Below are 138003 nucleotides of genomic sequence, written 5' to 3'. Positions count from 1 at the left end.
CACAACCACCGGGGAGTCAGGGATTCTTCTCCCACTTTTCAGATCAGCTAACAGGAAACGCAAACAATGTGGAATGCGCTCCAGGTTGCCCGGCCCCAGGCTTCAGAACCACGCCCTGGCCTCTTTCCCTTCCCCCACAGCGCCCCAGCCCGCCCCCTAGCCACAGAAGCGACCTACTTAACTCACTCCAGGTCCAGTTTCCAGCAGCCCTGGGCAGCTCTCCCTCCCGACGGCTGGGCACCAAGAGCAAACACAAACAAACCCCCTCGCTAGGAAGCGGCACCATGGTGACGGGGATTTCTCATTGCTTCCGGCCTGTCTCCAGGGCCTACCATGCCGACTGTCTCGTGTTTCTGCTTAGGCTATGTACAGTGAGTGAAACCTCCAGGCCGAGAAGAGACCGGATGGTTCCGAAGAGACGAAGAGACGTCAGTCAGAATGATTGTAAGATAGGCTTGGAGCAAAGGCGGGGGCGGGGCTGTTAGGTCCTGGTGCCAGCCTCCCCAGGAAGGGAGGGGACACTCGTGTGTGTCAGATGTCCCTCACTCAGGTACCTGCAGCTTTCTGCCCTCTCGCCTCCGTCTCCCCACGTCCTGCCTCCCCCCACCCCAGCCCCGGCTCAGTAAGTCTCCTTTTATTTTTTTTAAAGATCCCACATATAAATGAGATCACCCAACGTTTTTCTTTTTGTGTCTGGCTTATTTCTCTTTTTGCAGAGCGAGAGACAGAAAGAGATCTTCCATCAACTGGTTCACTCCCCAAATGGCTGCAACAGCTGGGGCTGGGCTAGGCTGAAGCCAGGAACCTGGAACTCCACCTGGGTCTCCCAGGTGGGTGGCAGAAGCCCAAATACCTGGGCCATCCTCTTCTGTCTTCCCAGGCCCATTAGGTGGTTGCTGGATCAGAAGTGGAGCAGCCGGGACTCCAGTGGGGCCTCCAATACAGTAAGCCAGCGTTGCAGGTGGTGGCTGAACTCCCTGGGCCACAGGGCCAGCCCCTGGCTTATTTCACTCAGTGTAATGTCCACCAGGCTTACTTTGGGTGAAAGTCCATTTTGTATATGGACATAGTGACTTTATCCACTCGCCTATGGAAAGCCTCTAGATCGGTTCCCCATCGTGGCTGTCATGAACAACGCTGCAATGAACATGGGAGTGCACGTCTTTACGGTGATGATTCCATTTCCTTTGGGCTGGTGCCCAGAAGAGGAATTGTTGGGTCACATGATAATTCTATTTTTAATTTATTTAGCAACTCCAGACTGTTTTCCATATGACTGTAACTATTTACATTCCTATCATCAGTGTTCAGGAATTCCCTTTTCTCCTCACCCTTGTCAACAAGGGTTGAGATAAGGTCTTATCTTTTTGATAACAGCCATTCCAACAAGGCTGAGGTGCTGTCTTTGATTTGCATTTCCCTGAGGATTATCGATGCATGCTGAGCACTTTTTCATGCACCTGTGGGCCACTTGTGTATCTCCTCAGGCCTTTTGTCCATTTTTTCAATTTGTTTTTCCACTATTGAGCTCTGTAGGTGCTTTATACAATTTTTTTTCAAGATTTATTTATTTGCTTATTTGAAAGGTAAAGTGGCAGAGAGGGAGAGAGGAACGGAAGGAGAGCTCTTCCACCTGCTGGTTCACTCCAGATAGAAACACACACACCGGTTGAGGCTGGGCCAGGACAAAGCCCAGAGCCGGGAACTCCACCCAGGTCTCCCAGGTGGGTGGCAAGGACTCAAGCACTTAAATCATCCTCTGCTGCTTCCCAGGCACTTTAGCAGGGAGCTGGATCAGAAGCCGGGGGCGGGGGGTGTTGCTGTGGCATAACAGGTAAAGCTGCCACCTGCAGTGCTGGCATCCCATATGGGTGCCAGTTCGTGTCCCGGCTGCTCCTCTTCTGATCTGATCCAGCTCTCTGCTGTGGCCTGGGAAAGTAGTAGAAGATGACCCAAGTCCTTGGGCCCCTGCACCCATGTGGGAGACCCAGAAGAAGCTCCTGGCTCCTGGCTTCAGATCAGCCAAGCTCCAGCTGTTGCGGCCATTTGGGGAGTGAACCAGCAGATGGAAGACCTCTCTCTCTCTCTGCCTTGAAGTAAAATGTAAATAAATAAAAATGTAAAAAACATACTCTTAAAAAGCATTTGCACTTGGTAGATGGTCAACACATTAGTACCTGACGTCACCCTGGTCTACACCTTCGAGGGACACCACTGCTTCAGCCACAGTTCTTGACTGTCACTGGGAGAGGGCCATGTATCCCTGCAGGAGTTTGACTAAAACAACAGATCGCCCTTCCAGATAGAACGGAGCTCTTAGGGACCGGGAGGGGAGGGGCGGAGTGTTCAGGAACGCCTGGAGGAGGCCAGCGTGCGGCTAGCAGTGGAGACGTTGGTGAGGACCCCGGCCCTCTCACACCAGAGCCCCCAAGTTCCACTCCTGACTGGCTCCCTGTTAACGTAGACCCTGGGGAACAACCGTGATGGCTCAAGCAGTTGGGTTGCCGTCACTTCTGAGGGAGATTTGAATTGGATCCCCCCTTGCAGCATTTCAGGAGTGAGCCAGCGAGTGGGCAGCAAGGAAGGGGAGAGCCAGCAAGTAAACCAATGTTTTAAAGTGAAAAGAATGCGTGGAAGAGAATGAGAACTCCCTACCCGGTCCCTAATGCCGCAGCGTCCAAAACTGGCATCCTTAGTGCCACAGCGCCCTCTGGTGGTGGAATCTCACAGCGGACACCCAGGCCAAGGGAGGAAGTGTGAGACCCAGAAAACGCTCCTGAGCCCACCCTCAGCACATCAGGTGGCCTCTGAACACCCCCTTGTCCTTCCACCACCTTCCCCCTGCTCACCTCCGAGGGCAGTGAAGTTCCCAGAGTAAAGGCCACGGTAGCTTAATTGGCCAGTGGGCTGGCAGCTCTGGCAAAACAGAAATCATTTTGTTTCCCTACTTTGCAATTTAAAATAGGACATCGATTATGGCTGTCCCAGAAATACCAATATGTTGTTTTAAGATCTTTGTATTTATCTGAAAAGTAGAGTGACAGAAAGAGGAAGACACAGAGCGATCTTCCAACCATTGGTTCACTCCCCAAATGGCCAAAACAGCCAGGGCTATGCCAGGCCAAAGGCAGAAGACAGGAGCTTACTCCAAGTCTCCCACATGGGTGCAGGGGTCCAGGTACTTAGGCCATCTTCCACTGCTTTCCCAGGCACATTAGCAGGGGGCTGGATTGAAGTGGAGCAGTGGGGACTTGAACTGGAGACCACGTGGATTGGAGCAGTAGCTTAACCCACTGCAGCGCAGCACCAACCCATCGTTATGTTCTCAGTCTTTATTCTCAATAATTATTACTATGTTCCCTTTTTAAAAAGATTTATTTATTTGAAAGGCAAAGTTACATAGAGGGAGAAATGACAGAGAGGGAGAGGTCTTCCATCCACTGGCTTACTTCCCAAATGGCCACAACGGCTGGGGCTGGGCCAGGCCAAAGTCAGGAGCCAGGAACCAGGGGCTTCTTCTGGGTCTCCCACATGGGTGCAGGGGCCCAAGGACCTGGGCCATCTCCACTGCTTTCCCAGGTGCATCAGCAGGGAGCTGGATCAGAAGTAGAGCAGCCGAGTCTGGAACCGTCATCCATGTGGGATGCCAGCATTTAACCTATTGTGCCACAGTGCCAGCCCCAGTAATTACCATCTTAAATGTTGCACATGAGTTTCCAGAACTGTTTGAATTACCTTGTCTGATTTTATGTTTCCATCATTTGCTTGGTTTCACTTCTGTTTTAATATATTCTTTACATGTTATGTGTTACATCCCCAAATAACCAAAGTCCTTAATAGCTTCTGTGACAATGTGACAAGGAAGGTAGTGAAGCCGACCCAGCCACTCAGAGCATGCCACCTGCACAGAAGTGCGCGGGTCTGTGCGTGCGGGGCCGGAGGAACCTGGCAGAGGGGCAGTTTTGCGCCACAGGAAAGACCTGGGAGACCACGTGGACACCCTGCTTCCAGGCTCTGCACATGCCCGGAGTGCTGTGGGCTGGGAAAGTCACAGCACCACTCACCGTCACCCAAACTTCTTCTCTATCACGCTGAAAACCGACTGATTTTTTTTCCTCCATCATGCTAAGAACCGACTGTTTTTTCCCCCTGGGATAAGCACAAAAACAGTATTTCCCAGAATAAAATTTTAATTGTGTGCTAAAGAGGAAGAAAGGCACTCGGGCTACAGCACATCCCCCGGGGTTTCTCTCACTTGGAAGCATTTGGTACACTGGCTAAAACGCCCTCCTCCCAGGTCAGAGTACTTGGGTCAAGTCCTTGAGGGCAGCCCTCCTCCCAGGTCAGAGTACTTGGGTCAAGTCCTTGAGGGCAGCTTCTTCCCAGTGCAGACCCTGGGAGGCCGCCGATGATGGCCCTGGTAGCTGGGTTCCTGCCACCCGTTTGGGAGATCCAGACTGAGTTCCTGGGTTCCCGCTTCCCACACACCCCCTCACCTCCCCCCATCTCCCACCATTGCAGGCATTTGGGGATTGAACCAGCAGATGAGAGCAGTGTGTGTGCGCGTGTGTGTGCGTGCACACATGCACACACATGTACACATGTGCCTCTCAAATAAATAATTGCTTAAAAATTATTTTTCAGTTGCTCTCTTTTTAATAAAAAATTATATTTATTTAGAAGCATTTAGAACGTCAACAAAAAGAACTGCAACTTTTTTTTGCAATTACAGAGTGATATTCAGTTAACAGGACAATAATTTCATATAAGTTGCATCAGAGACAACAAGATGAAAAAACCACCATCCCCATATATAACTAATTTGTGCTGTGCCCCAACAAGAACCTGCTTTAAATGTGCGTGTCAATTCACGACCCCCACTCCGTACCAGGCCAGGTCAGTGGCTACTGAAAATCCCACCAGGACAGGGCTATCCAAAGACACATTTGGTAGTGTGTTAACTGTACAAAAAAAGATACTGTACAGTTTAAAAACAAGTCTTCCACAGCCTTACATTTCAATTTTTTTCTTTACCTGCTATGCCACAATGCCAGCCCTCAAAAATGAATTTTTGGTAAACTTTTTAAAGATGTTTTACATGCAAGGATTTCTGATTTTCTTGCATCAATATAAACAACTTTTTAAAAAAGATTTATTTATTTATTTGAAAGCCAGAGTACACAGAGAGAGGAGAGGCAGAGAGAGAGAGGCCTTCCATCCGCTTGTTCACTCCCCAATTGGCCGCAACAGCTGGAGCTGAGCCAATCCGAAGCCAGGAGCCAGGCGCTTCCTCCGGGTCTCCCACACAGGTGCAGGGGCCCAAGCACTTGGGCCATCTTCTACTGCTTTCCCAGGCCATAACAGAGAGCTGGATCAGAAGTGGAGCAGCCGGGAATTGAACCGGTGCCCATATGGGATGCCGGCACTTCAGGCCAGGGCATTAACCCTCTGTGCCACAGCACTGGCCCCTATAAACAACTTTTAATTTCATTTTGCCACCTTTTTTGAAGCCCCCTGCTGTAAAGGCAAAGAACTCTAAGAATTTGTGTACTGTTCTATCTGTAAAACTCCAGTCTATAAGATAAAAATAGTCTTGCTTTTTTAGAGGTCATTTTGTGAGTGCAAAAGGCACACTGGACACAGGACAGATGGAGCACTGACTTGGGAGCATTGCTATGAAGCAGGGAGCAGAAGTTCTATCCAAAGAGGTCTATCCCCTCCGTGCTGCCATCTGGCCCCTGAAAACTGGGGATGACTAACATCACAGTAGTAACAGTACCTGTGCCACCTGCTGGGGATAATTATTAATGAAGAAATACATGGTAAGTGCTTAGGATGATGGCTGGCATGGAGGAAGTATCTAACAGGGGCAGGTGTTTGCCTGAGAGGCTAAGATGCTACTTGGGACACTCACGTACCATACCCGGGGGCCTGGCTGTGAGTCCAGCTGTACTCCCAGGATTCCAGCCTCCTGCTTCTGTGCGCCCTGGGAGGGAGCAGGGGACAGCTCAGGCATTTGACTCCCTGCCACTGATGTGGGAGTGTCACCCTAACAAAAGCAGCTTCCCTTCCCTTTTCACAATTCACTTGGCAGGTGTGGGGGGTGAGGTTTACATTGGGCACGGCCCTTTCTCCTTTGGAAGTCAACCTGCAGGACCTGCTGTGCTGTGTCACAGCAGGCAGAGCCCCTGCCGGCATCCTATATGGGTGCTGGTCCCAGTCCCAGCTGCTCCACTTCCGATCCAGCTGCCTGCAGATAGTCCAAGTGCTTGGGCCCCTGCATCCATGTGGGAGACCCAAATGAAACTGCTGGCTCCTGGCTTCCACTTGGCTCAGCCCTGGCCTTTGTGGCTATCTGGAGAGTAAACCAGCAGATGGAAAATCTCTTTAGCTCTTTCGAATAAAAATAAGAAAATCTGTTTTTTTAATCAACCTGCTAGCCAATCTGGGGGGAAGAGCATGTTTGGGACAACAGAGTCCTCTTCCCTCTGGGCAGCCATGCTAATAACCTCCCCCTGCATGGGCCCTCATCTCCCCCAGCGTGCAGTACCCCGGGGCCAAGTTTTGTCGGGTACCAGGAGACCTGGAGTGACCTACCAGCTCTCAGCTTCAGCTGTTGCAGGCATTTGTGGAATGAACAGGGACAGAACATCTCCATCTCTCTGCCTTTCAAATAAGTAACAGCATTGTAAACACAAAGTATCCAGCAAATGTTAGTTCGCTGCAGCGATCATCCTGTGAATGCCTGATCAAACACTGTTTGGCTCAGAGAACCACCAACAGTCAGGGTTGAAGGAAATAAAACAAATCTTCGCTGTGACTCAAAGAGCAGTCACCAAGACACATTCTTTCCAAGGTGTTCATCAGGAAACAACGAGGATGAGAAGCTACTTCCTCCCTGATGCGTGGAGTGCGCTGGTCTGAGAGGCAAGGTGTTTGTGTCCGCGTTTTTATGGAGAAATGATTCACAGAACACAAACTTTCACCATTCTCTGATACACGGAGTGGGTGTTAGTCCATTCATTATGCTCACAACCATCCCCACTAATTCCATCATCCCAACATGGTACCCCCTTATCTTGAGGACGGGAGTTTGGTGTAGCAGCGAAGACACTGCTGGGGACACTCGCATCCCTTCTCAGGGGTCTGGGTTCAAGTCCCAGTTCCGCTCCTGATTCCAGCTTCCTGCTCCTGAGCACCCTGGGAGGCAGCAGTGATAACGTAAGAAATTAGGCCCCTGGCCCCCACACGGGAGACCCTGATTGAGCTCCTAGCTTCCAGCTTGGACCTGGCCCAGCCCTGGTCATTGTGCACATTTGGGAAATGGACCAACGATGAAAGATCTGTGTGTGTGTGTGTGTGTGTGTGTGTGCCTGTCTGTCTTTCAAACAAATGAAAATTAATTTTTTAAAAAGAAAGCAAGCCCATATATTGTGGCAGTCAGTGCAAATTCTCTCCATCCCCCTAGCCCCTGGCAACTGCCAGTTCTCCATGGATTCTCCTGTTCTGGACATTTTCTGTAAATGCGATCCTATAATATGTCGTCTTCCGTGTGACTTGCTTCACTTAGCATAATGCTCTCAAGGTTCAAGACGCTGAGGCATACAGACGTACCTCGCTCCTCCTCGTGGCCAGGTAGCATTCCACCCGTGGGTACGCCACATTTTGTCCATCCAGCCGTCACTGGACGGATATGTGGTTGTTTCTGCTTTGGGGTCTGATGGATGCTGCAGCGATGAACATTCGTGTGCAGGTTTAAGTGTGAACATGTCTTCACTTCTCCCAGAAGTAGACCAACTCCTGGAACTGCTGAGTCATCTGGGACTCTATTTGACCTTCTGAGAACCTGACAAACTGCTGCCCACATTTTTTTTTTGTCTTATTTTGTTTTTGTTTAAAGGTTTATTTATTGAAAAGGCAGTTTCAGAGAGTGAGAGTGAGACACACACACACACACACAGAGAGAGAGAGAGAGATCTGCTGGTTCACTCCCCAATTGGTCACAATGGCCAGGGCTGGGCCAGGCTGAAGCCAGGAGCCAGGAGCTTCTTCCAGGTCTCCCACATGGGTGCAGGGCCCAAGCACTCGGGCCATCTTCCACTGCTTTCCCAGGCCATTAGCAGGGAGCTGGACCTGGAAGCCCGAAGCGGAGCAGCCCCCGCTTCTATCTGGTGCCGGTATGGGATGCCAGCACTGCAGGCAGTGGCTTTACCCACTATGCCACAATGCCGGCCCCAGCAATTAGTCATTTTGACTTTCCTACCACTGATATACAAGCGTTCCCACTTCTCTATAGTTTCACCAACTTGCTGTTTTCCATCCATTGTGGTTTTGATTTGCATATCTCTAATAATTAATGATGTTAAACATCTGTTCATGAGTTTATTAGCCATTTCTTTATCTTCCATGGAGAAATGTCTATTTAAATCCTTTGTTGATTTTTTTAACTGGTTCTGTGAGCTGGCAACATGGCGAAGCAGATTAAATTGGTGCCTGGGACCCAGCATCTCGTATGAGTGCCTGCTCGAGTCCTGACTGCTCCACTTCTGACCCAGCACCCTGCTGATGGCCTGGGAAGAGCAGTGGAAGACAGCCCAAGTGCTTAGGCCCCTGCCACCCATACAGGAGACCTGGATGGAGTTCCAGGCTCCCGACTTCAGCCTGGGCCAGCCCTGGAGGGTGCAGCCAGCTGGGGAGTGAACCAGCAGATGGGATCTCTCTCTCTCTCTCTGTTGCCCCCTGCCCCGTAACTCTGCCTTTCAAATAAAAATAGATACATCTTTTTAAAAATAACAAAAACATTTTAATTGCTTTGTCTTTCATTGTTGGGTTGTAAGAATTCTTTATATATTCTAGAATCCTGGGCCCTTACCAGCTATGTGACTTGCAAATGTTTTCTTCCATTCTGTGGATTATCTTTCCACTTTGTTGCTAGTGACCTTTAACCCAAAAAAGTTTTGAATTTTGATGAAGTCCATTTTACCTTGGATGCCTGTGTATTTGGTGTCATTTCTAAGAAACCATTGTCCAATCCAAGGTCACACAGATTTTCCTTATGTTTCCTCCCAAGATTGTGATAATCTTAGCTTCTACATTTACATGCTTGCTCTATTTTGAGTAAAATTTTGTTTGTGATTCTCGATTATGGCAGCTTCAAGGTAGGTTTTGAAATTGGGAAGCGTGAGCCCTCCAGGTTTGCTCTTTTGCAAGTTTACTCCCGTCAACCTGGCCCCTTGAAACTGCACGAACTTTAGGATCGGCTTGTCCCTCTCTGGGGAATAAGGAGTGCGTGGCACCTGAGATCCATGTGGTAACCGCCGTGTTAGCAATATTAAGTTTTCCAGACAGTAAGTATATAATGTCTTTCAATTTATTTAGAACATCTTTTATTTCTTTTAACAATGTGTTTTCAGTGTGTGAGTCTTGCACTTTGATGAAATGTATGCAGCAGTATTTTATTCTTTTTGATGTTATTCTACATGAAATTATTTTCTTAATTTCATTTTTGGATGGTTCATGGCCAGTATGTAGAAATGCAACTGATTTTTGTATCCTGCAACTTTCTTATGTATTAGCTCTAACTATTTTTGTGTGTGTGGACTCCTTAGGGTTTTTATGTACAAAAGACTGACTTAAGGTTTTTTGACTTTATAATGGTGCCAAAGCAATATGCACTCAGTAGAAACCAGACTTCAAACTTTTTTTTTTTATAAAGATTTATTTATTTTGAAAGCCAGAGGATAAAGACAGAGAAAGAGATCTTCCAACCACTGGTGCACTCCCCAGACAGCTGGATCAGGCCAGAACCAGCAGCATAGGACTCCATCCGGGTCTCCCACCTGGGCGGCAGGAACTCAAGCACTAGAACTACCACCTGCTGCCTCTCAGGGTGTACGGCAGCAGGAAGGAGGAATTGAAATCAGAGTGGCTGGGACTCAAAGCAGATCTCTGAAAAGGATGAGGATTCTTGAAGCTACAACTCCGATACAGCCACAACATCAAAACCTTATCATGGGGCCGGTGCTATGGCAAAGCCGCCGCCTGCAGTGCCGTAATCCCACATGGGCTGCACCACTTCCAATCCAGCTCTCTGCTATGGCCTGGGAAAGCAGTAGAAGATGGCCCAAGTGTTTGGGCCCCTGCACCCACCTGGGAGACCTGGAAGAAGCTCCTGGCTCCTGGCTTCGGATGGGCGCAGCTGCTCCAGCTGTTGTGGCCAATTGGGGAGTGAACCAGCAAATGGAAGACCTCTCTCTCTCTCTCTCTCTCTCTCTCTCTCTGTCTCACAGTCTCACTGTCTCTCTCTGCCTCTCTGTGTAACTCTGACTTTTAAATAAATAAATAAACCTTTAAAATAAAAAAAAATCTATCACTTCCCCATGATTTCTTTTTAAGAAATTGGGGCCTGGCTCTGTAGCGTAATGGGTAAAGCCACCACCTTCAGTGCCAGCATCCCATATGAGTGCCAGTTAGAATCCCGGCTGCTCCACTTTTTTTTTTTTTTTTTTTTAATTTTTTTTGACAGTGAGAGAGAGAGAGACAGAGAGAAAGGTCTTCCTTTTCTGTTGGTTCACCCCCCAAGTGGCTGCTATGGTGCACTGCACCCATCCAAAACCAGGAGCCAGGTGCTTCCCCCTGGTCTCCCATGCGGGTGCAGGGCCCAAGCACTTGGGCCATCCTCTACTGCACTCCAGGGCCACAGCAGAGAGTTGGACTGGAAGAGGAGCAACTGGGACAGTGTCCCAACTGGGACTAGAATCCGGGGTGCCGGTGCTGCAGGTGGAGGATTAGCCTAGTGAGCTACGGCGCTGGCGCGCGGCTGCTCCACTTCTGATCCAGCTCTCTGCTGTGGCCTGAGAAAGCAGTGGAAGATGGCCCAAGTCCTTGGGCCCCTGCACCCTCATGGGAGACCTGGAAGAAGCTCCAGGCTCTGGTTTCAGATCTGCCCAGCTCCAGCCATTGGGGCCATTTGGAGAGTGAACCAGCAGATGGAAGACCCCTCTCTCTCTCTCTCTCTCTCTTTGCCTCTCTATAACTCTTTCAAGTAAATAAATAAAATATTTTTAAAAAAGCAAAAACATATTATTGGGTATATTTTAAAAACACTTTGGTAAATGGTAAACTTCACGTCCTATTTATTTACCACAACTTTTAAAACTCTGTGACATTCTACACCAGACCATGGAGAACTTTCCAGGGCAGCCGGGGGTCAGATAGGGACCTGGCTGCCACCGTCTCCCAGGGGGAAACCATCAGCCTCAACTTCTGAGCACCAGGCACTTGCAGACTCAGGTGCTGCTGCTTTGGCAAACCGTCTTCCCCCTGGAAGTTCTGCACGGTTCTGGCTTCAAGTTTCACCTGCTTATTTGGCACTGTCTGCCAGCCATGAAGCACTTGATGCCATTCCCAAGTCTTGGAACCACGAGACACGTCCTCTTGATTTAGTGAGAATCATCAGAAAACAAAAACTGGGTGGGGACTGAGCTGTGGTGCAAATTATCTGGCACTGGGGCCGGCGCCGTGGTGCATTAGGTTGATCCTCCACCTGCAGCACCGGCATCCCATATGGGCACCGGTTCTAGCCCCGGCTGCTCCTCTTCCAATCCAGCTCTCTGCTGTGGCCTGGGAAAGCAGTAGAAGATGCCCAAGTCTTTGGGCCTCTGCACCCATGTGGGAGACTTGGAAGAAGCTCCTGGCTCCTGGCTTCAGGTCAGCACAGCTCCAGCTGTTGCAGCCATCTGGAGAGTGAACCAACAGGTGGAAGACCTTTCTCTCTGTCTTTCCCTCTCACTGTCTGTAACTCTACTTCTCAAATAAATAAATAAAATCTTTAAAAAAATGTATCTGGCATCAAGCTGAATCCCCTCATGAAGATTACAAATACTATCCTCCTCACTGATTTAAAACAGAACTATTATGGTTACTTTTTAAATGTTTTAGGAGCCAGCATTGTGACACAGAGGGTTAAGCCGCCATCTGCAATGCTGGCATCCCATAGAAGTGCGTTTGAGCCCCAGCTGGGTTGCTTGGCTTGCCAGTCCAGCTCCCTGATACTGCGCCTGGGAAAGCAACAGAGGATGACCCAAGTGCTTGGGCCCCTGTCACCTATGTGGGAGACCCAGAAGAAGCTCCTGGCTCCTAGTTTTAGCCTGGTCCTGCCCTGGCCATTGTGGCCTTTAAGGGAATGAATCAGAGGATGGAATATCTCTCTCTCTCTCGCTTTGTCTCTCCTCCTGTCTCTGTAACTCTGTTTTTCAAATAAATAAAAAATGAATCCTTGGGCCAGTGCCCGTGGCTCACTTGGTTAATCCTCCGCCTGTGGCACCTGCATCCCATATGGGCACCAGTTTCTAGTCCCGGTTGCTCCTCTTCCAGTCCAGCTCTCTGCTGTGGCCTGGAAGGGCAGTGGAGGATGGCCCAAGTCCTTGGGCCCCTGCACCAGCATGGGAGACCCGGAAGAAGCTCCTGGCTCCTGGCTTCAGATCTGCCCAGCTCCAGCCATTGGGGCCATTTGGGGAGTGAACCAGTAGATGGAAGACCTTTTTTTCTCTCTCTCTCTTTCTCTCTCTCTCTCTGCCTTTGCCTCTCTGTAACTCTGCCTTTCAAATTAATTAATTAATTAAAAAAAAAAAAAAAAAGAATGGACTGATATTTCTTGCCCTGAGTGCTTCACAGGGCTTCCTATGAAAAGCAAATGAGAAAATATACATAGAAGTGGTTCAAACCTGTGCAAACGCAGCATCTTAAAAATGCATCTGCCCCCAGGCTTCCCTGTAGGTCTCATCCGTTATTAAGCAACTTGCCCCCGCCCCCAGCTCTGTGTGTCCAAGTCAGACAGCTGCCTTTTTTTTTTTTTTTTTTTTTTTTTTTTGACAGGCAGAGTGGATAGTGAGAGAGAGAGAGAGAGAGAAAGGTCTTCCTTTTGCCATTGGTTCACCCTCCAATGGCCGCCACGGCTGGTGCGCTGCGGTCGGCGCACCGCGCCGATCCGAAGGCAGGAGCCAGGTGCTTCTCCTGGTCTCCCATGGGGTGCAGGGCCCAAGCACTTGGGCCATCCTCCACTGCACTCCCTGGCCACAGCAGAGAGCTGGCCTGGAAGATCGGCAACCGGGACAGAATCCGGCGCCCCGACCGGGACTAGAACCCGGTGTGCCGGCGCCGCTACTTGGAGGATTAGCCTATTGAGCCGCGGCGCCAGCTAGCCAGTTGCTCTTGCCACCAGCCCTGCAGGAGATCCACTCTGCTTGTCCCTGGTGCAGAAAGTGGCCAGGACCCCTGGATCTGGCTCTCACCACTCTGCTCCTGGGGTTTCTCTGTCTGCTCTCCTCTCTTCAGCACCTGAGCTTCTCCCCTAACTGTGTGGAGGGAGCTGGGCTGCTGGTTAGCATAGAGCCGACCCCCTTCACCCCACTCAGCCTCTCTCCCACCCCTTCCCAAGGAAGCCCACACCTGGGACTCCACACACAGTGCTACCCTCCCCCCACACACACACACACCTTGTAGGCTGGGACTCTGAGCTGGTTCCCAGCCGGAAAGGGAGAGGAAGGCCTCACCCTGCAGACTCCACCCGCTCGGAATGGACTTATGCCTCATTGTTGCTGGGAACCATGGAAACCCCAGGTGACAGTGAGTCAGACCCAGTAAACAGGAGTCTCAGTATACTGGTTGCCTGGGACACCCTCAGGGCAGGGCCCCGGGGTCTTAGGTTTGGCCACTGATACTAGGGGCTGGCCAGAAAGCACAGGTAAACCCTCCTGAGTTCTTCCCTTCCCATCTCCCCCACTCCCCCACCCCTCCATCGTCAGCCCTGGCCAGCACCCTCTCGGCTCACCCCTGCCTCACTGCCTCCCAGACCCTCCCACCCCGTGAGAGTCTCTTCCCTATTCTGACTACATAAACACCAGTTCACCCTTCAGCTGTCAGCTCCAATGCCAGGGACTGAAGTTTGGCCTCTCCCAGAGTCTACAGATGCAGCTGGCTCTCCGGGGAGCCTCAGGGTCCCAGGCTCCGTCCTGCTCTGCCAGCCCTAGGACGAGCTCTATCGTCTCTCCTTCCAGGAGGACAACATCTTCAGCCCAAACAGCAGGTAGGAGATGGGGCGGGCAGGCATGCAGGCTGTTGCATGACCGCCCCCGGGGACCTCAGGCCAGTGTGAGGACAGCTCCTATCCACCCTCCCTCCCAAACCATGCCCACCTGGAGTCGGGCACCTGCCGCGTCTCTCAAGCTACCTGCCCCTTCCCATGCGTCACCTCCTCCACCTGACTGCAGGTACAACTTTCTATCAGTGGTGCACAAGAGTGGGGCAGAGGGAACCGTCTCCTGCCACAGCCAGGGGCAGGAAGTAACTTCCAAAATTAGAAATGAGATAGAGAAAAAGAGAGAGTGCTATATCCCGAGTGTTGCCATGTACAGATTCACTCTTACAAGAGTCAGGGTTGGGGCCAGCGCTGTGGCACAGTGAGTTAAAGCCCCAGCCTACAGCGCCTACATCCCATATGGCGCTGGTTCTAGTCCTGGTTGCTCCTCTTCCAGTCCAGCTCTCTGCTGTGGCCTGGGAAAGCAGTAGAAGATGGCCCAACTCCTTGGGCCCCTGTACCTGTGTGGAAGACCTGGAAGAAGCTCCTGGCTCCTGTCTTCGGATCGGCTCAGCTCTGGCCATTGCAGTCATTTAAGGAGTGAACCAGCAGAATGGAAGACCTCTCTCTCTGGCTCTACTTCTCTCTGTAACTCCTGTCTTTCAAAATAAATAAAATAATTCTTAAAAAAAAAAAAAAGTCAGAGTTGGGCCAGGCCAATCCAGGAGTCAGGAACTCAGCCCAAGTCTCCCACATGGGGTGCAGGGACCTCAGCATTTGAGCCATTACCTGCTGCCTCCCGGGGTGCACATTAACAGAAAGCCAGCATTGAAATCAGAACCAAGGGGCCGGTGCTGTGGCACTGCGGTAAAGCCACCACCTGCCATGCTGGCATCCCATATGAGCACAGGTTGGAGTCCCGGCTGCTCCACTTCCAATCCGGCTCCCTGCTAATGGCCTGAGAAAAGCAATGGAAGATGGCCCAAGTGCTTGGGCCCCTGCCACCCACGTGGGAGACCCGGATGAAGCTCCTGGCTTTGGCCTGACCCAACCTCGGCCATTGCAGCCATCTGGGGAGTGAACCAGCAGGTGGAAGATGTCTCTTTGTCTCTCTCTGTCTCTCCTTCTCTCTGTTAAGTCTGACTTTCAAATAAATAAATAAATCTTAAAAAGAAATCAGAGCCAGGACTTGAACCCAGGCACTCCGCTATTGGCTGGGTGTGTTAACTGCTAAGCCAAAGGCCCACCCCTACAGAGAATTTTAAAACAGTCACAGAGCCAAAGCCAGCCATTCTCTGCCACCTCCTGAGCCAGCAAGTCTAAATAATGTCAGTGAAGAAATAGTCCTCCCTGAGAAAATGCTTTAGGAGTCTGAGTTCTAAACCCAAACAAACACTACAGTTACCAGGGAGTTTCAAGATGTGAATCGGAGGTTGGCGCTTTTTTTTTTTTTTTTTTTTTTTTTTTTACAGCTTAGCCCTTCAGAAGCATTATATTCCACACAAACCTCAGTTCCCAAAACTCACTGTACCAGGGGTTCTTGACACGCAAGGACTCAGTGACACGTGCTCCCTTCCAGAAGTTTCTAAGGGTCTTCCGGGCTCAGCCAGGGCCTCTGCCAACCCTGAGGAGGAACTGTGCGTCCCTGTGTCTCCCCAGTGGAGGCATGGGGGGGTGGGGTGGGGGGCTCGGAAGAGAAGAATGCATTCCGGTTGGGGGAGGGAGCTGAACGGGTGTGGGGTCAGGTCTCAGGAACTGACCCACCGAGGAGCGCACTGCACAACCGGAAGACGCCTTTGCACTGTTTGATGATGGTGATGGCGCTCGCGCTCCAACAGCTAAGGGCTGCCCAGTGTGGTGAGGTCTCTTGGGCCGGAGCCCGCGGAAGGACAGGTGCGGGATGTGATGGGTGAGGGACATGCGGACGGCTGTGGCGCAACTGCCTTCCCTGAGTTTCTGACAGTGACGGCCAGAAGAAGGAGACACAGCAAGGGAAGAAGAAACAGGAGAGGCACCCGTGTGTCGGACAAGGACGGCAACTGAGGCCAGCCAGTGGGGCTGGGAGTCTGTGGGCTCCTTCAGACATGGGTAGAATGTCCTTCACAAGCAAGCTGTCGGCTGTGGCTGGAAAGCCTGTCTCCAGACTGACCGGCACCTCCCCCACTCATAGCTTCTTGTGCTGCATGTGTGACCGTGCGGCCTTAAATCACACCTTCAGGGTGGGTGCAGTCTTCCACCCAGAGATGGCAGGGGAAGGGGCTGAGCCCCTGGGGAGTCGGACCAGCTGCAAGAGACCCTGGCTATCTTGTGTATCCTTGCAGTTTTAAACCACGCCTTCAGGTTAGTTGCCATCTTCCACCCAGAGCTAGCAGAGGAGGGGGCCGAGCCCCTAGGAGACGGACAATCTCCAGGAGACCCCCACTGTCTCCATGAGCCCCACGCCAATCAACATGCATATGTGAAACCCCCTGTCCAATGGGCACCCCCAATAGGATAACCCAATGAACAGAGAGTCACACCTTAAAAACCCAGGACACGTCCTCAAAGCCGGTGTCCCACTCGGGCACTCCACGGGCTCTCCTCTCGGACCAGACGCTTTCTCTGTCGCTTGCCAATCAAAAGTTTCTGCCTCTTTGCAAATTGTTCCCCAGCTTTTTCTTTCTTTCTTTCTTTTCTTTTCTTTTTTAAGTTTTTTTTTTTTAATTTTTTTTTGACAGGCAGAGTTAGACAGTGAGAGAGAGAGAAACAGAGAGAAAGGTCTGCCTTCCGTTGGTTCACACACACCCCCAAATGGCCGCCACGGCCAGCGCTGTGCTTCTTCCTGGTCTCCCATGCGGGTGCAGGGCCCAAGCACTTGGGCCATCCTCCACTGCACTCCCGGGCCACAGCAGAGAGCTGGACTGGAAGAGGGGCAACCAGGACAGAATCCTGTGCCCCAACCGGGACTAGAACCCGAGGTGCCAGTACCACAGGCAGAGGATTAGCCTAGTAAGCAGTGGAGCCGGCCACCAGCTTTTTATTTCTCTACTAAGCTGAGGAAGAGACCCCAAGAGACTCGCTCTGGCAACCGCCCTCGCCTCCGTGACCGGTAACATTGATGACCAAAGACTCTGCGTGTGCTGCCCTGACAGAGCCGGGAGGGGAGTGAAGGGATGAGCGGGTCGATGGAACCAGCACAGAAGCAGACACTGATGGTGAAGAGTTTGTACAGAGGCAGCTGGCATGGCGGTGCAGCGGGTTAAGCCATCGCCCGGGACGCCAGCATTCCATAGGAGAATCAGTCCAGTCTGTTCCACTTCTGATCCAGCTCCCTGCTAATGCACCTGGGAAGGCAGCAGAGAGAGGATGGCCCAAGTCCTTGGGCCTCTGCACCCATGTGAGAAACCCAGATGTAGTTCAAGGCTCCTGGCTTTTTTTTTTTTTTTTTTTTTTTTTTTTTTTTTTTTTTTGACAGGCAGAGCGGACAGTGAGAGAGAGAGAGACAGAGAGAAAGGTCTTCCTTTGCCGTTGGTTCACCCTCCAATGGCCGCCGCGGCTGGCGCGCTGCAGCCGGCGCACCGCGCTGATCCGATGGCAGGAGCCAGGAGCCAGGTGCTTTTCCCGGTCTCCCATGGGGTGCAGGGCCCAAGCACCTGGGCCATCCTCCACTGCACTCCCTGGCCACAGCAGAGGGCTGGCCTGGAAGAGGGGCAACCGGGACAGAATCCGGTGCCCCAACCGGGACTAGAACCCGGTGTGCCGGCGCCGCAAGGCGGAGGATTAGCCTGGTGAGCCGCGGTGCCGGCTAAGGCTCCTGGCTTTGGCCTGGCCCAGCCTTGGCTGTTGCACCCATTTAGGAAGTGAACCAGTAGATGAAGATCTCTCTCTCTCTGTAACTTTGCCTTCCAAATAAATAAATAAATCTTAAAAAAAAAAAAGTTTGTACAAATTATAGCAAAATGAAGACATCACAGAGAATGTATCAATTCTTATATGAGGGACCAATCTCGTGGCATAGCAGGTGAAGCTACCACCTGTGACCCAGGCATTCCATATGTGCACTGGTTCAAGTCCCAGCTGCTCCACTTCCAATCCAGCTCTCTGGTAATGGCCTAGAAAAGCAGCAGAAGATATCCCAAGTGTTTGGGCCCTTGTACCCACATGGAAGATCTGGAAGAAGCTCCTGGCTTTGGCCTGGCCCAGCCCTGGCCATTGCAGTCTTTTGGGGAGTGAATCAACAGAATGCAAGCTCTCTCTGTTCTCTGTTGCTCTGTTGCACCCTCTCTCTCTCTCTCTCTCTTTTTTTTTTTTTTTTTTTTTTTTTTGGACAGGCAGAGTAGATAGTGAGAGAGAAAGACAGAGAAAGGTCTTCCTTTTGACGTTGGTTCACCCTCCAATGGCCGCCATGGCTGGTGCGCTGCGGCCGGTGCACCACGCTGATCCGAAGCCAGGAGCCAGGTGCTTCTCCTGGTCTCCCATGGGGTGCAGGGCCCTAGCACCTGGGCCATCCTCCACTGCACTCCCTGGCCACAGCAGAGAGCTGGCCTGGAAGAGGGGCAACCAGTGCAGAATCCAGCGCCCTGACCGGGACTAGAACCCAGTGTCCGGTGCCGCTAGGTGGAGGATTAGCCTAGTGAGCTGCGGCGCCGGCCAACACCCTCTCTCTCTGTGTAGCTCTGCCTTTCAAATAAACAAATAAATCTAGATTTCGGCTTGTCTTTTCTTTGTAACTTACCTGTAAAAGGTGAAAAAAATACACATGTATGGTAATCAGGGGTTCATTCCTTTGAGTTTTCACCCACTGTCTACTGTCATGGTGCTGAAACCTTATTTTAGAAATGGATCAAGTCCCAGGCTGTATGTGGCTTATTCTGGGCATGGTTAAGCCATTCTGCACATCTAAACTTAGAAGAGTCAGACAAATAAGTAAACACCTGGGTTCTGCCTTTTTTAAGTTGCTTTCTTTGGGAGCTGCCAGCAGGCAGTTGATAAAGTATGGCCTCGAAGCTGCATGGACTATGGACAGTCAACCTTAGGTACTCAAAATTTGCAATGTTGCAAAACAGGTGTATATCCAGGAACTCACATGCTGTTGCTTTGTACTTCTGGTCCCATGCCAGGAACATTTGCTTTCATTGTTACTTGCTTTTTAAACTTTGTCTCGCCACTTAAAGAAAATATGTTTTTGACACAATTTGCCTCAAATCCATTCCAAATTGTATATTTGTTTTCCAATTGAAAAAAAAATTACAATGACCACTCCCTCCCAAAAAAGACACAGAAATAACTTACTATTCTTGTGTCTACTCTAACTTTTTATTTGTGTTTAACATTTAAAACCATGAAAAGGAAAGCAAATTGTTAACTTGGAAGATTTTTGTTTGGTTGGCCGGTGCCACAGCTCACTTGGCTAATCCTCCACCTGCGGCGCCAGTACCCCGGATTCTAGTCCCGGTTGGGGCGCCGGATTCTGTCCCGATTGCTCCTCTTCCAGTCCAGCTCTCTGCTGTGGCCCAGGAAGGCAGTGGAGGATGGCCCAAGTGCTTGGGCCCTGCACCCGCATGGGAGACCAGGAGGAAGCACCTGGCTCCTGGCATCAGATTGGTGCAGCGCCGGCCATAGCAGCCATTTGGGGAGTGAACCAACAGAAGGAAGACCTTTCTCTCTGTCTCTCTCTCTCTCACTGTATAACTCTATCTGTCAAAAAAAAAAAAAAAACATAGTAAGTTGAAAGATTTTTGTTTGGTAAGAGTGAAATAGGCAGCCATACAGGCTAAAATTGATTAGGTTTGTGAGCTGGAAGACCATGCCTTCACCATGCCCCTGTGTGACTTCACGCCCTACCTGATAGCTTTGCCACGCCCCTGTGTGACCTTACACCCTACCTGATACCTTCACCACGCCCCTGTGTGACCTTACACCCTACCTGATACCTTTGCCACGCCCCTGTGTGACATCAGGCTCTACCTGACCATACCTGAGCGCCCACCTGCCCACAAGCCATGCCCCTGTGGAAAATATATAAAAAGGCAAGGAGTGTCCCAAAAGGCTCTTGCTCTGCCTCTGCTTTGCTGCCGGTGATAAGCAGTGGATAGCAGCTCAAGGGGCTTGCTGCACGTGGCTTTGGCCTGCTCTCTGAGTGATATGGATGCTACCCTAGTTTCCAGACTTTCCCCTCTCTCCAACCTGAACTAAAGCCCTCACTTTCCTAGATACCTCTCGCACTAAATAAAAGCCTAAAATGTACCATGCTGCCTCATTTATTTGTGCTGGTATTTAGAATTCTCTAAATACTAGGCAAGAACCCTCTTGGACTTACTAATATTGGGGATTTATTATTAAGCATATGATGAAATCATATGGCACCCCAAATTCTGGTAGCACATGAGGCACCCCAGATAGCACTTCTGGGAAACTTTCAGGAACCATGCTTTTGTATAAATTTTAGGGGGTAATGTCCGATTTCAAGAGCCTACATGAAATAGCATTTCAATTGCAGTTACCCCTGGATGCAATTTTGTCTAATAGAGGAAAAAGATTTTAAAAAATAATCCATGCCCCATCAAACACCTAGGATATGACACGGCCTCTCACACCCTCTTCCCCTGGGTTCTAAGAGAGAATACTTGCAGTGTAAAAGCTTCACAGCCCAACAGAAAGACACTTCGAAATAGTGGTTTTGGAAGGCAGACAACAACATACAATGATTAAGACACTGGGCCACGCACGTGCTGCATCAGAGTACCTGGGCTATTCCACTTCCAATCCGGCTTCCTGCTGATGCAGGATGTGGGTCCCTGCTACCCACAGGGGAGACCCGAATGGAGTTCCAGGCTCCTGGCTCGGCCAGCCCCAGCTATTGTGGGCATTTGAGGAGTGAATTAGCAGATGAAAGGTCTCCCCACCCCAGCTCCATCTCTCTTTCTTTCAAATAGATTAAAAAAGAGAGATTTGTAAATATCGGTTTTGGTTAATCCTCTTTCAGTTACCACAAACCATCACAGATCTTGCTGTCTTCTTTGTCATGTTCCAGGATGTTTCAAATGTTCACTGAAGATGGAACTAAAAGATGAGCTTATTTTTTGAAATCCATGCATGCAATGAGTCTTCAAATATTTCATGAAAATCTGAATTATGAAAAAACTATAGATGGATTTCAATTTTTTGGCACCAAAATAAACTCCTGTTTTTAAAAAAATTATTTATTTGATTTTTTTAGATTTATTTATTTATTTGGATGGCAGAGTTACAGAGAGAGAGAGAGAGAGAAAGAGAGAAAGAGAGAGATCTCATCTGCTGGTTTACTCCCCAAATGTCCACAATGGCTGGAGCTGCACCTATCTGAAGCCAGGAGCCAGGAGCTTCTTCCGGATCGCCCACTTGGTGCAGGGGCCCAAGCACTTGGGCCATCTTCTACTGCTTTCCCAGGCCACAGCAGAGAGCTGGGTTGGAAGTAGAGCAGCTGAGACTTGAACTGGCGCCCATATGGAATGCTGTCAGTGCAGGCAGCGGCTTTACCCAATGTGCCACAGCACCGGCTCCCAAAATTATTCATTTGAGAGAGAGAAAGCGTTACCATCTACTGGTTCACTCTCCAAATGCGTGCATTGGCCCTGGGAAAAAAGCAAAAGCAGAAACCAGAAACAAAATCCAGGTCTCAGCCGGCACCGCAGCTCAATAGGCTAATCCTCCGCCTGCGGTGCCGGCACCTCGGGTTCTAGTCCCGGTTGGGGCACTGGGTTCTGTCCCTGTTGCTCCTCTTCCAGTCCAGCTCTCTGCTGTGGCCCAGGAAGGCAGTGGAGGATGGCCCAAGTGCTTGGGCCCTGCACCTGCATAGGAGACCAGGAGGAAGCACCTGGCTCCTGGCTTCAGATCAGCATGGTGCGCCGGCCGCAGCGGCCATTGGGGGGTGAACCAACAGAAAAGGAAGACCTTTCTGTCTCTCTCCCTCACTGTCTAACTCTGCCTGTCAAAAAAAAAAAAAAAAAAAAAAAAAAAAAAAAAATCCAGGTCTCCCAGGTGGGTGGCAGGGACCCAGTTATTTGGACCATCACCTGTTGCTTCCTAGGGTCTGCAATAGCAGGCAGCTGGAGTCGGGAGTGAATAAACCAGGTACTCGGCTATGGAATGCAGGCACCCTAACCAGCATCGTAACCACTAGGCCAAGTGCCCTCCCCAACCTTTCTACTTTTACATTTGTATTTATTTGAAAGACAGATACTGAGAGTGAGATACAGATCTTCTATCTGCCGCTTTACTCCCTAAATGCCCACAATAACCAGGGTTTGGTCAGGCCAAAGCCAGGAGCCCAGAACTCAGTCTAAGTCTCCCATGTGGCTGGCAGGGACCCAAGTCCTTGAGCCATCACCTGCCGCCTCCCAGGGTGTGCATCAGCAGGAAGCCTGATTGGAAGTGGAATAGCCCAGGTATTATTTTTTAAAATCAGGGGCAGATTCACAGCTCTGCCTGCCAATCGCCTGCTGCCCCCACCCCACAACTTTCAATTTCGTCTTCCATGAACTTTGTGAAGTTTCCTCATAATGTCTTCAAGGGGGAAAGTGTGAAATCAAGAAGATACTCTAGAGGCCAGCGTTGTGGCGTAGCCGGTAAAGCCGCCACCTACCACACTGGCATCCCCTGTGGGCACAGCGTTCTGGCTGTTCCAGTTCCAATCCAGCTCCTTGATAATGGCCTGGGTAAAGCAGCAGACGGCCCCTGCCACCCACGTGGGAGAACCAGGCGGAGTTCTTGGCGCCTGGCACAGCCTGGACATTGCAGCCATCCAGGGAGTGAACCAGTGGGTGGAAGACCTCTCTCTCTCTCTCTCTCTCTCTCTGCCTCTCCTTCTCGCTTGTAATTTTGACTTACAAATCAATAAGTATATCTTAAAAAAAAAAAAAAAGCGACTTTAGCCCCTGTTGGAATGTTCTGGATTCAAACCAGGAAATACTGGAGGTGACGGCACCTGACATCACGCAGGTGACAAGCCTGTGGCAGAACTCCATGCCTTAGCTCTCTGCGTTAAATATACTCACGTGTCTTCCAAAGCTCAAGGACAGTCAGATCTGTTACGAGCCCCTGCTCCTGGTAGTGGATGGCGCTGAGCCTGTCGGGGTCATTGTCCTTTGTGGATTTTGCATGACTTCAAGGTTAGGGAATGAAAAGTTTCACATTCACTTTTTTTTTTTTTTTTAAGATTGATTTATTTATTTGAAAGGCAGGGTTACATAGAGAGAGAAAGAGAGGCACAAAGAGAGAGGTCTTCCATCTGCTGGTTCACCGCCCAATTGGTCACAATGGCCAGAGCTGGGCCAGTCTGAAGCCAGGAGCCAGGAGTTTCTTCCAGATCTCCCACTTGGATACAGGGGCCCAAGGACTTGGGCCATCTTCCACTGCTTTCCCAGGCCATAGCAGAGAGCTGGATCGGAAGTGGAGCAGCCAAGACTCTATCCGGCGCCCATATGGGATGCCGGTGCTTCAGGCTGGGGCTTCAACCCAATGTGCCACAGCAAGGGTCCCCACATTCACTTTCAACAGATGAAGATTACATCTTCAAATAAAAGGAAGGCACATCAGAGGCACTTCCATGTTCTATATTTTTGTTTTCATTTATACAGACTTACAGAAAAATAATCTTCATTAACTTTAACTCTGAAATTATTGGATAATGGAAAGTTTTTTTTAATGTATTTATTTATTTATTTCAAAGAGTGGCAGAGAAAGAGAGGGAGAGAGAGAGAGAGAGAGAGAGAGATGGAGATCTTCCATCCTGTGGTTCACTCCCCGAATGACCGCTACAGCCAGGGCTGGTCCAAACCAAAGCCAGGAGCCAGGAACTCCATCCAGGTGTCCCACATGGGTGGCAGGGCCCCAAGACCTTGGGCCATCTTCTGCTGCCTTCCCAGGCCCACTAACAGGGAGCTGGATTGGAAGCAGAGCAGCCAAGACCTGAAGCATCACTCCAGTATGGGATCCCAGCACTGCCAGCGGCGCTTAACCGGCTATGGCACAATGCTGGCCTCTATGTCCTTGCTTTTCTTTGTTAAATTTGAGTATATGTCTCGAGCTTGTTATCATATGTCAATCATTTCTCTACTCACTCATTTATTCCTACCGTGTTCTTACTAACTTAACTCTGTGATGTGATTCTTCTACACACGATGCTTGAACAGTATCATGAACCCATCTTTCATAAGCTCCAACTTATTACCAATATAATCTCTCCCCTTCTTGGGAACTTGCTCTGATATCTACTCTAGCAACAATTATTTATTTATTGATGTGTTATATTTGTAGCATAAACATAAACCCCTTACATAAACATAAACCTCTTCTAAACACCGTATAGTATTCACTCAGTTGGTCCTGGTCGCAGTCTTACTAGGTAGAGCCTATTATTAAGGCGATCTGAGACACAAAGAGATTAAATAACTCGCCCAGGGCCACACGGCCAGCCAACAGGCAGCAGAACCCGATTCAAATCAAGACTAACAACCCACTGAGCACACTGCCTGTCTGTGAGAAACCAGAGTAGGGGATGGCAGGGATCTGCTTGTGCCTTTGAAGTGCAGTTGGCTCCCTTGTCTGCACCTTCCGGTCCAGCCCACCTCAGGTCTGCTGAACTCCACTGAGAATAAATCCTGTCTGTATGAACACGTATGGACTTTTCTTCCTGCTGTTATTTCCTAAACAACACAGTTGAACAAATTCACACAGCATTTGCATCGCATTGGGTGTGATGAGGCATCTGGAGGTGTGCATGGGCCATTTGCAAATGCGATGCTGCTTACAGAAGGGACTTGAGCCACGGTGGATTTTGGCTCCCTAGGAACCGGGAGCCATCCTCTCACAGATGCTGAAGGGTGACTGGACAGCTCCATTGAATTTGTTAGGTTTAATATATATTTTAGGGGCCGGCGCTGTGATGTAGCGGGTAAGCCACTAGCTGCAGTGTCGGCATCCCATTTGGACACCGGTTCGAGTCCCAGCTGCTCCTCTTCTGATCCAGCTCTCTGCTATGGCCTGGGATAGCAGTGGAGGATGGCCCAAGTCCTTAGGCCCCTGCACCCACGTGGGAGACCCGGAAGAAGTTCCTGACTCCCAGCTTCGGATCGGCACAGCTCCAGCCATTGCAGCCAGTCGGGGAGTGAACCAACAGATGGAAGACCTCTCTCTCTCTCTCTCTCTCTCCCCCTGCCTTTCCTTCTCTCTCTGTGTAATGCTGACTTTCAAATAAACAAAATAAATCTTAAAAAAAAATATGTAGCAACTTGCTAACTCTCAGTATAGGAGACTGACAGCCATCTGATATTTAAAATATATATTTTTAAATATATTTCTTGTTTTATCAATTGTATGTTAACAATAATTCTAGTAATAAGTAGAGAAAATGCAAGGGAGGGGCTGGCGTCATGGAGTGGTAGGTTAAGCTGCTGCCTGAAATTCCAGCATCTGACATCAGAGCACTTGTTCAAGTCCCAGCTGCTCTGCTTCTGAGCCAGCTCCCCGCTAATGTACCTGGGGAGGCGGAGGAAGATGGCCCAATCGCCTGTGCCCTGCCACCTATGTGGGAGATCAGAATGGAGCTCCTGGCTCCTGACTTCAGCCTGGCCCAGCCCTGGCCTCTGTGGCCATTTGAGGAATGAACCAGTAAATGGAAGAGTCTCTCTCTGTCTCTCCTTCTCTGCCTTCCATTTCATCTTTCAGATAAATAGAATAATTTTTTTTTTAAAGAAAAGTGTGTGTGAGAGGAAATGGGACAAAATGCTAATAATTCACAAATTTAGGTAAAGGGTATGCAAGAAGTCATGAGATTATTCTTGCAACTTATTTAAAAGTTTCAGTTTTTAAAAATGTAAGTGAATAATTACATTATTAAGAACATTACATAATGTAATAATTAAATTATTAATGATGTTAGTGACATTAATAATAACATAATGACATTAATAGTATATTAAAAGTTACCTTAAAAATATAAAAGAGGGGTAGCATTTAGCTTAACAGTTAAACACCCAGTTAACATGCCTGCATACTTGGCTTTGGTCCAGTTTCCCATCAATGTAGACCCTAGGAGGCAGTAGTAATGGCTCAGGTACTTGGGCTGTTGCCACCCTCATAGGAGCCCTGGATTGAGTTCTGGGCTCCTGGATTTACTCCAGCCCTGTCCTAACTGTTGCTGACCTTTAGGGAGTGAACCAGCAGATGGGGGTGCTACTTATCTATCTACAATCTATCTTTCTCTTTCTGCCTTTCAAATAAATATTTTTTAAAAATTCATATACACACACAGGGTAATTTAAAATAAACTATATATCTACAGGGGTGCGCACTTGACACAGCAGGGAAAACACTGTAGGGTACCAGCATCCCATATGGGAGCTCCTGGGTTCAAGCTCTGGCTCTGCTCTAGAATCTACTGTAGCTAAGGCACATCCGACAGTGAGGGTCAGGTAGTTGAGTCCTGGCGTCTGCCTGGGAGACTCAGACTAAGTCAAGAGTTCCTGGCTTTGGCCTGGCCCAGCCCCAGCTGTTGCAGGCATTTAGGCAGTAAACCAGAGATGGAAGACTTCTGTCTGTCTCTGTCCCTCTGCCTTACAACTAAAATGAATGTAAACAAATAAATCTTTTTATAAACCATGTATAAGAAAAAATATAGACCCAAAAAGCATGCAAGGCTGTATATAATTTTCCATAATTCTTTGGGTATTAGTAACAGGTACAATGTTCGAGGTCAAGTTTAAAGGGACACTCCTGGAAACTGCATGTGACACTTTTGCTTTTGTGCAGCTGGCCAGAGCTTGTCCCACGTCACCTGTATGCCTCATCACAGGCTAGCTCCAGGAAATCAGACCTCACAACAGAGACATGAATGTAAGAGCCGTAGTCAGACAGGCTCTCAGATTCAACACCTAAGGAGGAGAAATAGCCCCTGAGGCAAAGGGGGTGTGAGGAGAGGATGCCACGGCCACAGAGGCCTAAGCAGAGCCCACAGGCAACGCAGGAGCTGGCCCCAGTTGGAATGAGAGGCCAGGCTCCGCCATCAGTGGTCACTGGCTGCAGACTGCTCTGGGGGAGGGGGCAAAAACTTGGGTGAGGCAGCTCAGCTTGGGGGGCAGACTCCACTGAAGCTATCGACAATGGCCACTGCGTCCCCATTTTATTGACAAGGAAGTTGACAAGGCCCCAGCGCTGCTCATTCGTGTACCCACTCTCTGTTGCTGCCTAACAAGCACCCACAAAGCCTCCTAAACAGCAAGTGCTGACTTTTTGCACATGAGGCTCTAAGTCGGCTAAGTCATCCTGCGGCTTTGGTGCAGGCCAGACTGACTACAGCTCAGCTAGGGAAGACTGAGGGACTGAGGGCAGCACTGGGCCAGGCTTAAAGGACATGCAGGGGTTGTCACTGTGAGACACTTGAATCCCATATGGGAGCACTGGTTCAAGTCCTGGCCACTCCCTTTCCAATCTAGCTCCCTGCTAATTGCCCAGAGGATGGCCCAAGTGCTTAGGCTCCTGCACCCACGTGGGAGATCCAGGTAGAGTTCCAGGCTCCTGGCTTCAGCTGGCCCAGCACTAGCCATTGCAGTCATTTGGAGAGTGAAGCAGAGAATGGAAGATATCTCTCTCTACTACCTTTCAAATAAATTAATTAATTTAAAAAAAAAAAAAGGACAATTAACTCCACCTCTTCCTGCCTCCCCCAGGCACTGCTGGAGAAGAAAGAAATCAGAGACAAACTGGAGGGCCCAGAAGGAAAGAAGTTTTCTAAATCCCCTGTCTGTTTTCTCCTCTACTACTGGGCTTTCCCTGTGTCTGCCTTGGGTACGCACTGGGAGGCCAGCATGCTGTGGGTGATCACACAAGGGTACTGCAGACAGTTCATGGGAAAATGGAATTAGAAGACAAGTTCAGGGGTGGGCACTGGCTTTGTGGTTCATGCAGAGGATAGGACGCCTGCATCACACGGCGGAGCGCCTGGGTTCAAGCCCCAGCTCCAGCTCCCGACTCCAGCTTCCTGCTTCTTCAGACCCTGGGAGATGGTGGTGAAGGTTCAAATAGTTGGGTCCCTGCTACCCACATGGGAGACCTGGGTTGACTTCTCAGCTCGTTTTTTTCTTTTCTAAGATGCATTTATTTAAGGGTCAGCACTGTGTCATAGCGGGTAAAGCTGCCACCTGCAGTGCCGGCATCCCATGTGGGCGCCGGTTTGGGTCCTGGCTGCTCCAGTTCTGATCCAGCTCTCTGCTGTGACCTGGGAAAGCAGTGGAAGATGGCCCAAGCCCTTGGGCCCCTGCACCCACGTGGGAAACCCAGAAGAAACTCCTGGCTCCTGGCTTCTTTTTTTTTTTTTTTTATAAAAGATTTATTTATTTATTCAAAAGTCAGAATTACACAGAGAGAGGAGAGGCAGAGAGAGAGAGAGAGAGAGAGAGAGGTCTTCCATCCAATGGTTCACTCCCCAATTGGCCGAAACGGCCGGAACTGCACCAATCTGAAGCCAGGAGCCAGGAGCTTCCTCCAGGTCTCCCATGTGGATGCAAGGGCCCAAGGACTTGGGCCATCTTCTACTGCTTTCCCAGGCCACAGCAGAGAGTTGGATTGGAAGTGGAGCAGCCAGGACTAGAACCAGCGCCCATAGGGGATGCCAGCACTTCAGGCCAGGGCATTAACCCACTGCACCACAGTGCCGGCCCTGGCTCCTGGCTTCTGATCAGCAGAGCTCCCGCCATTGCAGCCAACTGGGGTGTGAACCAGCAGATAGAAGACCTGTGTCTCTGTCTCTGTCTCTCTCTCTCTCTCTCTGCCTCTCCTCTCTCTGTGTAATTCTGACTTTCAAATAAATAAATATTAAAAAATTTTTTTTGCTTTTCTTGAGTAGAAGTATGGATAACATTTATTGAGTAGAAGTGTGCTTTATGGCACAGTAGATTAAGCTGCCACCTACAATGCCGGCATCCCATGAGTGCCTGTTCAAGTCCTGGCTGCTCTACTTCTGATCCAGCTCCCTGTTAGTACACCTGGGAAAGCAGTGGAAAACGGCCCAAGTGCTCAGGCCCCTGCACCCATGTGGGAAACCTGGATGGTATCCCAGGTTCTTGGCTTCAGCCAGGGATAATAGCCATTTGGGGAGTGAACCAGTGGATGGGAGATCTCTCTGTCTCTCTGTAACTCTGCCTTACAACTAAATAGAGACTCTTTAAAAAAGGAAGTGTGGGCAAGATTACCAAAGAGAGGACAAGCATGGTCCTAGTAAAGGTGGGGAAAATTAGGAGGGCGTTTGGTAGGGAACAGAGGGGAGCATGAGAGAGGCTGAAGAGAGGCTATGAGGAGGGGGTGTCTGGGAGAGTGGGGTGCCTGAAGACCTCGGGCAAGAAAGGCTGTGTGCTGAGTGGCATGGCCCTGGCTCCAGGCCAAAGACTTCTGGTGAAGACCAACCTTGTTTCTCCAAGCTTTGGAATTAGGGCTGAAGCCGCACGTGGTTTCTTGCTACACCGCAGACTTACCCCACGGCAACCCATTAACCCATTTGCTTTCCCAAGGGCTAGATGCTAAAGGTACGGGCTTAGGAGTAACACAGATTTGAATTCAAATCCCAACTGTTCTTCTTGCTGACTTTGTCATCCTGAACCTGTTATGTAACTTCTCTGAGCCTATTCCACATCTATTATAGGAGAATGATAATACCAACATCACGGAGTTTTTGTGAAGATTAAATGAAATAAAAGATGTAAAGTACTTAATTACACCTTGCACATAGTAATTGCTTTATTAAAAAGTTAGCTGTTATTATGATGATCCTAAAGGCTAGTTAATGTCATGGTCATTTTGCATGGAAGTATACAAGACTTAGACAAGTCAGATCCACCTGCCCCAACAACCTGTATTAAAGATGTATTCATGAACAAGGATCCTGGCACCAACAGAGACGGCTCCAGCCTCTGAGAGCCATGCCATGCTCTGGGCCAGGAACAGCCCATGTGTACTCTCAACACAACAAGCCAGCACTTGCAGGAGCAGTAAGGGATGCACAGGGTGGTGACTGAGGCAGCTGCATGGATTACTGCAAAATTAGGATAGAGTCCAGCATAGAATGGGAGTGAGGTCAGATGAGGACAGCTGTCCTACATGCTCATGGTGACCGTCCTGGTTGGAGGCTGCTGCTTAGACCAAATACCCACTCTAAAGCTTTGTTAGGGGTGCCGGCGCTGTGGCATAGCTGGGGAAGCTGCCACCTGCAGTACCGGCATCTCATATGGGCGCCAGTCTGTGTATCAGCTGCTCCACTTCTGATCCAGCTCCCCGCTATGGCCTGGGAAAGCGGCAGAAGATGGTCCAAGTGCTTGAGCCCCTGCATCACAGGGGACACCCAGAGGGAGTTCTAGGCTCCAACACTGGCCATTGTGGCCATTTGGAGAGTGAACCAGCAGATGGAAGACCTCTCTCTCTCTCTCTTTCTCTCTCTCTCTCTCTGTAACTCTGCCTTTCAAATAACAAATAACTTTTTAAAAACTAAATAAAAAATAAAGCTTTGTTACATGTAGGAATTAAATCCCAGCTCTTCTGTATTCTGGCTTTGTGACTTGAGTCAAACTCATTTTTCTCTGAGACTTAGTTTCGCATCTGCCAAATGGGATAGTAACAGCAGTTCTGGCCTCCTTGTTGGGTTGTCATGAGGAGAAAACTGTGCCTGGACACAGCATGGTCTTCACACTGAGAACGTGCGCTCCAAAGGAAGGCGAAAGGCACAGGGCATATGAACCTGCTCAGACAACCAGAACTGGGGTTCAGTTATACCAACAGGGGTGCAGGACGCAGGGAAGGGATTCCCCAAAGCATGAGGAAATCAACCTTGAGCTGGAGGTATTTGGGTCAGAGCTGAGACAGAACTTCCTGAAAGTCAAGGTTGTCAAATGAAATTAGAAATAATGATTTAGCCTGGTTCGTTCCCAGGTTTTGGCACCCAAAAAAGAAAGAATGAATGACTTAGAGTGTGGTGCTAGTGTCCACCCTAACAGGAAAATCTTTGCATCTTCCTGGGCTGGGCAAGCTGTGTCATCATGGGTCAGGCGGGGACAGGTCAGACATCCTGGACAAACGCACCTCCAAGTACACGCACGCGTGCAAGGGCTGGGCTGAGACCCTACAGGAAGCAGCCAGGGCCACGGCCCAGCGGGCATCGGATGTGGTGGTGCAGGAGATGGGGGCTTGGAGGCAGGGCTGCTCCGGCTGTGAAGACACCTGCAAGGGCCTCCGACTGCCTGATTGTGTGTCATTTGTGAGCCACCTTCAGGCTGAAGAAACTTGAGGATGCCCAGGTGCCCAGGGTCAGTATAGTTCTGGAGGAGGAAATCCAATGACCACGTGGAAGGCTGGGGCTTGAAGGAATTGACCACCCTCAGAGGTCAGACCCCGGAGAAGCATTGCTACAGGCTGCTGGGCAATGGCAGGGCCCCTTTGAGGAGGACACTAGGTAGCACTCTGCCCAGGCAGAGCCACGTGGGTCCCGTCCAGCTGGGGGAGGCCAGGGCTGCCCCTCCAAGACCAACTCAAACCTCATTGCATTTCCAGGAGGTGCCACTAGGGGCAGCCATGATGCCCAGGTGGAATAGTGCAAAGCTAGAAAGGCAAGAAATAACATGCCCGTGGAGATGGTTTACTTTCGAGGTGCCCCTGTCATTTCTGGAAGTCTGAGCTGTCTGGTGGGAGACAGGAGTGGGGAACACCCCTCACCTCTTCTGACCCACCAGCCTCACCTTCTAAGGATGCACCTCAGCCGCCATGGCCCTAGTGGTTGGGTGATGAGTGCGTGGCCCCTCTGGAGCCGATGGAGCAGGAAGGAGGGTAGCAGTCAGGGCACAGACCTGGACATCAGACACTCAACTCCAAGGTCTGCCCTGGGAAATCCCAGGAGGGTCAATCTCCTTTGGAGCCCCTCCAGCTCCTCTTCTACCCCCTCTTGCCCGACCATCAGATTCCACCAAAGATAGAGGCCCCACACGTCCATCATGCTCCAGCCTTGGCTCAGTGTAAGAAAAGTAACTGACACACATCTTCACGCCAGACAGCAGCTCTTCCTGCTGGGCCACCATCATCCACAGACTCCTTCTTAGCATCGCATTCTGGGAAAGCACTGCAATCCACCAGAACTGGCTCACAGGCTGTCCTGCAGGGTCAGGATCCCTTAGAAGGATCATGTAAGAAATGCTGAAAGCCGGCGCCATGGCTCAATAGTCTAATCCTCCGCCTGCGGCTCTGGCACATTGAGTTCTAGTCCCGGTCCGGGCACCAGATTCCATCCCGGTTGCCCCTCTTCCAGGCCAGCTCTCTGCTGTGGCCAGGGAGTACAGTGGAGGATGGCCCAAGACCTTGGGCCCTCCACCCCATGGGAGACCAGGAGAAGCACCTGGCTCCTGCCTTCAGATCAGCGCGGTGCGCCGGCTGCGGCGGCCATTGGAGGGTGAACCAACGGCAAAGGAAGACCTTTCTCTCTGTCTCTCTCTCACTGTCTACTCTGCCAGTCAAAAAAAATTTTTTTAAGTAAAAGATAAAAAAATTAAAATAAAAAGTAAAAAATAAAAAAAATTTTTGAAAAAAAGAAGCTGAAGCCACAGTCAGGAGCCAAGAATGTTGAGCTGAATTTATGGAAAAATTTCAGGTATAAAAAAAAAAAACACCAAGGTGCTTCCTTTGGGAGGTGATAGAGAGAAAGCGTGTCTATAAAGCACCTGTAAGTACACCACTAGTTGGTTCTGCCTGGGTCCCGCAGCAAGTCGGATCAGCTCAACTTCCAGACATAGAGGCCAGTCCCATGCCATGGCCTCCTAGGTGAGGGGCTGGTCCCTTCCAGGGGCTCATGTGCAAATAACCACAGTATTAGGCAGAGTAAGAGTGGTGTCTTCTAAGGAAACGCTGTGTGGTTTCAGCCTCTGGCCTAGTGATTGAAACATCGTAAAGATGCCATCCTTCCACATCGGGCTGCCCAGGTTCAATCCCCAGCTCCACTCCTAACACCAGGTTCCTGCTGAAGCAGACCCTGACTGCTCATGCGGTCTAGTCCCTGCCACCCACATAGGAGAATTGGATTGAGATCCTGACTCAGGACTTCCAGCTTCCACTCCAGCCCCTTGGAGGACATTTGGGGAATGAACCAGCAGACAGGTACATTCTCTCTATCTCTCTCTCTATCTCTGCCTCTCAAATAAAAATTAAAAATTTTTAAATATTTATTTGAAAGGCAGAATTACAGAGAGAAGGAGAAACAGAGAGAAAGAGATCTCCCAACCACTGGTTCATTCCTCAGATGGCTGCAACATCCAGGACTGGGCCAAGACAAAGCCAGGAGTCAGGGCCGGTGCTGTGGTGTAGCAGGTAAAGCTGCTGCCTGCAGTGCCAGCATCTCATATGGGCACTGGTTTGAGTCCCGGCTGCTCCACTTCCAATCCAGCTCTCTGCTATGGCCTCGGAAAGCAGTACAAGATGGCCCAAGTCCTTGGGACTCTGCACTCACATGGGAGACCTGGAAGAAGCTCCTGGCTCCTGGCTTCAGATCGGCGCAGCTCTGGCCGTGCAGCCAAGTGGGGAGTGAACCAGTGGATGGAAGACCTCTCTCTCTCTTTCACTCTTTCTCTGCCTCTCCTCTTTGTGTGTAACTGTGACTTTCAAGTAAAATAAATAAATCTTAAAAAAAAAAAAAAAAAGCAGGAGCCTGGAACCCCATCTTGTTCTCCCACATAGTGGCAGGGCCCATGTACTTGGCCCCTCATCTGTTGCTTTCCCAGATACATTAGCAGGGAGCTGGATCAGAAATGGAGCAGCTGGGATTCGAACAAGTGCTGATACGGGATGCCAGCTTCTCAGGCAGCTACTTAATCTGTTCCACAATGCCGGCCACAAACAATTTTTTTTTTTTTTTTTGACAGGCAGAGTGGATAGTGTGAGAGAGAGAGACAGAGAGAAAGGTCTTCCTTTGCCGTTGGTTCACCCTCCAATGGCCGCTGCTGCCAGTGCGCTGCGGCCGGCGCATTGCGCTAATCCGAAGCCAGGAGCCAGGTGCTTCCTCCTGGTCTCCCATGGGGTGCAGGGCCCAAGCACTTGGGCCATCCTCCACTGCACTCCCTGGCCACAGCAGAGAGCTGGCCTGGAAGAGGGGCAACCAGGACAGAATCCGGCGCCCCAACCAGGACTGGAACCCGGTGTGCCGGCGCCACAAGGCGGAGGATTAGCCTAGTGAGCTACGGCGCTGGCCCACAAACAATTTTTAAAAGAAAAAAAGAAACACTGTGGCCAGAGTCGCTTAAGTGGGGAGGGAAGTGGCCAGCCTGGCGGGGGGTGGGGGTCATCCGGAAAAGTTTCCTGGAGGGTGTGATGCAGGGGAGGACCTGGAAGGAGGCCAGGGTGGACAGGGGAGGGCAAGGGCCCAGCTTTGGGGCACCGTTTGAGCAAAGACATGGAAGCTGGAAAGCCAAGGCTGACCCAGGGCAAGGACTCAACCAGGGATGGAAACCACAAGCAGCAGACCAAAGGCAGGTAGTGGAATTGGGGTCAAAAGGTGGGGAAGCTTGAATGCTGGGAAAAAGGTTTGTCCTAGACAGCCACTGGAGCTGGGCAGCTTTCCACTACCCCCTTCCCAATTTCCTGTAAACACGTTCTTCCACCTCTCTGAGTCTTTGCCTATGCTGTTCCCACCTCCAGAAATGCCCTTCCCTCCCTCTCTGCCCAGCAGGCTCCTAAGCATCCCTCAAGTTCCAACACAAAGTTCACTCCTATGCGCCTGTGGCTCCCGATTCTTTCCCTCTGTCTGAGTGTTCTGCTCCGCTGCGTGTCTGCGGCAGGGTCTGTAGCCCCTAGGGGCCTGAGACTGTCTCACACTACTCTGTGCTCCTGCTACCCTGCACGGGTGGACGTTGCCAGTTAACGCAGAAGGAAAGGAGAGAGGCAGCGACGGCGGGAAGCAGTTCTACTCTGGCCTCACCTGACCTGACGTGTCCCGGCTCAAACCCTCAGTCACTCCGGGCAAGGAGAACCCAGGCTCCCATGCACTGCCTCCACTGTGGGGCCTCCTCATTCTAGGTGCTCCTCTCTCTTCGCCCTGGGAGCTGTAGGCTGGGCGGGGCTCAAGGTCCCGCCAGGTGAGCCCCCCATGCCCACCTCAGAAAGTCACCCTCGAGCTGTGGTCCTGGACAGCAATGGGGTCAAGTGGAGGGCCTGAGGGGGGATCAGCACTGGAGGAGAAACTGAGGCAGGGCGGAGGAACTTGACTCAGCACCCAGGGGAAAGGGCTGAGTGGTCCAGGTAGCCTCCTAGGATCCAAAGTCCAGTGACCCCCAGTAGAGGCCCAGCCTCCAACCTCCCAGCTCTTTGGATTTCATTCAGCCCCTGGGCTGTGTCCCCCTCTCATTCTGTCCCAGGAGTCTCGTCTCCACCACACAGAAGGGGCTGCGAGGGCACCAGTGAGAAGCAACAGAATGTGAGCCCCGCCTCCCAGCCCACACACTTGTGCCTGGCCACGCCTCTGGCTTCCACACTCCAGCTTTCCCTGGGAACCTCTCCTCTCAAGAAGGTTGAAGATAGGCCCTGGGGCAGCGGTGGGTGGAGATTGGACCTCAGCCTCTCGGGAAGTGAAAGGGTTAACTCTCCCCAAGGTCCACTGAGCCAGTCTAGCCAGCTCAGCCCAGGGCGCAGTAAGTCCAGGCTTGTCCCGTCCTGGTGCTCGCTCGCTCAATGTCAATTTCCCCTTACCCTCTCCTTCCACCTCCTTCTGGGAGACACAGAAGGGAAGCTAGGGGCCTCTGGCACCAGCTATCTCTGGGGTGTCATTTAATAGGGCCAGTAATGATCGCATCCTGGTTTATTAACTCTTTCCCTCATGGCTAAGCTTGTCATCCCTAAGCTCTAGCTCTCTCTGGCTCTCTCTCTCTCTCTCTCTCTCTCTCTTTCTCTCAACAAACAGGAACAAGGCAGATGCTCAATTAGTTGCCCAGCCTCAAGCCAGGGAAGAAGTGTTGCACCAGGCCTCAGTGTGACACCTGGCACCTGCCCCCTCCCTGGAGCCAGGCAAAGTCCAGAGACATCCACCTGACTGTCAGGGCAGGCAAGCAGACGATGAATAGATAACAGACACACTTTGGACTCCCGGCAGCCCGAGAGCAGCCAGAGCGCCGCACCGGGGATCCCTGAGACCCCCGCATACCCTGCCCGGGAATGGTCTAAGACGTGGTGGGTGGGGGAGGGGACAGCGGGCCACCCGCTGCCGGAAGAAAGGGAGGTGGGCGCTTGTCCCGAGTCACTTGACCAGCATCCTCGAGGCGGCGCCTAGCCTCTCATTTATCCCTCTGGACTCTGGCGCCTCCAGGGGGTCTAAGCGGCCCCAGTCCCTGCTCCCGGCCGAGGCGTAGGTCCGGGTGCGAAGAATAGCGGAGGCCGCTGCGAGGGGAGCGGAGGCCGCTGCGAGGGGAGCGGAGGCGGTGGTTGCGCCTTAAACGGGATGCCCCTATCCCCCAGCCCCGCTGACGCCCGCTCCACGCCACCCGTGAGAGGCCCCAGGTGAGGGGCGGGGCCGCCGGCCGCCCCGCCCCTCCCTCCGCCTGTCTCTCCCCGCCCGGCCCGGTGCTGCCCGGGTCCCGCGGGCCGCTCGGTTCTAGTCCCAGGCTGGGCAGTGGAACCGGCATCGCTGGGGCTGCGGCCGGCGACGGGGAACCCCGTGGCGGGGGCTGGAGCGCGTGTAGGGGGCAACGGGACACCTGCGGATACCGGTGAGCGGCGGCGCCGGGGCTGCGCGGCCGGGGGGCGGGGCGGCGGGGGAACCAGGGGCCTGGGAACTGGGGCCCCGGGCGGAGGCCAGGCCTCCCGAGGGAGGGAGGAGTTGAGGAGTGGGCCATAGCTAAGACGCGGCCGGAGTAGAGAGGACCGGGAGGGAGACAGAGCCCTCAGGGGGCTCACTAGGAGGGCGGAGAAGGGGCCCACCTGGGCGCTGCTGTCAACCCACCTCCGCTCTCCAGGCCCTGCCTACTCAGAGGGAGGGTCCTCCGTCCAGGCGTAGGGGAAGGAGGGAGCCCAGCCTCGGCCACCCGCAGCTCCGTGTGATGTTTGGGAGACAAGGCTGGTCTCTAAGGCCCCCTACATCACTTCCCCCCCAGGAGGAGCCAGGTAAGGGGTGGGGGCAAACCTACAGGGTCTCTGTCACAAGCGGCAGGAGCACAGTGAGAGGCAATTAGGAAAGGAGGAAGGGTGGTTGTGTTTCAATGTTAAAAACTGCACTTAGGACCCTTGAATTTGAACTTCATACCGTTTTCCATTTTCCTGGAATGTTATTTTTCTTTTGCTTTTGTTCGATGATTTAAACATGAGAAAACCAAGCTTAGCTTGCAGGCTGTACAGAAAGGGGTGGCAGCCACCCGCACCCAATCTCTGGCCTCCCTGCCACTTTTCCTGGGCCATGTAAGGGACGCTGGGGTCTCTGTAGGTGCAAGGGAACCCCCCCCAACCTTGGGTATCTGGAAAGCCGGGGACCTGCCTGTGACCCTACTCCCAGCTGCCCCAGGACTCCAGCATCCTTTGCCGCCATGGCAGGAGATTGTACCCCCAACTGTGCATGCACCTGAGGAAGGGTCATATCTCCAGGGGGCTGGTGGGGCTGTACTCACCCCACCCTGTCCCCAAGTCATAGGTGACACTGCCATGCAGACCCCCAGCCAGCAAACGAGCCCTGCATCCGCCCTACACCCTCTCCCTCCCCGCACTCCCCACCGATCCAGGCTGGCCCTTGCATTCCTTTCTTTCTTCTCCTGCAGTCTCAGGAGACCCCTTTCTCCAGAGCCTGGGAGCCATGACCCTTTGGAGGTGACCCAGGAGGGCGGGATGCAGACCTGCAGTCCTCCGGATGAGGGGCCCCTGCGCGGACTGGTGGCGTCCCGCATTGAGACCTACGGGGGCCGGCTTCGGGCTGCTGCCCAGAGCCCCAGTGGCGGCTTTCATCGAGGAGGCGTCGTGCTGGTGAGTGCAGGCAGTGTCCCGTAGGTGACCTGGGTGGGGCAGGAGGGAGGACACCAGGCTGTGGAGTGGCTGTCCTGTCGCACACTCACCGGCTGCCCTATTCCTGTCCCTTCCCCTATTCTTTCCTGGGTTGCGAGGGCAGCACCTGGGTCAGGCTCCCAGGGCTTCACACCCCAGTTCCAGGCAGCTGGGGCGGGAGAGGCAGAGAGCCAAGAGGAGCCAGCCACAGGGGAGGTGCTGTCAGACAGGTCCCAGGCACGGAGTGGTCACCAAACCCCAGAGGTGGCACCTGCCCGCCCCCCCTCTCTACTTGGGCGGAGTCTGCGGGTTGCCCGCACCTGCCTCCCTCTGAGTCAGGGCAGCGAAGACCAAAGGTTCAGGGTGTCCCTACTGTTCAGCTTGGTGGGGGGGGGGGGGTCCCTGGCTGCACCTGCTCCAGCTCCTCCTGCCTGGCGGCTCAGCCTCCTAGTTCCAGGCTTCCCCTCCACCTCCGGAAGAGTTCTGCTTCCAGCTTGGGGTATGCCCTGCTGGCTGGACGGGGATTTGCCCCTCAGAGACGGGGACTGTCCCAGGCTGCGGGCAGAAGGGACAGTAGGAAGTCCGCAGGGGTAATTCAGGCCACAAGCAGATCAAGGAATGTGACCAGGCCTGCCCGGGAGGACATGCACGTCTGTGGCTTCCACCTCTCACACGGAAGAACAGCCGCTCCCAGCTCGGCCCCACACAGGCTGCTGGCTCCCAAGGAGCAGGCCACACATGTGTGAGCCTTGGTCCTCGTGTGTGAGGCAGGCTGGTCACAGAGCAGGGCAGCCGCGAAGGACCCAGGATGTGGCGTGTACCTGTGCACGCAGGACCAGTGGGCAGACCCCAGGGGTATGCACAGCCAAGCCCAGGCATGTGTGTGCCTGCACGCCTGCGGGGGAGGAGGCCCTCGATCCTGCCCCCAGGCCCTTGTGGGGAGCCAAGTAGGCATGCCCCTGCCCAGCTCAGCTTGGCCTCCCTAGCACAGCCGCTGTGACTCAGGGCAGGAGCTGCCCACACCCAGCGGGTTAGAGGGGAGAGGTGAGCCAGCCAACTGGCAGAGTGGGGGATGACGCCTCAAGCCAGGCCTGGCCCTCCCAGCTTCTCTGGTCCTTCTGGGAGGAGGGAGGCACCCCCAGAACTCACCCTGCCCCTCCCCCAGGATCCCGGTCTCCGACACCTCCAGCACTATATCCCCTTCACCAAGACTTCCGGCCTGAGCCTATCTCCCCTGAGGTTGCGAGAACCTGAGCCCCAGAAGAGATATGGAGACCATCTGGGAGCTGGCCCTCCTCTCTCCCCCAGACTCAAGGTAAGGGGTCCCTCTCCTCCCACTCCTGTGTCACAGCCCCTGCTGGGATGGCCCCTGCAGCCACTCAGTCCCAGCGAGGCCTCAGGGGATGAGCACACAGGCCAACGAGGTTTGGCCCCGCCGTGCCTCCAAGGGCTTGGGGACCCGCTGATGGACGCGTCCACACTTGGTCCACACTTTGGGCACAGTGACTGTGACCCCAGATACTGTGATAAAATGATAGGATAATTATTAATATATTTTAATAAATTTTCAGCTGTTTCTTTGAGAGACAGAATGAGAGAATTCCTATGCACTGGTTTGCTCCCCAAATGCCTGCAAGGGTTGGGGCTGGGTGTGGGTGGAAGCCAGGAGCCAGGAACTCAATCCAGGTCTTCTACATGGGTTACAGGAACCCAGCTACTTGAGGGTCTGCCTTAGCAGGAAGCTGGAGTCAGGAGCTGGGAGTGAAACACGGGCAGTCCGATGTGACACAGAGGCATCTTAAGCGGTGTCTTACGTGCTAGGCTAAATGTCCACCCCCTAAACTATTCACATTAAACTCTCAGCTTCTGGAAATGATGGTGTAATGTGAGAGCTCCATATGCTCCTTCCACCCGTGCCCAAGTCTCACATCACCTCCACCCCAGTGGGAGCCTCACCTCTGTGGTTCTGAGCCATGTTGGGGATGGAGTGAGGGTCAGGAAGATGCCTTGTCCACAGTGCTTGGGGCCTCCCCAAAACTTGTCGGTTGTAAGCTGTGCTGCTTCAAAGAGAGCATCATTCGGCATGGGCAGATGGCAGAATGCTGCCCGAGGGGCGGGCATTGTAGTACAGCAGGGTAAATTACTGCATCTGCTTAAGCCATCTGCATTGCTGTCAGAGAGGTGGTACAAGTCTGGCTGCTCCACTTCTGATCCAGCTTCCTGCTAATGCACCTGGGAAGTGGCAGATGATGCTCAAGTTCTTGGGCCCCTGCCACCCACGTGGGAGACCCAGATGGCTCAGCCCTGGCTATTTTGGCCATTTTGGGAACAAACTAATGGATGGAAAATCTCTTTATTTCTCTCACTCTCACTCACTCTCTGTCTGCCTTTCAAAAAAACAAGTACTTTTTAAAAAAAGATTTATTTATTTGAAATTCAGAGTTACACAGAGAGAGAAGGAGAAGCAGAGAGAGAGAGAGAGGTCTTCCATCCGCGGGTTCACTCCCCAACAGGCTGCAACGGCTGGAGCTATGCTGATCCAGAGCCAGGAGCTTCTTCCGTGTCTCCCACGCGGGTGTAGGGGCCCAAGGTCTTGGGCTTATGTTCTACTGCTTTCCCATGGCATAACAGAGAGCTGGTTCAGAAGAGGAGCAGCTGGGACTAGAACCTGAGCCCATATGGGATGCCGGCACTGCAGGCAGCAGCTTTACCTGCTACGCCACAGCGCCAGCCCCACAAGCACATCTTTTTTAAGACTGTTGCCTGAGACTCATGGTTCCCCTAAGTCCTGTTCTGGTCTCTACCTGAAGCTCCCTCTGAAGGGTTTCATTCTGTCCCTGGTCAGGGAGCCCAGCTCTCTGCTCAGGGATCTTGGTGTGGATGCCTCTCTAACCCTACTCCAGCACTGCCTTTTTCCCTGTAATTCCAACCAAGCCAATCCTGGTCCCCCACACCCACCTTGTCCCCAGTCACGCTTGCGGCTCGCCACCACGTACCTGACACACACACAGCCCTCTGGGAGCCAGGGGCACTGGTGCCCAGCAGGTGGCAGGACTGAGCCCCATCTCCTCTCGCCCAGGAAGTCACTCAGGCCCACGAGCTGGAGGTGAGGCTGCACACGTTCAGCATGTTTGGGATGCCCCGCCTGCCCCCTGAGGACCGGCGGCACTGGGAGATAGGAGAGGGCGGCGACAGTGGCCTGGCCATAGAGAAGTCCTGGAGGGAGCTGGTGCCTGGGCATAAGGTAGGCCTGCAATAGCGTCTGACCCCATGGCCCTACAGACCTGCACACACCCCTCACCTCTGCCCTGGAGGGGGGGGGGCGCCTGGGGAAGTGGGTTCTCCTGGAAAAAGCATTCAGAGACACCCTGATCTAAGTCCACACCCCAGCTCTGCCACTTCCCAGTGGCAGTGAGCCACTGAGTTCTGAGCCTCAGTCATCCCATATGTAAAATGGGAGCAAAACCACCTTCACGCTGGCCAGTTGGTTTGAGGATGAGAAGCCCAGGTACAGAGTGCCCAGGACCTGTGAAGTAGATCCAGAGGCACTGAACAAATGGCACCTGCCATTCTTACCATTCTTAACCTGAACCAGCACTGTCCCCACCTCAGGAGATGAGCCGAGAGCTTTGCCACCAGCAGGAAGCACTGTGGGAGCTGCTGACCACCGAGCTGATCTACGTGAGGAAGCTCAAGATCATGACAGATGTGAGCCTCCCCCTGCTACCCCCATTCTCCCAGGCCAGGAGGCCACCCGGGGAGGGAGGGGCAGGACACCAAAAATGTGCCCAGTTTCAGAGCTGTGTGGGTCTGGGGAGACAGGTAGGCAGCACTCATGTTGGTGGAAGACTTGGGGGTGACCCGGAAGGGCTAGGCAGGGGTCCCGAGAACAGGGAGGGCAGGCTCTGAGACCCTCATCTCTCTCCCTGCATCCAGCTCCTGGCCGCCGGACTGCTGAACTTGCAACGAGTGGGGCTGCTGACGGAAGTGAGTGGGAGCTCCGCGGGGAGCCTGGGCAAGGGAGTAGGGGTCGGAGAACCCTCCAGGTTGCCCAGCCTGACTTCTCATCCCTCCATTGTCTGAGACACCCCTGCCTTCCCTACTCTAGACCCCCAGGCAGGTGGCAAGCCCCCCAGTTTCCCAGGACTCAGCCCGCTGAGGCTGCCGTGCCGCCGAGGAGGAAGGGAATGCCGTCCTTGGGACACTCCTTGGCCTGTTCCTCCCCACACCTCTGCCCAAAGCCTGGGCCCTTGTGTGTGCATGGCCAGCGCTGCCCGGCAGTGACCTGCCAAAGCCACGCTGCAACTTCCTGCTCCCCCCAGGTATCGGCGGAGACCCTGTTTGGAAATGTCCCCAGCCTGATCCGAGCCCACCGCAGCTTTTGGGAGGAGGTGCTGGGGCCCACCCTAGAGGAGACGCGTGCCTCGGGCCGACCCCTGAACCCCGTCAGCCTGCAAAGTGGCTTCCTGACAGTGAGTCTTGGGGAAGGACCATGCCAGATGGGGCAGGACTGGGAGAGACCCGAGGGGTCTGTCTGCAGGGTGTGCCTATGGGACTCAGACCCCTTAGGGCACAGCTCCTACCCCAAAACACCAGCTCACCTCCCGCCTGGCATTCTGCAACTTGGCTGGCTGTCGCAAGGCTTCCCTGGTCTTCTGGAAGCTATTATGAGATGCAAATGCAGCCATCCACGAGCAGAGTTCTGCCTCAACACCCCTCAACCACAAAATCTGAATTCTTGGACACACAGCTAGGGACAAGCAGAGAGCCCAAGGGAGTGACCCTCATGATGCCTGAGAGTGGGGATCACTGGCTACAGGAGCACCTAGGACTTGGAGAAGAGGAGCACAGAGAGTGGAGGTTAAGAGACAGCAGAGGGCCTGGGGTCCAACTTCCTCCCTGGTTCTACCCAGCCTGGAAAGTGTGGGCCCTGCAGGAAGCTGTGGCTGTTGGGTGCAGAGGGAGTTCCAGTTCCCCTGGACCATGGCACCTCCTCCCACAGGAGTGGGGTTTCTGGGCAGCCCTCAGGTCACTCCTGCCCCTCCCCGGGGTGAAATGGGACCTATGGTGTCCTGCAAATGATCCGGCTGAATTATTGATGGTGGGAGAGTCGGTCCTGGGCTGCAGGGCACAGCAGACACTGTGACGGACAGAGCTCAGGGAGCAGCAGTGGGTCTGCCTGTCTCAACCTCAGGCTCCTGCTTGGAATCCACAGACAGAGACCTGGTGTGAGAGTGAGCGGGGAGTGGGGGGTGGGGATGGGCAGGAGCTGGAACAAGGGCCCAGGGGGGCTCTCACACCCAGCTGCCATGCCCCGCAGCCAGAGCCTGTGATCATGCCCTTCCCTTGTCCACTCCCACCCCATCTCCCCCTCCAGTTTGGCCAGCGGTTCCAGCCCTATGTCCGTTACTGCCTGCGAGTGAAGCAGACCATGGCTTACGCCCGGGAGCAGCAAGACACTAACCCTCTCTTCCATGCCTTTGTGCAGGTGGGAGAGGGGCACCAGGGGAAGGGGCAGGGGTGCAATTATATGGCCAGGTCTTCCCCAGTCTCCAGTGGGGGTCCGAGGCTGAGTTTACCCCACCAGGGTGAAGCAGGAGGGAGCCTGCAGACTCCTGAGCCCCGCCCCCTCTCGCCCAGCAGTGGTGTGAAAAGCACAAGAGCTCAGGGAGGCAGATGCTGGGGGACTTGCTCATCAAACCTCACCAGCGCATCACCAAGTACCCCCTGCTGCTCCAGGCTGTGCTGAAGAGGAGCCCTGAAGCTCAAACCCAGGAGGCCCTGGGTGCCATGGTAGGTGCCCAGCAGGGTTGGGACCCTGGGAAGCTGGAGGCTATGGAATGGAACCTGATCTCCGGGGATTCTTGAGGGCTTCTTGCATCACGTGGCATTGACCCACCCCACCTGATGTGGCACGCTGCCGTGTCATCGGCTGGGTGGGAGGTATGAGGTTGGGAGCTGAACTGTACCCCCTTCTGCACCTGCTCCGAGATTGCAGCTGTGGAGTCTTTCCTGCGACACATCAACGGGCAGGTCCGCCAGGGTGAGGAGCAGGAGAGCTTGCTGGCTGTGGCCCAGCGCATCGGGCCCTACGAGGTGCTGGAGCCATCCAGTGACGAGGTGGAGAAGGTGAGAGAGGGCAGAAGGGCGGTCCCCAGAATGCAGATGAAGGAGAGGCTGGAGGGGAAGGGGCAGAGGTCAGGGCACTCTAAACTTGAGTGCCACCAATGAGATATGCCATCCTTCTTTCCCAGTGGTGAGGGCCCAAGGGGCAGGGTTCAAGAGTAGAAAGGAATTCAGAAGAAATGGGTAGATGCCTGGACACATGCAGTCTACCAACATTGAGCCATGAAGATATAGAAAACCTAAACAAACCAATAACCAAGATGGAGACTGTATCAGTAATAAAGTCCTTCTCAATAAAGCAAAGTCTGGGAGTGATTAGCTTCACTGCTGAGTCCTACCAGATATTTAAAGAACTAATTCCAATTCTTCTCAAGCTATTCAAAATGATTGAAAGGGAGGGAATCCTCCCAAACTCCCTCTATGAAGTCAGCATCACCTTAATTCCAAAACCAGAAAAAGAACAAAGAGAATTATAGACCAATAGATCTATGAACATAGGTGCAAAAATCCTCAACAAAATACTAGCTAATCAAATCCAACAACACGTCAGAAAGATCATCCACCCAGACCAAGTGGGATTCATACCTGGTATGCAGGGATGGTTCAACATATGCAAATCATAAATGTGATACATCACATTAACAAACTGAAGAGTAAAACCCATATAATTATCTCAATAGATGCAGAGAAAGCATTTGATAAAATACAACATCCTTTCATGATAAAAACTTTAAGCAAATTAGGTATAGAAGGAACATTCCTTTAAAAAAAAAAAGATATATTTATTTGAAAGTCAGAGTTACACAGAGAGAGGAGAGCCAGAGAGACAGAGCGGTCTTCCATCTGATGGTTCACTCCCTAAATGGCCACAACAGCCAGAGCTGAACCAATCCGAAGCCAGGAGCCAGGAGCTTCTTTTAGGTTTCCCACAGCGGTGCAGGGGTTCAAGGAGTTGGGCCATCTTCTACTGCTTTCCCAGGCCATAGCAGAGAGATGAATGGGAAGTGGAGCAGCCAGGTCTCGAACCAGCGCCCATATGGGATGCTGGTGCTTCAGGCCAGGGTGCTAACCCACTGCACAACAGTGCTGGCCCTGGAACATTCCCTAACACGAGGCAATTAATGACAAATCCACAGCCAACATTATATTGAATGGAGAAAAGTTGGAAGTATTTCCACTAAGATCCAGAACCAGACAATGTTGCCAACTCTCATCGTTGCTATTTAATATAGTTCTGGAAGTTTTAGCCAGAATCATTAGGCAAGAAAAAGGAATCAAAGGGATACAGATTGGAAAGGAGGAAGTCAAATTATCCTTGTTTGCAGATGATATGATCCTACATATAGGGAAGCCAAAAAACTCTATGCAGACTATTGGAACTTATAAGAGAGTTTGGTAAAGTTGCCTTTGTATACATATACAATGCCATGGCTGAGAAAGAACTAATAAGATCAGTCCCATTCATAGTAGCTACAAAATATTTAAATACCTTGTAAGAAACTTATCCAAAGATGTGAAAGATCTCTGTGTTGAAAATTACAAAACATTAAAGAAAGAAATAGAATAAGACAAAAAGAAAAGAAAAAATCTTCCATTATCATGGATTGGAAGAATTGATATCATCAAAATATCCATACTACCCAACGTAATTTACAGATTCAGTGTGATCCCCATCTAAATACCAATGGTATCCTTCTCAGAGCTAGAAAAATGAAGCTAAAATTCATATGGCTCCACAAGAGTTCCCAAATAGATAGAAAAATATTAAACAACAAAAATGAAGTCAGAGGCATCATAATACCAGATTTTAAGACACACTACAGGGCAGTTATAATCAAAACAGTCTGGTACTGGCACAAAAATAGACATGTGGACCAATAGAACAGAATAGAAACCCCAGAAGTTAATCTACACATCTACAACCTACTAATCTTTATGAGCTAAAATCAATTCCCATAGAAAGGATAGTTTCTCCAACAAATGGTTCCAGGGAAATTGGATCTTCACATGCAGAAGCATGAACCAAGACCCCTACCTTACATGTTATACTAGAATCAACTCTAAACGGATCAAGGATCTAAATCTACCACCTGATACCATCAAATTACTAGAGGAAAACATAGGGGAAACTTGCGAGACATTGGCATAGGCAAAGACTTCTTGGAAAAGACCCCAGAAGCACAGACAACCAAAGCACAAATAGCAAATGAGAATACATCAAGATAAGAAGCTTCTGCACTGCAGAGGAAACACTCAGCAAAGTGAAGAGGCAACTGACAGAATGGGAGAAAATATTTGCAGACTATGCAACTGATAAAGGATTAACTTCCATAATCTATAAAGAGCTCAAAAAACTCAACAACAGCAAAACAAACAATCCAGTCAAGAAAGGGCAAAGGACATGAGCAGTCATTTTTCAAAGGATGAAATTCAGATGGCCAACAGACACATGAAAAAAAATGCTCAGGATCTCTAGCCAACAGGGAAATGCAAATCAAAACCACAATGAGATTTCACATCACCCTAGTTAGAATGGCTATAATCCAAAAATCAATACATGCTGGCAAGGATGTGGGGGAAAGGTACCCTAATACACTGTTGGTGGGAATGTAAAATAGTACAACCATTATGAAAACAGTATGGGGATTCCCCAGAAATCTGAAAATAGACCTACCATATGCCCCAGCTGTCCCACTCTTGTGAACTTACCCAAAGGAAATGAAATCAGCATATGAAAGAGTTATCTGTACCCCCATGTTTATTGCAGCTCAATTCACAATAGCTAAGATATGGAATCAACCCAGATATCCATCAACTGAAGACTGGATAAAGAAAATGTGGTATATGTACACCATAGAATACTACTCAGCTGTTAAAATATAATGAAATCTGTATTTTGCAACAACATGGATGAAATTGGAAACCATTATCCTTAGTGAAATAAGCCAGTCCCCAAAAGACAAATAACACATGTTTTCCCTGATCTGTAGTAACTAACAGAGTACTCAAAATGTGAGTATAGGAGTGAAGTTAACATTTTTATATTTGATTATTGCTTACAGCCCTTGTCTATGCTCTTGACGATCAGTAGTTTTTCTTCTTACTACTTATTGAATTCTTTACTTAGTGAGGATTAAGCTTGTGATTATGAAAGAAACTGAAAGTATGCCATTGTAAAAAAAGAAAAGGAGAAGGAGGGAGGGTGGGAACATGGGCAGGAGGGAGGTGGGGTGGGAAGTATCATTATGCTCTTTAATCTGTATATATGAAATGCATAAAATTTGTTCTCCTTGTATAAATAATGTTTTTGAAAAAGGTAAAAAGAAGGCACTGGGATGCTCCCTGCAGCTCCAAGTGCAATGTGGGACAGTGGGGGAGGGAAGGATAAGATGCTGGTGGCAGAACAAAGGAGCCACCCTTGGCTGGGATGCAGAGGAAGCCCGCCCGTGCCCTGATCCCCTTCCCTCTGTGGCCCTCAGAGCCTTCGTCCATTCTCGACCCTGGACTTGACATCCCCCATACAGGGGGTAGGACCTGAGCACACCAGGCAGCTGCTGCTTGAGGGACCAGTGCGTGTGAAGGAAGGCCGAGAAGGCAAGGTGAGGGGCATGGCGGGGGCAGGGTGGGGAGAGAGAGGTGGTCCCAGCTAAACTCTCGCTGTTTGCATGGCCCTGAGCCAGCCACTTCCCCTGCCTGTAAAGCAGAGATGAGACCACACCGACACTAGCATCCTACGCTCTGCACCCGGCCCTTCCGTGCATGCATGCGTTCTGGTCCCAGGCCAGCCCTTCGCTTCCCTTCCCTCCAGCCGACCCTGCCTCTTTTTCCTACGCAGCTGGATGTGTACCTGTTCCTCTTCTCCGATACACTCCTGGTGACCAAGCCTCAGCGCAAAGCGGACAAAGCCAAGGTCATCCGCCCTCCACTCATGCTGGAGAAGCTTGTGTGCCGGCCACTGCGAGACCCCAGTATGTCTGTCCTGGGCGGGGGGAACCTCTTCCTTCTGCCTTCCTCTTGGTGAGGAGTAGGAGGGAGCTCAGGCCCGGGGCTCAGATAAGGCCCTGCCCTTGAAGCAAACTTTCTGGTTCCCCAGGCAGCTTCTTGGCCATCCACCTCACAGAATTCCAGTGTGTCTCTAATGCCCTCGTTGTGCACTGCGCCTGTCCAACAACTTGTGCCCGATGGCTGCAGAAGATCCAGCAGGCCCAGGTATAGGGAAGCCAGGCGTGGCAGGGGTGGGCTGCGGCCCCTGGGTCTCGGAGAAGGGAGAGCTCAGGGGAAGAGGAGGTGACAGAGGTGTAGGTGGAGGCAGGTCAGATTGGAGCAGCAGTCCCTGAAGTGTGCCCTCCAGAGGGAGACCGGGCCTTGACCATCTGTAGAGGGGTGTAGAAAAGCCCATGGCCATCTCCCATGCTAGCCACTGGGAAGGCCAATGCATGGTATCCTGAAAGTCTGCATTCCCTGGACTAATAACTTCCAGGCTTCATTTTCCACTCCCAGACATTCCTGGGTACAGGTACTGGTGCAAGGGGGCCAGGGAATCAGACAAGAAGAAAATGTCATTCCTGCCTTCCAGGACTATGCACTGTGACCTGGTTAGAGTGATTAGTATGCAAATAATAGAAGCAAGCATCCAGAGTGGACCTGGGACAGGGCGGGGAGTGATGCATCGTCTCTGGGGAAGAGGACAGAACGGGAGGAGGGCAGGCTGAGGAGGTGATGTCTGGACACTGCGGGCAGGGTGGGGTGGATTCCAAACGTGCGGCGGCCAGGAACCTGAAACGTGCTGTGTGGTGAGCGGCAGGAGTGGCTAGGACAAGGGCAGGCTCTGCCACATGGGTGCCATCTCCGGGCGCCGTGTTAAGGAGCTTGAACTTTGTCCTGTACGTGACATGGAGACAGTAAAGCTGTTGAGCAGAGACCCAAGGGTGATAAAAGCAGGAGGAGATCAAAAGAGGAGAGATCCAGACAGAGCTGGACTCCATCCTGCCACAAACTTGGTGGCTCTAATACAACAGAAACTTATTGTCGAAGTTTTGGAGGTCGCAAGTTCAAAACCAAGGTGTGGCCAGAGCCCAGCTTCCTCCCAAGGTTCTTCCCAGCCTCTGGTGGCTCCAGGCCTCCGTTGGCTTGCGGGGGCGTCACTCCCAGCTCTGGCTCCGTCTTCCTGCAGGCTTCCTGTCTATATGTCTCTGTGCAAATCTCCCTCTGATTTCTCTTATGAAGACACAGTCATTAGATTTGGAGTCCTCTGTAAATCCAGAAAAAATCTCATCTTGAGATCCTTAATTTAGGATCTGTGCACATCTGCAGAGACCCTTTTCCCAAATAAGGTTGAATTCACAGGTTTAGGGGGTTAGGACTTAGACATATTTGGGGGAAGCCATGATTCCATCCAGTGCAAAAAACTGAATGGTCAAAAAAGAGTGAAGATTTGAGTTGGACTTTTTAAAAAAAAAAAAAATGTGATAGTCTTGTTTACAATCTATTTTTTATTTATTTGAAAGACAGAGTGATAGAGAGAAAGAGATCTTCCATCTACTGTTTCACTCCCCCAAATGTCTGCGACAGCCAGGAGCGTGGAACTCCACCTGCCCCTGCCCCTGCCCCCAACACCCACCCTGAGGAGCACTGTGACACTGAGGTGGTAGGAGAGAGCGGTGGGGGAGACGTCCCAGGGGCTTTTGGAAATAGGAAACAGGCCTGGAGTTCCGGTGAGAATTAAGGATGACAGATGGAGCCTGGGGTCTGCTGGGCTGCCACTTCCTCAGGTACCCGGAGGAGGCAGCAACAGACTCCAGGAAGCCACATGTTGAGGGCAGGAGAGGGAGAGGCACATGGCCCTCCGGGTGAAGGTAGCCTCCGTGTGCCTGCTGAGCCCACTCCCACAATCCCCACCGTCTGCATGGCCGGGGTCTCCTCTCAGCCAGCTTCTCCTGGAGTGAAACTCTCTCCTCCAGGCTGCACTGCCTGGCTGCGGCTGCGGGAGAGCCAGAGGACAAAACCGGAGCCAGCGTCAGCATTCAGAGAGCCGCTGCATCCCGGGACAGCAGGCGGGGTAGGAGGCCACTTCCAGAAATTTTTTTTTTTTTTTTTTTGACAGGCAGAGTGGACAGAGAGAGAGAGACAGAGAGAAAGGTCTTCCTTTGCCATTGGTTCACCCTCCAGTGGCCGCTGCGGCCAGAGCACTGCGGCCGGCGCACCGCGCTGATCCGATGGCAGGAGCCAGGAGCCAGGTGCTTTTCCTGGTCTCCCATGGGGTGCAGGGCCCAAGCACTTGGGGCATCCTCCACTGCACTCCCTGGCCACAGCAGAGAGCTGGCCTCACTTCCAGAATTTTTTCCCCTTCCCCTAGTGCCCAGTCACCTGACACCCTCCACCCTCCCCAACCATGCCATCCTCCACTTTCTCGCTTTAGAACCCCAGGGGCCACTAAGAATTGCTGGTATTTTATAAGCAAAATAGTGCAGCCCCTACCCCACCCCAGGCTCCCTCCAGGCTGGTAGAAGGAAAGTCACTTCCAATACACATCCACACTGGACACCAAGGCTCCTGCCTCCCTTAGCTAAACAAACAAGCCTGGAACTCTGAGATTCGTCTTCCTGCTATTGTCTCACAGCAGATTCCTAGGGAATCCTTGCTACCACCGCCTTAGTGTTGAGGATGTCTTTGCTCTGTTTCCGAGAACTCTCCCCAGGGCTCAGACTGGTGTTTTTTCCCTCCCCTGGCGGAAATGTCCATGCAGATTTATTCCTAGTGGGTCTGGAGCCCAGCCAAGGTGGCTTGTGCTTGGAGGAGAAACAAGCTTTCAATCCCGGAGAGACCGAGGCGTGGGGAATGCCCACGTTGCGGGGCTGGGAAGAGGGGAAGGATGAAAGGAAGGCGACCGGAAGCACTGTGGGAGAGGAGACCGAAAGCTGGGCTGACTGCAGAGCGCCAGGGCAAGAGGCAGGGCTGCAGGGCCGGGGGCCCGCCTCGCCCCCACCTGTGTTCTTGGCTGAGCTCCCTCACTGCTCTCAGCCTGGCCCGGTCTGGGGGACTCCAGTGACAATGGGAGCCGCCACGTGGAATAGATGGGAGAACTCAGTTCATTAGAGACCTGGCCCACAGCCACCTTGCCTTTTTTTTTTTTTAAGCATTCTATTTTTAAAAAAGATTTTTATTTATTTATTTATTTATTTGAAAGGTAGAGTTATAGACAGTGAGAGGGAGAGTCAGAGAGAAAGGTCTTCCATCCGCTGGTTCACTCCCCAAATGGCTGCAATGGCCAGAGCTACGCCGATCCGAAGCCAGGAGCCAGGAGCTTTTTCCAGGTCTCCCACGCGGGTGCAGGGGCCCAAGGACTTGGGCCATCTTCTACTGCTTTCCCAGGCCACAGCAGAGAGGTGGATCAGAAGAGGAGCAGCCAGGACTAGAACCGGCGCCCATATGGGATGCCAGCGCCACAGGCGGAGGATTAACCTACTGCGCTACGGTGCTGGTCCCTAAACATTCTATTTTATTTATTTCTTTGAAAGGCAGAAAGAGAAAGAGAGACAGAGTTCTCCCATCTGCTGGTCACACTCAAATACCATCAGCAGTAGGGCTCAGTCAGGCCCACGCTAGGAGCCTGAAACTCAATCCAGGTCTTGCACGTGAGTGGCAGGGACCCATCACCCGCTCCCTCCCAGGGAACCCATTCGCAGGAAGTTGGAATCAGGAGCTGAAGGGAGGTGGGACTCCAGTACGGGATGCAAGCAGTGTCTCGCAGTGGCTGGTGGCGCCTGGGCTGGGGAACGCACCAGCATCTGTAGCTCGGAAGTGGCCGATCACTTGCGGTGCAGTGTTGGCGCTCCGGGAGGGGAGCAGGTGAGCCCAGCAGCACCTCTGGGCAGCAGAGGCAGGAGGCGTAAACTGCCCGCTGGCACAGAGGGAGAAGAGCCCCCAGCTTGGCAAGGGTGTCGCGTGCTGGTTCAAGCACCCGTTTCCTCTTTCTCCCTCCCTGACTCCCTCCCCATGAGTCTCCTCTTACCCAGGCTGAGAAGCAGCCCCCACCCCCTCCCCAGGACTGGTGGAGAGGCTGTGGGGAGCAGCTGCCTCCCCTGACGCTCAAGGCTCCCCCAAGGAGGAGGACACGGAGCCGGCTGCGTGGAGGCTGGCACTGGGCGCTCCTAGCAGAAACCCCCTTTTCCTGTCAGTTCTTTCCTCCCACACAACACCCCTCTACTGGGCAGCCCAAACATAAACTTGAACTTGAATCATGCACGGCAGAAGGGCACCTCAGCAAGACAAGCAAGCCACCCTGCTCTGCCGTCCTCTCTGGCGCCCCACACCGAGCCAGGATCCCATCCCCTGCCCTGGCCCAGAGCCAGTCACAGGAGACTGTGCAGTTCATCCTGCTGCGTCACTCTGGGCTGAGTGACTGCACAGAGGAGACATCAGCCCGATGTCCCAGTGCCATCCTTGCTCTGCACCCCCGTGTGCCTCTGCCCTAACGCGGTCCTCAGTGTCTCCGGAGAGGCTCTGGGGAACTCCAAGTGCTAGACTTGGAGTCGCTGACTTCTAGAAGCTGGGAGATATTAAAGATATTTACCATCTAGTGCAGCAGGGGCACCAGCCAAGGAGAACAGAGTGTCCCGGGCCCTTGGCTGTGCCCAGGTTAACCCTTTACTCGCCTGGGCATGGTGGGGGTCCCTGGGGACCCAGGCAGCAGCATTTCCTTTCCAGCACGGAAAGACTTCAATATTCTAACAATGATAGGGCCGCCCCCGCGAGCACTGAGCAGTGCATCCCACAGCCGCTGGCGCCGGGCTGCTGCCTGGGACCTCTCCCCCGGTTCCACCGCCTTCCCTCCACTCCCCAGGCTGACGTCCTCTTTACCCTTGAAGGCTGCCCTTGGAGAGCAGAGCACTCACTGAACTAGAAGTCCACTTGTGGGCCCCCCCAGCTCGGCTTCCATTTGCCTGTAGGACTGGGAGACGGTCACTTCATCTCTCCAAGTCTAGTTTTCTCATCTGCAAAATGAGCTAATAGCCATGCCCCCCCCCCCCACTCTGCAGACAAAGGGCCTTGTATCTGCTTTGTAAACCACTTCTCAGTGTCACTATTTGGCTCTGATGGCACCTGCTGAAAGGTTGAGGGAAGTGGTAGGTGTTTGGCACAGCAGCTCAGACAGACTTGGGATGCCCGCATCCCATATCAAAGTGCCCGGTTCGAGTCCTGCCTCTGCTTCTGATTCCAGCTTCCTGCTGTTACGCACCATGGGAGGCAGCAGGTGATGGCCCCAGTACTTGGTCCACGTCACCTGTGTAGGAGATAGGGATTGAGTTCTCAGCTCCTGGCTACTACAGCTTTCTCTCTCTCTCTCTCTCTCTCTCTCTCTCTCTCTCTTTCTCTTTCTCTTTCTCTCTCTGCCTTTCAAATAAATAAAAATATTTTTTAAAATGTTGGGGCTGGCATCATGGCCCGGTGGATGATGGTGGAGCCAGCGACACTGGCCTCCAGTGTCAGAGCACTGTCTCAAGTCCCAGCTGCTCCACGTCCCATCCAGCTCCCTGCTGATGCGGCTGGGAAGGGAGCAGAAGATGGTCCACGTGCTCAGGCCCCTGCACCCGTGTGGGAGACCCGGATGGACTTCCTGGCTCCTGGCTTCAGCCTGCCCCAGCCCTGGCTGTTGTGGCCATTTGGAGAATGAACCAGCGATGGAAGTGTCCTCTCCCTCTCCTCCCTCTCCCTCTCTCTCTCTCCCTCTCTCCATCCCCATCACTCTGCCTTTCAAAAAAAAAAAATCTTTTAAAATGTTGAGGGACGGGCCGGCGCCGCGGCTCACTAGGCTAATCCTCCGCCTTGCGGCGCCGGCACACCGGGTTCTAGTCCCGGTTGGGGCGCCGGATTCTGTCCCGGTTGCCCCTCTTCCAGGCCAGCTCTCTGCTGTGGCCCGGGAGTGCAGTGGAGGATGGCCCAGGTGCTTGGGCCCTGCACCCCATGGGAGACCAGGAAAAGCACCTGGCTCCTGGCTCCTGCCATCGGATCAGCGCGGTGCGCCGGCCGCAGCGCGCCGGCCGCGGCGGCCATTGGAGGGTGAACCAATGGCAAAGGAAGACCTTTCTCTCTGTCTCTCTCTCTCTCACTGTCCACTCTGCCTGTCAAAAAAAATAAATTAAAAAAAAAATAAAATAAAATGTTGAGGGACGAAGACAGTGTGTGTCCTCTCCTCAGAGCACAGTCTCCCTTTCAACCCTCTGAGGGACAGCAGAGTCCACAACCCAGGACAAAGCCTGCCCGGTGTCAGGGCAGAAGCCTGGAACCCCAGAGAGGGACGGGCCTAGTACCATTCAGAGCTCTCAGACCACCATCACTACCAATCAGGGAGGGCTTCCTGGAGGAGGGGGCAGACATGCTAGAGGACTTGCCAAGGAGGCATGAGAGGCAGGAAGACCTGTACAGGTAGGAAAACAGGCACCCCGCTCTTCTCGCTCACCCCCACCAGAGAGTTTGGTGCCACCAAATATTAGCACACCCCACTGTACGCACCCCTTCTGCAGCTACTTAACCTAAGAGTCTCTGTTTCTCGGGAGTAAACTGGAGGTGACACTGTCTCCTCGCAGGATTGTGAGGAAGACTAAGCAAGGTCATGGGTGGAGTGCCTGGCAGGCACCAAGCGATCAATACGTAAGGAAAGCGTTCCCTCCCTCCCCAGGCCAGCCTACAGAAGCTGAAGGCAGAGGAGTACGTGCAGCAGAAGAGGGAGCTCCTGGCCCTCTACCGGGACGGGGACCAGGACACCAGGCCCTCCACGCCGTCCCTGGAGGGCTCTCAGAGCAGTGCAGAGGGAAGGTAGGAGCCACGTGGGCACCCCGAGGCAGGGGGGTTGGGAGGAGGAACCCCACAGGCAGAGGGTGGCACACAGCATGGGGGGCACAGAGGGGGTAGAGGAACACGGACAGCAGGCTGGCCCCCGCTGTGAGAAGGGGTGCTTGCTGCCATGTATAAGTCAGCCAGCCTGGGGCTGGCACAGGGTAGAGGATGCCAGAGCGTGGCCCGTAGAGCTCTGGGACAGATGAGGGTGCAGGCTCCAGGGTGAAGGCGGGTGTGGGTTTGCAGACATCGGAGATGCTAGGACCCAGCCAAGTCCAGAGACCCAGAACATGAGGGGTTCATCCAGGGTAAGACAGGGCCCCTCACCATGGGATAAGCTCAGGAGAGCACAGGGCCACTGGGCAAATACCACCTACTTGGTACAAGGCCTTGGACCAGTGCTTATGGATAAAGCTGCTGAGAAGCCTGTCTGAGCTTACAGTTGACCCAGGGTGAGCACAGAGCAGGTGGATGTGTTAAAGGAGTAAGTGGAGGAGAGGCCGGCGCCGCAGCTCACTAGGCTAATCCTCCGCCTTGCGGCGCCGGCACACCGGGTTCTAGTCCCGGTTGGGGCGCCGGATTCTGTCCCGGTTGCCCCTCTTCCAGGCCAGTTCTCTGCTGTGGCCAGGGAGTGCAGTGGAGGATGGCCCAAGTGCTTGGGCCCTGCACCCCATGGGAGACCAGGAGAAGCACCTGGCTCCTGCCTTCGGATCAGTGCAGTGCGCCAGCCGCAGCACGCCAGCCGTGGCGGCCATTGGAGGGTGAACCAACGGCAAAGGAAGACCTTTCTTTCTGTCTCTCTCTCTCTCACTGTCCACTCTGCCTGTCAAAAAAATAAATAAATAAATAAGTGGAGGAGAGCTCGCAGCTGGATGCCGTGCTCAACGGAGACCTCCTGGGCTTGCACTTGGCTCCTGAGCATGCGACCCTGACCACCTGCTGTTCCCTGCAGGACCTCTGAGTTCTCAGCCGTCATCCCCCAGCTGGTGGTGACGGAAGACACGGATGAGGATGCCCCCTCCGTTCCCGACGATGCCTCGGACTCAGGCTACGGCACTTTGATCCCAAGCTCCCCCAAGGGACCCCACTCTCCGCTCAACCGCCTGCGCTCCAGGGCCTTCCGACGAGATCCCCGCCTCACCTTCTCCACCCTGGAACTCAGAGATGTTCCCCTGCGGCCCCAGCCGCCTGACCCCAAAGCTGCTCAACGCCGAAGCGCCCCCGAGCTGCCGGAAGACATCCAAACAGGAGTCAGCCATCCGGGGACGGACCCGCGCCCCTGGTCGCAGGAGGAAAATGGGGTCTCGGTGGGCGAGAACGTGGTGGCGGAAACCCTGCACAGGGCCCGGCTTCGTGGCCAGCTCTGCCCCTCCCCTTCCCACACGGACTCGGCCGGGGAAAGCCCCTGGGAGTCCTCTGCCGACGAGGAAGAAGAGGGGCCTCCGTTCTCTGGGCCAGCCCGCAGGCCGTGCGTCCGGCCACTCAGCGCTGAGGACATGCTCCGACAGATCCGGGAGGAACTGGCCACGCAAAGGATCGAGGGAGCTACAGAGCCCGGGGACGGCAAGCCTCGGAAGCTGACCCGCGCCCAGCTGCAGAGGATGCGGGGTCCGCAAGTCATACAGTTGGACACGCCCTTGTCCACTTCGTAAGTGCTGAAGGGGAGCTGGCGGGGGGGGGGCGGGGGGGACAGACGGGGGGCGGGGCCTCTTCCACACCCCTGGACCCTCGCCTACTGGCCACCTCCTTTCTTTTCAGAGAGGTGTGAGCATCGGGGAGGAAGGCTCTCCCGGAGAGTGCTGGTCACCCCTGCCCCCACACTACCTCAAGGACCACACTTCCCGGCACCTGCCTTCTGCTGCGAGGACTCTGGCCATCTGGCCATCAGGAACTGTAGATTTATGTACCACAGACACCCCTGCGCCCCCCCTAAAGTTGTGCATAAAAACGGCTGCGTGGGTGGCATTGCTTGAGCCTGGGAAGATGGGGGTGTGTGTGGGGGGGTGCTGTCACCGCGCGACTGGTGGGCCCTCTGGCCCTGGGTTGGGACTTTCCCCACCCCACCCCTCAGGGTGCAGATGCCCACAGAGACAGACCATCCCCGTGGGAGTGGAGCTTTAATTTCTGGGTTTTAGTGAATTTACAAAAGCCTGCCGCTCCGGCTGGAGGGCTCACTGTTCTGCCCTTGGCCCCTGCCCCAGGACGCGTCCGGGCAAGGGGCAGAGGGGCGCCAGGGTTCTATTAGTGTGACACAACTGATATAAACATGCTTATCTGCTGCGAGAGAGGTCCCCGGACCTACCAGGGGCCGGAGCAGCTCTGCTGGGCCCTCCACGTCCTGTAGTCCACAACCACCCACTCGGGCCCCGGGCACGCTCAGCCTCGGGAGCACTCAAGCGGGCACAGCTGGGCGGTGCTCCGGCAGCTGAGTTTGAAACGCTGTGTGTGTGCACGGAACGGGTAGCACCAAGTAAGTGGCTGCTAGTTCACGCCTGCCCCTCCAGGATCCGCTCCAGAAGAAAAGGCCCAGAGGGCATCTCCCAGGGTAGGCTCCTCCTCCGAGGCGGGGACGGGGACCAGGAGGAGGGACACACAGCGCCTCCGACGGCCTCCAGGCAGCCAGGGGCGTGGCTCCACCGGGTGAGGCGGAGCGAAGGGGGAGGCGGGGCCACGCCTCGCCTCCTCGAAGTCCTCCTGGCAGCCGGGGGCGTGGCTCCATCAGGCAAGGCGGAGCGACAGGAGGGGGAAGCGGGCCATGCCGCGCCTCCTCGACGTCCTCCAGGCAGCCGAGGCGTGGCCTCACAGAGCGGGGCACTCAGCGTCCTTCGGAGAGGGCGTGGCCTCAGGGCGGGGCACGCAGCGCCCCCCAGAGGGGCGTGGCCTCACCGCGGAAGGCGGGCCTCCGACGGCTGGGAGGCGGGGCCGCCCAGCACCGCCTCGATGTCCTCCAGGCAGCCGAGCAGGTCCATGTCGCGGAGCACGCTGCCCAGCAGGTCCAGCGTGGCTTCGTGGCGCGGCGTGCGCTGCCGCCAGGCCGCCAGCATGCTGTACTGGGCCTCGCGCAGGCAGCGCCCGTTCTGCAGCTCCAGCCGCTCTATCTCGTGCTCGCGGAGCCCCAGGCGCCGCACAAACTCCCGCCAGCGAGATGGGGGCACGCCGTCCACCACGGCATACAGCGTCACGGGGTCGGCTGTGGGGACGCGGGGCGTTGAGCCTTCTGCGGCCGCCCTCCACCCGGCCCTGCTGCCTCCCGGAGCCGCGCCCGACCCCGCGAGGAACTCACTGTCGGGGCGCTGCTGCGGGGCCACCGCCGCGGGGGCGCTGCAGTCCTCCCACTTCTGAAGCGGGGTGAGGATGGGTGTGGAGGCCAGGGCCGTGGTGTGGACGGGCTCAGCCTCCCGGTAGGCCAGGGCCACCCCTCTGGAGGGCGGCATAGCCCTGAAGCTGGGCCAGTCCTCACGGGGAAAGGTGGAAGTGGAGTTGGTACAGATGCCCAGGTCGGGGCTGAAGCCGGGGATGGGGCTGAAGCCTGGAGGCGGGCAGACTCCTGGGGCAGGGGCGAGGGGTTTGGCAGGAAGACCTTCAAGCTCCCCCTGAAAGAGAGTGGGCACAGCGTTAGTGGGGGAGGGGAAGGCAGCCTCAGCCCTCATTCTGGTTGGGGGTTGGGGCTGGAGGGAATTAGGGGAGCCCCCGAGTGGGAGCAAGGGTGATCCCAGGTGATCGGGGTGTTACAATGATAAGGAGCAGTCAGGGAAATTTGGGGGGCAGGTCTCTGGTTTCATCTCACCTCTTTGACAGGTGTCGCTTTCCCACAAACTGAGAAAAAAGAAACAGAGTATAAATTTCACTTCCCCTCTTCTCAGGCCTGGCGCCCCGTCCTGGGGTTGGCAGTGGGGACTTGTGGTGACATGCCTCACGGCTTATGTGGCCCCAGGGACAAGAGAACTAGCGACAGAGCGTGACCTCCCCCTAGCCACTCAGGGCCCCCCTCCACCCACAGAGTCCTGGGCAGTGAGATGGGGGACCCTCCTCCTCGCACCCCCCACGCTTGCGTGTCTGAGCCACCCAGCCTCCTCCCACAGGCTCCCCAGCGCCCTGTCCCCTGCCAAGGGCCCCCTCACCAATGGAGTAGAACTTGGGCTTCCACCGCCGCTGGTAGTGGCACATTAAAACAGTGAAGAGCAGGGAGAGCAGGCACAGACCAAAGAAGATCACCAGGGGCAGCAGCACTGTGGCGCCTGCAGAGCGAAGTTCATGGTCAGGGGATGGGTGGGGGGATGGGTGGGTGGGGGAGGGGCAAGGACTGTAGAGGGCAGCTGGGCGAGGGCGCTCCTCCTCACCTGAGTCCTGAGAGCCCTGGACGTTCCCGGTCGGGGGCAGGCACAGTTTCATGCACACTGGGTTCTCCTTACAACTGAAAGAGGAGACGGCGATGGTGAACAGAGGCCCTGCCACTGGAGAACACACACACACAGATACACAGCACGGACACACGCAAAACAGATACACAAAACACACAGAGATACACAAGCAAAACACAGACACAGAGATACACAGCACGGACACACGCAAAACACAGCTACACAAAACACACAGAGATACACAAACAAAACACACACACACACACAACACGGACACACGCAAAACACAGATACACAAAACACACAGAGATACACAAACAAAACACAGACAGAGGTACACAGCACGGACACACGCAAAACACAATACACAAAACAGTCACAGAGATACACAAAACACAGACACAGATACCCCAAACACAGACACACAGAGATACGCACAGATACACACACAAAACACACACATACACAAAATACAGCGATACACAGACACACAGATACACAGCACAGACACAGGCAAAACACAGAGACACAAAACAGACAGATACACAAACAAAAACACGGACACACAGATACACAGCAGACACACACAAAACACATACTCAAAACACACAGACACAGAGATACACAAACAAAACACAGACACACAGGTATACACGCCGATACACAAAACACACACATATACAAAACACTGAGATACACAGACACACAGAGATACACACACAGGACACACCGAATCACATAAATCACACAAACTAAAAACAAAGAGACACACAGACACACATAGAGATTGTATCTTTGCCTCACAAACATCTTTGCTATCTCTTGATATAATGAGGCTTAACCTGTCCTGGGAACTGATGCCAAAGAAACCGTCACAGAAGATGATACATTTTAGAATCGGAAGGGATCGTCAGAGGGGCGGGCACCGAACAGCAAGTTAGGCCTTCACTTGGGACACCGCATCTTGTGTCAGATGCTTGGACTGAGTCCTCGTCTCCACTTCCCATCCAGCTTCCTTTTAAGTGCGCCGGGGAGGCAGTGAAGGTAGCCTACGTGTCTGGGTTCCTGCCACCCACGTGGGAACATGGGAGACCCGGATGGAATTCCTGGCTTTGGCCTGGCCCAGTCCTGGCTGTTGTGGGCATTTAGGGAGCGAACCAGTGGATGGAAGAGTGTCTCTGTCTCTCCTTCTGTCACTTTGCCTTTCAAATAAATCAATCTTAAAAATAAAAGACTCTATAGAAAAATGTTAAACATGGTCAGGGTACGAATTCCAACCCATCCCTGGCTGGCAGTCTGGACTCTCAACAAGCCGTGTACGAGTTCCAACACCATCCCTAGCTGGCAGTGTGGACTCTCAACAAGCCGCATCTCCTCCGAGCCCAGCTTCCACATCAGTACAAAGGGCAGCGAACCCGACCCTCGGGACTGAGGACCGAGACTGGCACAGTCCGTGTCCCAGAATTGGTCGCTGTCACTCAAGTTGTTATTGTACCGCTGTTTTGCTGATGAGAACGTGGCAAAGGATGGCGCTAGCTACAGGACCTGACCTGACCTGTGTGAACATTAAGCCTATGTGTGCGCCTCTGTAGGACCAGCTTGTCTCCTGTTGGGACTGCCACTGGCAGTGTGGCCTGCCGAGCGCTCCACGGGAGCAGGGGCACGCCCTGAGAAGGTGTGCTCACAGCAGAAATCTGAAAGCAGGGAAAGCCATACAAGTCCTTTCAACAGCAGCTGAAGCTTAGTGGAAAAAATAGAAAAACAGCTTTGTGTCAGACATTCTGTAGTATTTTTGTTATTCTCACAAGAGTTAAAAAAAATTTTTTTACTTGAAAGGCAAAGCAACAGAGAAGGAGAGAGAGAAAGAGAACTTTCCATCCACTGGTTTGCTACCCAGATGGCTGCGACAGTCTGGGCTGGGCCAGGCTGAAACCAGGAGCTGGGAACTCCATCCAGGCCTCCCTCGTGGGTGGCAGGGACCCAAGTACTTGGGTCACCTCTGCTTTTCCCGGGCAGGGGGTTAGAAAGGAAGTGAAGCGGCCAGGACTTGAACCCTGTGCTCTAACATGGGATGCCAGAGTCAAAGGCGGAGCTTAGCCCACTGCACCACCACACTGGCCGTGGCTCTCACGGCTTTGTCAAACGGCGTCACTATCCTTACATGAAAGGTGAGGAGTTGTGTGTGACTAGCAACTAAGACACCAGTAAAATGCCTGAATCCCATGTTGAAATGTCTGGATTTGACTTCTGGCTCTCGAGTCCAGCTTCAGCTAATGTCCACCATGGGAGGTAGTAGTAGTCACTGAAGTATTTGGGTCCCTGCCACCGATGTGACAGATCTGGAGTGAGTTCCTGGCTCCTGGCTTCCAGCCCAGTCCCACCATTGCTGCAGGCATTTGAGGCCTGAACCAGTAGACGGGAACATGTTCTGTGTGTGTGTGTGTCTCTCTCTACCACTCAAATAAGTAAATAAATTGCTTTTTAGAAATATAAGAAAAATGAGGCTGCACTGTGGTATAGCAGGTTAAGCCTCTGCTGGAGACAATAGCATCTGGTTTGAGACCTGGCTGCTCCACTTCCAATCCAGCTCCCTGCTAATGTGCCGGGGAAAGCAGTGGATGATGATAAGTCCTTAGACCCCTGCCCCCTGTCTGGGAGACCCAGATGGAGTTCCAGGCTCCTGGCTTTGGCCTGGCCCAGCCCTGGCCACTGTGGGAATGAACCAGTGGATGGAAGATCTCTCTGTCTCACTCTCTGTAACTCTGCCTTTCAAATAAATAAAAAATAAATCTTTAAAAAAAAAAAAATCTGGGGCCTGTGCTGTGGCTTCGCGGGTTAAAGCCCTGGCCTGAAGTGCCAGCATCCCACAAAGGAGACCAGGAAGAAACTCCTGGCTTCTGGCTTCAGCCTGGCTCAGTCCTGGCTGTTACAGCCACTCTGGAGAATGAACCAGAGCACTGAAGATAGCTGTCTCTCTCTGTCTCTGTGTAACTTCTGCTTTTCAAATAAATAAGTAAATCTTTTTTTTTTTTTTTTTTTTTGACAGGCAGAGTTGTGAGAGAGAGAGAGAGACAGAGAGAAAGGTCTTCCTTCCATTGGTTCACCCCACAAATGGCTACTACGGCCGGCGCGCTACGCCAATCCGAAGCCAGGTGCTTCCTCCTGGTCTCCCATGCGGGTGCAGGGCTCAAGCACTTGGGCCATCCTCCACTGCACTCCTGGGCCACAGCAGAGAGCTGGACTGGAAGAGGAGCAACCGGGACAGAATCCGGCGCCCCGACCGGGACTAGAACCCGGTGTACCGGTGCTGCAGGCGGAGGATTAGCCTAGTGAGATGCAGCGACAGCCAATAAGTAAATCTTAAAAAAAAAAGATCTTGAAAACACAAAAAATAGAAATAAATAAACAAACAAAAAAATAAGACTGAGAGATGTTCAGTAACTTGCCCACAGTTGCACAGCCAGTACATGGTTAGGCTGGGACTTAAACCCAGGACAGTTCACTGAGAGCCCTCCTCAGTTTCTTTGTTGCAAGGGAGTGTGTAAGAACAGCCTCTGTGGAGCCTAAAAAGGTTAGGGGGCTTGGTCAAAGCGACTAGGGAGAAGAGAGAGTATTGCATCAAACCTAAAATGCTGTCAGTACTAAGAGATGGCATTGTTTACCGTATACACACAGAGCTGCCAGGTAAGCCTAAGCCATCATACTTCCTCAGATAAGGTCCGATGAGAGAGACCCCTTTTGCCCAAGGTCTGAAGACCTGAGCTGGACTACAAGTTCCTGGGGTATGTACTTCTTTCCCCAAAGACTTCTTAAAGAGTTGAAGAGGGGCAGGTGCTTGATACAGCAGTCAAGATGCTGCTAGGGATGCCTGCATCCCACATGGGACAGGGTATCCAGTCCAAGTCCTGGCTCCACTTCTGATCCAATCCTGGGAGGCAGCAGGTGGTGATGGCTCAAGTACTTGGGTCCCTGCCATCCATGTGCGAGACCCAAATTGAGTTCTTGGCTTCTGGATTTGGCATATGGAGAGTGAACCAGAGGATGGGAGATCTCTGTCTCTGTCTTTCAAATGAAAATAAATTTTAAGAAGTTTTGAGAAACAAGTTGGGGGAGTGGGCAGGACTGTCTGGTGTCTGTTTGTTTTTTTTGAAGGATTGATCTGAAAGGCAGGGAGACAGAGAGAGACAGATCTTCCATCTACTGGTTCACTCCACAAATGGCCATAACAACGGAGTCTGAGCCGATCCAAAGCCAGGAGCCAGGAATTCCACCCTGGTCTCCCATGTGAGCAGCAGGGGACCAAGCGCCTGAGGCCATCCTCCACTGCCTTTCCAGGCACACTGGCAGGGAGCTGGATATGAAGCAGAGCAGCTGGAACTTGAACTGGCTGGCACTCTGACATGGGATGCTGGCTTCACCAGCCGCACCACAACACCCACTCCACTATCTGGTGTCTCAATGAAGTGCCCGCCACTCAGCCAGCCCCTGCCAGTCACCCTCAGCCACAGCTGTGGGACCCCATGCCACACCCCGCAGCTGGCAGAGATACTCACTTACTACAGGGGACGCACTGGTTTTCTCTTAGGAAGAAGCCTGCATGGCAGTCACACACGGTGTCCTGACTCTCCTGGCCTGCGGGGAGAAGCAAGCACGGCAGCTACAGGGGGAGCGCCCTGCTCCCCGAGGGCCCGAGCGAGTGAGGCGGGGTGGGGGAGGCGGCCCCCCAGCGTGCAGCCCGTGGGAGTGGGCAGGAAGGGGAGCGCCACCCTCCTCTGGGGACCGGGAGGACCCTGCTCACAGGGGATGATCACGGTGCCGTTGAGGCAAAGGCTGCAGTTGGAGCACTGGAACTGGGTTTTTGCCCAGTAACGCCGGTACTGGTTCTTCCTGCAGCCACACACGGTGTCATGGTCCACTGTGCAAGAAGAAATCTCCACCTGATTCCTCTCTGGTAAGAGGACAAGGTGGTGCATGAGTCCTGCGTCCCCCTCCGCGACAACGCCACTCACCCTCTCTCCGCACCCCTTCATTCTCAGACACCCCTCCCGCGTGTGTCTCTGTGCCACACGCGCACACATGCACACTGTCCCACGCCTGCACACACACCCCTGCCCCCCCTATGGGCACTGATTTGTGGACGTGCACTCCCACAGGGACTGGGTAGGCACGCGGCTCAAGCCAGCAGCCTCTCTGTCTCCGCAGGGCCCTGGCCCTCTCCCCAGACGCACCCTTCCGGCATTTGGAGCAGCTGAGGCACTGGGTGAGGTGGTTCTCCGAGGCGGTAAAGGTGCCGTTTTCACACTTCCTGCAGTCCGAGTCCAGGCCTGGGCCAGGACAGTCATTGTACAAGTAGGTTCCTGAGAACAGGGCATCGAGGTCAGGCTGCAGCTGAGAGCTCTGGGAAGAAGCCCCATGCTACAGAGCCCAGCCAGAGAAAGCAGGGAGAAAATCCCAGCCCAGGAGGGGCAGCAAAGATAGGGCACTGAGGGCAGGAAGCACAGGTTCTAGAACATCGGGGAAAAAGCCACGCAAGGGAGCAGGGGCCCCATGCCTGGGCAAATCTGCAAACCCCTGTCTCCTACCTTTGTGGCACTTGGTGCAGCAGATGGACTTATTTTGAGAGTGGTTGTATTTTCCCTGGGGACACACAGTCTCTCCCTTCTCCCAGTCCCCAAGGTGAGGGACCAGTCCAGCAACCCCTAGGGGGTGTATTTCCAACAGAGCCAGGAGCACCTGGGGAAGAATCAGGAAGGAGACACCCTCAGGAGAGGTAGGGGTAGGAGGCTCAGACACAGCAAATCGAAAACCTCCTCAGCTCCAGTCCCTCCTCGGGGAGGCACCCCCCACCCCCACCCTCACTCCCCTGCCCGGGCCACCGCACACTGAAGTTCTTCCTTGACAGTTGGCACCGTGTGATCTGGTACTGAACTGCTCTCCAGGTATCCTATGTGCTGATTTCTGTCCCTTCAGCTCTTGGCCTGGGGGCTCCGGGCCCTAGGCTGTTTTTTTATCCTCATTTGGAGTCCCTTAGAGTAGCTAACAGTGATACACACAGGGCAGATGTGCAAGAAAATGTCTGGACCAGGGCCTGGCAGGTCCCCCCATTCTGGCCTTTTCTTCCAGCAGGCAGCCCGAGAGATTAGGGAGCACCACTCCATGTGGGAACGGGGGTCACAGGGTTCTTTCCATGTGAACCCTCACAGAGGTGGGCAGGCAGGCTCTGGGCACTTTCCTGGATTATGTTCTACTGGTGGAAAGTTTCCTGGAGCAATCAGATCGGGGTCGAAGCCCCTGCTCATCCTGGGCAGCCGGAGAGCTGGAGGAGGAGCTCCTTTAAGCCTTTGTGGCGAACCTGAACCTGACGAGGGAATCCTGCGCTGACACTTCCCTCCCACCAGTCAACCTCCACAAACACTCCCAGTTGGCAAGGACAGACAGGGAGGGGACTGAGAGGGAAAGTTCAGGGGTCAGGGATGGGATAGGCAGGTGACAGATTTAGTTGCAGGCAGGAGTGGGCGTGAGCAAAGGCAGTCACGCAAAACTAGAGTTTGCCAGAAGCAGATGATTCAGCTCAAATGACCATTAGGACAGGAGCTGGGGGTTTGCCAGGAGTCCAGAAGCCCTTTGCACACCAGGGCGCTGGGAAACGGGTTTTACAGCCTCTGGCCAAGTCCACAGCACCCACACGGCCTGCCCTGCTCTAGCCTCCGTACCGACAAACAGAAGCCGGGAGTCAGCGAGCAGCTCCTGCGCACACTCGCTTCTCTGATCTCTGCCAGCTTCATTTCTCTCGTTCCCTGGGCCTTGACTTTTTTCTCTGCTGCTTGGAGCCGCTTTGTGTACAGATAACAGGATGTCTTCAAAGGATGTTAAACATGGAGGAGCAGACCAATCAGACCACAGACACCCAGCCCAGGAGAGCAGGGCCTGACAGTCCACAGCGAGCAGCTCCAGCCTCCCCAGCTCCACAGACTGGAACGGGTGGCACCTGAGTCACCCACTGGGTGATGCTGCAGCCACAGCCGCACAGAGCTGGAAGAGGGCCAGCCACCCACTGCGAGCCCAGCAGACAAGGAGGCTCTCCCATCCAGAAGCCAGGGGCTGTAAGGACAACAGGAAGGGCTGGTTATGGGAAGAACTTCCTAATCCTAAATGTGTGGTTTATTTCCCCAAAGGAAGAACTTGGAGCCTGTAAGGTCACTGACACTTCACGTCTCATTAAGCAGGCTTGGAGGTGAGAGCGTCAGGAAGAGAAACTAGGGGCTCTCCAGTCCTGGATCAGCCCTGGGGGGAGCTTCTGGAGGCCTCTGGCCAGTGAGGGAGGCGCCTGCTTGGAGGAGGTAGGGAGAGAGGTTCTCTCGGGTCGCAGGCCTTTGGGGGTTAAGTCAGATCCGGGAAAGAGAAATCTTTTCCCAGCAGCTCCGCCCAGTGACTCAGGCCAGAGGGAGGGAGGGGATGGAGAGGAGAGGAGAGGGAACTAGCAGCTTCCCTAGCTCCTCAGGGGTCATGAGTCAGCAGAAAGAGCCTAGCCAGCAAGTGGGACCGCAGGCCACCCTTTCCTCCTCCGGGCCAGTCTCTCTATCCCTCCCTGCTACCCTCCACTCCTTAACCGCACCAGGCAGTGGACCCCTGTTCCACTTGGCCTGCACATTTCAGGAAATGCCTCCCTCTCCCCATCCCATCCCAAAGGGAAGTCTCCCTGACCCCCAGCTTCCTCCATTCAGGCCAGTACCCACCCCTCCTTGGGGGTCACTCAGCTCCTTCCCGCCTCTTTCCTTTAGACTAGGCCCCACCCCCGCTCCTCCTCCAGCCTCTGGCAGATAAACCCATCCCCTGGGCTCTCCCGGCAGCCCCCTGGTGCTCCCCAGGTCCAGCAGAGCGCAGGCCAGGCCAGGCCAGGGCGCCCTCCCACCCTGGGTTCACCGCATTCCCACAGTCTGGCTGGTCCTGGGCTTGGGGGCCTCTCTGGAGTCCCAGCCAATCCTGAGTCTCCACAGCCTCTCCCCTCCAAGCACCCTGGCCTCTGAGGAAAACTCCAGAGCCCTGAACACCCACTTCCAGGAACAAGGGAGCTGGGACGAAGGGCTGTTGGGAGGGAAGCAGTGCCATTCTCCAGGCCCACGGCAGTGTTCAGGCCAGCTCGCTCTAGCACCCAGAGGCCAGGTCCCCAGCCTCTGCCGCCCACCCCCCCTTCCCCAGAGGCACCCCTTGTGGCAGCGGCTGGCCTATGAGCCGGGCCAGGTCCTTGACATTTGCATTATCCAGCAAAACAGCAGACAGAGGAGGTAAGCTCCAGCCAGAGTGCAGTCCCCAGGAAGCCGGGGGTGCCGCGGAGACAGTTGGGGGCGGCCCAGCACCCCTCCAACTCCCCCACAGCTTCCGCCTAGGGAGGCTCTAAAGTGTGACTTCCTGTACTGGGGCTGTAGAGCGGGGCTGAGAAAGCGGAGACGGACCCTGTGGGCTAACCCTGACCCAGCCACCTCCCAGGGACCCGTTCGCTGTGCCCTTCTCCCTGGCACTACCGCGTCTGTGCCATCAAAACATGTGAGTTCACCTAAAGTGGAGACCCGAGGGCCTCGCCGAGATGCCACCTCCTTGCCATGCAGGCACCCGTTGATGACACACATTTCCATGACCCAAGCTCGCAGACAGCCCTCTGTGAATCTGACTACCACGAACTGATGGTATCTCCTCTGGCTCTTATCATAATATGGTTATGTTGGTGAGTAGATACAATCTCCCCAAGCAGACCATAAAGCCATGAGAGGAGAGACAGTGTCTCGGGCAGACAGTGTCATTGTGTTGGCCAGCCAGAGGAGCAGATACATACACATGTGCGGATGGCCCAGCGGCTGACCCAGCAGCTGACCTAGCAGCTGACCTGTGCTCTCCTGCTGAACCCAGCCCAACGAGGCGGTGCAGAGGCAGCACCCCCCCCCCCCCAGGAACGCATGCATCTCTCTGGGCTGGGGTGGGAGCGGTTCAGACTAGCCCCCACCTCCCCACAAACCTGCACCCAGGTGAATGAGGATGGGCCACAGGTTCCCTTCACTGACGCGTGAATGAGGCACGTGCAAATGATACCCAGGCAGAAAAGAGTTTGCAAGCCTCATTCTGGCCTGTCCCGTATGCATGTCCACTTGGCTATGCCCCTGCCCTCCTGCCTCACTCTCACCTATGTCACCGTCTCACAAATGTCACCCTGCCAACGCCAAGGCCTCAGACACAGCTCTCATCTCGGGATCCTGTCCCTAACCCTGCTGCCACCCTACCTGTCCATTCACCTCTCTGCTCCTTCCTCTGCGGGCTCTCTAGGCCTGCCACGTCCCCTGGATGGCTGCAGCCGTCTTCCAGGTGACTGCCAGGCCGGCCTCTTTCCCGCTCCCATCCAGCCCACGCACTTTCTTATCTGCACGCAGGCTTCAACTTGCACTGGCTGCTGTGTGAATTCGCCTCTCCATCTCCAGAGCCTGACTTAAACATCGCTTCTAGGGGACTGCTGCTTCCCAGGGACGCCTCACTTCTGTTCCGAACACAGCCCAGGCACACGGTGCGCCCCATGAGAACAGGGCCTGAATGAATGAATTCCTCACCCTGAGCCCATGTTCAAGGCTATTGTTCATTCCATTTCTCCCTCACTCCTGCCACATGGCAGCTCCAAACCCACCTTTCTACAAGGTTTTTGTTCTTTACTGTATTCAACGAACAGGTAAGGGGCACAGGCTATGTGCCAGGTTCCCAAGGGGTGCTGGGGCTACTTAGACGGATGACACCGGCTCCTGCTCTTAAAGGGCTCTCGCTGGGCCAAAGACAGCCAAGGCTGGATCCCGGGAGTGCTCTGTCGCAGGCAGGACCCCTCAGCCAGCCTGGGGTAGCTCCTGCATTTCCCGAAGGTGAGATCTGCCCGCCAAGAAAGATTAGCAAACGGGGGCTTGGAGGCACGTCCCCCCAAGCCTTCCACCTCCCATCTGTGCTCTAGGACATCACAACGCATCTGTGGGTATTTTCCTCCAGACTGGTCTGAAATTTTTTTTTTCTGTAAACTGTCTTGGCTCCTAGGCTGGAGGCTCGTGGGGAGCAGTGAAGTCCTGCTGGCTTTGCCACCCCTGTCTTGTATTCACTCCTTTGTGGCCCCACTCACAGGGACACTGCCCGCAGCCATGAATTCTGTGCTGCCCACTGCATGCGGACAACCTGAGAAGTTCACGGGCAGCCTTACGTGTCTGTCTGTCCTGTTCCCTGGTCAGCGCCAGCCGAGGCTCTGTCCTGTGACGGTCATGGCCGCCCTGGGACAACAGCAGCCCAGGACCCAGCACCCTCCTGTTCAGTTACCTTGACTTTCTGTTTTCTAAACACAGGCGGCCACTGAGTACCTACTACTAACAGTGCATAGAAGCTGAACGCCTCTGGAGGGCTGTCTGCTGTGTCCCGTTCCACTAGGCCGTGAACTCCATGAGAACAGGAGTTTGTTCGCTGCTGCGATCTCTACGCAATAGTTAACAAATCGAAAACCACGAGGGGACGGCAGAGAAGTTCACAGAAAATGGAATTCAAAGTGAGTTTATTTTTAGTGAGATCCAGGCTTAGGCACAGTTTTCTCATCATTCGCATTTCCATGAACTTTTTGGAGACCCCTGCCCCTAACAAATATCAACCTGCTTCATCTCAGATCAGCGCTATGAAGCAGGGCCCAGGTGGTGCAGTTTGTACCTGCATGGAGGGTTTATAGAACCTGCTCAAGTTCACGCAGCTGTGATGGGGGCGAGCCAGGGGATGGATCCCCAAAGAGACAGCAGAGGTAAGACCGAGCCCTTCAGCTGGGCAGCTGGAGGGGAAGGCAGATCTGGAGAAGGCAGGGGAGGCAGGAGTGGAGAAGGAAGAGGAGAGCGACCAAGGGCGCTGCTTTGGGAACAGGGGTCCAGAAATGCGGACCACAGCAGAGAAGAGGGGTGGGGGGCCAGCAGGACAGACGAGGTTTCACAAAGGAGGCCCTGGACGGACATCTGGCGCAGAGGTTAAGACGCTGCAGGGGGCCAGCACTGTAGCTCAGTGGATCAGGCCACCACCCTCATATCAGAGCACAGGTTCGAGTCCTGTCTGCTCTGCTTCCAGGACAGCTCCCTGATGATGCTCCTGGGAAGGCAACACAAGACGGCCCAATTCTAGGGCCCCTGCCACCCACGTGGGAGACCCGGATGGAGTTTCTGGCTCTTGGCTTCAGCCTGGCCCAGTCCTGACTGTTGTGACCATTTGGGGAGTGAACCAGCGGATGGAAGATCTCTCTCTCTCTCTCTCTCTCTCTCTCTCTTTCTAACTCTGCCTTTCAAGTAAATAAATAAATGTTTTTAAAAAAAAAAAAAGAGGAAGAAAGGAAGAATAGAAGAAACTGCTTGAGATACAAGCATCCTCTATTAGAGCCTCCGGGTTCAAGTCGTGGCTCCACTTGGGATCCAGCTTCCTGTTAATACACACACCCTCTGGGAGGCAGCAGATGATGGCTCAAGTACTTAGGTCCCTGCTACCCACATGGGAGACCTGGATGCAATTCCTGACTTCTGGCTTTGGCCTGCCCCAGCCCTGGCTGTTGTGAGCATTTGGGGAATGAATCAATAGACGGAAGATCTCTGTCTTTAATCTCTTGTGCGCTCTCTCTCTCTCTCTCTCTGCCTTTCAAATAAATAAATAAACTTTAAAAAAAGGAAGCCCGGCAAGTCTGAGAAACCTCTGGAGAGACAGCGAGGAAAGGAAGGAATGGTGTTGAGACAAAGGTAAGGGAAGTGGACGCGGGCACTGGGTGGGCCGCAATTGGGCAGGGGCCAGAGAAACTGGTCCACACAGGCAGGGAAAGCCCACCCCATGAGGCAGGGCACAGGGCTTGAAGTATGGGCAAGAGGTGAGTTCCCGGCACTGAGGAAGAACGAGGAGTCAGTGAAACAAGGCTGAAGCTGGAGAAAGGAACATTTTCCAGTGACGAAAACAACTTTCTACCAACTTCCCCAAACCAAACTGTAGAAGAAAAAACCAAGGATTGGTGCTCAGGTCTGTGGGCTGCAGGACCCTGGCTAGGCACAGGTGGCAATGCTGGCATCCCCTGCGAGGGGTCAGTCCCGCGGGAGACTCCTACCACGCAGCCCACCCAGGGGTGGAAGGGGTACGAAAGTCCCCCAGTGGGGGAGGCCCAGCCAGGTAGCACCCCAAACCCACCCCACCCCCCTAGGCCCTCTCCTGGACTCCACTTCCCGGCTTCACCAGCCTTCCAAACTGTGGAAGTTTGCTCAGACAGCTTCTGTAGGCCAGCCGCACCCCGCACAGCCCCGCATGCCCAGGCCACTCAGCTGACCAGAGGGACAGAACTCCGGAGCCTCTGGACTGACCCGGAGAGCTCTGACCCCACTCTCCCACTCCTTTCCTTTCCCCGCCAAATCTTGCCCCGCCGCGGCCTGCCCACCACCTCCCCCGCCAACAGTCCGGCCGCCCCAGGCCCGCACCCTCCCCAGGCCTCCTTCACTTTCACCCCTCGCACACTCTCTCCCGCCCCAGCTCCAGGCCGGAGGGCTGGGGACATCAACCGGCAGGGGCTGGGCCGGGGCCGCGCGGGCCTGCGGCGACACCGAGCACACAGGAAAGCCTCGGCCCCTCGCCGAGGAGGGCCTGCCCCGCTCCCGCTTGGGTCCCTGGTCTCACCAGTGGCAGCAGCAGGCCAGGCACGGTGGGGAGGCCCATGTCCGGCCAGCTGGGGCCTCTCACTCCCCCATTGGGGCTCGGGCGCTGGCGGCGGCGGCGGCGGCGGCGGCGGCGGCTGGGGAGGAGCGGGTCAGTCCCGCTGGTCCCGAGGGCAGGCGAGGCGCGGGGAGGGGCTTTGGACTGGGAAATTGAGAGTGGAGACTCAGGATCGGAGACCACGGGCCGGGCCCCAGGGTTCTCGAACCCTAGGCCAGAACTGGAGCCCGAATCTGAAGAATTCAGAGAGATTACAGCCGAGAGGAGGGAGGAGGTGGGAGGAGAAGGCTGAGTGGCAGCAGGCGGTGTTGCAACCCAGCGACAGGAAGAGCCTGGGGAGGAGGCGGGAGGAGGGGTCGAAGGTTCTTTAACTCTTCCGACCCCAGGTAGAGGCAGTGCAGCCCTGGATCTGGCTGCTTTGTGTCCCCCTCAACCCACCGATCTGACCACTCCCAACCCAAACACCAGGTGCAGTGAGCCTGGGTCCCCCACCCCAGCACCAGCCTGACCCAATGGAACAGCAATGAAAAGACCCAGAGTCAAATGCATGGGCTTCCAGCCCAGCTGGGTGGCCTTCAGCCCATAAGTAGCCTGAGACTGTTCTCCAGTTTGCAAAATGGACATGAGCAGCCTCGTGGGCCCGCTACAAGGACTGATTGAAAGGGTCTGCTTCCTGATGCAGGGTGAGCACTCAGTGCGCCCTCATAACCTTCCCCTTGTCCCCAGAGTTCCAGCTCCCTCATCTCCCACTTTCTTGGGAATTTACCCAGCGTCAGTCTTAACCTTAGGTGTCTGCCCAGATCGGGTCCTGGCCTTCGGCCGCTCACTCGTCCAGTCTGAGCGTGGCTCTGTGGCTGACTGTGGGCCATCCATCCCCCAACCCCTCTCCTGAGTCAGGGCTGGCTCAATGTAGCGTTGTTTGTGCGCCTCCCTCCGAGGACACCACACCCAGGAGGATGCCTTGGAAATACAGGGGTCTCCAGGACGTTCAGTGCCCCCTTCCCAACTACTCTGATACATCAACCAGCCCCTGCCCTACAGAAAACTCTGCAACCCTTTGACTTTATAGAAGGGGAACAGAGGTCCAGAGTGCATGCTGTGCCAGGAGACAAAGCAGCCGAGAGAACCCAGGACTCCTGCCTCCTTGTCCCAGGTCCTCTTTGGCTCTGAGACACCCACTGCAGGGGCAGCTTGGAGGGCCAGGGAAAGGCCAGACGTTCCTGGAGGTGGGGGGGGGGGGGGCCACACAGGCCGCCCTGCCCACATCCAGGTCAGCTCCATGGGAACCGGCAGGGCTTGGATCAGATCCTCCCCACCAGCTTCCAGCTGAACCTGTCCACATCGGGGGCCCGGCCTGCCCAGAGCCAGAGTAGATAGGGTGAGGAGTCCTGGGGCGGTGGGGATGTGGGGGGCGGCCTGGGCCAGAGACTCCGTTTGTATGAGGCAGACTCCACCCCCTAACTCTGGTGTTTTACACCATTCCTAGTTGTGCAGAACTTCTCACCAGGGATTCCTACAAGAAATAGAACATCCACTCAGATGCTTTCGGGTGCCACGACCTTCCCTCGACTTAGCTCAGCCCTGGGCTTTGGTTGCTGAGGCTGCCGGACGTCCAGGGAGACAGAAGAGTGAGGTCCTCGGGCCTTGGACTTGGCATCACAGCTCTGAACCCCTTCTCCCCTCACCTGCCAGCTGACCTCCCACCCAGCCTGGAGGCCACCCTCCTGGGTCTTCCTGGGCTCCCCCTCTATGGTGCCAGGACAGAGCATCTGTGGATGAGAATGGAGCTTGGATGTCCCCACTGCTGACAGTCCACCCCATCCCCAAGCTCCTGGTCAAAGCTGAGCTCACAGAGCAAGCAGCTCACTGCCAACACACAGAAAGGCCCCAGGTGTGCTAGAGTGGGCCCAGGCAGAGTTTTAGAAGGAGCAGGGTCACTGGCACACAGTGCAGGCACTGGGGCTGGCATTGTATACAGTAGGTTAAACCCTGGTTGCAGCACTGCTGACACTGGCATCCCATATGGGAGAAACAGAAGGGGGCAGATTCGGGATGAAGAGTTGGCTTCGGGGTCCAGGAGTAAAGGCTGAAGAACAAAGTTTCAGGTAAGAGACTCCTCCCATCAAGTCTGTTTCTCTCTCTCTCTCTCTCTCTCTCTCTCTCTCTCTCTCTCACACACACACACACACACACACACTTAACCCAAGACCTGGACTGGACCCTGCACTGGACTCCTAGACCAGGTGACGTGGGTTCTAGCCCCAGTCCTGTGTGTGTCACCGGGAAATAGGGTGAGTCACAGGTGACCTGGGTTCCAGGCTCGTTCTGAAAGAATCACGAACCTGGACAAACCACTTCACCCTATAAACCTGAGACAGAAAACGAAGCAACGTAAGTCCTTTATTCCCTCGGACACTCGGATTCTAGCTCCTAGGAGGAGCTGGGGCAAGGGGTGGGGATAAGGAAACACGGCAGGGTCCACGCGCGCACAGGCACGGAGAAGCCCGGCCATGGGTGGAGATGCTGAGTGCAGTCATCCATAAGGGGCCCGGCTTGGTCTGGCAGGTCCTCCCAGCCTGGGGCTGGGTGGGGCTGGGCAGCCACGGGCAGGCTGCACCTGAGGACTGTGTGACAGCGGACCCAGCTGGGCAGAGCATTTCCCGCATCAGCTGAGAGTGAGGACGGTCGGGAGGCAGCGCATCAATACTGGGCATGACCCTTCCTGCCCCCACTCCCTTCCCTGGCCCCTCCTCTTTTCCAGAGGTCTCTCCAGCCGCTCAAGACTTGGGGGTTGTACAGGCAGTGGGGGCAGCATCCCTCAAAGAGCATGAGAAAGGGTCCCCTCGAGTTCCAAGTCTGCCGTCGGAACTGAGGGAGAAGCTGAGGACCCGAAAACCCACGATTTGGGGCAGGTATTTGGTGCACTGGGGAAGACGCTGCCTGGGACGGCCACATTCCATGTCAGCGTGCCTGCTCCACTCCCGACCCCAGCTTTCGGCTGATGGGTATCCAGGGAAGGCAGCAGGTGATGGCTCAGGAACTTGGGTCCCTGCCACCCATGTGGGAAACCTAGACTGAGTTCCTGGCTCCTGGCTTCAGCCTGATCCAGCTCCTGCTGTTGGGAACATTTGGGCAGTGAACCAAAGGATGAACTCTCTCTCTCTCCCCTTCTCTTTCAAAATAAATTAATAATAAACAAATAAAGTCATAGTTTTTTTTTTTTTTTTTTAAAGAAAACCCTTTTTTAAGCCTTGGCAGATCCCCTCTGCTCCTCTCTCTGTGGCGACTTGCAACACTGGCATCCCACACTAAAGTGCTGCTTCGAGTCCCAGCTGCTCTGCTTCTGATCCAGCTCCCGGCTAATGCACCTGGGAAGGCAGCAGCAGATGGCTCAAGTACTGAGGCCCTGGCAACCCACATGGGAGACCTGGATGGAGCTCCAGGCTCCTGGCTTTGGCCTGGCCTGAACCTGGCTGTTGCAGCCATTTAGGGAGTGAACCAGCAGATGGAGACTCCTCTGTCAATCAGTTAAATAAAAATACATGTTTCAGTTAAATAAAAAATACATGTTTTAAAAAAGAAAGAGGGAGGTTCCAGAAGAGCCTGGCCTGTGTCCCTTCTCCTCCATCACTGCCCGGCAGGTGACAGGGAACTGGGGAGATCAAGGTTACACCGCAACTGGGCAGTGAGGTGTATGCAGCAAGTGGTACAGAGATCAGTGATGGCAGTGCCAAAGCCTCAAAGGAAAAGGAGGGAGGGCCGGACGCTGGTAAGGGCGGTCCCTCCTGCAGACCACCTCCAGGGCAGGTCCCCGGAGAGCCAAGCCATGTGCTTCCCTCCCACCAAGTGGGGTGACACACAGCACTTTCTCAACAACACCAGGTGGGAACTCCCAGGATGGCTTGTCTGTCCCAAGGTCAAGGACAGGGGAATCCGTCCCCTCCCCCCAATCCCAAGACCTCCCAGAAGCTTGGGCAGTGACTCAGAAACTTGCATCCGTCCCCTCCCCACCCAGGCAGCTCTCCAGATAGCCTTTGTACAACACTTGTGTATTGAGTACCTGCCTACTTGCTGAAAGCAGCACACCGGGCCAGACCTGAGACACGTTCATGGGCAAGACTCAGTTCCTGGCCACAAGGAGCTCACAGTCTAACTGGGGAGGCCCACACAAGTGAACAAGGCAAAACGCTGCTATGACAGTACTCAGGCCGAGGTGGGCCATGGCAGCCCAGAGGGTAGGCGGAAGACAAGCTGGGGGGGGGGGGGGGGCAACACCGACATGGGAGTCACAGTTTCGGTGCGGGGTTCTAAGGACGCACAGTTGTCCAGGAGTTGATGGGGAAACTTCCGGAATGAAGACTTGGCTTGAGCAGATTGGCAGGGGTATGCAGGGCATAGGACTGGGGTCCACATGGCTAGGGAGAGCATGGGGCCTGTGGCTGGAAGTACTGGGACTGCCTGGGAGTGGCCCGGCCTGTACCACACGGCTCTGCTCCAGCCTTCACCCTGGCAAGCCAGGGAAGGGGAATTGCCCAAGAACGAATAAAGGGGGCTTTTGGGTGGGGTTCCCCACTCCAGTTCAAGAGCAACAGCAGACATCTGTGGCCCGCAGGCCAGGCCGGGGCTGGCTCTGGCCATCAGTCACCATTGCGTAGGAGACCTGTGCACGCCTTTGTGGGCTTTTGTTTGTGTTTGGCTGTTGGTCGTCTCCTAGAAAAGTTCCTTGTCAGCATTCCCAGTCTGGCTCGGCCTGCACTTGGGAGGGGACGCCAGTGTTCAGGGGAGGACCAAGGAGAACCGGGCAGAGCAGAGGCAGTTCTGGGCAGCCTCACCGGCCGCTGCTCTCTGGACAACTTCCGGGGCCCCTTCCCCGCCCACCATGGGCAGTTGGGCAGCTCTGAGGGAAAGCCCCAAACATCCTTCATTCTGCCAAGGCTTCCCCTGGCACCGGCTGGGGGGGGGGGGCACTGTCTCCTCTTAGGGCTCCCCAGGGGCACAGGCAGAGCCGGACTGAGACAGGCAGGGGCCAAGAGTGGCATAGGCAGGTGGAGGGGCTGTCAAGGACGGGGGCAGTGTGGGGCCAGGCTGGGGCACGGACGGGGACGTGGGGTGGGGGCAGAAGCGGGAGGGCAGCGCGGACACCGGCGAGGAGGCCACCTCCCGCGCCCCGCCGGCCCCCCGGCCAGGAGACCAGTAGCGGCTGCGGAACCGCCGGAGCAGCATGAGGAATGTGATGACTGAGAGGTCGAAGAGGAGCTCGGCCATCTCCACCACGGACAGCACGGAAGAGCCGAACCACAGGCTCCACTGGCTGCCCAAGTTGGACAGGAGGGTGACCATCTGCAGGGGAGAGAGGTGCAGTGACCGCATGGCAGAGGCCCCTGGCACCAAGCCAGTCCCCTTCACCTACACCCTTGGGCTCTCAGGCGCCTGTCTGCTCCTCTCCCTTAAGAACACACAGCTCTGGGCCACGGCTGAGTCAGCAGGGGCCGGGACCTGTCTCCAGGGCCTTCTACCTGTCGCCCCGCACGGCCTGGCCTCCCCCACCCCTACAGCCCTCATGCCCCAGCCAAGCACCCCTTCTTCCTATGCTCTCCACCTCACCCTTGACCCCAACCTTTCTTCCCAGGGCCCCCTGCTTTCGAGTCCCAAACCTTCCCCCCTCCCCTTGAAACACAGGCTCCCTACCGTGACAGAGGGGGACTCAGAATTGGCTTTGTAGTTCAACTCTTTGAAGTAGATGTTGAGCTTGGCAACCCCATTTCTTTGGAGAAAGGGAGAAAAGGAGGGAAGAAATGGCAGAGGATTCACTTCCCGACCCCGCCTCCAGTTACCCATCTCCACTCCTCCCCAGGCTGCCCCAGGGCGGGGCGCAGGGAGGGACCCACCTCTTGTTGCTGACCGTGTAGTTGTTCTGTAGCGACAGCATCTGGAAGACCCAGTCCTGAGAGAGAACGGAGATGTCAAAGAGGCCACCAGGGAAGGGGAGGGGTCAAATACAGCCCTACACCTAACACCCGCCGAAGACCACCGCGGGACACCCACGCATGCGCACACATCTCCCTTCTTCGCTGTACCTGGGACGTCACCGAGGGCCATCGCGAGTAACCAGCAGAGAGCTCGTAGTTGGTTACACTGCAGGAGGAAAAGGGTGCTCAGTGAAATCCGCCCAGCAGGCAGCTGCCCAGCCTGTACCTGGGGCAGGGGACACGCACCTGCACGGCTTCCTGCACTTGGTGAAACAGCCCAGGCGGTCCGAGGAGAAGGCGTCCTGGAGTTTATAGTAACAGTAGCCTGCGGGTACAAACAGGAGCCCTCAGCCTTCACACCAAGAGATGTCCCAAGATCCCTGGGCACCCACTCCACAAAAGCATTATGCAGCAGGGGACGACAGCGATGCCCCTTCAAGTGGCCACACCAAGAATGTTGCAGAACTTAAGCTCAGGCAGCAAAAAAAGAGAAAAACCAAACAGGAGCCACCCGGGGAAAGCTGTGCTCCACACAAGCAAACGCTGCCATGTTAGAAAGGAAAATGGGAACAACGGTTGGGTAAGAGATTCAACCACAATGAGAGACCACAGTCCACGCAGTAGGACAGCTAAAATCAGAATGACGGGGCTGGCCAGGGAATGCAGAAGCTGCAATGCTCATTTACTGCTGCGGGGACATGCAACGCTGTGGAAACCAGGCTGGGAGCCCCCCACAAAGGTTAAATGCAGAACCCGAGCAAGTCCATTCCTAGGGACTCACTCGAGAGAGCTGGAAGCACACGTCCACCTGGGGCCCAAATGTCCGCTGTTATTCACGAAACCAAAATGCTGAAACAACCTGAACCTCCACCAGCCCCTACGTGTGTGAGTCAACTGGACGCAGTGCACCCACGTGAGATAATACTCAGCCATTAACAGGAAAGAAGTGGGGCCAGTGTTGTGGCTTAGTGGGTTAAGCCACTGCCTGCAATGTCGGCATCCCATATGGGCACCGGTTCAAGTCCCCGCTCCCTACTAGTGCACCTGGAAGAGCAGCAACAGAAGATGGCCCAAGCGCTTGGGCTCCTGCACCTACGTGGGAGACCCTGAAGAAGCTCCTGGCTCTTGGTTTTGGCCTGACACAGCCCTGGCTGTTGTAGTCATTTGAGAAGTGAACCAGCACATGGAAGCTCTCTCTCTCTCTCTGTCTTTCCCTCTGTCTCTGTAACTCTGCCCTTCAAATAAATAAAATAAATATTTAAAAAGGGAGGGGGCGGCGCTATGGCGTAGCAGGTGAGGCTGCCGCCTGCAGTCCCAGCATCCTATACGGGCGCCGGTTCGAGACCAGCTGTTCCACTTCCAATCCAGCTCTCTGCTATGGCCTGGAAAAGCAGTGGAAGACGGCCCAAGTCCTTGGGCCCCTGCACCCACGTGGGAGACCCAGAGGAGGCGCCTGGCTCCTGGCTTTGGATCAGCACAGCTCAGGCCATTGCAGCCAGTTGAGGAGTGGACCAGTGGATGGAAGACCTCTCTCTCTGCCTCTCCTTCTCTCTCTGTGTAACTCTTTCAAATAAATAAATAAACTTTTTTAAAAAATGGCCACATTATATGATTCTTTCTGTATGAAATATTCAGATCAGGTGAATCTATAGAGACAGAAATACTGGTTGTTGCTTGGGGGCTGGCAGGGTGGCTCGGGAGCTTGGGAACTGCTAATGGTTTCTTTCAGGAATGATACAAATATTCTGAAATGGGGCGGGGCTTTCAAGGCTGTTAGGAGGTCCTCACCCTATATCAGCGTGCATGGGCTCCAAACCTGGCCCCAACTCCTGCTCCCAGCTTCCAGCTAATATACACCCTGGGAGATAGCAGCAATGGCTCAAATAGTTGGGTTCCTGCTACCCATGTGGGAGACCTGGATTGGGTTTCTGGCTCCTGGCTTCAGTCTCCACATAGCCCTGGCCTTTTTGTGCATTTGGGGAGTAAGCCAGCAGATGGGTGCTCTGTCTGTCTCTCAAATGAATAAATAGATGCTTTTAAAAAATATATTCTGAAGTTGATTATGGTGATGACTCTGTACAACTCCAAAACTACCCTAAGAACTTCAATCTGAAAATTAAAATTATACTGAAATAAGTGTATGATTTAAATATGTAAATTGCATGGGATATGAATTATTGCAATAAAGTATTATCAAGAAAAAAAGAAAGAGTGGGACTCTCTCCTTCTTCACACACCAAGTTCTACGAAGGCCGTTTTATCATTATTGTTACTTTTAGCATGTATTTATTTCCATTTTACTTGAAAAGCATAGAAAAAGAGACAGAGTAACAGAGATCTCGCATCCCCAGATCACTCCCCAAGTGGCCAAAACAGCCAGGACTGGGCCAGGCTCAAGCCAGGAGCCGGGAACTCCACCTGGGTGTCAGAGGCCAAGTGCCTGAGCCTGCCGCCTCCCAGGGTGCTCATTACTCGAATCCAGGCACTCCTAGTGCTACTCTGAGTCACTCAGTCTGAAATCCTGAGTTGTGACCCAAATCCAGGCGGGGAGAACAGGAAGCGACTGGGCCCTTTTCCCTGGTAAGCTCAGGCAACCCCTAAGAATGGGTTTCTGCCCTTAATTCCTCTCCCTCATCCTCACAATTTCTCAGCAGAGAATCCTGTGAGTTTTCACAGGCTGATCTTCAAGCTCAGAACTTAGAAATCACGGCTTGGGGGCAGAGAGGAGCAGCAGGCAGCCTCCTCCAGCACCCGTGTTGCTCTGCACAGCCTGGGGCTTCCTGAACTGGTCCCTGGGCCTCAGTTTGCTCCTCTGAGAAGCAGGGTGGGGGGTGAAGCCCGGTGGCTTCTGCCTGTGTTTCCTTCCAGTTCTGATGGCCTCTGCCTGCTGAGGTCAGAGACAGGAACGGGCAGCCTCGCCTGGAAACTGCAGCTCCAGGGAGAGAACTGTGTGGTGGAGCAAGCCCAGGGAAGGAGGCCGCCACCTGGGGCGAGACAACCGGCAGCCTTTGTGGGGGACTGCAGACCCCCTGACCCACCGGGAGCAGGGAAAACCACTGGGCCGCGGGCCTGCCAGGCCAGAGAGCAGCCTGGGCACCAGGCGTATGTTTTCTGGTTAGTGTTTCCTCCCTCTCTACATCCCAGCGCACAGCTTGCCTGCTCCATAATTCAGCTGTAGTGCAAAGGAAAGGGATTTTTCTCCTCCAAGTTAAAAAAAAAAAAAAAAAACCTTCTTTCCACATATTTATTTCAAAGGCACAGAGACAGAGAGAGATCTATCTCCCATCCACTAGTTTCACTCTCTAAATGCTCAAAACAGCCAGGGAATGGGCTAGGAGGGCCAGGCGATAGCTCAAGTGGTCCAGTCCCCGACACCCAAGTGGGAGACCCAGAGGGAGTTCCCAGCTCATGGTTTCAGCCCAGCCCAGCCCCAGTCACTGGGAATTTGTGGAGTGAACCAGTAGATGGCAGATCCCTAACTGTCTCTCTAGCAAATAAATAAAAATAAATTAAAAATGGCTTAAAATAATGACATAGCAGACTACTGAACGCATATGGGCCAGTCTCGAAGCCACGTAAATTGGGACATGTGAAGGGGGGGTCGGACACCCAGAACTTCTGATACCTTCTCACAGCACCCTGAGCCACCCTGCCAAGCAGCCCAGGAATGAGGCAGCGTGGGAAGCCCTGGTCTTTTCCTGGGGCTACTTCCTTCCTTAGGCCACACGCTCTTTTTCAGCGGGGCAATTCCTTGACAAACACACAGAGGCCAAAGCAGGGAGAGGGGGAAAGAGAGGGCGAGCAAAGGGAAAAACAGAGGCTCAGGGCAGGACATGCAGAGGGTGAGGGAGAGGAGGGGCGGCAGAGGCACAGGCCCGGGAGCCCGGGGTGGGGTGGGGGGTGCCTGGGGCCCACGGGGCCTGGCAGGGCTCCCTGCCCTCACCCCAGGAGTTGTGCTTCCTGTAGTCACAGTACTCCACGCCCTCGGGCAGTGGGTAGAAGATGTAGGCGCAGCCACACTCCTTGACCATGTTCTCCTGGAAGCAGGAGTGGATGCACACCTGGCAGGAGGACAGAAACAGAGGAGGGGCTGAGAGCTGGCCCCACCCCTCCCCACACAGCCCATCCTTCCTCCCACCCACCTCTCCCCTGACCCCACCCTCCCACTGCCCTACACACAAACCTCCCCCTCCAACCCAACCACCCAGCTCTGACCGACCAGGGCGGGCCTGGGAGACGGTTGCCCCGGAAACAGGTTGGGCCTCACCTGCTGTGTGTACTTGGAACGATAAAGGTTCTTAACGGGGACGTCGCTGCCATTCTGGGTGCAGTCGCCATAATCACCCCCCAGTCTGTCCAGGGATTCCTATGAACCAACGCATACTCAGAGGGCACAGCAAGCAGCAGGGGCCTCAGCCTGGGTGCCCGTCCTCCCCCAAGCCCCAGGCCGAACCTTACACTCTGCCTGCCCTTCCTCTCGGCCTCCCATCTCCTGCAGGCCAGCACTCATCTCAATGCTCCTTTCAAGGACAGGGGGCTGAGCAGCCCTGGGATGCTGAGCATGGCCTGAGCCCTTTCTCAGGGCTCCCCACCCAGCACCGCCTACTCCCCCAGGGCCTTCCTTCCCAAGGCCTCCCTGCCACCGGAGTCCAGCTCCCCAGGGACCCCAAGGTCATGGCCCCCTCCCCTATGCGCTGACTGTGTCCCTCTCGTCTTTGGGCTGCCAAGCCCAATCCATTCCTCTCGCAGCCTCTCCTCCCAGACCCCCCACCCCCAGCCTTGCCTTCCTCATGCTGATGGAGGTCTCCACACCGGGCCGCAAGTTAAAGCCGCCATCATCCATAAAGGCAGGCTCATCCTGCCCATGCACCATCACCCTAGCCCCGGTCACCGTGGACAGCAGCGGGATGAAGTCATTCTGCTCCGTGCGCAGCGTCAGTGACAGCCCTGGGAGACACAGGGAGCCGGGTGGAGGGGCAGGGGGAGGGCTTGGAGAAGACCCAGGCCCCGCTGGGTTTCCAGTCTCCCAAGGGGAGCCAGGCCAGGAAGACTTGCAAATGGACTTGGCAACCCTGGAGCTGGATTCTAGGGACAGCAAGAAGGACCGGAACCCGTGTCCACAATGTGCCACGTGGTGCCCATGGGGAAGTGAGAACAAAGAGCCCTCCTGCCCGGGGAGAGAGAGGCACGGTGCAGGGGACAGAAGGCGCCCGGCATCTCCAGGGTGTGAGCTAATAGGTGAGTCACCATGGGTGGCCAGGGCTGGGGGTTGGGGGAGGCTGTGGCAGGGCTGCTCACCATTGTTGATGCCAGGCATGGAAGACATCCAGAGGCTGGAATTATTCTTGTCATTAAAAGTGTAGCAGTTCCCATACATCGGGTGATGGAAGTGAGAGTAATTCCTTGGCAGGAGAGAGATGACAGGGTGAGAAAGGAAAGTAGCAGACGGCAGGGGAGCAGGGATGGCCGCTTTCAGAGCGTTTCCTAACCACTTACTATGTGCCATGCATGCTCCCTCGGCCGCACCAAACAATAGCCCAGGGGAGCCGCATCCCCACACCACCGAAGAGGAAGCTACCCGAGACAGGAGCAGCCGCCCCAAGGCCACACCAAGAGTGACGATGAACCTGGGATTCCAGCCAGGTGGTGCCTGTTCTAGCCCCGGCTCCTCCCACCAGGCCAGCTGACCCCACTGGCCTTGGTCTTCATGCTGCCAGTGACCTCCCATGTGGCTGTGATGGGCCCCTGATGCCTTGCAGGTCTAAATCGTGTTCCCACGTACACGGCGAGCCCCTTGAGGGCAGGAGCCACATCCCACCGTCTCTGGCATCTCAGGGTTGGCTGAGAGCAGAGGACCAGTGGTGAGCAAGGAGCTGAGCTAAGGGGAGCGCCCTTAAGAGCCCAAGACAAGAAAGAGGCCTCGCGTCTCAGACCGGGAAGTCCAGATGTCGGACAGATGTGGGAACAGAGAGAGCGCCACTGCGGATGCAACACTGCAATAGGATTCGACGGCAAAGCACAGGTTCCTGAACAGGGAGGCCACAGGGGCTGGGAGCAAGAGCGCCCACCCCCGGGGACACGGGCATCTCTGTCCTACTGTGCCGGCGACAGGGGCAGGGCAAGAGGGACGTGGGGTTTCCAGACTGTGACAGGCAGAGGAGGAAGAAGACAGGTGAGGGGAAGAAGGCTGGCAGGAGTGAGGAGTGGCCTTCTGGCTGTGTGGCCTTGGACAGGTCATGTTTTCCAAGGGCACTCTCCTAGCTGTGAAATGAAGGAATCCCTAAGGGGTTAGAGCTGACCCAGGTAGAGACGCTGTCCCCCAGGGTCTGCATTAGTAAGTCAGGAGCCAGAGCTGCATATTGATCCCAGGTGTTCCAATGAGGGACGCAGGCATTGTAACCGTAGGCTAAACGCCTACCCCTAAGTGATCTTTTCATTCCACTTTTCTGCAAACATTCTGAAATCTGCTCCTACAATATAATATCATTATTCAGTAATAATAAATATGAAGTTCTAAGGTCAGGCGTTGTGGCACAGCAGGTTAAACCACCACCCAGAACACCTGCATCCCATATCGGAGTGAAGGTTTGAGTCCTGGCTCCTCTGCTTCTAATCCAGCTTCCTGCTAACGCACACCCTGGGAGACAGCGGAAGATGGCTCATGTGCTGGGGTCCCTGTCAGCCATGTGGGAGACCCGTATGGAGTTCCTGGCTCCTGGCTTCAGTCTGGCCCAGCCCTAGCTGTTGAGGGCATTTGGGAAGTAAACCAGATGGAACCTCTCTCTCTCTCTCTCTCTCTCTCTCTCTCCTCTCTCTCCTCTCTCTCCTCTCTCTCGTTCTGCTTTTCAAGTAGATAAAAATAAAGAAACATTAAAAGGAAGAAGGGCTGAAGTTCTGATCCATGTTACAGCGTGGATGAGAAAAGGCAGTAAGTGAGAGCCACTGGCCACAGCAGACCCCGGGCTGTCCGGCTGCATCCACTGGACCTGGGCACAGTAGGTGACCCACAGACGCGAGGCACGCTGGTTGTTCCCAGGGCTTGGAGGAGGGGAGAGAAAGGAGGGGAACTACTGAGGTGCTCAGGGTTTCTCTTTGGGGTAGGAAAATGTTCTAAAATTGGATAGTGGTGATGGTTGTGCAATTCTCAACACACTAAAAGGAAGAATTCATGGTATGTAGATGTGTCAAGAAAAGTGTCAGTAAAATACTCTAAGGAGCGGCTGAGGGTTTCGGAGAAGGGCAAGGAGAGGGTTTGTGAGAAGCCTGCTCTAAGGAGCTGCCACCTGCATCTGAAGGTCACGAGCGCTGTCCCAGGATTTTAAAGAGGACTTTGTGCAAGAGTTAAGTAGAGTGAAGGGAAGGGAGGAACAGTGGGTCTGTGCCATGGCTGGCAGGTGTACCCAAATTCGTGTGTGGACTCCCCACAGACGGCCAGGCAGGACCTCGGAGCAGGCAAAGGGAGGGGATCAGGAGGGTGGTAATCAGAGAGATAGGGTGGCAGGTGGCAGGTAGGGGCTGACTCAGGCTCAGGGGCTGTTCCGGTCTCACTACCCAGCTGGCTAACTTCTGTCCTCAAACAAACACAAGACTAAATCATGGGCTGGGCAGTGTGTGGTGGGGGAGTGGGGAGGAGAGGGGGAGAGGCAGCTGACACCTGGCCCTGCTGGCACTCTCCAGCGACATGGGAGGGGATGTGCCACCCAGCACCCTTCTTCAGGCAGGTAGGGGCAGGGAGACAACCCCTGCGAATCAAGGGGCAGAAGGGGGGGGGGGGGCCGGGACCTGTCACTCCCCACCTCCTCCAGCCTGCAGGCCTGACAAGAGCCCTTATGGAAAGGAGGGAGGAATCTGTCGCTGGGTCAGCAGAAGTCACTTTACCTGCGTGAGCAGTGGAGTAAGGGACCCACCCACCTAGGGAAGCCCCCGCCTTCTGTATTTTTTAATTTATTTTATTCGAAAGTCAGAGGTACAGAGAGAGAGAGAGAGAAAGAGAGAGATCTTCCATCTGCTGGTTCACTCCCCAGATGGCTGCAACAGTTGGAGTTGGACAAGGCCAAAGCCAGGAGCCCAGAACTCCATCCGGGTCTCCCACGTGGGTGTAGGGACCCAAGGACTTGGGCCATTCTGTGCTGTTTTCCCAAGCACATTAGCAGGGGTCTGGATGGGAAATGGAGCAGCTGGGACACAAACCAGCATCCATATGGGATGCCAGCGGCTTTAACCGCTATGCCACAGTGCCCCCCCCCCCATTTGTTATCTCAGACACTTGGGCCACTCGGGCCACTCCTGGGACAAGGGTCATCCGCATCACCTTTACCACTTGAGGAAAAGTGCCCAAAGGGCTAGGGTTACTGATTTTTTTTTCTTTGATGCTTTTCAAATGCTTAGCCCAGAAACTTGTTGGAGGAACATGGAAGGAATCTCAGATTTTGGGTGCTGTTGTGTTCCATTTTACAAAGAAGTGGACCCTGAAGAGGGACATGGAAGTGCCCACAGTCACCTGGCCAGGTGACAGAGCCAGAGTGCAGGTCCCAGGTTAGCCCCTAGACCCAGGTTACCCCCTATTCTCACAGCCCAGCCTCATAGAGGAAGGCGAATATGGGGCCAGATGATCTGCCCAGCTCCTAGGAGCCCTGAGATTAGGGGGAAAGAGGGCTTAGAAAGACCCAGAACAGTGCTACCCGCCCTTAATTTCTCAAGGCCACACCCAAGCCCAGAGGGTCCCAGGCCTTCCACGGGAGGCTGCCGGGCCTCAGACCTTGCCGTGCAGGGAGCACAAGTCTGCTGATGGTCCCAGGCAGAGGCGAGCACCTGAGGCCGTGCGCCCCCCGCAGGGGTCAACAAGCAGTTTCCAGCCCGCGTCCCACCCCCCACCCCCCACCTCGCACCGGCTGGGCCGCTGCTCACCCATCACCGCAGGAGGCCTGGTTGAAGCGGCAGGTGAAGATGAAGTTGCCCAGCTGCTCCCGGGACAGCGACGTGTCCGACAGTCTGGACAGAATGTTGATGTAGTGGAAGCGGTACCACTCCCGCACCGCGTCCACTCCCGACGAGTACCTCTGGTAGAAGCAGTCCGATCTGTTCTGGTTACACTGCACAGAGACCTGAACGTTAGAGGGCTGGCAGCAGGGTGGGGCCGAGGTCAAAGGGCCCTGAGGTTTTTGATGGAAGCAGCGGCCTCCCACCACTACCCGACCCCAACCAGGAGACAAGGGACCAAGGGCATGCTGGGCCGGGGAGACCAGCAGCTGCACAAGCCTGGCTGCGGTTCACGTCGACAGCGGGCCGAGCAGAAGTCTACCCATTTCCCAGGTGGGAAGACTGACACATCACTAGGCTTGCCCAGCGGGAGTGCTTGGTCCAGAACTGCAGTCTCCTGGGGTGTAACCCGCTCTCTCACTAGCGGGGGCCTCCCTTTCTCCTTCACTCCCCCCTCTCTCATTTCCTCTTACTCTCCCCTTTTCAAAAAAAAAAAAAAAAAAAACTTTTAAAAAAGTTTCCCTGCTGTCTCTACCCCACATCCCAGGCTGTAGTGCACGCTGCAGGGTGCGAGGCAGGCTGTAACTCAGATGCATTTTCTCCAGATCTGACTTCCCGCAGCCTACACCTCCCACGGAGACCCCACGAGCAAACCCGCAGGCTGGTGCACAGGGAGCTGCTCCTTTAATTCATTCATTTATTTTCGTGTGAGTGCGTGCACGCCTGCGAGTTCCCCAGGTCCCGCCCAGCGTCCGCGGGCTGCAGGGGCGGGTGCGGCAGGGGGCGTGGTGCTGCGGGCCGGGGGCGGGGTTTACCAGCTGGAAGCCGATCATCCAGTCTTTCCTGCCCACTTCGGGGCTGTTGTCCCGCACGCTGGAGGCGGAGCTGCGCGCTCGGCGGGCCTCGAGGCGCGGGGGCGGAACCCGCAGGCGCTGCAAGGGGTGCGGCAGGGGAGGGTGGACGTCGCGCCTGTGGCGGGGCTGGGCCTCCAGGGTGCTGGCGTTGTATTTGAACAGGTCGAGGAGCGTCTGCTGGGTGATGCTGTCCAGCTCCTTGAGCTGCTCTGTAATTTCAGGATATCTGAAAGGGGGCGCGGCACAGAGTCGGACAGAGGGCGGCCTTGCACGACCCCCAACACACACCGCCCCTCGGACCTCAGTTTCCCCAGCTGTCAGCGGTGCGGTGGTTCATCCCGGAAAAGCGTGGGGGGGCTGAGCTGACTCCCCGTGAGGGAGGAGGTGTAGACAGGTGTGTCCGCGGGGGGAAGCAGAAGCGACAGCGAGCCTGGGTCGTGAAGGCGTTTATTGCGCCTGTTATTGAAAGAGGGAGGCAGCAGGCGCCTCCTCCCACTCACTCAGACCTGGCAGGGAACCCGGAACTTACTTGCCCCTTCCCCAGGCGAGAGGGTGCGCGGGTCATCCGGCCCTCCCTGGCCGAGGCTGACCTTTGGGCCCGTGCCTACCACCTGGCATCTTCTAAGTCAAGGTACTTGGACTGCATTTTCAGAGGCTCCGCGGCACCAACCCCCCTCCACCCTCCAGGGACACGGTGTTGGGGGAGGTGTCAGGTCCGGGAAGTTAACACTGTTCAGAATAAACACTCCCACAGTGAACATCACCACGAAAGTCCACAGTTCACAGGGCCTTGGGGCTACAATCTACCGAAACAAAACATTACACCCGGTACGCAGGGCTGCAGGACACACAGCAGCATACAGAAATCGATTGTATTCCTGCGCACTAGCAACGCAAGTTGGAAAATGAAGTCACAACAGCCTGTTAGTTACCCTGATCTGAGCGCTTGCTATAAAGCCACAGTAATCCCACCGAGGCGGCCCTCGGCGAGGACAGACAATAGATGAATGGAAAAGAATCCAGAAAACGGCTTCAGAAACTTCTGGGAGAAATCACATGCTCTTTCAGTTCTATTTTCCCATGAACCTCTTGAAGCCCTCTCATATATGTCAATTGATTGTCTTTATCTCTCTCCCTGCATATATATATATATATATATATTTAAAAGGTTTAGTTTATTTATTTGAAAGTTATAGAGAGAGGGAAAGAGAAAGAGAGGTCTTCCATCTGCTGGTTCACTCCACAAATGGCCAAAATGGCTAGAGCTGGGCCCATCCGAAGCCAGGAGCTTCTTCCAGGTTTCTCATGTGGGTGCAAGGGCCTAAGGACTTGAGTCTTCCTCTGCTGCCTTCCCAGGCCATAGCAGAGAGCTGGATTGGAACTGGAGCAGCTGGGACTTGAACCAGCACCCATATGGAATGCCAGCTCTGTAGTCTGTGGCTTTAGCCCACTGTGCCACAGCTCTGGCCTCCTGATTGTCTTTTTTTTAAGTAGTGAAAAACATAGAATTAGCCAGCTGGACTCATGTGGATGATCGAAAGCACCACAGTCAGGAGCCAGGCGAACATATGCCTTCTTCTCTCCATCAGAGCTGACCTTGGCCCCATCAGTGTCCCGGGTTTCTTCATAGCCTATGCGATCAGGGTTTGCCGCCCTGTACACCTGCAGTGAGCACAGCTGTGGTGTTGCCTTCTTCATGGCCCACTCAGTGGCCATTTGGGGGGTGAACCAGCAGATGGAGGATCTCGCTCTCTGTCTCTGTCACTCTATCTCTAACTATGCCTTTCAAATAAATAAACAAATATTTAAGAACATCTAATTTATAATTACTACAATGTCTAACAAGTAACTTGTCCTGATATATAAAGAAACAACAGATCAATAATCAAAGGGATCATTTTTAAATAAAAAATGTAAGTCTTTAAGAAAGTAGGGGAGAGCCCTTAGCCTAGCAGTTAAGACACTGATTCAGATGCCCACAGCCATACCAGAGTCCCTGGGTTCAATTCCCAGCTCCAGCTCTTGACTCCAGCTTCCTGCTAATGTGCACCCTGGAAGGCAGCAGTGATGGCTCAGGTAACAGGCCCTGCCACCAAAGTGGGAGACCTGGGCTTTGCTCCCAGCTCCCAGCTTTAGCTGACCAGTGCAAGTATTTGGAGAGTGAATGAAATAACTCTGTCTTCCCCTGACACCCCCACCAATAAATACATAAGAAAAGAAAAAACATCCAACAAAGAATCCACCCTGTTATGTAAAGAACTCTGACAAATCGACAATAAATAAATAAGAAAAAATATAGCCAAAAAAAAAAGTGGTCATTAAACACATGGAAAATACTTGATGTAATTAGTCCTCAGGGAAACACACAGAGTGAGGTGCCATTTAACATCCCTTAGACTAAAACTAGAGAGACTAACACCAAAAAACGTTGGTGAGAATATCGAGCAACTGGAGTTCTCCAAAGCCATAGATGTCACATGGTACCACCACTCTCGAGGACTGCTTGGTAGTTCCATGATTTCACTTCTGGATGTTTTACCAATGCCATTCCTAAGTATTACCGTATTACCCAAGAGCAGTGAAAACATGCAGACTGGTACATATGTGTTTGCAGCAGTTTTACTCTTCATAGCCAAAACTATGAAAACCCCTCGGCAGGGGCCAGTGCTGTGGCGTAACCGGTAAAGCCGCCGACTGCAGTGTGGGCATCCCATAGGGGTGCCAGTTCAAGTCCTGGCTGCACCACTTCCAATCCAGCTCTCTGCTATGGCCTGGGAAAGCAGTTCAAGATGGCCCAAGTGCTTGGGCCCCTGCACCCACATGGGAGACCTGGAAAAAGCTCCGGGCTCCTGGCTTCAGATCGGCGTAGCTCCAGCCATTGCGACCATTTGTGGAGTGAACCAGTGGATGGAAGCTCTCTCTCTCTCTCTCTCTCTCTGCCTCTGTTAACTCTGCCTTTCAAAGAAATAAATAAATTTAAGAAGAAAAGACCCTCAGCAATAAAAACAAACTGGTACAGGCAAAAAAAAAAAAAAAAAAAAAAAGAGGAATTTCAGGGACATTAAGTTAAGCCAAACAAGCCAGACATTTATATAAGAAAATATATATGCATAGTTTGTTTATATAAAGTCTAAGAACAGACCAAATTTGTTGATGGCGATAGAACTGAGAAATGACGGTGGGAGAGGAAGAGAAATCGACTGGAATGCAGCACCAGAGGCGAAGGTTCAATGTTACGACGGCCACACCACAACCAGCACTTAAGATGGTTTATTGTATTGTATATGAACTACATCTCACTTTAAAAAGTCAAATGCCCTATCTGCCGGAATTCAGGGCCCCAGAAAGGTTATTGGGGTGTGGAGTGGGTAAGTCTTATTAATTTATTTTTATTTATTTGAACAGCAAAGTGACAGAAAGAGGCAGAGAGAGAGAGAGAGAGAGAGAGAGAGAAGAGAGAGAGAGAGATCTTCCATCTGCTAGTTCATTCTCCAAATGGCCCCAATAGCCAGATACGGGCCAGGCCAAAGCAGAAGCCAGGAACTCTATTTGGATCTCCCACATGGATGGCAGAGATTCAAGTGTTTGAGCCATCATCACCTGCTGTCTCCAGTGTGCGCATTAGCAGGAAGCTGGAATCAGAAGCAGAACCGGGACTCAAACCCGTACTCTCAGATGTGGGCTGCAGGTGGCCCCAGCAGTGATGCACCTGCTGCACAATGCGGGCCCCAGGCTTGTTATAAGAGCCCCCTCATGGTCCTGCTGTGCAGCTCCACTAACCACTGTCTCGCGCAGATCCTCACATTCTGCCGCATGCGCCTGCATCTCCTTCCCCATCATAAGATCTAGCTGGCTGGGCCCCACGCATCCACCCTCACAGCCCTCCCTCCCCTCATAGGAAAAACGCAGCTCAGGTGGAAAGTGTGTGTTTGGAACTCTGAAAGATTTGGTTGTTACCGGTAATTAAAACAATAAAAGCTGGGTCCCTGTCACCTATGTGGGACACTTGGATTATGTTCTTGGCTCCCATCTTCGACCTAGCCCAGCCCCAGCCAATGCAATCATTGGGGAGTGAACCAGCAGATGGGAACTTTGTCTGCCTATGCCTCTGTCTCCCAAATAAATTTATTTTTTTAAGAATAGCAATAATAACTAGTATTTATTGAGCACTTACTATAAGCCAGATACTGTGGTATTAGAATGTACATTATGGGGGGCTGGCATTATGGCACAGCAGGTTAAGGCACCACTTGCAACACTGGCATCCCATATTGGGGTGTCAGTGCAAGCCATTTGGGGAGTGAACCAATAGATGGAAGATCTTTCTTTGTTTCTCCCTCTGTCCCACTGCCATTCAATTACATTTTTAAAAGAATGTACATTATTTGTGTAGTCTTCAGTGTAACTCCGTGTGCTGTTGGCCACTGGCACTATTGTTGTCCCCTTTACCACGTGGAAAACCCGAGGCTTGGTGACTTGCACAGGATCCTATGGCCGGGGAATGGGTCAGAGCGCCACACCGCTCGCCATTCTGTGGTATTTTAGGAGGCTGTATGGAGCCCCAGAAAGGGTGTGGGGTGCACTTGGGACCTCTGCATCCCTAGCATAGTGCCTCGTTCAAGTCCTGGCCACTCTCCCTCCGATCCAGCGGCCTGCTAATGTGCATCCAGGGAGGCGGCAGGTGATGGCTCAAGTGCTTGAGTCCCTGACATCCAGGTGGAAGACAGGGCGGTCCAGATGGAGCTCTTGGCTCCTGGCTTTGGCCTGACCCAGCCCTGACTATTGTGGACATTTAGGGAGTGAATCAGCAGATGGGCAATCTCTCACTCTCTCTCACTCTCCCTCCCTCCCTTTCAAATAAAATGAAAATAAACAAATAAAAAATTTTAAATAGGAATCACAGACATCCATTTATTAAAAAAAAAAAAAAAAAAAAGAGTACCAGATCCAGGGCGGCTGGCCCAGCAGCGCCATTTCTAGCTGTGTAATATGCACAAGCAACCTGGCCTTTCTGAATCTCCTCAGCAAAGTGGGCACAACACTGCCCCTGCCTTTCACAGGCCCCCTTGAAGGAAGACAGGAAAGTGAGGGTCTTTCTCAGGGCCATGCAGGAAGAATCCAGTCCCCCAGCCGGGCTCCGTGGTGATTTGCAGGCAGGAGCAGGAGCCACCACACCCCTCCCGGTGCCTCCTGCTCCACGCCTCCCCCAAGCTGGCTCAAGTCCCTCTGGGCTCCTGCTCTGCTTCCTGCACGCCGTCCCTCGCATCAGCAACTCCACGCTGTCTGTCACTTCTTGGCCACATCGCTCCTCTCCATCAAGCCCCACGCTGTCCCCATGCCAGACCCTCTCAGGGCTGCTCATCCGATTCAGTTCCCTCCTGCCTCGTCCAGATGGGCTGTTGATGCGCCCCTACCCCCACACAAACTGGACTACAAGCCCCAAGTCCCCTCACACCTGCAACAGGGTCTCCAGGAGAGCTCAGGGCCCGTGCAGAGCCCTGGACTCTCCGAGGGCCACTTCTCTCCCTTTGTTCTCTTCACCTTTGGCTGAGGCAGAGAAGAGGATTCTCATGTCACCCTCTCAAAAAAAAAAAAAAAAAAAAGGTACCTCTCCCACCCTAACTCCAGACACCAGAAAATCCTATAACAGGAGGCAGAGCTTTTGCTCTGTTTGTTACTATTTTTTAATTATTTGAGAGACAGAGAGAGCGCCTATCCTAACCGGTTCACTCCCCAAATACCCATGCCAGCTGGGAACTCAAACCACTTGTCCCATGTGGGTGGCAGGGACCCAGGTACTTGAGCCATCACCTGCTGCCTCCCAGGGTGTGCACATCAGTAGGAAGCTGGAATCCTGGGCAAACCAGAACTCAAAGCCAGGCACTCTGGTCTGGGATGCGGCTTACCTGCTGTACCAAATGCCCACCTCTGAGTTAACAACTAGAGCTAAGAGACTGACCGCTGAGTGAAACACGCTGAAGCCCTCAGATCTGTCCCAAGGAGACCAGGGGTCAGAGAGGAAGAACAAGAAAGCTGGCTATGGCCCTTCAATAGGTCAGCCCAGCCCTCCTCCCTGACCTCCTGCCCCGGTCGCTGTCCTCACCCTCACTCCTGTCTGCTCCGGTAGGCAGCACTGCATTGAAAGCGGAGTGAATCCTTGCACGATTCCATCAGGCAGGCCTTACCCTTACCATTGCACAGTTGAGGACCATGACCCAGCAAGTAGGCAACATCCCCAGGGTTATCCAGCTAAGAAGGCCCAGGGCTACCATTTAAACCCAGGCCTGCTGGATTCCACGCTCCCTGCTTTTCCATTCCCTCGGCCTCCCAGCTCCGAAGCATTTGAGACCAGGCAGTGAAGTCTCCCTTCCCTGCACCTGCACCTCCCCGCCAGCCCCTCTTCTCTGCTCAGCACAGACTGGCATGGGGCAGGGATGCTGGGAGGTTTGGGGCAGACACCTCTGCTCTGTCCCATCTGTGTCTCCTCCTCCTCCTGCCTCACCCTACCCCGGGGGCTTCCTCTTGCTACAGAGCCCATGGCTCACCCTGGCAGCCTTGGGACAGGCCTACAGGAGATTCCCAGAGCAGCAGGCAGAGCTGGGTGCAGGAGACGCACCAGCTTCCTGTGCTGCCAGCATGCACTTGGCACCTTGCCCTACTCTCTCCATCTGCCAGGGACCACCTAGAAGCCTCAACTTCGCCTACCCTGACGCCTTCACCAGTGGAGTCACCACCCCCGCCGGCCACACACGGCCTCCGTGAGCTCCACACAATCTGTTCACAGGCAGCTGTGCCCACCAGGAGCCCCTCACGGGTCAGCCCCCCAGTGAAGACAGAGACCACCCCCACTTGAGTTAGTTCAGAGCTCTCAGACCCCACGTGGGGGTCAGACATCTCTGTGACATTTGGAGAGCGCTGGATTCTCAGGTCAGTGATTGGACAGCCAGGGCGTGAGAGGCCTAGAAACCATCTCCTTCAAGGAAAAGTTAAAGGAGCTGAGTTCTAATCAACTTTCCAGGCTCATGTTCTCACCACTTGCAGGTTGGTTAGCCTCCGACAGGTAATTTATGTCCTCTGTGCCTCTGCTTCACCATCTGTAAAATGGGCATAACCATAGCAGCTGCTCCATGGGGTTGTCATGGGGATTAGACGAGTTAATATAAGAAAAGGACTGAGCCATGGACCTGGCAGATAGGAACCAGTTACTGCTGCTCTTGCATTTATTATCATTATTGTTCTTATTATATTATTGGAGAATAAAAAGCTAAGGAGACACAGGATCGCTGCCTGCCACTTAGCCTCGTGTGAGCTCTATGCAAAAGTGTACCTTCAGACTCAGCTTTGTGGGACCAGTGTTGTGGCACAGTGGTGAAGCCACTGCTCATGATGCCTGCCTGGTTCCAGTCCCAGCCACTCTCTGCTTTCCATCCAGCTTCCTGGTCATGCAACGAAGGATGCCTCAAGTACTTGAGTCCCTGCCACCCATGAAGGAGTTCCAGGCTCCTGGCATTGGCCTGGTCCAGTCCTGGCTGTGATGGGCATTTGGGGAGTGAACCAGTGGATAGAAGATCTCCTCCCCTCCCCTTCCCTCTCTCTCCTTCTGTCTTTTAAATAAATAAACCAATAACATTTAAAAAATCTTTTTGCAAACGGAAACCTAAAAGACAGGACAATTCAATCCATGTGATGTTCTGAATTCCATTCTAAAACCAAAATAGATCATTAAAAAAAAAAAAGAAAAGAAAAGAAAAAGACTCAGATTCCAGTTCGGACTCTTCTGCTTCACAGACCTCTGCCAAGCCTTTAGGATCTCAGAGCCTCGGGCTTCTCATCCAGTCGCAGGGCTGATACTGCCCTCCGTATCTAACGGGCTTGTCATGGAGCTCAAAATACGATCATGGGGCATTGCAGGCTGTCAGAGCTGCACCCGGAACCGAGAGCCGCTGGGGAAGGAAGGAGGAGACGTCTGTGGGTTTGCAGCAGAGGCAGAGAAGGTAGAAGCCACCACGAGGCAGACGGCAGCTTCTCCCGCGGAAGGCTGTTAGCAGCTGCACAGAGGTGGCAAGGTTCCCACGGCGGGGTCGGGGAGCCTGGGCCGTCCTCCCCTGCCAGGCTTGCTGAGCAGGCCCTGGTGCCCAGGCTGTGCCAGGACATGCTCCTTGGCTCAGAGCCCTGCCGGCTCTTCCTGCAGGGGCTGTCGGTAGGGGAACTGCCCCTCCCCCCACCCGTTCCTGCTGCCAGGCCTCCTGCCCTGCCATCTCCAGGTTCCCTGACCTCCTTATTGATCAAGAACTCCAAGTTCTTCCTGAGGTCCAGCCTAACTGCCCCCTGTTTTCCAGAGATGTGAATATGCCTCGCCTTTCCTTAAGGTGACAAACCTTTGCTGGCCAAAGGGCTGGAATGGCAGCGGCTGCCCCCGCCACTGAAGCCTCAGCACGCCCATGCCTAGTTTGCAAGGTCCCCAAAGCCCTTGTCCTTCCCTCCCCTGGAAGTTACAGAACAGCGGGAGCCCCGTGCAAGCGTCTTCTTCCTCCCCCTCTGCTGGTGGCGGCCCTCAGCAGGTGGACACCCCCGGTGGACTTGGCCACCCTCCAGTTCCTCGGCGTCACTGACTGACTCACATCCTCCCTGCTGCCCTGTAGGAGCTGAGCATCTCACACCCTCCGTCCAGTTTCCGAGGCCCTCCCTCGGCTCTGCACCCACCAGGTTGCATCACCTGCCCACCATGCCGGCCTCTCCTGCAAGGCGGCCAGCAGCCCTGGGCTCTCCCTTCCTGCTCTCCTGACACCTGCCTCTCCCCTGACTGGCTCTTCCCCCTGGACTCCCAGCAGCTGCCCCCAGCCCTGTGCTGCCTTTGCCTGCCCCTGTGTTGAGTGTAATGGAAGGAAGAGCTTTGCAATCAAACCTCAGGGTTTGTGCCTCCGCTGCTAACCTGGGATGCACTGGTGCTTAGTTAAGGCTGGGAGTCTCTCTCACTCCTTGCTGCCTGTCTGAACACGGCCAAGTTCCTTTCTTCAACCATAACACGGGAGACACCGTGGTACCTCCACTGTCTGCTGTGAGGACTAAATCATTTAATAACACAGGAATTTACGCTAGACTCGGATTCATTTATAAAAATGCCTGAGGCCGGCATAGTGGTGCAGTGGGTCGTCCCACTGCCTGCGATGCCGGCATCCATATCAAAACGTCAGTTCCAGTCCCAGCTGCTCCACTTCCCAGCCAGCTCCCTGCTAATGTGCCTGGGAAGAGTAGCAGAAGGTGGCCCAAGTGCTTGGGCCCCTGCCACGCATGTGGGAGACCTGGATGGAGTTCCAGCCTTGTAGCTTTGGCTTGGCCCAGCCCTGGCTGTTGCATCCATTTGGGGAGTGAGCCAGTGGTTGGAAGACCTCTCTCTGTGTCTCCTCTCTCTCTGCCTCAACTGCCTTTACCTGAGCTGCCTTTCAAGTAAATAATTTTTTTTTAATGCTTGGCACATATATATCTGTGTGTTAGCGGCTGTTCTTGTTAGCTGTGTTATCTTGCCCAACTGATTTCACCTTGCTGAGCCTCAGTTTTCTCATCTGAGAAATGGAAATGACAATGCCCACCTTTCTGGACCAATGACACAGTGTTTACAGAGCAGCCAGAGCAGGGCCAAGCACACAGCAGTTGTTCAATCTCCTTCCTGGGGGGTGGAGTGGGGGGGTTGCTCTCCCTCCTAAGTGCTGTGGCAGCCCTACTGGCGGGTTCTCTGGAGTCAGGAACTCGGGTTTCCATCCTCAGGGGCTGTGTCCCGCCCGGCCTGCCCAGTACCGGCACTCACCAGAGCCTTAGAAAACACGCAGAGCTCAACAGATCCGCCGGTCCTCCCGTATCACACCAAGTGCCTACTGCCCTGGCTGCTCCCCCCCCCCCCCCCACGGTAGCATAAGGGGCCGAGGAGTCGGGGAGGGGAATCAGAGAGCCCTGAAACGCCCGGTGACCACCTCTGACGGAGACTTCCTTTATTCCAAGTTCCACCTGGAAGTGGGACCAGGACGTGTCCCAAATTATGGATGAGGAAACTGAGGCCCGCTGGGGATCAGCACACAGGATGAGTCACTCACTCCCCGTGACTCTCCCAGTGACCTTGGGATGACTTCTCGTGCCTTGCCTCAGTTTCCTTAAGAGTAAATCCAGAGGGAGAATGGCACCTGCGCCAGGCTATTGTGAGAATCAAAGGAGGAACACAAGAAGGACTTAGCGCGTGGAGGTTGGGCACCACAGTCTCTTCGCTGCGGGACAGGATGTCCCAACCCATGTCAGTCCCTGACACACCTTCTGCCACAGAGGATTATATGGGGGGCCTCCACCCCCACCACCTGACCCATCCCGATCATCTGGAATCGCCCGCACACCCAGCGCTCAGCACGCGTTGGCACAAGCTCCTCCTTGGAGACAGCCCGAGGCTCCTGGGTTTCCTGCGTTGTCACCAGGAATTGCACCCCTGCGTGTTGGTATCTCTACCTCTTCCATCTGATTCTGTCCATCGGACTACACCACCAAGCCAAGTGCCCAGCCTTTCACGAGGTGGCGTGAATTATGGACAAATCCGCTTTGCGCTGAGCCTAGTGCTGTGTCTGGCCTGACCCAGGTGTTCCCAAGGCATAGCATGACTAATTGAGCACAAATAAAAAAATATAGACAAATAGCCCTGCCCCCTCGCTCCGTGGTTACCACCACCTCCTGCTTCTAGACCAAAACTGACAGAGAGCGTGGATGAGACCCCGAACTTCAAAACATGACCAGGCCCTTAAATACCAGGCACCTGCACAGGTAGAGTCCAGCCCCGCAGGGCTCACTCCCACGTTTTAGCCTCTGTCTTTTGGGGACAGCTTCATGGGAGCTACTCTCTGGCCCCATTCTCCTTCTGGCTCTGAAACCCCCATGCCTGGCCTCCAAGCTCACTTTGGAGCCCAACTCTCACCAGGTCCCCACCGTGCCATCTCGACCACAAACTTGCCTTCTGCACAAAGACCGAGCCCGCCTGCCTCGATAGCACCCGCACGGCCTCACTCCGCCTCACCATTGGGCTCTCTGCTGCCAACTGGCTCCAGGAAGAAATGAGGCTGAGCTGGACACTGCTCTCTGCGGAGTCATGACCTTCTCAGCACTGCCTCCCACTGGCCAGGGTAGGGAGCAAAGGGGAGGGCAGGCCCTGGCGGTCCAACCAGTACACTCAGGGTAAGGCTGGCACTGCAACAGCACCATTGGGCTCGTTGGCGCCTGCTGCCCGAAGGGCAGGGTAACTTGGGACAGGACCATCAGCCCTTACCCCTGGGTCCACAGGAGCAGCCCAGAGCCCACTGCACCACGCTTCCAGCCGCCAGGGAGGAAGCAGAGGTACCCACTGACCTGTAGGGATTGAGGGTGCAGACGGTGACGGCTGGGAAGACGAGCTTGTCGGAGTTGAGGTTGATGTTGAGGTTGACCGGGTAGCTGAAGTACTCCCCAAAGAGCAGCCCAAACTGCCAGTACATCATGCCGAAGGTGCAGAGCCAGAGCACGGCCCAGAAGGCCGTCTTCATGCGGTTGTGCTTGGAGCACACCAGGCGGATGGCGCCGTGGATGGTGGTGTTGTTGCAGAAGAACTGGAAGAGCTCGCGGTAGGAGCGGTGGAACTCAATCAGCGCTTCCTCATCCTCCGTGGGCTGCTGGGGCGCCACAGTTTCGGGGCCCGGCCCCTGCTCCTCGCGCTTGTCCCCTTTCATGGTCTTTGGGTGGGCTAGGGAAGGCGAGGGCCAAGGTCAAGTAGGGGCTCTGGGTGTCCTCCCTCGTCACCACCTGGACCCAGAGTGAGGCTGCCCCTGCCATGCCCATCTCCCACCCTGAGCCTGCTTCCCCCACAGCTCCTCCCTCTCCCTCCCTCCACCTTTCCAGGAGGCAGCGGACCTGCTGGAGTCGGGGGGCGCCGCCCAAGAGCTGCAGCTGGCCCTCCCTGGAGAGGCCTCTCTGCTTCCCAGGTAAGGCCAGCTCCTGGTTCTGTCCTAGCACCTCCCTTGCCGCCTCCACCACTGCCAGCCTCTGCCTGCTCGGCCAGTCCCGGCCCCGGTCTGCTTCCTTCAGGATCTCTGCTTCCCTCCTGCCTCTCACTCCCCGCGGCTTCTCTGTGCCTCTCTCGGCTCTCCTCTTCCTTGCCAGTCTCCTCTCCGGGGTCCAGACTCTCTGATCCTGCTTCTCTTCCTCTTCGTCCCCTGTCTTTCCTCCTCTCGGTCTCTGGCCCCGGACTCCCTCTCCGCCCCGGGCCTGCAGGCTGCGGGAGATCTGCGCTGTCTCCAGCTCCCGGCTCCCAGGTGTGGCTGCGCTGGGACTGGTTCCTTTCCAGTTGAAGCTGGCAGCCGAACTTCTCCTCCCCCCTCACCTGACAGGTGCAGCGGCCTGGCCAGAGGGCCCGCCCGCCGGCCCGGGATGGGAGCTACAGGAGCCTCATTAGCATCTCAATTAAAGGTGAGCAGGGCCGGGGGAGGGACTGAGGAGGAGTCTGAGCTGGGAGTCCTCCAGAGGGAGGAGGCTCCCGAGGGCAGGTGAACCCGATGGGAGTGGGGCCCTGGACGGTGGGAGGAGGCTGAAGAACAGTCCGGGCTGCTGGCTTGCGGTGGACGTGGTTGGCAGGCGAGGGCCTGAGATCTTGAGTCCGGAGCTAAAAAACCAGGAGGAGAAAACAAGGAAAGAAGATGAGCCACGATGACTGGGACGAGGGTGGGGAGACCAGGAGAACAGGGAAGGCAGAGGAGGGAGACAGGTGGGTGAGGGCAGGGGGTGGACCAAGAGCAGGATGGAGGACGGGCACTTAGCGATCAACCTGAGGAGGTCTCCCCTGCAGGCGGGAGAGCAAGGAGAGGGAGCCCCCGGTGGGCTTCCAGGAGCTGGGGGGGGGGGGTCCACCCTATCCCTCGGGACTCCTGCCAAGGGTACCCCCAGGTCAGCCTCGCCCACTCCTTGTCCTCCCCTTCCCTCCTGGCTCCTCACCGTGCCCCCAGCCTTGTCCCAGCTGGGGAGGGGCCCAGGTGAAGCTGGGGGTTGGGCGGGGCCCTGGGACATTCTGTTCTTTTTTACACCATTGGCTGCCAGGCCAGGAATGTGTTGTGGTCACGGGGTTGCAGGAATGTGGGCACCAAAAGGCTGCATAGAGCAGGAGCCCAGGGAGAGGCAGGGACAGGAGGCCCCGAGGAGTGGAGAAGGATGTGGTGTCCGGGCACTGGGTGACTGAGAGGAAGAGGGTAGGCCCAGCCCGAGTCTGCACGGGCCCGGGAGGAAGGAAAAGCTGATTGGTCAGGGCTGTGTTTTCCTCCCAAATCTCAGCCCAAACTTCAGCCAGCCAGATCAGGAGTGAAATGCTGAGTGGTGAACAAGCGGACAGGGGAGGAACAGAGAATCAGACTCAGAAGCAGGACCCAAGGCGACAGCAGGAGGCAGGAGGCCCGCAGCCCCAGGGCCCCAGCAGGCAGTGCAGAGCGCAAGCCTGCAGCCACGGGCTGAGCCCTGCTCCTTCTGAGCAGCAGCCCGGGCGCTTGTGGAAGGTGCAAGGTTGCCGGGCCAGCGCGGTGGCACAGCGAGCAAAGTCACAGCCCTTGACGCCCGCATCCCACATGGGTGTGTGTGTGTATCTCAGCTGTTCCACTTCCAATCCAGTTCCCTGCTAACGGCCTGGGAAAAGCAGCAGGGGCTGGCTCAAGGGCTTGGGCCCCTGCCACCCACGTGGGAGACCCAGATGAAACTCTTGGCTTCAGCCTGGCCTAGCACTGGCCATTGAAGGCATCTGGGGAGTGAACTAGCTCAACTAGCATATAGAAAATCTCTCTCTCTCTCTCTCTCTCTCTCTCATCTGTCTCTCCCTTTCTCTCTCTCCCTTTGTAACTCTTTCAAATAAATAGATGAATCTTCAAAAATATAAAAAGAAAGTAGGTGTTTGCCATATTGCAAGGTAAAGATTCTGGTGGCAGAGATAAGAAGCAAGCTATAGGAGCCTGCGGGAGGGAGCAGAGCGGAACCACTGCAGGGTGGGGTCCCGGACTTGGTGGCATCTCAGCTGGATCTAGAAGAACAAGGAGCTTCCCAGGCGAGTAAGAGGGAAGACAGGGTCTTCCAGGCTCGGGGACACCTGGTCTGTGGCTCCCCTCCTGTGGCTCTCCCATGACTTCTTCTTTTTTTTTTTTTTTCTTGGAACCTACTCTTTTCATTTTGTTTGAAAGGTGAAGAGACAGAGAATGAAACAGAGATCTTTCATCTGCTGGTCTACTCCCCAAACGCCCACATCAGTGAGGGCTGGGTCGGGCCAGAGCCAGGAACCTAGAACTCTATCTGGGTCTCTCATGCAGATGGCAGGGACCCAAGCACTTGTGCCATCACCTGCTACCTCCCAGGGTGCACAATTGCAGGAACCTGGAATAGGAAGCAGAGCCAGGACTCCGGTTTGGAACATGAGTGTCCTAAGTGGTATTCTAATGCTAAATGCCCACCCTTCTTTTTTTTTTTTTTTTTTTTTTTTTTTTTTTTTTTTTTTTTTTTTTTTTTTTTTTTTTGACAGGCAGAGTGGACAGTGAGAGAGAGAGACAGAGAGAAAGGTCTTCCTTTGCCGTTGGTTCACCCTCCAATGGCCGCCGCGGCCGGCGCGCTGCGGCCGGCGCACCGCGCTGATCCGATGGCAGGAGCCAGGAGCCAGGTGCTTTTCCTGGTCTCCCATGGGGTGCAGGGCCCAAGCACCTGGGCCATCCTCCACTGCACTCCCTGGCCACAGCAGAGGGCTGGCCTGGAAGAGGGACAACCGGGACAGAATCCGGCGCCCCGACCGGGACTAGAACCCGGTGTGCCGGCGCCGCAAGGCGGAGGATTAGCCCAGTGAGCCGCGGCGCCGGCCTGCCCACCCTTCTTATAACTTCTTAAAGTGACAGCTGGCATAAACCAGGATTCTAAACCTAAGCCAGTTGATTTTTTTTTTTAAGGCAGAGTTACAGAGAGAGGAGGAGAGAGAGACAAAGACCTTCCACCCACTGGTTTACTCCCTAGATGTCTGCAATGGCCTGGGCTGGGGCAGGCTGAAGCCAGGAGCCAGGAATTTCTTCTAGGTCTCCCACATGGATGCATAGGCCCAAGCACCTGGGCCATCTTCTGCTGCTTTCCCAGGCCATTATTGCACAGCTGGACCATAAAGGGAGTAGCCCAGACTCGAATCAGCACTCTGGCGTGAGAGGCAGGTGTCCCCAGCAGCAGCTTAACCCCCTGCACCACGGTGCCCACTGCCCTGCTGATGATCTTGACCCCTGCCCAGTCCCTCCCCTGTGAAGGGACAGGAAGGCTCTTTCTGCATTCAAAGATAACCCAGTTTTTTGCAGCTGTAATGACAAAACAGCAGTAGAGTTCAACACAGAGCTGCCCAGGATTCTCCCCCCCTCTGGGGTTGTCTGCTTAAGCCACCTGGGAGTTACTCCCTCCCACAGTGGGTCTGTGCCTTCATCAGCTCGCTGGGTCCTGGATCAGCTCCTTGGCTCTGTAACAAGCTCTCTACACCGTCCCCACCCTCCCACAGGACGCAGACACCCCTGCAAGCCTCCATTCTCCCCTGGGCCAGGTCCTTACACGGGGGCTGACCCTACCTGTCCACGAGGCTTTGGCTGCCTGACTGGTCTCCGAGATTCTGATAAGCGCTCCATGCATTTTCTTTCTTTCTTTTTTCTTTTAAGATTTATTTGAAAGGCAGACTAACAACAGAGAGAGAGAGAGAGACCGTGCATCTGCTGGTTCACTTCCCAAATAGCCACCACAGCCAGAGCTGCACCAGGCCGTAGCCAGGAGCCAGGAGTTCCATCCTGGTCCCCGACATGGGTGGCAAGACCATCTTCTGCTGCCTTCCCAGGCACATTAGCAGGAAACTGGATCAGAAACAGAGTAGCCGGGGCTGGAACCAGCACTCCAGTATGGGATGCCGGCGTGGTAAGTGGTGGTAAAACCTGCTTCCTTCCTTGTCTTTTCTGTCTGCTGGCAACTTCCTGAAATCTGACCACTGGCTTAAGGCAGCATGGCAAATAGTTTTCATCCCCAGGGCTCTGGGGGAAGTCCTGTGAGGCCCAGGCTGGGCTGGGCTGGGGAGAGTGGTGACCCTGACCTGTCCTGCAGGGTGTGCCTGGAGACCACAGCATTCTAGAACTGGAATGAGCCGGAGCTGGCTTGCTGTTGTGAGAAAAGCAGAAATCTGATACCTGTTCTGAGGTCAGAGCTCCATCTTAAATATTATCTCTGAAAGTGCAGAAATAATACACAAATACACTTGTGTAATCCAGTTTTCCAGCAATTCAGAATAAAACAAAACAACAAAAGCTTCCCTTTAACTAATTCCTTTCCCTACACTTGGGCCAAAGGGAGCCAAGATTGTTTGTTTATCTGTGTCGTTTTGTGTGCCTTTAAAGATATTCTTTAAAGTTTTAGATTCATTTTCATTTTGTTTGAAAGAGAAACAGAGAGAGACAGAGACAGACAGATCAAGATCTTCCATCCACTGCTTCACTCCACAGATGTCTGCAACAGCCAGGCCTGGGCCAGGCCAAAGCCAGGAACTTGGAACTCATCTCCCATGTGGCGACCCAAGTACTTGAGCCGTCACTGCTTGTCTCCCAGGGTCTGCATTAGCAGCAAGTTGGAAGCAGAAGCAAAACGAGGACTCAAACCCAGGTACTCCAAAGGGATGCGGGCATGCCAAGCAATTTTAGCTGCTGCACCAAATCCACCCTGAGAAGTTGAGGCTTGTCTTTTGGAGGTTAGGGACATTGTTGACCTTGGCTTGCAGAGGTCCCTATTCCAGAGCTCACCTTAGCCTCTCCCAGAGCCCAGCCTTTCCTTCCACCCCAGGTGTACCTTCCTCCTCCCTGTACCAGCCACCCTCTAACCCTGTGGTATGATCCTAGAATGTGCAAAGCCTGCAGGGGACCTGCAGTGGAGTGAGGGTCCTGAACGGGCAGGGTCCTCCTGCCTCTTATTCTCTGTATGATGAGAGGAATTGCTCTCCCCTCCACACAACGAGGGAGAGCCCATCTCAGCACTTCCCACTGCTTACTGTTTGTCATTGTCCTGGTGTGTGTCTGCACATGTGTGTGTGTGTGTGTACATATGCGCATGTGTGTATTGGTCCTCTTCTCATCACCTTAATTGATTACCAAAGAGGGATTTCTTGGGAAAGAAAAGCCTTATTTCCATTTTGAGTTTGGAGGTGACAGTTCAGGTGGAGCGGTCCCATGGCCTGGCATGTGTGGAGGCTGGTCATGGTGGGGGGAGAGGAAAGACCACATGGTGAATCAGGAAGCAGAGAGAGAAGAGCTGGGCCCAACTTGAGCTCAGAACAATCAACCCTCTTGCAAGAACCGCCCTGCAAGGGCACACCCCCAGTGACCTAAGCCCCTCCCACCACGCCCACTTCTCAGCCACCTAAGGAGATGGAGTCTCTCCCCTTGATCCCTTAGCCATTAACATGAGGACATCCGAGTTTCAACATCTGCATGAGTTTTGGGGACACAGGTTCTGCTGCACTCAGTGTGTTGACATGTATGTGGATCCTACTGTGAGTAGGGGACCAGGCTTCAAGCTCTTTGGGACCTCAGTGTCTAATGGTCACTATTTGTGGACCCACTCTGCAGGAGACAGAAGATTTGCAATTAAGTAAGAGTCAAGGTTTGTCTTTTTTATTTATTTTTATTTTTTTAAAGATTTATTTATTTGAAAGGCAGAGTTAGAGAGAGAGAGCAGGAGAGACAGAAAGAGGTCTTCCATTTATCCGCTGTTTCACTCCCCAAATGGCAGCAAGAGCCGGAGCTGGGCTGGTGTGAAGCCAGGAGCCTGGAGCTACTTCCGGGTCTCCCACATGGGTGCTGGGGTCCAAGCACTTAGGCCATCTTCCAGTGCCTTCCCAGGCACATTAGCAGGAACTAGATTGGAAGTAGAGCAGCCAGGACTTGAACCTTTGCCTATATGGGATGCTGGCACCGCAGGCAGCAGCTTAACCCACCACGCCACAGCGCTGGTCCTTATCCTTTTAATTTTTATTTAATTTTTCTTTTTGTTTGTTTGTTTGAAAGGGGGGGGGGTTAAAAAGAGATAGTCCATCCACTGAGTCACTCCCCCAAATACTCACAACAGTCAGGACTGGGCCCAAGTCAGGATTCAGGATCTCCATCTGGTCTCCCATGTGGGTGGCAGGGACCCAAGCCATTGAGCCATCCCCTGCTGCCTCCCAGGGCACACATTAGCAGGAAGCTGGAATCAGGAGCAGAGCCAGGCCGGATGTAGAGGCAGGCATCTCAAGCAGCATCATAGCCACTATGCCAAATGCTGATCCCCAAAGCTTATCCCTGACAGAGAGGAATTTGCCATGAGAACACATCCCCAGCCAGCAACCACCCCAGCTTCCTGTGATAGCCCACGTAGCTGCCATCTACTGACGTATCTGAATTTCATTCACTTTCCTTCCCAGCCTCTATCCTCCCCAGGCTGGAAACAAGTCCCTCTTTATTTGTACTGCTAGAGATGATCACCTGTTCTGCAGCGGCTGCCTGCCGTGGAGAGAAGCGGTCCTTTCACAGGAGCGTGTACTGCATCGGAAGGAAGAGCTGGAACCCCCAGAAGGGTGCTTTGAAGTTCACTGTTAGTTTACTCCATTGGGTGGAGTCCGGGTTTATCAACCTTGGTACTACTGACAGTTCGGGCTGGATAATTCTCTGTTGCAGGGGTTGTCCTGGGTGGTGCAGGCACCACCCTGCGTCCACATTAGATTCCAGCGATCCCTCCGGAACACTTTCAACCAAACATGGGTCACTGGGAAGAAGGAGCTCTCGGCAGCTACTGCTGCTGCTTCTTCTTCTTCTTCTTCTTCTTCTAAGATTATTTGTTTATTTATTTGAAAGGCAGAGAGAGAGAGAGAGATCTTCCATCCATGGGTTCACTCCCCAAATGGCTTCAACAGCCAGAGGTGGGCCGATCCAAAGCCAGGAGCTTCATCCAGGTCTCCCTCATGGGTGCAGGGGCCCAAGAACTTAGACCATCTTCTACTGCTATCCCAGGCCATTAGCAGGGAACTGAATCAGAAGAGGAGCAGCCCGGACTTTAATCAGCACCCATATGGGATGTCAGCACAGCAGGTGGCAGCTTTACCTGCTATGCCACAGCGCTGGCCTCATCAGCAGCCCCTTTTTAGGGAGGCCTTGCAGAAGTCTGCACTCTCCCACCTTCTAGGAGTCTCTGGGGGCACTCAGTCTGGGTCTGGTGCTGCATAATGATATATTTTTCTTATTTATTTATTTATTTATTTATTGACAGGCAGAGTGGACAGTGAGAGAGAGAGAGACAGAGAGAAAGGTCTTCCTTTGTCGTTGGTTCACCCTCCAATGGCTGCCGCGGCCGGCGCACCATGCTGATCTGAAGCCAGGAGCCAGGTACTTATCCTGGTCTCCCATGGGGTGCAGGGCCCAAGCACTTGGGCAATCCTCCACTGCACTCCCTGGCCACAGCAGAGAGCTGGCCTGGAAGAGGGGCAACCGGGACAGAATCCGGTGCCCCGACCGGGACTAGAACCTGGTATGCTGGCGCTGCAAGGCGGAGGATTAGCCTAGTGAGCTGCGGCGCCGGCCATAATTATATATTTTTCAAGGATTTATTTATTTATTCGAAAGTCAGATTACGAGCCGGCGCCGTGGCTGAATAGGCTAATCCTCCACCTTGCGGCGCCGGCACACCGGGTTCTAGTCCCGGTTGGGGCGCCGGATTCTGTCCCGGTTGCCCCTCTTCCAGGCCAGCTCTCTGCTATGGCCAGGGAGTGCAGTGGAGGATGGCCCAGGTGCTTGGGCCCTGCACCCCATGGGAGACCAGGAAAAGCACCTGGCTCCTGGCTCCTGCCAGGATCAGCGCGGTGCGCCGGCTGCAGCGGCGGCCATTGGAGGGTGAACCAACGGCAAAGGAAGACCTTTCTCTCTCTGTCTCTCTCTCTCACTGTCCACTCTGCCTGTCAAAAAAAAAAAAAAAAAAAAAAAAAAAGAAAGTCAGATTACACAGAGATAGAAGGAGAATGTTAGACCCTCGGAGTGAGGATGCTAACACGTCGAGAGGCACACCCCAGAGACTCAGACTCCAGACCAGCTGATGCAAAAGCAAAAGGATTTATTCGGCGTCTGCGCAGACGGGCCTCCTGAACTCGGGAGTCCAGAGAGCGCCCCCAGCACAAAGCCACATGGTTTATATACTCGCAGCAACCAATCAAAAGCACTATAGAGTCCATGCACACAGCAGTCCAATCCGCGAGCTGATCATGTGAAGGGCATGCGTCTTCTATCCAATCAGCTACGGGATCACATGGGAGGCATGCACCTCGTCGCCATTTTGTTGTTTACTTCTATAGTAGTTCCTTTCCCTGGCAGCGCCATCTTGTTCACCCTGAGGGGGGGGACGACATCTCGCTCCCTTTGTTCCCCTTGTGGGAGAGCAGCGTCCCGCTTCCCACACCGTTATTTGAGTATTATGAGGTATACAAACTGGGTTAGGTCTTAGCACAGCCAGGCACAAGTGTCGCAGCTAGCTAAGCATAGGGTCCCTTATTTTATAGCTGCACCTAATTTTAGCTTTGGGGGAAAAAGTTTAGGGCTGTACTTTTAAACTTTAATTTTTATTTGGGGCAAAGGTGACTTCTTGTTTTTAATGGTATTGGCTTAGGTCACTCCATCTTGGTTTGATTTTTAAGGTTCTTCAGAGAAGAGAGAGAGAGGTCTTCCATCCACAGGTTCACTCCCCAACTGGCCGCAACAGCTGGAGCTATGCCTATCCGGAGCCAGGAGCTTCTTCCGGGTCTCCCACGTGGGTGCAGGGGCCATCCTCCACTGCTTTCCCAGGCCATAGCAGAGAGCTGGATGGGAAGTGGAGCAGCCGGAACTCGAACCAGAGCCCATATGGGATGCGGGCACTACAGATGGTGACTTTACCCACTGTGCCACAGCGCCGGCCTGCATAATGATGTTAATAAAACTTTGAGGAAGCTGATAAAGAACCCAGAAGGAAAGAAGCAAAGACCACACCCTGTCTACGGAGAGAGTGTGGGTTTCTCACCCCTTTGACTCTCCCTTCGTCCCCAAGGGAAGGTTGGGTGGCCCTTATAATAACCCCTGATTGACATGCTTCTCTGTCATGGCGCAGCCAGGAAGCTGGAAGTCCTTCAGATGAAAGAAACTCAACTCAGGGAACTGGCAAGGGTAAGGGACTGGGGGACAAACAGGCCACTCAGGAAACAGCAAAGCAAGAGGCAGCCGCCATCACCAGGACTGGAAACATTGTACACAAAGAAGCTTCCAGGGCTGTTTGGCAGGAAGTAAGCCGTGGGGGCCGCCCAGCAGGAGATGAGATTATGGAAGGCGGGAAGGAGGAAGCACAAGCAACTGCGGGCGGGCGATGCCAGAAAACAGAGGGCTCCCTCCCTCCTGCCCGGCGCCTGCCTTCTGCCTCTGCCTCCTATTGGTGACCCTCCCCAGCAGCTAGAAGGAAAGGGAGTCTGGGAAGTGTAGTTGTCAGGGGTGGCAGCGCAGAGCCGGGAAGGCAGAGAGCGGACCTGTGAGCCACTCAGCAGCTGACTGGCACAGAAAGCTAAAGGCCCAGAGGAAAACCGTAGGCTCCTTCCTTCCTCAGGACCTGGGGATGCCTGAGGGGTACAAAGACAACACGGGATCAGCAGCAGAGAGCAGGATGGATGGTTCAGGGGTGAGTGTTTAGCTGAGTGGCTGAGATGACAATTAAGACACACATGACCCACATCAGAGTCCCTGGGGTCGGTACCTGGCTCTGCTCCCGGCTCCAGCCTCCAGCCAGTGCAGGCTCGGGAAGGCAGCCTGATGGCTCAAGTAGTTGAGTTCTTGCCACCCACATGGGAGCCCTGGATGGGGGCAGGGTCATTGCAAGTGTTTGGGGAGTGAATCAGTGGATAGGAGAGCTATCTCTCTGTGTCAAATAATTATTTTATTTTTTTAAATTTATTTTTATTCATTTATTTGAAAGGCAGAGGGACAAAAAGAGAGGGAGGGACAAAGAGAGCCAGGTTTCTGGCTTTGGTCTAGACCAGATCTGGCTGTTGTGGGCATTTGTGGAGTGAATCAGCAGATGAAAGATCTCCCCCCCACCCCCATCACTCTGTCTGTGACATAAATAAATCTGCTTTTAAAAAATTAACAGAGGCCAACATTGTGGTATAATGGGCTAAGCCGCTGCCTGCAGTGCCAGCATCCCATATGGGCACCAGTTTGAGTCCCAGCTGCTCCACTTTTTATCCAGCTCCCTGCTAATGTGCCTGGGAAAGCAGTGGAAGATGGCCCAAGTCCTTTGGCCCCCTGCACCCACGTGGGAGACCCGGAAGAACCTTCTGGCTCCTGGATTTGGTCTGGCCCAGCTCTTGCCACTGCGGCCCTTTGGAGAGTGAACAAGGAGATAGATCTCTCTCTCTCTCTCTCTCTCTCTCTCTCTCTCTCCATCTCTCTGTATCTCTGATTTTCAAATAAACAAAAATAAATCTTTTTAACAAATTAACAGAAGCCACTTAAGTATATCAAAAGAAGCAGAGAAGGAAGGGAAGGAGGAAGAGGAGGCCAGAGGAGGAGGAGAAGGCAGTTATAGTTCAGCCCGCTGGGACAAGAAGGGCTCTGAGGGTGTGGCCGCCTGTGAGGGAGACCAGGCAGCAACCTCTCACAAGACAAGAAGCTTGCTGGGGGACACACAAGAAGCGACGACAGTGAAAATTCATCCATGTGCCTGTGTCAGAGCGGGGTCCCTGGGGCGCTTCACTGCGTCAGACCTCAGCGGAAAGAAAGAGTCGGGGGGTCTTTCAGAGTGAAATTTCAGATGCAGCGACATGATGTCAGGGACCTGCTCCACTAGAACCAAGGGGAGCTGGAAGGGGGCGTGTGCTGCTGGGGGCGGGACAGGGCAGCGCAGGGCAGGCAGCGTGTGGAAGAAACAGGAGTGGCTTGGGGCTGCCCATCTTGCTCTCTCCCCTCAGCATCATGCAAGTGTGAGGTTTTAATCTTAACAATAAAAGGTGAAAAGCAGAGAGGGAAGAAAAGCACGGTGGTTGCTACACGCCCATCCCTTCTGCTCTGGGGTGCGGAGCAGGGGTGAGTCCAGCCGCAGCCCTCAGCTGCCGGGGTCTGTCCAGAGCAGCAGCTCTGAGCCGTGTACGCCCCCTTGAAGTTCCTTCCCGTCCTGGGCAGCTTCATGCTCTCCGGATCCACCACTGGGAGTAGAGCACGAGGCTGGGCCTGCACAGGAGAGGGGAAGGAGCCTTGGGGAAATGTCTGAAGCTCGGGCTGGTCCTTCAGCCACACTGGTGTCTCCTCCTCAGCCTCCTCCCGCGCCAGAACATCCCAGCTCCACCAGCGAGAGCCTGGCCAGGGTGGGGGTGGGACCGGAACAGAGTCCATCCGGGAGGGCGCAGTTCCCAAGCGATCCATCTCAACCCAAGGGAGACACCCCTGAATCCAGACAAGGAGGCAGTGGGCTTGCATGCGGAATGAGCTGGAACCCGGAAATCCAGAGCCCCAGGCCCAAGCTGGTTCTGGTGTGAACTGGCTATGCGATGTGGACATCATTCATTTGTTCCATAAATGAGCAGTGAGCATATAGCACGTGCCAGGCTCTGGGCTCAGGAAGTACTGGGCCCCCAAACTCTGGCATTCAGTCCAGGCCACTGCAGAGGTCACAGCCCGGGTGGGGAAGCAGACGGCAGGTGGTGGGTCAACAGACAGCAGTCTGGGTGGGGGGGGCGGTGCAGGTGATTCCTGGAGTCTGAGGGTGGGAGTCAGCCAGGCAGAGGAAACCAGGAGATGGCAGAACACCAAGCAAGTCACTCCACGGGGGACTGTTCACGGCAGGAAGGGATGTGGTGGGGAGAAAGGGGCTGGCACTAGACCGAGGCACCTTGCGAGCCTGGTCTCCCACACATGGCACCCTGAACCTCGGTCTTCTCCTGCAGGTGAGGGGCTGCACTGGGTGGGCTCTCAACGCCCCAGGTTCCCAGGGATTCGAGGCTCACAGGTGGGCAAGCTGGAACCCAAGGCTGTGGCTTCCCGACTCCACCCCAGCAGGCTCCTACTTATGAGGGATTCGGTCCACAAATCCTCCCATTGGCTCCTAAGGGCAGGGAGGAGGGCGGCTGCACCTTCCCGAGTGTCCTGGACAGTGCCCCCTACTGTGCAGGATGGGAGGCTGGGCAGGGTGCATACTGGCTGGCTGATAGAGCTGGTCCCAGATGGCCACAGAGCAGGGAGGGCGGGGGGAGCTGCCCGCAGGAACTTCTGGGCCCCAAATACTGCCTCTGCTGGCCCATGGTGCTGTCAGGCTGGCCGGTGTCCGAGCCCTGTCCACGGATGGGTCGGCTCCGCCCCCCTGGGATCTGCGGGGCCGGTGCGGGGCATCTGCACAGGCCCTGCCGCCCCTTCCCCCGCAGCGGGGTCCGGGCACGTCCCCGCAGCCCTCGGCTTCCACTCCGGCTTCCGAAGAAGGGAGGAGGCCCAGGTTCCGGGCCTGCCGCTCTCACGTGCTTTCCCGGCCACCCCTCCCGCCCCGCGTCGAGGCAGCCAAGCCTGTTCCTCTTCCCCCGACAGCGATTGCGACAGGCCGGCCTCAGCTCCCGGCGCTCCCTGTCCCCGCCCCGCGGCCGGCTCGCTCCACTCCCACTTCCTGAGCCCTGCCGCTGGAGCCCTGGAGGCCAGGCCCGGCCGCTCCCGGCCCCGGGGGGCACGTCGGCCCGGCGGCTGGGCTCGGGAAACCAGCGCCATCGCCGCTCAGGACGTCCCAGCTTCCCACCCTGCTCCCGGGCCTCCACCCAGCTCGTAGGACAGGCCCAGTGGCCACCATGCGCCCGCCTTGGGCCGCCTCTGACCGCGGCCTGGCGTGGGGGCCCCTGGTGCTGGGCCTCTGCGGACTCCTGGCTGCATCCCAGCCCCAGCTGGTGAGGGAGGGACCTGGCGGGCGGGCAGGCGGGCAGGCAAGGGCCAAAAAGAGGGGCTGGGTGGCCCCCTGGGGAGGGGCCCTCCGCCACACTGTGGACCCCAGGCTCATTCTTCCCGACCTCATCTCCCCCCCTGAGATACCCCCGTACGGCTCCGAGAACCAAACCTGCTGGGACCAGGAAAAGGAGTACTACGAACCCAAGCACCAGCTCTGCTGTTCCCGCTGCCCCCCAGGTGAGAGGCGATGGACAGGGGAGCTTGGGACACAGGTGGGTTCCTGGGCCCCGGGGGCTGCTTCCAAGGCAAGGCACTGTCCTGCAGACGCACAGCTGGGAGGGAGAGAGAGAGAAGCACCAGCCACCCCATCACAGACAGGGACTGCAATATGTTCTCTTCATTGAGCCTCCAAGGGAGGCCAGGCCTGGCCTGGCACAGCAGGTGGGGAAGGTGGAGGTGCACAGTCCCCGTCTGCCGACGCCGCTCCTGCCCCCTCGCCTTCCAGGCACCTATGTCAAAGCCGAATGCAATCACAGCCAGGACACGACTTGTGCCACGTGTGCCGAGAACTCCTACAACGAGCACTGGAACCACCTGTCCATCTGCCAGCTGTGCCGACCCTGTGACTCTGGTGAGTGAGGATGTACCTGGGGGCGGGGGGGGGGTCCTCCTTGGGGCACAGCCCCTCCCTAAGCTCCCGCATCTCCCTACCAGTGCTGGGCTTCCAGGAGATCGCGCCGTGCACCAGCAAGCAGAAAACCCAGTGCCGCTGCCAGCCCGGGATGTTCTGCGCCCACTGGGCCCTTGAGTGTGTGTACTGCGAGCCGCTTTCAGAGTGCCCGCCTGGCACTGAGGCTGAGCTCAAAGGTCAGGGGTCACCGAGGGCAGACGGTGCAAAGGAGACTGGGTGTTGGTGATCTTGGGTGGGGGCCAGGAGCGTGGTCCTGCCTCCATGGCAACCCCCTACCCCCTACTATGACAGTTCTCTCTCTGGCATAACCAGACCTGAAGGGTCTGCTGAGAGCTGGAACCGGGGACGCCGGGGAAGCTCGGGCAGCTCACCCTGACCGCCTGCCCTTCCCCTGCCAGGTGAAGTGCCCGAGGCCAACAACAATTGCGTCCCCTGCAAGGAAGGCTACTTCCAGAACACCTCCTCCTCCAGCGCTCGCTGCCAGCCCCACACCAGGTGACAGCGGCCCTGCAGTGCCCCTCCCCCTCGCCCCTTCAAGTCCCACGTGCCCGCTGGAGTTGGGGCTGTTGGGGGCTGGAGCACAAAGAGATGGGGGCCCTTCTCGTCCACAGGTGTGAGGACCTCGGCTTGGTGGAGGCAGTCCCAGGCACCACCCAGTCCGACAGGACATGCCAAGACCCACCCGAGCCGTTGCCAGGTGAGGGGCAGGTGAGGGGCACCGGGGGTGTCTGAGAAAATGCCTTAGTCCCCCCATACTTAAGGGGAAAAAAAAGAAAAGAAAAAAAAAGTGAATCCTTCCTTCCCAGAACTGGACAAGAAGGAAAATTCCTTAACGAGATAGGTAGCATCGTTAGGCCAGTGTACTTCCACGCACACTGTAAAGTCACATCTAAAGTGACGCCAAGGGGCACTCCCACACCGACATGCAGCGGTGCACACCAGCTGTCATCATTTTGGACACCAGGCTGCTCTCCTCCTTGCCTGATTATACACTCTCATTGTTGGGAAGATAATCCCCCGTTGGACTCCAGTCTCTTGCTTTTTTTTCCCCTGTGGACTGATGGGTTTTCGCAGACTGGTTGCAGGGTGTATCTGATGTCTGAAATCGCTCGTGATTGACAGCATCTAGCGTGCATGCTGATTTTCATGACCCTGGCTCCCGTCTCCTGGGAGCTGGTGTGTCTCGGGCGCTCTGTCCGCACTTGACCGGCACTGCCTCCTGGAATCTCGGTGGTGAGCCTGGGAGGTGGGCGGCGGTGACTCTCCTGGCTGACTCAGCGAGGAAGCTGAGGTGCATGAGGTTATGTTTCTCGCCCTGGGTCCCCAGCTCCTCTGTCCAGAGCCCGTGCTGTAATGTGGGCCTGCCGCACACAGGAAACACAGATGAGCTGCATCCACAGGCCCAGCACTGGGCCTGTGCACTCCTAATATCTTGCTGTTTGCCCTCCTTGGGCAGTTTTCTATGCCTCCAGACATACAATCTGTTGTTTTACTAAAAGTGGAGTCATTTCAATGTTCTGTAGCCTGACTTTCCATTCAGTAATAATCATAAGTATTTTTCATGCCTTCTTGCTAATTTCTAAGTCTCCAGTAGCAGTGGCAGTGTAGAGCTTGATGTTTAGAGAGGCTGCAGGGTAACCCACTTGGTGTGGAGAAGAAAATTGATGCTCAAAGAGGAGAGGTGACGGGGCGGGGGTTGGGGCGGCGGGCAGTGCAGGTGTGCAGGCTCCGGGCTCGGTCTCTCCCCGTGCCCCCCATCCTGTACTTTCTTGGGCCAGAGACTCCTGAGGGTCCCAAAGGGCAGCGCACCCCAAATACAAGCAGAAAGCCCCCCGCCCCCCCCCCGGGCGTCCCCAATGGGCAGGGGAGACCCCGTGCTCCGGAAGGCAGCACGGAGCCCCATGGAAAGATGGAAACCAGGAACTGCCATGGATCAGGGAACCCAGCTCAGGGCCCCTTTCTCCTCCCCACCCAGAACCTGCCCTGAGCACAGGGGTGGGGATCCGGAAGCCCTGCTCTCTCAGGCGGCCAGAGGCAGAGTTCAGGAGCAGGAGCCCCCCACCCTGCTCTCCCACACCTGCAAACACCCCATCAGGTATCCAGGGGCGATCCCAGCTCCTCTACAGTGGTCCCTCCTCAGAAAAGTGGCCCATGGCTGTTTCCGGTGCCAGGCCCCGCCCACTCCCACTTCTAGCCCCTGCAAACCAACTGTCCCAGCCTCCAACCCTTCTCCCCCACTGGATGGCTGGGATCCCGGGCACCTGCATCGCACCCCTAGCCTCCCAGAGGCTCCTCTGTGTGACCCAGGGGAGCTCTCTCTGTCGGAACTGCGATGCAAACTGCCCCGCTCTGTCTGGGCTGCCCCAAAGTTTGGAAACTCCTTAACTTCTCGGCCCTTGGCGCTTTGCTGCCACCCCTGCAGGGACCGTGCTGGTGCTGGCCATCCTGCTGCCGCTGGTGTCCTTTCTGCTCCTCACCATCCTCGCCTGCACCTGGAAGAGCCTCCCCTCCCTCTGCAGGAAGCTGGGTAAGAAGGAGCTGCGGGCCCTCCCACATGGTGGGCGGGGGTGGGATGGAGTGGGGTGGGATGGGGATATTCAGCTTCCCCAGTGCAAGCCCTTGTGCATGTGTGCCCTCAACACAGACACCACTGGCTCCATCCAGGCCCTGCTCTGAGGCTGGAGATGAGGCTGGCAACAGCCTGTCGCTCATGGAACCCCAGGGTGGGCCGTGCGGTGTGGAGGGTGCGAGGTTGGGGTCCGAGGCCAGCTGGGGTCAGTGGCCTACACCCACTTCATTTTCCGTTACAGGATCCCTGCTCAAGAGGCACCCGGAGGTAACGGGGGAGGCTGGGAAGGCAGCGGTGATGGGGGCATGAGGTGGGGCCAAGCAGGAAGAGACCTAGTGCACGCGGCTCCATTCGTGCATTCTTTCCCCTGCTGAGCACGCCTGGTGCCAGCCTGTCCCAGGCACGGCGGGTACAGCAGTGAGCAGAGCAAAGCAGCAGGCCCCCTGGAGTCCACTCGTCCTTGCAGCCAGAATAAAGTTAAGCTAATATATAGCAGGAAGAGAAGAAGGGGAAGACGTCTCTGGGAAGCTGCTATTTGAGCAGAGAGTTGAAGAAGTGAGAGACCCAGCCATAGAGCTGTCTGGGGGAGTGCGCTTCAGGAAGAGGGAACGGCAGGTGCAAAGGCCCTGAGGCAGGGGGCAGGCATTGAGCTGCCAAAGCCCAGAGAGGGCTGTGGGGAGGAAGGAAGGATGGTGTCTGGGACTCTTGGCATAGGTTGGTTCTTTGTCTCTCTCCTGCAGGGAGAGGAATCCCCCTCCTGCCCCCCTCCAAGGGTCAACCCACACTTCCCTGACCTGGTGGAGCCGCTTCTGCCCGTCTCTGGAGACTTGTCTCAGGCCTCTGCCGGAGCCCCGGCCGCCCCGGGCCTGGAGGAAGTGGTGCTACAGCAGCAGAGTCCCCTGAGCCAGACCAGAGAGCTGGAGGCTGAGCCTGGGGAGCAGGGCCAGGTGGCCCACGGTGAGCCCAGGTCCCACCTGCAGGGCGGGGGGCCCGGGGAGGCAGAGCAGGGAGGCAGGGAATGAAGCAAAATGAAATAAAAGTCCAGACTCCAGGTAAGTCAGAGACCCTGCCAGCCAACCAGGGTCGTGTCTGGGGACACAGGAAGAGAGTGAAGAGCCCAGAAGCAGGCATGAATGCAGGGCCCCAGCGAAGGAGGGGCGGGGGTGGGGGAGGAGGTGGGGGGGCTGGGAGGACTCAGGAGGCCCCCTCCACCTCACTCTACCTCCCCTCCTCCAGGTGCCAATGGCATTCATGTCACCGGTGGCTCTGTGACTGTTACTGGCAACATCTACATCTACAACGGGCCAGTGCTAGGGGGAGCGCGGGGCCCTGGGGACCCGCCGGCTCCCCCCGAGCCTCCGTACCCTATTCCCGAAGAGGGCGCTGCAGGCCCTCCCGGGCTCTCTACACCCTACCAGGAAGACGGCAAAGCTTGGCACCTGGCCGAGACAGAGACACTGGGCTGCCACTCCCTCTGACAGGGGCCCCGGGAGCCAACTGTTCACCTGTGCTTTATGGTGTCTAGGAAGGAGCAAGGAGAAGGGAGGCACGAGAGCACCTTCTCCCTGGAGGCTTCGCTGGGCCTGGGCATCGCTCTGAGCGCACAGCCCTAAGGGATCAGGCCTGAGACCTCTTGGATAGCAGGGCCGGGCACCAGCTGGGTACAGTGCCCGCCGCGGGACTCTCACCACTGCCTGGGCAAGCCTGACACCCCACTGCAGACTTGCCACCTGCTGGGGCTGCACCAGCTCAGCCTCAGCCCTGGACGGGGCGAGCGATGCTAACGGCTGCCCCTCAGCACTCTGCACCTTGAATGTGGCACAGGAGGTGCCAGCACATGGCCACCTGCACCGGCGCCACCGGGAGCTCTGGCGGATTTGTGGTGCTCACCCCCATGGCCCTTGGAGGACCCATGCTTCACGTGGACTGAGGTAGACCCTGCGTGGGGCAAGGTTATGTGGAAGACGTCCCCGCCCCCCCTGTAGCACTTAGAGGAGAGGAAAGGGAGTGAACAGAAACTGGAGGTTGGGTTGGGTTGGTGGGGTGGGGGAGAGTTTAGAAGAGGGGAGAAATGACAAATGTATTTATAAATTGTAACCACGTGCAAATAAAGAAGCTGAGACCCAGATCATTTTTGTACACTTAAAAATATTTTATTAATATAAAGAGAACAGATTTCATGGATCAGTCATTTATTTGGGGGGAATTTATATTAGAAATACCATCCTACTGGACCGGCACCGTGGCTCACTTCGCTAATCCTCCGCCTGCGGCGCCGACATCCCATACGGGCGCTGGGTTCTAGTCCTGGTTGCTCCTCTTCCAGTCCAGCTCTCTGCTGTGGCCTGGGAGGGCAGTGGAGGATGGCCCAAGCGTTTGGGCCCTTGTACCCGCATGGGAGACCAGGAGGAAGCACCCAGATCCTGGCTTCGGATTGGCACAGTGTGCCAGCCCTAGCGGCCATTAGGGGAGTGAACCAACAGAAGGAAGACCTGTCTGTCTCTCTTTCACTGTCTATAACTCTACCTGTCAAATAAAAAAAAATAATAATAAATGCCATCCTACTGAGGCAGCATCAAAAGCCAAGGTCAAAGACATTGAAATGTAATCCCCTAGAGGCGCTTCTATGTGGGCCCAGTGTAAACACGGTATTAGCAGGGCCTCGCCAGGCAGTGGTCTAAATGCATCACCCGGCTGACTTCCTTAACCCTCACCCCACGCGGCACGTGCAGTTACTGTTCCATTTCACAGAGGAGGAGACAGAGCCACAGAGCAGGTAAGGAACGGGCCCAGCTCAGCTGCACACGGCAGAGCTGGGATTCCAGGAGCCTCTTGAGTACGAAAAGCTTCCCGGCCCGCTGTGCTAGCATCGCTCTGAACGGGGGTGGCCTGGCTTTCTCAGACAACGAGCTCGCTTGCATGTGTGACAGCTCTCATGCCCAGCCCCCGTGATTTCCAACACGGCAGCTCCTCCAAGGCTGGATGAAGGGAACCACGTGCACTTTATATATTTTTTAAAATATTTATTTATTAATTTGAAAGTCAGAGTTACATGGAGAGAGGAGAGGCAGAGAGAGAGGTCTTCCATCCACTGGTTCACTCCCCAATGAGCTGCAACGGCCGGAGCTACGCCAATCCGAAGCCAGGAGCCAGGAGCTTCTTCCAGGTCTCCCACTTGGGTGCAGGGCCCAAGGACTTGGGCCATCTTCTACTGCTTTCCCAGGCCATAGCAGAGAGCTGGATCAGAAGTGGAGCAGCTGAGACTCGAACCGGTGCCCATATGGGATGCCAACACTGCAGGCAGCGGCTTTACCCGCTACGCCACAATACCGGCCCCCTCATGTGCACTTTAAACCTGGAACATCACAGGCCAAGTTCAGGTTCTGTCGGTGAACAGAAATCTGGGCGGGCTCCTTGTAGCTCCAGAGAGGGTCACTGTGATGTCTGCTTTGTGCTGTTTGATCTGATCTTCAGTCTTCTCTAGCTCTCTTTAGTATATATTGGGGGTCCCTGAGAGTCCTGCCCCATGCTGCTGGGTACAGGCTGTCAGAGCTCGGCGGACAGGCAGGCAGCCGCTGCCAGCAGGCTGCGCCTTCCATAAAAGGCCACGCTGTCTGGATCTGGGGTTAAGGACAGGGCTGGGGCCCAGCAAGACAGCGTAGCTGCACAATGCATACCCCGGGCGGCGGCGTCTGACCCAAATGAGGCCCTGGGTTATTTAAGGTTGACTGTCAAAGCATTCGCTCCAGCTTCCTTTTTGGGGAAGTAAACAATGGCGAGTTTATCTTTAAATGGAGTTCAGTCCTCCCACTCCTGCAGTATGCTGGTCCCAGACCGCATGATTCTCCAGTCACCATTTATCATTCAATAAGCAAACTGTATACATTGTTCACAAAATTAAGGAGGGAAAAATGTTTGGAGAAACGGTGCTAAGGTATAACCCTATAAGACACCATTCAAGTTGAGGATCATGTCTGCCCATATATATGCCTATTCATATCCAAAAAATAGCCAGGCTCCTGTTGGTCCTGGTACTGAGATGGCATTCAACCTGTAGCTTAAGTGAGAAGACCGGTTTTTCCCGGTGCTGGGCCTTGCTTTTAGGAACATGATCTAACTTTCTGCACGTTGATACCTTTCTATGTGTGTCCAAAGTAGCGTTTTAGTGTTCTCTTGCTAGATATCGCCAACATTTCTTAAGTTTATTCCTAATGTTTTCTCTTTGCAAGTACTACAGAAATAGGATATTGTCATTTCTTCTACCCCATCATCTACTGGATTCTTTATCATTTATAAAGATTTGTGAATGAATTCTCTGAGTGAAACAATGTGAAGTTTGTCTCTGCTGTCTTTTACATTTCTAGTATTTTTTTTTTTTTATTTGGCAGGTAGAGTTATAGATAGTGAGAGAGAGACAGAGAGAAAGGTCTTTCTTCCGTTGGTTCACTCCCCAAATGGCCGCCACGGCCGATGCTGCACCGATCCGAAGCCAGGAGCCAGGTGCTTCCTCCTGGTCTCCCATGCGGGTGCAGGAGCCCAAGCACTTGGGCCATCCTCCACTGCCTTCCCGGGCCACAGCAGAGAGCTGGACTGGAAGAGGAGCAATTATGACTAGAACCCGGCGCCCGTATGGGATGCCAGTGCCGCAGTGGGAGGATTAACCAAGTGAGCCACGGCGCCGGCCCCATTTCTAGTATTTTAACATCTCCTCTAAATATGTTGCCAGAATAATGATAAATAGTCATGGTCATCTCTGTCCTTATCCTGGTGTTAATGGCAGCAGTTTTTTTTTTTTTAATTTTTCAATATTTATTTATTTGAAAGGCAGAGAGTAAGAGAGAGAGAGAGAGAGAGTGAGAGAGATCTTCCATCTGCTGATTCACTCCCCAAATGGCTACAAGGGACCAGGGCTGGTCCAGGCCAAAGCAAGAAGCCTGGAACCCCATCCAGGCCTCCTGGGTGATGGCAGGGGCCCAAGCACTTGAGCCATTCTCTCCTGCTTCCCAGACAGGAGCAGGGAGCTGGAGCTGATGCAGAGCAGCCGGGACTTGAACTGGCGCTCTGATACAGGATGGCGGTGCAGCAACTGGTGGCTCAACACACTGCGCCACAAAGCCAGCCCTGGCAATACTTTTAGTACATTTTCATTAAGCAGAACTTGAAATAGATACATTTATTTTATTCCACTTAGGAAGTTCCTGTATCTTTTTTTTTTTTTTTAAGATTTATGTATTTACTTGAAAGAGTTACACAGAGAGAGGAGAGGCAGAGAGAGAGAGAGAGAGAGAGAGAGAGAGAGAGGTCTTCCATCCACTGGTTCACTCCCCAGTTGGCTGGAGCTGCGCTGATCCGAAGCCAGGAGCCAGGAGCTTCTTCCGGTCTCCCACGTGGGTGCAGGGGCCCAAAAACTTGGGCCATCTTCCACTGCTTTCCCAGGCCATAGCAGAGAGCTGGATCGGAAGTGGAGCAGCCGGGACTCGAGCCTGTATGGGATGCCGGCACTGCAGGCTTTGGCTTTACCCGCTATGCCACAGCACTGGCCCCTGTATCTTTTTTTTTTCCAAAGATTTTATTTATTTATTTGAGAGGCAAAGTTATAGACAGAGATAGGGAGAGACAGAGAGAAAGGTCTTCCATCTGCTGGTTCACTCCCCAAATGGCCACAACGGTCAGAGCTGGAGCTGAAGCCAGGAGCCAGGAGCCTCTCCCAGGTCTCCCACGCAGGTGCAGGGGCCCAAGGACTTGGGCCACCTTCCACTGCTTTCCCAAGCCATAAATAGAGAGCTGGATCAGAAGTGGAGCAGCGAGAACACAAACCAGTGCCCATCATAGGATGCCGGCGCCACAAACCGAGGCTTAGCCTACTCTGCCACAGCACCGGCCCCATCTGTATCTAATTATTTCATTGTAACTCAGTGGATAATAAAGAGTAGAAGCAGAGAGACCAGATAGGAGGTTGCAGTAGCAAGCAGATGGAGAAAAGTGGGTGGTTTGGGGCTATACCTTGCAGACAGGTCAGCAGCGTCTGTTGAGGGACTGAGTTCCAGCTGATCTCCTGTGACCTTGGGCTACCAGTTTACTAAACTAATCTGAGCCTCACTTTCAAACTTAGCATTCAGAGCTCCAGAATGGGGCGTGAGCATTGGGCCTAATGGTTAGGAGGCCGATTAGGATGCGTGTGTCCCACATCAGAGTGCCTGGATTTGGTTCCCAGCTTCAGCTTCCTGCCAGTGTGACCCCAGAAAAGCAGGGACGATGGCTCATGTAATTGAGTCCCCACTGCCCACATGGGAGACCTGGGTTGAGTTCCCAGCTCCCCAGCTCTGAGGTCATTCGAGAAGCGAACCATGGGATGGAAGCTCTTTCTCTGTCTCTGTCTCTCTGATTCACAAATAAAAAAAATAAATAAAAAGCTTATGTTTAATAAGAAATAAAACATTCAGTGAGCATTTACTGTGTCCCAGGCTCCTGAAGACACAATAATAAGGGCAGGTGTCGTGGTGCGGCAGGTTAAGCTGCTGCATCCCTAACCAGGTCCCTGGGATTCAGTTCTGCCTCTGCTTCTGATCCAGCTTCCTGCCGACGGGCACCCTGGCAGCAGCAGGGGATGGATCAAGTACTTGGGCCCCTGCCACCCGTGTGGAGGACCCAGATGGAACATCCCTGGCTCTTGGCTCCAGCCTGACCCAGCCCCATCTGTTGCAGGCATCTGGGAAGTCAATCAACTCTCCTCCCGCCCACCTTTCAAATAAATGAAAATAAAATCAATAAGCTTTTTTTTTTTTGACAGGTAGAGTGGACAGTGAGAGAGAGAGAGAGAGAGAGAGAGAGAAAGGTCTTCCTTTGCCGTTGGTTCACCCTCCAATGGCTGCCGTGGCCGGCGCACCGCGCTGATCCGAAGGCAGGAGCCAGGTACTTTTCCTGGTCTCCCATGGGGTGCAGGGCCCAAGTACTTGGGCCATCCTCCACTGCACTCCCTGGCCACAGCAGAGAGCTGGCCTGGAAGAGGGGCAACTGGAACAGAATCTGGAGCCCTGACAGGGACTAGAACCTGGTGTGCTGGCGCCGCTAGGCGGAGGATTAGCCTATTGAGCCACGGCGCCGGCCAGCTTTTTTTTTTTTTTTTTTTTTTTAAGATACAACAGCAAACAAGACAGACTTGATACACAGTCTTTTGGAGCTGATAAAATAAAAGCACTATAAAAGAGAAGCACAACATATAATTAGGGACCTAATTTAGGCTTGAAGATAAAAAAAAAATGCCTCCCCTTGTAAATTTAAGATACAACCTGTAGAATAATTGAGAATTAGTTAAGTGAATGAGTGTGGGGGAAGAAGAGCTCTCCTGGTGGCATAAAAGTTATGTGCAAAGGCCCTGTGGTAGGAAGAATAGTGAGCTGAAGTTAGGGATAGAGAAGTTGGAGAAGCGGGTAGGAAGCAGATCATTCGGAGTTGTAAACTGCAGTAAGGATTTTGTACTTAACCTGAGAACACTAGGAAATCAGAAAAAAAATTTTCAAAAAGTGTGTGATGTGTACAGCCTAGAATTGTTACGTGTGTGTACCCATGTTGCTGTCCCCGAAGGGGTTGAGCTTCTGAGCTCTCTGGAGGACTCCCTGCCACTCCCTGCGGAGAGCACCTTATTGCTTGGGTCCCGCTCTGTACTCTGGGAGGCAAGGACAGCTCTCAGAAACATATACCTTTTTTTTTTTCACTATTTGACTTTTATCCCCATCAATTAATTTTGCTTGTACTTAAATTACATATAAATTAAATCTTTCATGTCTAGCTTCTTTTGATCCTATGTCCTATTTTTGAAATGCATCCTTGTTATTGCTAGTATAAGTAGTCTGTTTTCTTTTCTTTCTTTCTTTTTTGTTAAAGATTTAGTTTATTTGGGGCTTGCACTGTGGTGTAGTGGCTAAACATTCACTTGCAGCACCAGCATCCTATATAGGCGTCAATTCATGTCCCGGCTGCTCCTCTTCTGATCCAACTCTCTGCTTCTTACCTGGGAAAGCAGTGGCAGATGGCCCAAGTGCCTGGGCCCATGCACCCGTGTGGGAGACCCGGATGAAGCTCCTGGCTCCTGGCTTCAGATCGGCCCAGATCCAGCCGTTGCAGCCATCTGGGGAGTGAACCGGCAGATAGAAGACCTCTCTCTATGTCCCTCTCCTAAAGACAACTGAAAAATAACGGATGTCACAAACATCCGGAGAGAGAGGAAGCTCTCTACCTTCTTCCCGACTTGGCCACAAGCAGGGCTCAGCTCTCATGGCCTGTACGCAGTACAAGGGAACTCCGCACGGCAATCACCAGCCTTCCTAAAACAACACTTATCTCCTGCTGCTCCAAAAAGGGCGTGAGAAATTAAATTTCAAGAAGTTTATTCGGGTATGAAAAAAATTTGAAATCCACGCACACCACAGTCCCACAAGCTGTTGACCTTGGAGTCCTAAAACTCTCTTCCTTTGTCTTGTTACGCTATGAATTTACTCCTCTGTGTTGTGATCCCACGCCAGCCCACGTGCTAACCACGCCTCCAGCAAAGCCTGACCGCGTCTCTGCTGCACGTGGGCATGACTCAGGTGCCAATAAACCCCGCGCGCTTTCCCCTTGCTAATTGTTGGTCAGTCTAACTTCCTCCAGGCGCCAGCCAGAAAGCCTCTCCTGAGTAGTAGGAAAAGATGTTTTGCTCCCCTAAGAGAGCAGGGTGATGTCATTCCTCAGGTTGAAAAAGCGTTCAGAGATGCATCCATGAGCAGGAAGCTCCCACAACCCAAGGCAAGGAGGTGGTGAGCACGGCCACCCCGTAACCACCGTCTAGGGAGGAGGAAGTTGGCTGTGATGGCAGAGGTGCGCTGGACGACTTCTGAACTTCCAGTAATCTCCGTCTCTTCATCCAGGTGGTAACTGCACAGTCACCTCACTTGGCAATGAGTCAAGTTACACATATGCTTATATATCACAGAACCTGCTAGGGTGTGTGTTGCACGCATAAATAAAATACAAGGAAATGGGTGTGATTGGGTTAAGAATAGTAAAAGATCTGAAAGATTTTGATTTTTCTTTTTTTTTTTTTTAAGATTTATTTATATATTTAAGAGGCAGCACTACAGAGAAAGAGAGAGAGAGAGAGAGAGATCTTCCATCCCCTGGTTTACTCCCCAAATGGCCTCAACGGCCAGAGCTGGGCCAATCCGAAGTCAGAAGCCAGGAGCTTCTTCCAGGTCTCCCACATGGGTGCAGGGGCCCAAGGACTTCGGATATTTTCCACTGCTTCTCCAGGTGCATTAGCAGGGAGCTGGACAGGAAGTAGAGCAGCCGGGACTCGAACTGGCAGCTATATGGGATGCTGGGGTTGCAGGTCTTTTACCCGCCGGCCCCAAGAGCATTAAGAAATACCTGTGAGACAATGAAATGCTGATGCTGAAGAGATTAGACACATAAGTTTGGGGGTCCTGGATAGACAGATGGTAACTGAAAAACAAGAGTAGATGAGGGGCTGGTGTTGTGGCGCCATGGGTTAAGCCTCTGCCTGTGACACCAGTGTACATGAGGGCCAGGTTTCAAATCCCAGCTGCTCTACTACTGACCCAGCTCCCTGCTAATGCACCTGGGAAAACAGAGAAAGATGGGCCAAGTGCTTGGGACCCTGCACCCACATGGGAGACCCAGATGGAGTTGCATGATTCTGGCTTGAGCTTGGCCTGGCCCCAGCCATTGCAGCCCTTAGGAGGAGAGATCCAGCTGATGGAAGACCTCTCTCTCTCTTCTCTCTCTCTGCCTTTCAAATAAATAAGTCTAAAAAAAAAAAAAAAAAGAGTGGATGAGATCACTAGAGTGCAGCGGGTGACCAGGGCAGAGGTCCTGAGAGACCCTGTGGAACCTCCACGTTTGACGGCCAGGTAGAAGGGGCAGAGCTGGCACATGTGACTGGGAGCGAGCAGCCAGAGAGGCAAGAACAAGACATCCAGAGAAAAATGTTTTGAAGAGGTCAGTAGGTCAAAAAGCTGGGGAGACGTTAAATAAAAGAAAGTGCTTACTGGCTGGGGGGTAGGGGTGGGCAGGGCTGTGGCATAGTGGGTTGAGCTACTACCTGCAGCATCAGTATCCCATTTGGGTACCAGTTCGAGTCCCAGCTGCTCCACTTCTGATACAGCTCTCTGCTGGGGCATCTGGGAAAGCAGCAGAAGATGGCTCAACTCCTTGGGCCCCTGCACCTGAGTGGGAAACCCAGATGAAGCTCCTGGCTCCTGGCTCCTGGCTTAGGCCTAGCCCAGCCCCGGCTGTTGCGACCATTTGGGGAATGAACCAGTGGTTAGAAAATCTCTCTCTGTAACTCCCTCTCTCTCATTCTGTAGCTATGACTTTCAAATAAATGAAAATAAATATGGGACCAATGCCATGGCGCAGTAGGTTAATCCTCCACCCATGGCACCGGCATCCCATATGGGCTCTGGTTCTAGTCCCGGCTGCCCCTTTTCCAATCCAGCTCTCTGCTATGGCCTGGGAAAGCAGTAGCAGATGGCCCAAGTGCTTGGGCCCTTGCACCCTCATGGGAGACCGGGAAGAAGCACCTAGCTCCTGGCTTCAGATTGGCCCAGCTCCAGCTGTTTGCAGCCATCTGGGGACTGAACCAGCGGAAGGAAAACCTTTCTTTCTGTCTCTCCCTCTCACTGCTGTAACTCTGCCTTTCAAATAAATAAATATTAAAAATAAAATTAAAAACCGCTTATTGGATTTAGTGAAAAATTTTTTTCTAAAAAAGTTTATTTGAAAGGCAGAAAGATAAAGAGAAATCTTTCATCTTCTGGTTCACTCCCCAAATGCCTGCAACAGCAGGGGCTAGGCCAGAACAAAGCCAGGAGCAAGGAACTCCATCCTGGTCTCCCACATGGGTGCAGGGGCCCAAGTACTCAGGCCATTATCTGCTGCCTTCCCAGGTCCATTAGCAGGAAGCTGGGTCAGAAACGTGGAGTAACCTGGCCTCGAACCAGGCACTCCAAAATGGGACGCAGGCCTCCCAAGCCACAGCTTGACCCACTATGCCATAATGCACATCCCAAATGTGGTTACTGATCTTAATAAGAGGAGACGCAGTGCAGAGCTGGAGTAGGGTGACGGCTGCATTGGAGGCACGCTGGGCTCGCACACTGCACAATTCCAGAAGACGGCTTTCAGACAACAGTGTAACAGTACCCAGGAGGGCAGAGACCCTGGTGGGAACTTGGGATCACTGAGTGACTTAAGAGTACCACCTCCCAGGTGCTCATCTTCAAACACCTGGCCCTCCCCTTACTGACGATGTGAACTTGGCCAAGAGCTCTTACACCTTAGACTCCAAATCTGTGAAAATAACACTAATGCAGTAAGACTTTTGTGAGGAGCAAATAAAACAAATTAGATAAAATGCTTGGCACAGGGGCCAACATCGCAGTGAGTTAAGGACCCCATATTGGAGTGCTGGTTCAAGTCCCGGCTGCTAGGGGCTGGCGCTGTGATGTAGCAGGTTAAGCCTCTGCCTGCAGTGCCGGCACCCCATATGGATGCCAGTTCCAGTCCAGGCTGCTCCACTTCCTATCCAGCTCCCTGCTAATACTCCTGAGAAAGCAGTGGAAGATGGCCCAAGTACTTGGGCCCCTGCACCCATGTGGGAGACCCAGATGAAGCTCCTGGCTTCAACCTAGCTGTTGTGGCCATTTGGGGAGTGAACAGATTGAAGATCTCTCTCTCTCTCTCTCTCTCTCTCTCTCTCTGCCTTTCAAATAAATAAATATTTTTAAAAAAAAGGCCCAGCTGCTACACTTCTTATCCAGCTTCTTGTTCTTGCACTTGGGAAAGCAGCAGGTGATGGCCCAAATATTTGGGTTCCTACCACTCATGTGGGAGACCCGGATGGAGTTCTGGGCTCCTGGCTTCCACCTGACCTGACCTAGTTATTGCAGCCATTTGGGGGGGAACCAGAGGATGAAAGATCCCTTTCTCTGCTTTTTAAATGTTAATAAATAATTCTTTAAAAGAAAGTGTTGGCATATAGTAAGCACCTGATAAATGTTAATACTTTATGAGTTACTTAGACAACTTTCAAGAAGCTTGATTATGAATGGAGGAGAGAGATAAGCCAATAGCCAGACAAGACACAAAAATGAGGGAAACTGACTTTTTTTTTTATAACCGGCTTTGTTGCTTAGGACAGTCTTAGGTTTACAGAAAAGTTGCACAGGGAGTTCCACACACTGGCTTCCCCCACACACTCAGTCTCTTATCTATTAGCAGCTTCCGTTCATGCGATGTGTTTATTAGGATTGATGCACTGATACTGAGTAAAGTTCCTGCCTTCATTTGGGCTCTTTCTTTGTGTTGCTTGGTTCTGTGGATCCTCGCAAATGTGTAATGTCTTGAACTCATCATTTACGCTCGTATGCATGGATTTAAAGTGGTTTTCACCTTTTAATTCCATCTCAAATGAGCTTTCTGCAGCTCCCATGTGCTGTTGTATAAAATAGCTTCAGAAGCCCTGAAATTACCTTCTCCGTCTTTCCAAGGAGACCCCTGGGATCTTTCACTCTCTCTCTGTTTTTGCTTTATCCAGGATGCTAATTATTTGGAATCATACAGCATGTACACTTTTCAGACTGCTTTCTTGCACATCACAATTTCTGTTGTTTTTCAGATTTATTTTTCTTTATTTGAAAATTAGAGTTATGGCTTGGTAGAGGGAGATCTTCCATCCGCTGGTTCACGCCCCCTAAATGGCTGCAGGGGCCCCACTTGGGCCATCTTCTGTGGCTTTCCCAGGCGCATTTGCAGGGAGCTAGATTGGAAGTGGAGCAGCCGGGACTTGAACTCCCTGCTCGTAGGGGATGCTGGAGTTGCAGGCAGTGACCTAACCTGTCGAGCCACAAAACTAGTCCCTTGCAGTTTCTACTGAAGCTCCCTCTGTGACCTTCATGCCTTCTCCCATGAAGACGAAAGGTTCCTCTGTGGTTTTTCACGGCTTCACAGCTCATGTTTCCGGCCAGTGTAGCTGTCCATTCCCCTTCTAAAGGACATCTTGGTTGCTTCCAACTTTTAGAAATCATAACTAAAGCTGCTAAAACACACATATGCAGGGTCTTCTATGGCCACAGTTTCCAAGCAATGGAGTAAATACTGATGAGCGTCATTACTGGATCACATGGTGAGAATCATTCACATTTGTAAGAAGTCACCAAGCTCCCAAAGGGGCTGCACCGTGTTGTGTTCTGACAATCTGCACATGAGAATCCCTGCGGCTCCACGTCCCCGTCTGCACTTGGGGGTGTCGGTGTTCTGGATCTGGGTCGTTCCAGTAGGTGTGTGGCGAGAGCTCTGCTTGCTTTAGTTGGAAATTCCCTGATGACACGCAGTGGAGTCTTCGGTTGCCTGTTTGCCTTCTGTGTCTCTATTTTGATGAGATGTCCGTTAAAGGGTCTGGTCCAGGGTGTCTGTTTTCTTACTGCTGAGTTTTCAGTGAGCCTAAACCACAGTTCTTACGGACACATCTTTTGCAAATATTTTCTTCCAGTCTGGGGCTTGTCCTTTCATTCTCTTGAAAGACCTTTCGCAGAACAGAAAATTTGAATTTTAATGAACTCCAGCTTGTCAGCTCTCTCACGACTTGCACCTTTGGTTTTGCATCTAGAAAGTCATCACTCACTTCCTATGCAGCTTCCTGCTCATGTGCCCGGGAGACAGCAGATGGCGGCCTGTGCACTTGGGTTCCCACCACCCATCTTCCACCCTCTAGATCAGTCTCCAAATAGCCACAACGGCCAGGGCTGGGTGGGACAGAACAGCTAGAAGGAGCTGGGCTTGGCTGTTTCCTGGGTCAGTTAGGCTGGGACCAGACTCTAGCAGGCCAAACAGTTTCTCCTGAGGACAGGCCTTGCCAGGAAGAACAGACACTCTGGAATATTCCAGAATGGTTCCTTTTCCCCTCCCCTTGCCAGAAGCTTGGGGGGATTTTTCTCTGATAAACTACCTGTGAGCACCTGGTGGACTCCAGCAGTCAGCACTCACACGTGTGTGGGAGTCCCGGATGACGGGCTCCCCTGGGTGTTTGTGTCGCCTCAAACTTGCCCACACTGAGCCCCCAGCGACTTGCTGATGTCTGCTCAGTAGTCTCCCACCAGGACTGGTTCCCACTGAGGTTTCAGACACAGGTTTCTGCTTCTGAATCCAGTAATTCATTGTTTTTGCCTGTCAGCCTCTCCAATCTGGGGTCCACGCTTCGTTCTGGGTACAAGAACTAGCTGTTTTCTGGACTAGAGAATCCAGAAAATTCTCACAGAGCCCAACTCTTAAAGGCAAATCAGTTCATCCTTCCATCTTTGCAACTCGTAGATTTATTAGGCACCTGTTAGACACCACGCACTGTGCAAGGGGAGAGAAAGTCTGACGTGAGTCCTGGCTTCAGGAAGCCTACAGTCTGGGGAGCAGACACACACACGCGGGTGTAGCGGGGAACAGCTTACAGAGGACCCGTTCTGTCCCATGCTTCCCGCATGACAGCTGCACCTGACACGTGTGAGACTCGGGCCACAGCTCCAGCTCCCGGGCAGCCTGCTCCCCCTCGGGCTGGCCAGGCCCCTGCCTCCTGTGCGTGATCTTCCGCCGTCAGCTCCTGCCACTTTCACTTCCTTTTCTCTCTATCTCTGAGTCTCCAGACCACTACTTTCCTCAAGCTTTTGTTAATATCACAAACTTCGGTCACTCTTTCACGGAAACACCCAGTCCTGGACGAACCGCACTCTGTCCCTCTCCCTGCACGCAGCTGGGTCTCTGCGTTTCCCCAGGCAGTCTCACATGTTACACTGTGCTACCGCTTCAAGGTTACGCCGCCAGGGCTGCTGTGGTGACACGCGAGGTCAAGCTCTTGCTGGCACACTGCGTGCGTGCTGGTTCTAGTCCCAGCTGCTCCACTTCCCATCCAGCTCCCTGCTAATGCACCCGCGAAAGCAGCAGATGATGGCCCAACTGTTGGCCCGTTGCCACCCACATGGGAGGCCCGGATGGAGTTCCAAGCTCCTGGCTCTGGTTGTGGTCGTTTGGGGAGTGAACCAGTGCATGGAAGAGATCGTTAAATAACTAACTAAATAAATAATTTTTAAAAAATGGTTACATGACCACTGGCCCTTTGAGTCCCCCACTGACCCTGCTAGATCCTCCTGGTCAACCTGCTCCCACCCGCCACACAATGACTGTTCCCATCTCCTCCATCTCCTCTGTTCAAACTCCTAAGCCCTATCCCATTTGCTTGCTCTCAGCAGACGACTTGGCATCCATCTTTGCCAAAGAACTAAACATCACCAAATTTATAAATACCCCCGCAACCGCACCTGTTCTCAGTCCCAGCTCTCCCTCACAGTGGACAGAGGCCCATCTGGTCATGACACCAAATACTGGCAGAGATGTGGAGCAGCTGAAACTTCCAGAAACTGCCGGTGCAAGTTTATACTATTACAAGGAAAACTCTTCTGGAGGTTCTAATGAGACTAAACAGACCTCCACCCTATGACCGAGCAACTCCTTCCAAGGCATTTATCCAAGACAGATAAAAGCATATATCCAAAATACTTGCATAAGATTGTTCACAGGGGCAGGTGTTACGGCACAGGGCCTAAGTCACTGCGTGCCATGTCCACATCCCACATCACGGTGTCACTTAGAGTGCTGGCTCCTCTGCTTCTAACACCTTTTTACTAACGCGCCTGCGAAGGCAGTATAGGATGATCCAAGTATTTGGGTCCCTGCTACCCACTTGGGAGACCCAAATAGTCTTGGCTTCAGCCTGGCCCAGCCCCAACAGTTGCAGACATCTTAAGAGTGAACCAGCAAATGGGCCGGTGCCGTGGCTCACTAGGCTAATCCTCTGCCTTGCGGCGCCGGCACACCGGGTTCCAGTCCCGGTTGGGGCACCAGATTCTGTCCCGGTTGCCCCTCTTCCAGGCCAGCTCTCTGCTGTGGCCAGGGAGTGCAGTGGAGGATGTCCCAAGTACTTGGGCCCTGCACCCGCATGGGAGACCAGGAGAAGCACCTGGCTCCTGCCATCGGATCAGCGCGGTGCGCCGGCCGCAGCGCGCCGGCCGCGGCGGCCATTGGAGGGTGAACCAACGGCAAAGGAAGACCTTTCTCTCTGTCTCTCTCTCTCTCTCACTGTCTACTCTGCCTGCCAAAAAAAAAAAAAAGAGTGAACCAGCAAATGAAAGATTTTTCTCTCCCTCTCTCCCTATCACTCTGCCTTTCAAATAAATAACTTTAAAAAAAAATCTGTGTTTTATTGCATGCAAATTATAATTCAAAGCAAATGCCCACCTCTTACTTTTTAAAATTTTTTTATTTGACAGAGTTAGACAGTGAGAGAGAGACAGAGAGAAAGGTCTTCCTTCCTTTGGTTCACCCCCCAAATGGCCGCTACAGCCAGAGCTATGCCAATCCGAAGCCAGGAGCCAGGTGCTTCTCCTGGTCTCCCATGTGGGTGCAGGGGCCCAAGCACTTGGGCCATCCTCCACTGTCTTCCTGGGCCACAGCAGAGAGCTGGACTGGAAGAGGAACAACCGGGACTAGAACCCGGTGCCCATATGGGATGCAGGCGCCACAGGCGGAGGATTAACCAAGTGAGCCACAGCACCGGCCCCCCCCCCCCCCCGCCTCTTACATTTTTTAAAAAATAAATAAAACCTTTTCAGGTGCTTCTGCATCCTACCACACGGTAAATCTTCCTAGAAAACTGTTATCAGAGACAAAGAAAGCACAATCAGATATCTATATCCTACCGTAATATCCTTAGACAGCCCAAAGTGGCTGCATTTAGCTGACTTGGGCTAACACGCTGTGGCGTGATCCAGTATCTCATGGTGATGGAAACCTGGCAGAGGAAGGCACAGAGTGCAGAGGGCACCACGGACCGATTGCAGTCTTGGGAAGTGACAGTGACATTAGACAAGATTCCGGCTTTGGAAGGAGAAACATTACGTGGACCAGAGCTTGGGCAGAAGTGGTAGAAGGGGTTAGAGCGACCTCTTTTTTCACTGGAGAGGAGTAGGAGTCTCAGCTGTCACAGGCTCAGATGAAGTACAGACAAAGGCAAGTGTGAGGGGGCCTGCCTGGCAATAAGGGGCTCCGTGCAGCGCTCTCCACCCCCGCAGCCCCCTCCCACGCCCAGCCTGCAGACCAAGGGTGCCTGCAGCGGAGGTTCCCGGAAGCACGGGCAGAATGCCAGACCAGCCCTCTGATGCTGAGCTGTTCTGATCCTGCAGTCTCTGCCTCATCTCCCGTCCCCACTCAGCCTCCCGTCCAAATGCTGCTGCCTAAGCAGAAGCTTCTCACTTCAGCCCGAGTCTTAAGCAGCAGAATCACAGCCCAGCCTGTCCCTCCCGTGATTTCAAGCCCTGTCCCTGAGCCATGGCCAACAATAGCAGCTGAGGGCAGTCATGCCTTGGTCGCAGTACCAGTGTTGTACCTCTGTAGCTAATTAGAGGAGGAGGCTTTGTTGGTGTTGCAGCTGTTCTGGAAGCATCTGTAGCTCATATGTAAAGGTGCTTAACTCTAAGGTAGGCCCTGTGTTGAGTGGTTAAATGCTTGATCTTGTTTTGTCCTAACACAAGTCCCCAACTTACCTTCTAGGAGGAGACCGAAATCTGTTGTAAATTTGCTGCTAAAACTTTGTTGTTGTTGTAAGACCTAGTCAGTAAAGAAAAAAAAAGTAGAAGATTCTAGTTAGCTAAAAGTATAAAATAAAAGTCACTCACTCATTAGAGCCGACATGGTAGCATAGCAGGTTAAGCCTCGGCCTGCAGTGCTGACATTCTATATGGGTGCCAGTTCGAGTCCCAGCTGCTCCACTTCCAATCCAGCTCTCTGCCTGGGAAAGCAGCAGAAGATGGCCCAAGTGCTTGGGCCCCCTCACCCATGTGGGAGATCTGGATGAAGCTCCTGGCTCTTGGCTTCAGTCTGGCGCAGCCCTGACCATTACGACCATTTAGGGGAGTGAACCAGTAGATGGAAGCGCTCTCTCTGTCTCTGACTCTCTCTCTCTCTAACTCTACCTCTCAAATACTTACATACATAAATCTCTTTTGGGGCCAGAGCTGTGGCGCAGCAGGTTAAAGCCTCAGCTGCAGTGCCGGCATTGCATATACGCACTGGTTCGAGTCCCAGCTGCTCCTCTTCCAATCCAGCTCTGTGCTACAACCTGGGAAAGCAGTAGAAGATGGCCTAAGTACTTGGGCCCCTGCACATGCATAGGAGATCTGGAAGAAGCTCCTGGCTCCTGGCTTCAGATCAGCTCAGCTCAGCTCAGGCCATTGCAGTCATTTGGAGAATGAACCAGTGGAATGGAAGACTCTCTCTCTCTCTCTCTCTCTGTAACTGTCTTTCAAATCAATAAAATAATTCTTAAAAATAAATAAATACATCTCTTTAAAAAAAGACTTTTGGGGTCTGCGCTGTGGTGCAGCAGGTTAAAGCCCTGGCCTGAAGTGCCAGCATCCCATACGGGCCCCGGGTTCTCGTCCTGGATGCTCCTCTTTCCATCCAGCTCTCTGCTATGGCCTGGGATAGCAGTAGAAGATGGCCCAAGTCCTTGGGCCCCTGCACCCACTTGGGAGACCTGGAAGACTCTCCTGGTTCCTGGCTTCGGATCGGCGCAGCTCTGGCCATTGCAGCCATCTGGGGAGTGCACAGTGGATGCAAGGCCTCTCTCTGTAACTCTGTCTTTCAAATAAACAAAAATAATAATAATAAAAAAAGACTTTCACAGATCATTCTTATCACACCTTTGCACACATTTCCGTTTCTTCCCTTGGCATGGACTTCTAGCCGTGGGACTGTTGAGCCAAAGGGTGCGAGCACATTTAAAGGTTTGAAACCTGTGAGAGCATTGGTGTGGAGGTCACAGACCCCATTGGCAGCCTGGCTTCCAGGCCGCGGCCTCCAGCGCAGCCCGTCTGTGCCCCACCCTCCTTCTCCCTCCTTGGACCACTGACCACTCTCTCCTCTGCCGTCGCTGCTCGCCCCCAGGGCCAGGCCATCTCCCGGCCACAGCCTCCCCAGCACCCCTCCCAGAGGCAGTCTGGGAAAGAGGTCCCCATGCCGCTCCCAGCATTCCCGCTGCGGGCGTGAGGTCAGGACGTGGCCTCACGTCTCTGTCTCTGCGCAGACTCAACCTTCTCACTGGGTCCTTTTTCCCCAGCCAGGCTGAAATACCGGTTCTGCGGACGCACCTCGCTCTTTTTTCCGTTTCCACGCCTTAGCCAGCGTCCCGAGACTGGTAGTCCACACTGTGCCTTTGTGGAAACCAGGAAAAGGTGCCAGTAGGGTACAGGCTTGGATTTCCCTTGGCTCTGTGCCACAGTGCGTTCCCCAGTTGCACGCTGCTTAATGCGGTCTGAGACAAGCCCCTGCTACCCCATCGAGCTGCAGCTCACCGCGGCCTCCCCCGCACAGCAGGTTCAGTGGGCTTTGCGGCTAGGCCTCCTCTGCCTTTAAAAAAATGTTTGTGTATTTGTTTGTTATTTATTTAAAAGGCAGAGAGAGAGGAGAGAAGGAGAGAGAGGCAGAGGGCTCTCCCATTTGCTGCTTCATTCTTCAAATAACCCACAACATCCAGGGTTGGGCCAGGCCAAAGCCAGAAGCCCAAACTCAACCCAGGTCTCCCATGTGGGTGGCAGAGACCCAAATACTTGAGCCATCATCTGCTGCCTCCTAGGGCAGGAACCTGGAATCTGAATCTGAGCCAGGACTTGAACCCAGGCACTCTGATACGGGATATGGTGTCCCAACCCGTGTCCTCACCACTCCCCAAAAAGTCTTGCCCCTTCTTCTGCTTTTTGAAGAATCTCCATTAAAACAGTTCTCTTTATTGATCATTAACTTTAGTGAATGAATGAGTGGGTGGAAGTTGACTTCTTTCATTTTTTTTTAAGATTTATTTATTTATTTGAAAGACAAGGTTACAGAGAGCCGGAGAGCCAGAGGCAGAGAGAGAGAGAGAGAGAGAGAAAGAGAGAGAGGTCTTCCAGCCACTGGTTCACTGCCCAAATGGCCACAGTGGCAGGAGCTGGGCCCATCTGAAGCCAGGAGCCAGGAGCTTCTTCCAGGTCTCCCATGCAGGTGCAGGGGCCCAAGGACTGGAGCCATCTTCCACTGTTTTCCCAGGCCATAGTAAACAGAGCTGGATCGGAAGTGGAGCAGCTGGGACTCAAACCGGCACCCATGTGGGATGCCGGCACTGCAGGAGGAGGATTTACCCTCTACGCCACAGCACCAGCCCCTCAAGTTTCTACCAACTCTAAAATTCTCTTTCCCAATGTGCATTACGTAAATATTTATTAAGCAAATGTGTAATACCCAGCCAAAAGAAAAATCCTTTTATAGATGTGTCTTAAAGGGACATAGATCAATTTGTTTATGGTTTCTCTGAGAAGCAGGCCAGGCGCTGAGTTTTTGGAATCTCTTAAATGTTTTTCTCTGACTCTGGAAACTTTCAGAGATATTTCGGACATCTGGGATGAGCCAGAAGTAAGAGCCTAAGAACTGCTGTAGGCAAGGCTGCCGCAGAGTGGCTGCCTTTTGTCTCATTCAGACACGTCGGCTTGGACAACTTGAAGAAGATCCCTCCTGAGGTTCTCTTGTTTGTGTTCCTGAGATCTGTTCACCAAAGGCACAAGGCATTGTTGCTTCTCTGGGCAGAAGAAAGTTGACCCCGTGTCCTTCCTCTCTCGAGCTTGTCTTAAGTACATGTCGTCCATTTCCTTGGAAGGCGCCAAGTTTCTGAGAAGCAAATGGAAACGGATCTACAGTAGACGATTTTACAAACCAGGTGGATCCCAGTCCCGAGTCTACTAAATTCTTAAATTCTCTTCATAACATAGTATGCCCGTGCATTTCCGAAAGGAAGATCCACATCTTTTTAAGATTCTCCAAGATCCCCGTTTCTCTTCCCAAAAAGCTAAGTAAGAACCACTGGGCTAGAGTTTGGGCCAAAATAGGCCAGAAAATCCAAGAGCTTTAAAGATTACATAACACTCTGGTGCATTCTTTAGGGTTCTGTTAAAGACAGATGACTCAACAGCCACAGATAGACTTTGGGACTGAGCCCCTCTGCCCACATCAGCGGCCCCCTAATCCCTGGGATTTGCTATGCGGACACAGGAAAACCCTCCTGGGGTGGGGGGGTGGGGGGTGGAGACGCTGGATAGCAGAAACCCGGTGCTGAGATGTTGAAACCCTCTGAGGAGCACATCACTATTCCACCACAAGGGGGCACCCGAGGCCCAAGCAGGGGGGACAGGAGCCTCCCGCCTCTGCTCAAACAAACCCAGGCCTAGCAAGCAGAGGGCTCCTTGGGCAGTGAGCCCCAGCTGGGGGCGTCCTCCTTATGCCGCCGGCCCACAAGGCCCTCCTCCCCACCCTGCTGGAGCACAGAGGCTGTCCATGGCTGCTGCTGACGCCCGTCCCTTCCCTAGAGGAGCGCGTGGACCCCCTTCTCCCTAGGGAGTATCTCAGCTGTGGCTGAGCAAAGTAGGCACCTCTGCTCTGCACCTCCCGGCCTTACCCCTGAGCATTACAGGGCCCTGCCCAGCGCTCAGCATCGCTAGCCTAGCTGCAGCATTGTGAGCAGAGTCCTGCAGACGCCCGCCGATGTCACTGCAGTATCTACAGAGCTGGGATCCACAGGGCCAGAGGCTAAGGAAAGCAGGCAGTGGCCAGGGGGGCAAAGGGAAGCACTGCCAAGAGTGGCTGCAGCATGGGCGGGGACTCCAGACTTCCAGGTACTCTCATGAGGGTGCAGTTTGGACCAGAAAGTAAGTTGTAAATCTAAACCCAT

General features: G+C 54.1%; 4 protein-coding genes and 3 long non-coding RNA genes across 14 annotated transcripts in view; 4 read left to right on the top strand and 3 right to left on the bottom strand.

The window, feature by feature from the left end:
- Positions 1-13652: 13652 nt before the first annotated feature.
- Positions 13653-14776, top strand: LOC127492056 (uncharacterized). Its single transcript, XR_011378982.1, has 2 exons — positions 13653-14086; positions 14535-14776. It is a non-coding gene; the product is annotated as an uncharacterized lncRNA (long non-coding RNA).
- A 21829-nt stretch (positions 14777-36605) lies between these two features.
- On the top strand, positions 36606-56980 carry PLEKHG6 (pleckstrin homology and RhoGEF domain containing G6). 4 transcript variants are annotated; one of them, XM_017343395.3, is made up of 17 exons: positions 36623-36810; positions 37057-37204; positions 37849-38050; positions 39234-39383; positions 41148-41312; positions 41681-41776; positions 42005-42055; positions 42391-42540; positions 43446-43556; positions 43712-43861; positions 44060-44197; positions 47674-47793; positions 48030-48162; positions 48288-48403; positions 54873-55009; positions 55983-56678; positions 56789-56980. In XM_017343395.3, exons 3-17 carry the CDS (start codon positions 37916-37918, stop codon positions 56796-56798), a joined length of 2358 nt encoding a protein of 785 aa, XP_017198884.2. In that variant the 5' UTR covers positions 36623-36810; positions 37057-37204; positions 37849-37915; the 3' UTR covers positions 56799-56980. The 4 variants fall into 4 exon arrangements, with proteins under 4 accessions (XP_051706154.2, XP_069905440.1, XP_017198884.2 ...); XM_002712866.5 differs by lacking the exon at positions 37057-37204 and having other exon boundaries at positions 36634-36810; XM_070049339.1 differs by lacking the exons at positions 37057-37204; positions 42391-42540 and having other exon boundaries at positions 36622-36810.
- A 150-nt stretch (positions 56981-57130) lies between these two features.
- TNFRSF1A (TNF receptor superfamily member 1A) lies at positions 57131-72439 on the bottom strand. Of its 2 annotated transcripts, none has more exons than XM_002712835.5 (10): positions 72076-72439; positions 64974-65124; positions 64620-64748; positions 64190-64339; positions 63945-64023; positions 59371-59444; positions 59152-59268; positions 58818-58846; positions 58314-58623; positions 57131-58220 (listed from the first exon to the last, which is right to left on the bottom strand). In XM_002712835.5, the coding sequence occupies exons 1-10, from the start codon at positions 72112-72114 to the stop codon at positions 57913-57915; spliced, it is 1386 nt and encodes a 461-aa protein (XP_002712881.1). In that variant the 5' UTR covers positions 72115-72439; the 3' UTR covers positions 57131-57912. The 2 variants fall into 2 exon arrangements, with proteins under 2 accessions (XP_002712881.1, XP_017198891.1); XM_017343402.3 differs by lacking the exon at positions 72076-72439 and adding an exon at positions 66105-66470.
- Positions 72440-76143: 3704 nt separating this feature from the next.
- On the bottom strand, positions 76144-103664 carry SCNN1A (sodium channel epithelial 1 subunit alpha). 3 transcript variants are annotated; one of them, XM_051849890.2, is made up of 14 exons: positions 103528-103664; positions 100296-100574; positions 99290-99659; positions 87875-88139; positions 86988-87172; positions 83379-83482; positions 82864-83027; positions 82348-82446; positions 82024-82141; positions 78327-78405; positions 78189-78246; positions 78000-78055; positions 77800-77875; positions 76144-77451 (listed from the first exon to the last, which is right to left on the bottom strand). In XM_051849890.2, the coding sequence occupies exons 3-14, from the start codon at positions 99643-99645 to the stop codon at positions 77089-77091; spliced, it is 1923 nt and encodes a 640-aa protein (XP_051705850.2). In that variant the 5' UTR covers positions 99646-99659; positions 100296-100574; positions 103528-103664; the 3' UTR covers positions 76144-77088.
- LOC127492055 (uncharacterized) lies at positions 100271-107238 on the top strand. Its single transcript, XR_007921031.2, has 3 exons — positions 100271-100381; positions 103615-103864; positions 104048-107238. It is a non-coding gene; the product is annotated as an uncharacterized lncRNA (long non-coding RNA).
- A 5558-nt stretch (positions 107239-112796) lies between these two features.
- Positions 112797-117628, top strand: LTBR (lymphotoxin beta receptor). The gene is made up of 10 exons (NM_001267705.1): positions 112797-112892; positions 113031-113127; positions 113396-113521; positions 113605-113757; positions 113980-114076; positions 114193-114278; positions 116004-116108; positions 116392-116417; positions 116891-117107; positions 117387-117628. The coding sequence occupies exons 1-10, from the start codon at positions 112797-112799 to the stop codon at positions 117626-117628; spliced, it is 1245 nt and encodes a 414-aa protein (NP_001254634.1).
- Positions 117629-128076: 10448 nt separating this feature from the next.
- The window catches only part of LOC138843859 (uncharacterized), a 21132-nt gene continuing 11205 nt past the window's right edge, over positions 128077-138003 (bottom strand). Inside the window, exons 3-5 of one of the 2 annotated variants that reach the window (XR_011378980.1) lie at positions 134951-136946; positions 133793-133856; positions 128077-129732 (exon numbers count right to left, since the gene is read on the bottom strand). This is a non-coding gene — a long non-coding RNA (uncharacterized lncRNA). The remainder of the gene's footprint in view (positions 129733-133792; positions 133857-134950; positions 136947-138003) is intronic. The other variant, XR_011378981.1, reaches the window with a different exon arrangement.

The sequence above is a fragment of the Oryctolagus cuniculus genome, chromosome 9 (genome assembly GCF_964237555.1).
Source record: "Oryctolagus cuniculus chromosome 9, mOryCun1.1, whole genome shotgun sequence".
Lineage (NCBI taxonomy): Eukaryota > Metazoa > Chordata > Mammalia > Lagomorpha > Leporidae > Oryctolagus > Oryctolagus cuniculus.
This window is presented reverse-complemented; position numbering and strand designations above follow the sequence as displayed.

What these genes read in the sequence shown, in the direction of transcription:
- PLEKHG6 (XM_017343395.3), top strand. Translation starts at nt 37,916, where the DNA reads ATGCAGACCTGCAGTCCTCCGGATGAGGGGCCCCTGCGCGGACTGGTG. An exon ending in ATCGAGGAGGCGTCGTGCTG is followed by an intron (nt 38,051 to 39,233) that starts GTGAGTGCAGGC and finishes CCCCTCCCCCAG; the next exon opens with GATCCCGGTCTCCGACACCT. An exon ending in AGGAGGCCCTGGGTGCCATG is followed by an intron (nt 43,862 to 44,059) that starts GTAGGTGCCCAG and finishes ACCTGCTCCGAG; the next exon opens with ATTGCAGCTGTGGAGTCTTT.
- TNFRSF1A (XM_017343402.3), bottom strand. Translation starts at nt 66,176, where the DNA reads ATGAAGCTGGCAGAGATCAGAGAAGCGAGTGTGCGCAGGAGCTGCTCG. An exon ending in CTGCTCCAAATGCCGGAAGG is followed by an intron (nt 64,340 to 64,619) that starts GTGCGTCTGGGG and finishes TCCTCTTACCAG; the next exon opens with AGAGGAATCAGGTGGAGATT. An exon ending in GCCCAAGTTCTACTCCATTG is followed by an intron (nt 58,847 to 59,151) that starts GTGAGGGGGCCC and finishes CTTTTTTCTCAG; the next exon opens with TTTGTGGGAAAGCGACACCT.
- SCNN1A (XM_051849890.2), bottom strand. Translation starts at nt 99,645, where the DNA reads ATGAAAGGGGACAAGCGCGAGGAGCAGGGGCCGGGCCCCGAAACTGTG. An exon ending in CAGGCCTCCTGCGGTGATGG is followed by an intron (nt 83,483 to 86,987) that starts GTGAGCAGCGGC and finishes TCTCCTGCCAAG; the next exon opens with GAATTACTCTCACTTCCATC. An exon ending in CAGGAAGCACAACTCCTGGG is followed by an intron (nt 78,406 to 82,023) that starts GTGAGGGCAGGG and finishes TTGTACCCGCAG; the next exon opens with GCTACTGTTACTATAAACTC.
- LTBR (NM_001267705.1), top strand. Translation starts at nt 112,797, where the DNA reads ATGCGCCCGCCTTGGGCCGCCTCTGACCGCGGCCTGGCGTGGGGGCCC. An exon ending in CTGCATCCCAGCCCCAGCTG is followed by an intron (nt 112,893 to 113,030) that starts GTGAGGGAGGGA and finishes TCCCCCCCTGAG; the next exon opens with ATACCCCCGTACGGCTCCGA. An exon ending in GTGCCGACCCTGTGACTCTG is followed by an intron (nt 113,522 to 113,604) that starts GTGAGTGAGGAT and finishes TCTCCCTACCAG; the next exon opens with TGCTGGGCTTCCAGGAGATC.